The sequence below is a fragment of the Phascolarctos cinereus genome, unplaced genomic scaffold (genome assembly GCF_003287225.1).
Source record: "Phascolarctos cinereus isolate Bilbo 61053 unplaced genomic scaffold, phaCin_HiC Scaffold_2;HRSCAF=192, whole genome shotgun sequence".
Lineage (NCBI taxonomy): Eukaryota > Metazoa > Chordata > Mammalia > Diprotodontia > Phascolarctidae > Phascolarctos > Phascolarctos cinereus.
Genome location: NW_027555625.1, coordinates 177,660,709 through 177,804,887, shown reverse-complemented (window position 1 = coordinate 177,804,887; position 144,179 = coordinate 177,660,709).

Sequence of the window (144,179 nt, the reverse complement as noted above, 5' to 3'; positions counted from 1 at the left end):
TGAAGATCAAGACAGAAATTCTGAAGTGGACAACATTGTCAACAAACCCACATCTGCAACAACAAAAGGGAATATGAACTGGTCTGAAGCCCAAAAGGCCTTCTTGGAAGAGCTCAAGAAGGATTTTAATAGTCAAATGAGAGAGGTAGAAGAGTCCTTCAAAAACACAATTGGCCAATTGGGAAAAAAAATACACTGAAGAAAACAAGTCCCTAAAAAACACAATTGGCCAATTGAAGAAGGAAGGACAAAAACTAACAGAAGAAAACAATCTGTTAAAAACTAGAATTGGACAAATGGAAACTAATGTCTCTATAAGAGAGCAAGAATCAGTCAAACAGAAACAAAAAAATGAAAAAACAGATGAAAACGTAAAATACCTCATCAGTAAAACAACCGACCTGGAAAATCAATTTAGGAAAGACAATTTAAAAATTATTGGACTACCTGAAAATCATGATGAAAAAAATAGCCTGGATAGTATCTTTCAGGAAATCATAAAGGAAAACTGCCCAGAAGTCCTAGAACCAGAAGGGAAAATAACCGTAGAAAGAATCCACTGATTACCACCTGAAAGAGATCCCAAATTGACAAGGCCAAGGAATATAACAGCAAAATTCCAAAATTACCAGGTGAAAGAGAAGGTGCAGCCAGAAAGAAACAACTTAAATATCATGGAACCACAGTCAGGATTACACAGGACCTTGCAGCTTCTACATTAAAAGACCACAGGGTGTGGAGCATGATATTCCCTAAGGCAAAGGAGCTTGGAATGCAGCCAAAGATCAATTACCCAGCTTAATTACATTTTCATCTGGTTCCAGTAACACTCAATAGTGTTGTGAGCTACAGGCACAAAGAGGGCATGTGTTTGACACCTTTGCTATTGAAGACTTGTTCTATGCTGCTACATAAGCCCAGAGCAGAATCAATAAGTAAAAATTATAAAGATTTTGTTATGAATGGAGCCATCCACCAATGGAACGAAGTAGCATGTGATTAACTAATCACCACAATTCCATCGTGATAACTGAACCAAGACTGGATCATAATTTCTCGAGGATACCATAGAATTTCTAACTGACTGGCTACACTAAGAGTCTAAGAAGCTCTCCAGTTCTGAAGTTCTGCGATCATATGACTTTATGTTCTTTATAAATAATTGTTTTTAATTTATGATAATGATGGAATTAAGGAATTAATACATTATAGAACTAAGGCAACAAAAAAAAAACCCATGAAAACCCATAGAAAAGAATCTAGAAGATTTCATTAGGATAAATGATTTGGCCAAGTTTGCATATGATTTTCAAGTAAAGATTTTATGTTAGCAAAAGATTAATCTAAACATTAAAATTCTATCCAGATACAGGGTAGAAGCAATTCAATAAATCAAAATATATAGGATTATTTCTAAATAAATAAGAATGACTATAACCAAAGATTTATCTTAGCTAAAATGTTAGCCTGCTTTATCTTTTGAAATAAAATAGAGTATTAGCTGACCACTCTAGGCTTCCCTGCTCTAGTTATAAAGGTAAATAGGCTTTTCCATTCTAGGTCTTGTTTTCTCATTTCAGAAACTAGTCAACTATTTATTGTTGTTCAGTCATTCAATTGTATCCTACTGTATGTGACCCCATGTCCATGGGATTTTCTTGACAAAGATACAGGAGAGGTTTGCTTTTTCTTTATCTGGTGCATCCCCAATTACAAAGATGAAAAACTGAGGCAAAAAAGAGTTAAGTGACTAGCTAGTAAGTGTCAGAGGCCAGATTTGAACTCAAATTTTCCTGACTCCGGGCCCAGTTCTCTAACCACTGTACCACCCAGCTCCCCTTACACCAACACAACTACTAGGGAAATATAATTTCTTTAGCTCAAGTCCATACTAATAAAATATTAAAATGAGATATTGGAATGAACTTTCCATTTAATGGATGACTTCCAAAATATTCAAGATGTTAATATACAGATACTATCAGTCAACAAACATTTAATAAGTATTCACTGTTGTGCCAGGTACCATACTTGAAGCTGGAGGTTTATGTATTGTTGAGCACAGAATCCAACTTATTAAGCTGGATAAACAATAATAGTAGTTTATATTTTGTATAGGGATTTACACACATTATCTTACTTGATACTCAACAATCTGATAAAGTTTTTAGTATAAATATCACCATTTTCACTTTAGAAATGAGGAAATTCTGGCTCAGAGAAATTAAATAATTTGCTTTCCTGATTAAGAAAAAAATTTCAGCATCTGGAAAGGATATAGCTCATACTTCCTATTCGATAACATTTAACAGCAAATATTCTCTAAACAGAGGGTTATATGCTTTAGCATTACAAAGCAATATTAAAAAGCAAAAGCAGAGTCCAACACATAATTTACACAGCGAAAGGGGGTCGGAAAGTGTCATTGATACATATGACACACTCATATTTCCCCAAAGGTAGCAGCTAGGCTGTATAGTAGATAGAGCACTGGAACTAGAGTCAGGAAGACCTGAGTTTAAATCCAGCTTCGGAAATTTACTGTGTGACTGAGCAAGTCACTTAATTTTTGTCTGTTTCCTCATCTATAAAACAAAGACAAAAGTAACACCCATATCGCAGGGTTGTTACAAGGATAAAATGAGACAATATATTTTGAAAACCTTAAATTATTATATTTAATGCTAGAATACAGATGCATCTAATCCTCCTGTACCTCTAATGATTTTTATGCTCCATTCAAACAGTGTGCTCTCAAATGTGTAGAGGACAGGTAGACAAAGCTTCACTATAAATGTAAGTTCAGTCTGGGTTATTCTTCCTTAACAGGAGGAGAAAAAAAAACTGACTTCTGATGAGAGACAGTGTGATGTAGTCAGACATGGAATCAAGGAGATTTGGATTAAAATCTCAGCTCAAGCATTTAGTATGAGCTTTAAACAAGTCACTTAACCTTTCTTAGCTACAGTTTCCTCATCTATAAAATGGGGTGAGGGAAGAAGGAAAATGAACTTGACAAGCTCTGAGGTCCTTTCCAATTTTTAATCTGTCATCCTATAATTCAGTTATACAGCTTTTTCGTAAAAGTGTCTCCTTTGATCTGGCCTTGAAGGTTTGGGGAACTCTGCCCAGGATAACAGTGAATGAGGTCATAGCCTGTTCTTCCTGATCTGATGATTGGTTTTTGAGTTCTGGGCACATATTCAACATTCACAGCAATCTGAGACTGAGGTGGTTATTATCTAGATGAGAAGTAAGAATTTTTCAGTTTTTCCCAATTATTCAAGGATGACCTTTAAAATCCTACCTTTATCTTGGGGGGGGGGAAGGTGTGAGGAGGTAGAAATGAAGCAGGATAGCAAAGCGTAAACCATAAGGATTCTTACAAGAGTTACCAAGAGGGGGTGAGACAGGAAATCCATAGAAACATTAATCATTTAAACTAATTTACAAGAAGTTATGGTATATTCTGTGGAAAACTATTAATGCAACATGCTAGTGTAACACTGGTGGGTGGTTCTGTGAACAGTTCTTGATACTTTCTGCTCCCTCATCTTTTCTGGAAGGGGCTGAGCTGAATCTATTCTGGTCGTGCTTTTATTCCATCCCACCCCCTTTCCCTTCTCACTTTGGAAGCAGTAAATGTAATTAGGCACACTGACCCTATTGGGACAGCTAGCATACTTTTAGCCTATGTACAATTCAGTGGTGCTTATCTGTCTGCCATCTTTTCTCTACTGTTTGATGGAACTTACATAGAATGACAAATTAATAATCCAATCACAATTGCTCTGAATCCCCAGTTAGGGAAATTTCTAACTCTCAGACAAAGGTTTTGCTCTTTTTCCTAATTTAAAGTTTCACATCTCTCTAGCTAAGCTCTGATCTCTTCATGTTTAAACCAAAACCAGAATACAGGAAAAGTTTAAGTAAAGCAAGCAAGCAGAATATATCATATTATATATTACTAATCAGGAATTAAATAGGAAGTTAGGAAAGGTGCAAATCTTGGGGGTAAGGGAATTCTCAAAGTCCTTAAAAATGTGAGTACAAATTCAGCCTAAGGTATCTTCCAAAGTGCTTGCAGGGCTGGATGGCCAAATTTTATTTCTTTTTTTCCCATCGCTCCTCTCCTTTTCAGTTTCTGCTTTTGGTTTCTCAAATAAGTTATTGCCCCTGTGCAATTAATTCTCTCCAATTTGGCTCAAGTCCCAGGTAGGGTCCATCTCCCAAATGCTATTCTACTACTGCTAACATCTCACCAGAAAGAGACCGAGACAGAGAGAAAGATAGAGACAGAGACAGAAAGACAGAAACAGAGAAAGGAAGAGAAAGAGATAGAGAGACTTTAAAGTCTGTCAATCAAGCATGTATTAAGTATCTAACATTGTGCTAATTGCTTTGTTTCTAATTACTATGATTTAAATCCACCTTCTGCTGAAGACAGTCTTAAATAACTCTCAGGCCTTAGAGGGAGTGTTTGACCCTCTGAATTACAAATCCCAGGATGCCAGTTAATCCTCAAACCCTAATTCACAAGCAAAAAAAAATAGTTACAATACACTCAACTTAATACAACTGTTTCTTTGATTTAGAAAGTGAATCTACCAAATTAGGGGTTGCTTTAAAAGTTTAATATAAAATGAAATAATAAATCACTTAAATTTCATACAGCAACTTGTTCATTCATATATCAATCACACTCCAGTCACAAAAGTGCAAGGCCAAGAAAAATATCAGTCATAATATTTGCCTAAGGTCACATGGCTTATATAACACGTGACCACGCCTCAGTTGCTTCCTCATTCTGCTTCTGCAAATGCCTTCTCCCACTGGCGAGTTCTATCTAAAATCTCTAATGGCAGAACTCAGACCAACCATCTTTTATTCTCCAGACTTAACCATGAGGATTGCTGTCCTCCCCAAGGTGACCCTCCATTTTAAAGATATCTTGGTCTGCAGGGGAAAAAGTTAAGTAAGATATAAAAAAAAGCTAAGTTACAAATAGGCTGTTTTGATTTCACTAAAGATCCAGCTCTATGGATTGAAAATCACAGTATGTATAATAGTCATTCTTCATCCACAAGGTTTTTCTTCTGTGGATAATTATGCTGAACTTTTTGAATGATAAGTGACCTCATTTAAGAGACTACAATTTTCTCAGTCTTGATATAATCAGGACGATGTCACCCTCAAATAGGAATATCTTGAAAACCTCATCATTCATAGGTAATCGTTTTTACATCTAGACCCTTTACTGGACATTCTCCATGATAATGGCAAAAGCTTTGGTGAAAAATCTTCCCTTTTGGGCTTTGTTTCCTATGAATATTGGAGATTCCTCCAAAAAAAAAACCCTTCTATTTGTTGTTATACATTTTAAGAAATCTCTTACGATTTTGACATATGAATGGAAGAAGACAATATGTTGGAGGATGACCTTTAAAGTTATGTTTGTTCTGCCAAATCAAATGCTCTTTTATTGTCAACAAACAATAAGCAAAATGAGTCAACAAGCATGTATTAAACATCTACTACATGCCATACACTGTAAGCACTGAGGGTATAAGAAAATGTGAAAACCAATCAATTCCCTCACAGTCTAATGGGGAGAAATAAAATCTTATATACAGCAAGATAAATTGGAACCAGTCACAGAAGGGAAGGCGCTAGCATTAGGGGCAACTCAGAAAGCTTATTAAAGAATGTAGGATTTCAATTAAAATGTGGATAAAGAAAGGAAAGAGAGGAGTTAGAGATTTCAAGTGTGAAGGACAGTCAGTCAAAAGACATAGTCAGGAGATGGAATGTCCTATCTGAAGAACAGCAAGGAGGCCAGTTTCAGTGGATCACAGAGTATGTGGAGGAAAGTAAGATATTTGTTGTTGTTCAGTCATTTTTCAGTTCTGTCCAATTCTTCATGACTCAATTTGGGGTTTCCTTGGCAAAGACACTGGAGTGGTTTACCATTTCTTTCTCCAGTTAATTTTACAAATTGGCAAACAGGGTTAGGTGACTTGCTCAGGGTCACAAAGCCACTAAGTGTCTGCAGCCAGATTTGAACTCAGGAAGTTTAGTCTTCCTGACTCCAGACCTGATGCGCTATCCATTCTGCCACCTAGCTGCCAAGAGTAAGGTATAAGAAGACTAGAAATGTAGGAAAGGGCCAGGTTATGAAGGATTTTAAATTTAATTTTACATTTGATCCTAGAAGTTGAGTTACTGAACTTTGTAGATTAATGATAATAAATAATAGCTAGCATTTATATAGCATCTATTTGTACCAGGAACTGTGCTGTTGATTACAAATATTATCTCATTTGATCTTCACAATAACCTGGAAGATCCCCATTTTACAATATAGGAAATTGAAGCAAACAGAGAATAAATGACTTGACCAGGTACAGAGCTAGAAAGTGTCTGAGACCATATTTAAACTCAGGCCTTCCTAACTCCAGGCCCAGCACTGTCTCTGAGATGAATGGGATAACATGATCAGGGCTGTGCTATTGGAAGATCATTTTGGTATCTGAGTAGAGTGGGGAGAAGCTTAAGGCAAGGCAAACAATTATTTCAGTAGACCTCCTGTAAGATGAAGATAGCCTGCACAAAGAGTGGCAGTGACAGAGGAAAAAAAATATTTGTTGCATAGGATTGATTGGTCGTGGCAATAAATTGAATAGGGGAGTGAAAGCAAGCAGGCAAGGATGACATCATGTCACTTCCCTGTTTTGAAAACTTTAGTGGTTTCCTATCACCTCTATGACAGAATACTAGATCCTATGCAATTTAAAGTCCTTTATAATCTGCTTCTAGCCTACCTTTCCAGGAATATTTTATAGCATTTTCCTCATGAACTCTATGTTCTAACCAACCTGGTCTATTTGTCATTCCCCATGTATGACACTGCATTTACTGTACCTCCCTACCTTTGTTCAAGGTGTCCTCAATGCTTGGAATGCTTTACCTCCTCAATTCTTTAAAAACTATACCTTCCTTCATATCTCCTTCTCAGCTGCCAGCTTCTAAATGAGACTTAAGTGATCTCCCAAGGTGTGAATACTCTTCTGAATCAATCAAGTACGAATATTTTTTAGATCGTGGAGCAATCAGGTGGTACAGTGGACAGAATGCCAGGCCTGGAGTTAGGAAGACTCTTCCTGAGTTCAAATTTGGCCTCAGACATTTACGAACTATGTGACCCTGGGCAAGTCACTTAACCCTATTTGCCTCATCTATAAATGAACTAGAGAAAGAAATGGCAAACCACTCCAGTAGCTTTGCCAAGAAACCCCAAATGGGATCATGAAGAGCTGGACACAACTGAAAATGACTGAACAGTAATAGCAATATGTTCAACACCTACCAGATGCCAGGCCCTGTGCTAGCTTCTGAGTATATGAATGTAATGAATGAAATAAGCCTTACAGGCCACAAGCTTAGATTCTAATGAGCTCCAACAGAGCCCTCAAATTAGTTTGCATTTACTTTGCATAAGCTTTCTACTTATTTATCTTTATGTTTCCTCCTTCCAAAAAGGTTTTTGAAAGCAGATCCTCCCTTGTTTTTGTCTTCATCTTACCTAGACTCAAAGCCAAACTACACTGGAGACTTTCTCTACCATGCCACAGAAATTGCTTCTCTTTAGTAGTTCCAAATCATCCCTGTATTTTTCACACTGGAAGTACTCTCTACCCCTGGGACCTCTTCCTGTGATTGATTGGTTCCTACTAGTACCACCATTTTAGGGACATGTCCAGGCCAACTATATCTTCATTCCTCTCCAGGCTGAATTCCTGACTCTCTGAACTATCTCAACCATGTCCCTGCTTAGATGCCTCCCTCTCCCTTCCCCAACTATTCAGTTTCCTTTTATTTGGTGTCTTTCTCCATTAGAACGTAAGATCCATGAGGACAGGGGTTTCATTCTACTAGTATGGATATTCCCAACTCTTAGCATAGTATCTGACACTAAATCAGTAAGAACTTAATAAATGCTTGTTGACTTGACTTGAACTTAGTAGGTACTTAATCTTGTTTGTGGCATGTTATTAAAATGAATTTTCCTATCCCTATTCCTGCTTGTCAAATCCTATTTTTCAGCCCCCTCCCCACACCACCTCTGTCCCAACCTACTGTTCTGTTTCTTCCTAACCCCTTTTCGCACAATGTTTTTGTTTTAATTTTTCCTCTAATACTTGGATGCCCTGATTGCAACCTAGTATGTTATCAATGTCTACCTTTAGTTCTGACACCACAGTTCCCTCTCCTGTGAATTCAATTTATGTTCCTAACCACAGATCAGCCTATTGAATGATAAATTGGGAAGGCACACCCAAGTGTACTACTGCCTGGGCAAAGAACAAGTGAGTTAAGCACCTTCCTTGGCTTTAAGGGAGAAGATAAAAGTACACTGAAGTAGTTGGACATTGATGACATTTAGTAGTTATGCAGCTATGTAGTAATTTTTGCCTGACCAACACCTATTGATAAGATCTGGCAATTCAAGCCAGCAAACATTTGTTAAATTCTTTTTTTAAAGGCAACTATGAGATGTACTGGGGACATAAGAATGAAAACTTCCCAGTATCTGTCCTCAAGTCGTTTAATATCTAAGAGAAATGATATAGACTTATATATGGCACAATTCAACATAATGCAAGGTTGAATGTGATAAGAATTAATTAGATAGCCAGACTGTGTCCTAAAGAACTTGTGGAAAGAGAGATCACTACTGGGGAAGCTTTAGAGAAGAGGTGGTATTTGAGTTAGGCTTTGTAAAAACAGCACAATTTCAGTAAATGAAGTTAGGTGATTAGTATATTCAGGCCTAGGAATGGGAAAGGGCAGGACAAGATCAGAGAATACCTTATCATCCAATTTGATGAGAAAGAAGAGTGTGTGAAGAAATGTGAAATGAAAAAGTTAGAAAAGCAAGTTAAAAGGCAGGTTATGGAGTTTGTATTTTATCCAAAAGGTAATGGAAAGGCATTATAATGAAGCACTGATGTCTAATAATAAAACATCTATGCAACATGATTTTAGGGAATTCCAGAAGCAAATTCCTAGGATCGAAAGAGATAAGAGAAATCACTGTCTAGCTGCTTTCATGTAGCAAGGTATTTACACTGTAGCAAGCTCAACATCTTCATTACCAGATCTATATTTGCCAGCCAGGTACACAAAGCTCCCTTCTTTGTTTTGTTTCTTTGTGTGATGAGTCTCTCAGAATTCTGCCATGCTGGAAGTGGCAACACAATTTCAGTCTCTATTTTATTGCTGCCCTCTGTGAAAAAGAAAAGGGAGAGGAGGGGAAGGTAGAGGGGAAGGAACACGGAGAGGGAGAGCATAACATGCACAAACATCAACGTGCACACGCAATACATTGCCAAAAAAAGACAACCTGAAAATGAGAGTAAGAAGAGAGAACAAAGAAAAGTAAGAAGGAAAGAAGAGAAAATAATAAAGGGAAATATAAGGGATGGGGCAGCTAGGTGGCACAGTGGATAGAACTCTAGCCTTGGAGTCAGGAGGACCTGAGTTCAAATCAGACCTCAGACACATAACACTTACTAGCTATGTGACCCTGGCCAGGTCACTTAACCCCAATCGCCTCACCAAAAAAAAAAAATGTAAGGGAGAGGGGGCAAAACAGGAGGGGGTAGAAAGAAAAATACCAGATAGCTTAAACATGTGAGGAACAGTATATAGTATATCAGAAAGAATACTGGATTTGTTAGCAGATTACCTATTTTCTAATCCCAACTCTTTCACCTGTGTGACTTTGGGCAAGTTATTTCATCACTTCTAAAATCCTAAATTCTAAAATTCTAAAATTGTATTTTAGGCATTAAATATCAGTGTGCATTGGAAAGTACTAAAAAAGAGGGGAGAGGAGGAGAGGAAAGGAGGAAACAAACATTTATTAAGCACCTACTATGAGCTAGGCACTATGCTAAATGCTATAGGAATAGTATCTCATTTGACCTTCACAACAACCCTGGAGGCTATTATGTTAGCCATTATGGCTGAGGCAGGTATTATTATCTTACTGTTAGGAGTATTATTATAAACATTTTACAGCTGAATTTGAAGCAAAGATTAGGTAACTTGTCCAGGGTCACACAAGTATCTAAGTATCTAAGGTCAAATATGAACTATGTTCTTCCTGACTCTAAGCCCAGCATTCTCTCCACCTACTACATAGCTGCATAGCTACTAAATGTCATCAATGTCCAACTACTTCAGTGTACTTTTGTCTTCTCCCTTAAAGCCAAGGAAGGTGCTTAACTCACCCATTCTTTGCCCAGGCAGTATACTTGGCTGTGCCTTCCCAATTTATCATTCAATAGGCTGATATTTCTCACCATCCAAAATTGCAGAGCCCCAACTAGTCCCATGGCAATTTCTGTGTTTATAATGGATCTGTGTGCTAATGGATTAATACTAATTCCTCCTAAGTAACATTTTAACATTTTAATCAGGGACTTGTGGAAACAATGTCATAGTCATAAAAAAGAATAGATTACCGTCATTAAGGTCAAGGGTTTGTGCTGTATAATTCTGGCATTACCATCAGCATCTAACAGTATGCTGCAATTAGTAGGTGCTCAAGAAATATTTGTTGAATTGAATTAAACACAGAGAAGTAGCTCAAATGGTGACTTTGAGATACTGTAGCAGGCAAGTTTGGAGATTTGGGAAAGCAAAGAAGCCTTTTGAGTTACAAAATATACATGGGCCCTATATTTTCCCTAAATCAAGAACCAGGTCATGGAATACTCATGACACAATATGTCATCCCTTATGCCCTTAGCCGTAAGAGATTATGCAGTATGGTAAAAAGAGTGTAGGATTTAGAGTGAGAAAACTGTTTCAAGTCATATCTCTGAAACTTTCTGGTTGTTTGACTTGGGCTGGTCACTTAAATTCCCAAATCTTCAATCTCTTCATTCAATCCTCTTACCTCTCAGACTTATTGTAAATATGTGTGTTATAAACCTCAAAGTACTATAGAAATATGAGTCATTAGTAATAGAATATTGCTAATAGAATATTGAGCAACTAGAAGGTGCCCAAGTTTAAAGTAAATTTCACACTGTAATGATTAAAAGCATTTTGGGCTCCAAAATGAAGAAAGAGAGACAGACAGACAAAGAGACAGAGAGAGAAGAAAGGGAAAAGAGGAAAAAAGAAAAAAATTACATTGGAACATTTTTTGTTTGCTTTTTACTTTTCCATTGTTTTGCTGGGCATTTAACCTGCTCAAGAGAATACATGTCTGCAAAAGTTAACATTAGTTCTGCGTGTATCAAGACATAACTACTCAATTCAAAGTCGAATTGTGATCTCATCAGTGAAGTTCTTCTTTCCAGTGACACCTATCCTAAAGCTATACATACTTGGCTGTTCTGTGTAACTTTTGTCTGTGTCCTCCAAAATTCATCCCAGAAGTTTTACCCAAAGGGCTGGGGCTTCAGGACTTCGTCATGATCATGTCAGTGGAGTAATTGTAGAGCCCTTCAGTCACACCTGACTCTAGCCCTATGACCAGCCTATTTTGTGTTTTGCTCCTTTATTTCTTTAATGACATTTTTTACTACAATTTTCCTTCAATAATTCTTTATTTGTCATGGCTTATGGCTTGCTCACCCTTACCACACACTTTGCCATTGCCTTCTAGGTGACCATTATTTTCAGTTCCTGTGACCACTCAATACCAAAGTAATATTTTATTTTTAAAGCCAATTTTTCTATTTTTAAAAAGATAGGCCTTGATTTCAGAGAGAAGTATGATGTCATTAAAATTACTTTGCAATATTCAAAACATGATGTAGCCTCCTACTCTTCTCCTGTTCATTTCTGTCCCTGTCCCTGAGAAGTCAAAAGACGAAAGAAATGAAAAAACGTCAGTCCAAAGATTCCTCTCTCAGGAATCAATGTGAAGGATGGATGGTGGAAGAGGAGAAGAAAAAGAGGAGGCTACTGTTCTGAGCCACTGAGATAGAGTTTTATAATTGGAGAAACACAATGAGAGAAAGAAAGAAAGAATATGTAGCTAGCAGGAGAGGAAAATAGAGTAAACTTTAAAGTGGCTGTTAGAAATTGAGTTCATGATTCCTCAAGAGTTAGCTCAAATTCTACCCCTTCCATGAAGCCATCCCTGGTTCTTCTCCCTGTTCCAGCTAGTAGTTATTTTCCCCTCCTCCTAACTCTTAGCACACCTCTGTACCTATGTACTTGTGATAGCCTCATTGGTAGTAATTGGTATACCTATTATCTCCCTAGGCAGACTACAAGCTTCCTGAAAACAGGAACCATGTCTAACTCACTTTTTTCTGTTTTTAATTCCCCCAGGATCTCTGTTTTCCACACAGCAGGCACTTGAAGGAGATATCATCACTGATTTTAAAAAAATGTTATTTTTCTCTTTTATAATTAAATTGCAATAGAATTGAAGAGTTGGAAGGGACCTTGATGGGCAATCCACACTGCAAAGAAATACTTATCATAACATATGAAGAATGGTCATCCAGCCTCTGCCTGAAGGCCTCCACTTACTCCCAAGTCTTCCCATTCCACTTTTAGATGGCTTCAACGGTTAGAACATTTTGTTGTTGGTGCAAGTTAGGTCCAACCACACTTAATTTTAAGATGAGCAAACTGAGGCCCAGAGTGGAGTAATGACTTGTCTAAGACTGCTTAATAGTAAGTAGCAAAAGCTGTATTGGAACCCAAGTCCTTAGATTCCTAATCCAATGCTTTTTTTCTATTACACAATGATACCTCTTGACATGACCAAAATGTTCCTTTCTTTCTCCCTATCAAACTGCAGTGTTTGGGCTGTTGAATGCTTCTCTCCTGTTTACATAAGATTATGTAGGAGAGGCCCAATAATCCTACAAACATACATCACAGACTTTAAAGGTCACATTGGGTCCACACAGCAAAAAGAGCTAAGATCAAAAGGCCTCTGCAGGCATGTGAAAACTGCTGCCAAAAACCAACTACTAATCTGATGTAATTCTGAAATAACCCTAGAGCAAGAGAGAACCAAATTTAGTGTTCAGGTGGCAAGGGTTGGTTGTAATTTGACACTGAAAAATAGGGGTTAGAGAGGGCAGCCTTTCTGTTTTACTCCTAAGCACTTCCTATTAAAGCTCAGGGTTTAAAATATGTACTCATTCGACCCCTCCCCATTCATGCTGGGCTTGGAGAACATGGTCAAGTTGCTGAGCTTGCAGCAGCCTAAATTAGGTTTTGCATGAGTAGATGCATTTTTCATATGTGCTATACAGAGATTCTGAAATCACTGTTCACCAGGGCTCCAAGCCCAGGATCACTTCTTCTGCTGCTGCTACCACTACTACTACTACTACTACTACTACTACTACTACTACTACTACTACTACTACTACTACTACTACTACTACTACTACTACTACTACTACTACTACTACTACTTCTTCTTCTATTATTTTCTTTCTTTTTTAAAATTAACTTACTTTTAGTTTTCAACATTCACTTCCACAAGATTTTGAATTCCAAATTTTCTTCCCATCTCATCCCTCCCCTCACTGCATGGCATGCATTCTGAGTACTCCTTCTCCTCATCTGCCCTCCTTTCTATCTCTCCCTCCCTTCTTTAATTCCCTTCCCCTTCTGTTTTGCTGTAGGGAAGGATAGATTTCTATACCCCATTTCCTGTATTTCTTATTTCCAAGTTGCATGTGAAAATATTTTTAACATGTGTTTTTAAAACTTTGGGTTCCAAATTTTCTCCCTTCTTCCTTCCCTACCCGCTCTCATTGAAAAGGCAAGCAGCTTGATACAGGTTATACATGGTTAATTATGCAAAACACTTCCATAGTAGTCATGTTGTGAAAAACTATCTTTCCCTTAATCCTATCCTACCCCCCATTTATTCTATTCTCTCTTTTGACCCTATCCCTTCTCAGAAGTGTTTGCTTCTAATTACCCCTTCCCCCAATCTGCCCTCCCCTATATCATCCTCCTGCTCTTGTCTCCTTCCCCCCTATTTTCCTGTAGGCTAAGATAGATTTCCATACCCAATTGAGTGTTTATAGTATTCCCTCCTTAAGCCAAATCCTGTGAGAATAAGATTCACTCATTCCCTCTGTCCTTCCCCCATTTCCCCTCCACTGTGAAAGTCTTTTCTTGTCTGTTTTATGTGAGATAATTTACCCCATTCTACCTCTCCCTTTCTCCTTCTCCCAATATAATCCTCTCTCACCCCTTAATTTTATTCCCCAGATATCACCCCTTCATCTTCAACTCACTCTGTGCCCTCTATCTATTTACATACATATATTTTTTTCTCTCCAACTACCCTAATACTGAAAAAGCTCTCATGAGTTACAAATATTATCTTTCCATGCAGGAATGTAAACCTTAATAAGTCTCTTATGATTTCTCTTTCCTGTTTACCTCTTCATGTTTCACTTGAGTCTTGTATTTGAAAGTCAAATTTTCTATTCAGTTCTGGTCTTTTCATCAAGAATTCTTGAAAGTCCTCTATTTCACCGAATATTTATTTTTTCCCTGAAGGATTATACTCAGTTTTGCTGGGTAGGTGATTCTTGGTTATAATCCCATCTCCTTTGACCTCTGGAATATTCTATTCCATGCCCTACAGTCCCTTAATGTACAAACTGCTAAATCTTATGCTTTCCTTATTGTGTTTCCACAATACTTGAATTGTTTCTTTCTGGCTGTTTGCAATATTTTCTCCTTGACTTGGGAACTCTGGAATTTGGCTACAATTCCTAGGAGTTTTCCTTTGGGGATCTCCTTCAGCAGGTGATCAGTGGATTCTTTCCATCTCTATTTTGCCCTCTGGTTCTAAAATATCAGGGCAGTTTTGCTTGATAATTTCTTGAAAGATGATGTCTAGGCTTTTTTTTTTTTGATCATGGCTTTCAGATACTCCAATAATTTTTAAATTATCTCTCCTGGATCTATATTCCAGGTCAGTTGGTTTTCCAAGGAGATATTTCCACATTGTTTTCTATTTTTTCATTCTTTTGGATTTGTTTTACAATGTCTTGATTTCTCATAAAGTCACTAACTTCCAATTGTTCTATTCTAATTTTTAAGGACATATTTTCTTCAGTAAGCTTTTGGACTTCCTTTTCCATTCAGCCAGTTTTGTTTTTGAAGGCACTCTTCTCATTTGGCTTTTTGGACCTCTTTTGCCATTTGGGTTAGGCTATTTTTAAGGTGTTATTTTCTTCAGTATTTTTTTGGGTCTCCTTTAGCAAGCTGTTGACTTGTTTTTCATGATACTCTTGCATCACTCTCATTTATCCTCCCAGTTTTTCCTCTACTTCTCTTAATTGTTTCTCAAAATCCTTTTTGAGCTTTTCCATGGCCTGAGACTGATTCATATTTTTCTTGGAGGCATTGGATGTAGGAGCTTTGACTTTGTTGTCTTCTTCTGGTTGTATGTTTTCATCTTCTTTCTTACCAAAGAAATATTCTATGGTCTGACTTTTTTTGTGAGGTTTGTTCATGCTCCCAGCCAATTACTTGAGTTTTAAACTCTTTGTTAAGGTAGGGTTCTGCTTCCAGTGTGGAGATTGTGCATCTGTTTTCAGAGGTACTTCTAGGGACCTGTAAATTTTCAGTTCTTCCAAGGTACTATGATAAGGGGTGAGGTGTTTACTCCTTTCCTAGCCCGTACTCTGGTCTATGAGCGACCACCACTCTTTTCTGCCTTGGAACTGTGAGGAGGATTTTCCTTTCACCACCACTACAAGCTTCACCATGCCAGTACTCTTCCTCAACCCAGGACCACCACCTACAACTGTGACCCAGATCCAAACATGGGCAAAGCAAGAGATTCCTGCCTCAGCATTGAAAAAGAGATCTCTGCAACCCCCCTCTGATCAGCCACCCAATTCCCCCTCAGTCTGTGGGCCAGAAGCTCCAGAAATAGCCGCTTCCCCAGGGCTGCTCATGGGGAATGGGGCTGGGACCACGAGCTTCTCTCTCACAGAAGACCTTTCCCACTGACCTTCTATGTTGTCTTTGGCGTTCGTGGGTTGAGAAGTCAGGAAACTGCCACAGCTGCCTGTGATTCAGTCCTGTAAGGCCTTCTCCAGGCTCACTGAGGCCTGTTTTGCCTGCGCACCCAGGCCGAACTGTGTTCCTCTCCTCACCCAGCACGATGTGCCTTTCTGATCAACCATCCAGGCTGTCTTGGGCTGGAAATTTGTTTCATTCTCTTTTTTGTGGGTTCTGCTGCTTTAGAATTTATTTAGAACCATTTTTTGTAGGTATTTGGAGGGGTTTGGGGGAGAGCTCAAGCAAGTCACTGCTTTTACTCTGCCATATTGGTTCTGCTACTTGATCAGTTCTTCTAATAAGAATCTAGTTTCTATTTGAGTTTATTTCTTGACTGGTAGTAACGATTACTAGGTGAGACAACATAGAATAGTGGATAGAGAACTAGATGCCAAATCATGAAGATCTGGGCTCCATTCCTGCCTCTGACACATAGTATCTGTGTGATCTCTGGCAAGTCTCAGTGTCCCAAGTAATTCTCTAAGAAGATTTGCAACTTTGTGTTGATAGAAGAAATTTACTTACTGGGAACTGCCTATACTGATCAAAAACCTTAGTCTCATCCAAAAACATAATAATGAATGACACATATCATGCTTTAAAACTTGAGAAGTATTTCCCAACAATTTTGTTATCTTATCTTTATAAGAACCATATAAAAATAAATACTGTAAATATTGGTATCACCATTTTATAGATGAGAAAGGTGAAGCTGAGAGCGATCATAGGGTGACAGATTTAGAGGTAGCAAAAAACTTAAAGGCCAGCTAGTCCAGTGAAAAAAACTGAGACCCTTAGAAGTTAAATGACTTCCCCAGGGTCACATAAGTAGTACGTAGTAGAAACAATATTTGAATCCTGGTTGTCTGACTGCAAAACCAATGTCCTTTCCACTTATCAGTGAACTAAGCTGTGACTTACCAGTTAGCCAGTGTCTGGCAGAGAGAGACAGGATTCAAACTGAGATCCCTCTGCAGATTACTGACTTTTTTTAATCTGTTCCCACCACCACCACCACCAATTTACAACAGTGAAACACACTGATAATGGGAGCAGTTTATCTCAAACCTAATACTGAGATAGAAGATACCTTCCAGGTCATCTAGTCCAACTCCCTTCCTTATTTTATAGGTGAGGAAATTAAAATTTTGAGAAATTAAGTGACTTCCTCAGATTCGTAACACTAGTAAATGGTAGAGCCAAGATTCAAACCCAAGTTGGCAAGCACAAATCCAATTCTCTTTCCACCATATCAGTTTCAGCCCTAACAGCTCTTACCCTACACAGAATGTACAATCAAAAGACACCAAATGAAAGCTGATAAAGGACAATTCCAATCCATTACTCCATTATACTTACATTGTCTCTTTTCTATTCCATTAAGGAGTTTTAAAGTTCTTATGTTATTCATGTGACATTTTCAAAAATTAATCCATGTCGGTTTTATTCAATGGACATAAAAGCATCTCATCCCTGTCTCTCACAGGGAAAATGTCTTTGCATTCAAATCAGGATTTTATCTTTTTATGTATAATAAGGCTTTAACTTTGGTTTACTTAATTAATTCCCGACAAGATTCTATTTTCACAAACTACACAGCTGGCTCTTCAAAATCCAGTCAGATAATCCTCCTTATTTTCTCATTTACCTACGGTGATTTACAAGAAGTATGGAATTTCTGCCTGTCAACATTTCCACTTGATATGTTGATAATAGTTTTCCAATATATACATTAAAAGTAATAATTCTGTTAGCCACTTTATTACCAAATTGACTAACACTTGAAATTGTAATTCTAGCAGAATAATGCATGGCCAGAGACAATTTTCTCCCTGTCATTTGGTGCATTTGAGAATCAGATTTTTCCATTCCACAAAACAGAAAAGAAAAATGCCCAACTTTTATTCCTTATTTCTAAGTTTTTCAGTCCCTTGATTAAGAAGTGCCTTCTTAATCCACATTACAGATGCCCTTCAAAAATCATGATGGCACAATGGAAAAGACATAGGATTAGGAGTCAGACTTTTATAAAGTCCTAGGTCTACTACTGACTAAGTGTAGGACTTTCAACAAGCTCTTTCCCTTCTCTGGGCCCTAACTTCTTCATCTGTAAGATCAGGGGCTTGATCTGGATAATCCATTTTCTACCTACTGATTCATGTCTTAGATACTTCATCCCAGCTACTTCCTTTCTTTCCATCACAGAATCGTAGGTCTAGAGCTGAAAGGAACATTAGGTATCATATAGTCTAATCCCTTTCTTTTACAAATTAGGCAACTTAGGGCCAGAGAAGATCAATGACTTATTCATAATCACACAGGGAATAACATGTGGCAGAACAAGAATGTTAACTAAGTTTGTGACTCTTAAGTTCACCATTCTCTCCAGTGAACTGTACTGCCTTCTCCTTCAGCAGTAATTTAGCTTTCTTAAAAGTCCCTGGTGACCTCCAGTGGCATTTTCTCAGGCCTCATCCTGCACAAATTCTTTATGGCACAAAACACTATTGACCCTCTGGGTTGGCATGAATCTCTTAAAATTATCACTGGGCAACTTACTGAACCTCTCTCAGCATCAGTTTCCTCATGTGTAAATAATGATAATATTATGATATAATAGCAAGATAGTATAATAGTAATAGCACTTACTATCATGGCATTCTGAGGATCAGATAAGAAACATACATGAAGTGCCTTGAAAATCGTAAAATGCTATATAGATGCTAGCTATTTATTATTCCCTTAATACTGTCATTATTTCCTTGGAGTGTATGGGGTGTTCACTAGGGACTAGCTCCTCTTATGAGAGCAGCCACACCCCATTAAGACTGTCTCAATAAATGGGCTAAACCAAGTTGAGGGTAACTGACAGGCCTCAGACTCATAGTGGAGTTAGGAGGATATCTACCGCAAGCATGTGAAGACATTAACCCCACTAGCCCACCACCCCGGCGGAATGAGCAGACAAGAACAATTTGTTCCAAGGCCCATGAAAGCAGCTGAAGTAGGCTTAGTCATACATCAAAGACACCAAGGTCATCCACTGGAATTCTGGACCAGAGCCAGCTATCTTGACTTTTTTTCTTGTCACTGGACCTCGATGACTCTGGGAAGAGAGAGTGAAGCTGACAATTTTGTGCAGCTCTGCCTCACTTAAATCCAATGCACAAGTTAAGACATCAGCCCATGGTGTCAATGATCCTTTTTAAAAAGAAAGGGTATACAATAACAACAACAACATTATTCCCTTGGAGATTTCATTTACTCTCAGAGCTTCAACTAGTAACTCAATGCTATTGGCATCTATTCTGGCAGCCAAGATCTTCACCTGTCCTTTAGTCTCATATTTCCAACTTTCTATAGGACATCTACATGATCCTAAGTTCAACATTTTCAAGAAATCTTCCTCTTGAAATTGGCTCAGTCTTCTAGATTTGCCTTTTCTAGCAATGTTACTACCATTCTTCCAGATTCTAAGTCTAGAAAACTTTGGATATTTCTTGATCATCTTTTTAATCATTTCTGCCTTCACAATTCATTGTGGACTATCTATATATTTTTTTAATTTACAGTATCATCTTCATCTACCTAGATTTTTATATCATCCTACATTACCAATATCATCCTAGATTTCTAAAATAGGCTCATACTTTGATTCTCTGATCACCTGGTGTCTTCCTCTAAGCCACTCAATGGTAACGCAAGACTTTTTTTGGGGGGGAGAGGGCGGGGGTGAGTTGATCAAGCATTCTGGACCTTTAGTTTCATCAGTGGAGGTAATTCCTGGCTAAAACAAACAAATAAAAACTTCCATCAGTGCAGATCTGCATCTGTTTGGTAATGTATTGTCTTAGAGAATTACCTGGGACAAATGATTTGCCCAATGTCATACAGCCAGTATATATCAGGGGCAGGAATTACATAAACCCAGGTATCTCTGAGCCTAAGGCCAGCTCCCTGTTTATTATGCCACAGTGCCAGATGAATATTCCTCAAGCAGTCTTCATCATGTCATTATATCACTCAACAACTTATATTAATTTATGTCCTAGGCTAACAGTTTTCAAAATAAGGTCTGGGGATCCCTCACATTCCCTAAGACCTTTCAGGAAGTTTGTGAGGTCAAAACTATTTTAATGATAATGTTAAGATGTTTTAATTCCTAAAATGATAAATATTGAGAGACGTAATTCATATAGACAAAAGTTCTTGGGGAAGGAGAGGAGCTTAATAATTTTTAAAACTTATAAAGGGGCACTAAGACTGAAAAGTTTGAGAACCATTGTCCTAAGTAATCAAGTTCAAATTTATCTGCCTGAATTTCAAGCCTCTCTGTAGCCTGGCCCCAGCCTAACTATTAAACCATGTGTACATGGCAACTCCCCTTTCGGGGGCAATGACCAGAAGTAACTGAGGCAAGGCAACCCAACCTAAGAAATGCAGAGTACAGATGAAGACTGGGTTCATGACAAAGACATGTAGGAGAATCAAGTATTCTTGAGACATACACACTCAGCCTTAGAGTTCTGTATAAATGTAAGGTATTATCATTATTCTCCATGTTCCTGGCTGGCAAAGTAAATATTCAAGTAGAGTCTTTGAAATCTAATTTTTTGAGTTTTTTGTTTGTTTTTGATTCACGAGTGTCTAAACGATGTTCACATTTGACAGTGTTTTCTTGACTCTGCAAGTAGTATTGGAAGAGTACTATCAGGGCTTATTAAACTTTTTCTACTAGCAACCCTTTTTTGCCTGAGAATTTTTTTACATGGCACTAGGTATATAAAATAGGTATACAAATCAAACATTTACTGATAATAAACCATAAATAAATTTATTTTAAAACAATTCTTTGCTATACATATACTTTTACCATCTCTAAAGATGAAAGCAAATTTGCATACTAATGATATGGATGTGCATCATTATTTATACATAAAGAATCAAATCTTGGTGGAATATTTGATACTGCAGGATGTAGAGCATCTTCAATGTTTTTCAGAGTTGATAGGTATTTTGATTTCATAATCATTGATGCTGAGAATGCCACCTCACATAAATAAGTAGTACAAAATGGCAGAAATATGTTTGTGGCCATTTCAGAAATTGTTGAAAAGTCTATCCCAATCCCAAGCCAAAATTCACTTAAACATTTTGTATGTACAGTAAAAACAATGCAATTCATAATGTACAATACTCTCAAATCTGAGCCAAGGTGTTTCTGGCAGCATTTGTTGGCATTGTGTGGTGTGAAGGCATATGCAGTGCAAAGTGTGCATGTTGTGTTCAGAACCAATGAAGTTGTGCAATGCAACATGGGCAAGCGCTGCCAGAAACACCTCGGATTCATTACGTGTTTGATTCAGAAACCTTTTACGGTTGCCAAATTTTTTGCAACCCCTACATTCAGTTATGTAACTCCATATGGGGTCATGACTCACAGTTTAAGCAACGCAGCACTAGACTACCTAGTCAGTGAAACTGTATTTAAATCTTGGCTTGAACACTTTACTGTGTGACCATATACAAATCACTTTATCCCTCTGAGCTTCAGTTTCCTCATCTGTAAATCTAATATAATAACATTTGCACTACCTACTTGACAAGGTTGGACTTAAAGCAATATAGAAATTTGAATTATTATTCCCTTCTGCAATTTTAACTTCATTCAACACACTAAAATTCTTCAGGTTCTTATCCCCCTTCATTTCCTTGGCTTTTTATGTAATACCTTAAAATTAAGCAGCATCTACCAGCCTGTGGCCTGTGTGCAGTAAATTGTCAGTGCTGCCTCATTAGTAAAGAAATGGACCAAAAGCTCTGGTGAGCAAGGAGTATATTTCCTTCTTCCATCTATACAGGCTCATTACAGTCAAGCTCAGGGCTGGGAATGGAGAGTGCTGATTGGCTCATTTGTAATCCTCCACCAGAGCTTCGAAACACAGCTTCTTGCAGAGACAGAGCTTTGCTTACAAAAGGATGACACTGAAAAAAAAATCAGGCAAAGATAAAATGAAAGGAAGTTAGTTCTGCCTAAGCATTTCATTTGTTTGCTGCTTCCTTAGATAAGGAAATGTGCAGTGCCTTGCTGATGCTGTTGGCAGATGTCCACAGAACACTAGGAATCCTTGGACTGGATCCCAGAACCCAAGTCAGATGGGAAAATGCTGGGGAAGAAAAAATATTTCTGCCCTTTTGAATGGAAAATCTATTTAAGCTTTTTCAAAGTTTAAATTTTAAGTGGGACAAAAAGTGATTGAAAATTCCTACTAATACCATTTAAAGCCAATGTGAAAGAGGAAAAGAATCAAAATGTCCATTCTTCATATACGTCTAATTTCCCTCTTTGATCATAGATACTTAAAAAAAATAAATACGAAGGCCAAATGGGTTACCAAATACTTTTCTTGCCTTCTTTATATTTAAATAATCTGAGTTTCTGCTATACTAACTCCAAAGGGGAAGATTGATTGAAAGGAAGCCACTGGTAATTAAAAGATTTCTCTTTCCCCATATTTTACTTATATTAGATACAGTCCCTTTCATATATGAATAGTTTGACTGTTGAAGGGAGAAGAGATGTACTTAACATGAAAAAAACTGATTAAATCAACCTGTGAAAAATAAATTACTGTCTCTTTTGTATGTGAATAGTTCAGTTACATAAAAAGAAAGAAAAAGAATGCGCATTCAAAGTGTTTAAATGCATTATAAGTTTTTTTTCTGTTACAATGTTAGACACAGAATTGTAGGAGGAACACAGAGAAAATTTAGAGGACCTATTTGAAGAGAAATGACTAGAGCTTCAGGTCTCTGAGGTTCCCTCAGCTCATTTGCAGCCAACTGCTTTTAGAGCTTGAGAAGTTAGAAGTCATAAAGTGATAAATAACCATTTGTAAACTATAGTATGATGAATTAAAGAATGTTAGCTTCATTACTGACAGAAGGATGAATTTTATGAGTTTCGCCTCATAAGGGAAAGTCACTGAGTACCAGGAGGTTCTGGTCTGAACCATTGAGAGTGTTGAAGTTCCAGCAGAAGCAGGTATAGTTAAGAAGGCAGCAAAAAAACTGAGTTAAAAGATGTGGTCAAGTGACAAAAAGGTGTTAGCTGCTATCTTGGGGAGAGTGTTAATTGGAACATAGAGATTCGTTCAAAAATTGGCTAAAGAAGACCCTAGGAGCCTTCTAATTAAGAGATCTAAATTCTGTAGCAGTTTTAGCTATTGCCTTTTGGTGTCATCAACAATTTGAGAAAAGTGAAACTTTCTCAGTATTACCTGGTTGCTCCCAGCTGCCCCCTTCCTATTTCAGGAGAAGCAAGAGATTGCAGCTACTTTAAGTATAAGTTGAAACTTATTGGACACTGAAGCGTCCTGTTGGGTGAAGGCCTAGATGAACCTTGTGTGCATTGCCCAGAGAGCTAACCTGAGGAGTTTGCTCCGAGTTCTGCTTTGCTGGGAAAAGATGTTGATTAGACAACACAGAATCTGAGTGAGAAACTGCTTTCTGTATTGCTCGGGAGTTGTACAGTTTCTGACTTAAAGGAACTGTTTGTAATTATGATAAATAATGATACCTCATTTTCCTTAAAAAGCTGTCTGTACATAAAAAGAGCTTGTTACTGGTTCATCAGTTTTTGAGATCAGACATGCCAGGAAACACTATGAATCCAAAGAGGAGCAGTTAGAAGAAAAATGGCTTCGGGTGATAGAAATTGTTTCACGAAGGGGCAAATAACATCAAGACCTGGGAGTCCAGAGTTGTAAGTTGCCCTCATTTACATGTGTCCCTGCTTTGTTTCTGTAGGTGTATGCCCACTTTCTCCTATGGATAGTGTGTGAATTAATGGGAGACAACAAGTTGTTTATGTAAAGAGTACGATAGTGATTCTGCATGACTTACATTGAGTAACAATGGTATGTTGATTATTAATATTTTTATTTATTGTATTTACTAAGTAAATTTTTATTTTAAAAGTTAATGGTATCATCATTGCGAATGATTGCTTTTGTGCAGATTGTGAGGATACCAGTGGGAGCTCAGGAACAAGATTATGAGGCAAGAGGATCATGTATCCTCCCTCCCCAACCCCAACAAGGACCTTAGACCCTGGGATAGTTGGAATCGTAGTCATCTCTTGGTAATGGTCCTTTTCTAGGAATCCAAACTCATTTTAATCAGGGAAGATTGGACTGAGTGAACTAACAGGAGTGGGAGGAGAGGATGAGGATGAGGAAGAAGAAGAAGAAGAAGAAGAAGAAGAAGAAGAAGAAGAAGAAGAAGAAGAAGAAGAAGAAGAAGAAGAAGAAGAAGAGAGGGAGGGAGGGGAGGGGAGGAGGAGAAAGAGAGGGTGAGGGGGGAGAGAAAGAGGGAGGGGGAGAGAGGGGGGAGAAGGAGAGGGAGAGAGAGACCCCTAAGAGTATATACCATACAAGCATTAATTTTGGAGCACAGAATTGGAAATAGAAGGTATGACAGAGGTTATTTAATCCAACCTCTTCATTTACAGATTAGGAAACTGAAGGCCAAAAAATGATTTAATGATTTCCACAGGGTCACAGAGGTAATAAATAGCAGATCCCACATTCAAATCCAGATCCTCTGACTCTTGATCTTCCGCTCCTTACATTTCACTACACTTATGTCAAAGCTAAATCAAGCTAAACTAATTCTCTTCCCTTGTTTTTTTTTCCTTTTCCTTTGTAATTTCTAGAATATTTTTGTATCTCTTCTTAGTTGTCACTTTGCCAGCTTTAAAGATTTTGCTACTTTAAATTCATCTTTCCTTGTCTTTAATCACATCTATTGCTTTTTCTTCTGTCTCTGGACTCCTTCCAAGTCATTTTCAACTCCTTAGCAGTTCAAATTGAACATGGTGTTCCAGTGGTGGGCTCAGTGGGGTAGAGAGCCAAGACCTAATCTTTCTATTCAATTAGGCTACTACCTCTGCAAATGTCCCAGAGGATATTAGCCTTACTGTAGCCAAAATTTCAAGTCATTTTCTGCTACCTAACACCCTCTGGCATTGTTTTACTTTTCCTCCCACCTGTCATGAATACCCAGGTTTCTCCCTTTACTATCACTTTCATTTTTTTTCTGTACTTCTCAATCTCATTTTGCATAGTCATAGAATCTCAGATTTAGAATGTGTATCAGTAGAAAATTTAGTATAAGCCATACCTAAATAACCATCTTCTTTACAATGAAAATGACAACTGGTCATTCAACCTGTCTGAAGTATTCTAGTGAATTCCACCTCCAAGGCATTTCATTCCACTTTTAGCCATTGGTAAGATTTTCTTTACATAAAATCCAGATTTCCTATTTTGTAACATCTACCAATTACTCTTAGTTCTACCTTCCAGAGTCACAGGGAACAAGATGAAGCCCTCTTTCACATGAAAGCCTTTAAAATGCTTTAACACAGCTTTCAGATTCTCACAGCCCAATCCCTTGTCTTTTCTAGGACAAGCATTTCCTGTTCCTTTGAGAATCCTTATATGAAACAAAATGGAAATCTTTCACTGTCCTGACTGCCCTCTTCTAAATATATGAACTGTGATGCAAAGGATGGAACCTAATACTCCAAATGTGGTCTGTCCAAGAGAGAGTACAAACAATCATCTCCATCTTTCTAAAAGTCTTAAGTTTCTTAACATAATCTGAGATTGCTCTAGTTTTTTTTTACTATTATATCATCATGTTATACAGTTGATTCATATTGAGCATGTAATTCACTAAAACCGCAGCTATTTTTTCAGACAAATTGTATCTAACCATGCTCCTCCTGTCATAATTATAAAGTCAATTTCCTCAGCCTAAGTATAAGACACTTTGTATTTATCCCCATTAAGTTTCCTCATATTAGATTTGGCCCAATGTTCTAGGCTGTCAAGATCTTTTTTGCAATCTATATCATCCAGTGTGTTAGTTACCACTCCTAGCTTTTCATCATCTATAAATTGGCATCTATGTACTTATGCAAGTCATTGATAAAAATATTTAACAGCATAGAGCCAAGTACAGAATTCTGGAGGCACTCCACTGTGAATACCTGCCACATTGCCATTGAACAATTAATAAATGGCTTTCATTGAATTATAAATCAAGCACTAGAATGGAACCTAGAGGCCATCTACTCCAGTCACCTCAGTTTATAGCCAGGAAACAAAGGCAGTTTATAAATGTATAAGGCAAGATTTTTTTTGAGGCAACTGGGATTAAGTGACTTGCCCAAGGTCACACAGTTAGTAAGTGTTAAGTGCCTGAGGTCAGAACTGAACTCAAGTCCTCCCGATTCCAGGGCCAGTGCTCTATCCATTGTGCCACCTAGCTGCCCCATAAGGCAAGATTTTAAACCATGTCTTTTGGACTCCAAGTCGAAGGCCCTATCAAATATACCATGTCACCTCTCTTTTTAAATCTGGCCATTCAAACAATCCCACATCCAGTTAATATGAATATCATTGGTTTATAAGAATAACATGAGCTATTTCAAATACTTTGTTAAAAATCCAAGTAAATTATATCTTTAACATTTCCATGATCATTTGAATATCCTTGTGAAAAAAAAATTAAAAAGGAAAGTAAATCTAAACCGGCATGAAGTCATCTCAGCTTTTCACAATTCAAACCACATCCTACTCTTCTAGCCTTATTTTACATGACTCTTCTCACTTATCTTGCCAAGAAGTCAGAATGGCTTTCTTTCTATGTTCTACCTACAATACCCTATTTTCCATCTCCACTTGTTAGCAGGAGTATTCCTTATGCCTGGAAAGCATTTCCTTCCTACCTCCACCTTTTCAAATCTCTGATTTCCTTCAAGATCCATCTGCATGAGGCCTTCTTGGTTCTCAGCTTCCCTCCCTGATGTGATAGTGACTCCTAATAAGTTCACTTTATATCTGTTTTATATGTGTGTTCTATATCCTTCTACAGACAGGTTTATGCTTTCTCTCTAATTAAAATCTAAGTTCCTTGTCAACAAGAACTGTTTTGCTTTTTGCTTTTTATCTCCAATACCTAGAAGAGTGTCTGGCACATAACAGTTGCCTAATAAATGCTCAATGACTAATTAATTGATTATTACTTGACCTTGTTTCTATCTTCAATATACATCTTTTAAAAACTGAAGTTAGTTACTTCTCTGAACTTTCACATCATTCTCTTTAGATAACTCCAAACTTTGCCCCCGATATGAATTATCTTTGGTTTTTGGTTTTTGGTTTTTTTATCTTCAAATATCCATTCTTGACAATTGTCTGAGAGAGGCAGCATGGTGTAGTGGAAAGAACCCTAGATTTTAAAGCAAAATATCTGTGTTCGTATCTCAAATCTACCATTTATTATCTATAGGTACTTATTACCTTAGACAAATTACATATTCTTTTTCAGTTTCTTTACCTATAAAATGAAGTATTTGGAATACCTGACCTTACTTTAAAACTACTAGTTCATATTGTTCAGTTTTCTCAGCTGTAAAATGGGATAATAATAGCACTTATCTCCCAGGGTATAAAAATGAGAATACTTGTAAAGGTCTTTGCAAACCTTAAAATGCTATAGAAATGCTAAATATTCTTATTGTTATTGTTGCTTAAACTTTGTACATTTCCTTACAGGAATTTGAGACCACAGATTTTACTACTAATTGCTTTCTTGAATTTTGTTTCATGTGACCTTTTGGGTGACTCAATACCTGGAATGAATTCTTTTTTATGCTAAATGTGCTCTCTCTGGAATCGGATATATAGATAATTTTCTCTATTCCACAACCTTTTCCATTTAAAACTCCTATAAATAGATTTGTAAGATACCAGTCAAATACATTCTTAACAGGCATACTTCACCACTGGCCAGCAACCTGTTATTCCAATGTTTTAAACTGTGGTACCAGAAATAACAAATCCAATTTTCAGATATTATCTTCTTAACCATTTGGTTACCTTCAAAATCATATTTCCTCTTCTATATTCGTTACATTCAATGGGCAACAATGATAAAAATTCTACCTATGCTCACCATCTTGCCCAATAATGCTTCCTAGGGTCCTCCTACAAATCTTCTATCTCCATATGAGGCACCAAAAGTTGGTTATAGTTATCCATTTAACAAGTATTAAGATCTTTGTTATATCTTGAATATATAACTTTGTTAGATAGTAGACAATTCTATAATTACCAGATCAACGAATGGATGATTCCATTTTCTTTCTTTTATTTTTTTTGGCTAGGCAATAGGGGTTAAGTGACTTGCCCAGGGACACACAGCTAGGAAGTGTCAAGTGTCTGAGGCCAGATTTGAACTTAGGTCCTCCCGACTCCAGGGCTTGTGCTCTAACCAATGTGCCACCTAGCAGCCCCCAATGATTCAGTTTTCCTAAGCAGAGATTCAGCAAGCATTAAATACTCTTCTTTACTTGACCGTTGGTGGATGAATTCCTAATTGAAAGCATATGAATCTATAGCATTATTCCTTCAAAACAAGAAGCTGCTTCATTCCATCCAGTTCATACCACTTTATAAAGAGGCTTGAATTTTTTTCTTAGTTCCATAAGTTCAGTGGTCCTTCTCCCCTTCCTGTTCTGTGTGACATTCTGCTAATCTCATATCCCATCACATATGCTAGGTGAGAATTGGTATGATGCAATGAAAAGAGTCCTAAAGTCAGATTCTGTCACTTATTACCTATGTGACTTTGGACAAGTCACTGCACATCTGTGGTCCTGTTTCCTCATCAATATAATTAATAGGGTTGGTTTAGCTGATTCCTAAGATCCTTTTCAATTCCAAAGCTGTGATCATATGTCAGGATTCTCCTCTGAGTCCTCAAATCCTTTATTCTTCTTGGTTTTCATGATGAATATCTCCTTCCACATTTTTAAGGACCACCTCATTAGCCTTATAAAGTGTAGAAAGTTATTTTCTCCTTTAAATTGAGTCTTCCTTCAGAGTAAGCATTAATTGTTTTTTCAATTTTTCCTAATATTCTTCTAAATTTCCCCTCCCCAAATTGTCTCTGGCCTTTTTCAAAAATCAAAAGTCCTTCGGATCATCTTCACAATTTTCTTATTATTTATTTGGGTCCTCCTTCTGCTGCCATTTCTGTTATGCAACTTTCATTTTCAGAAGCCAAAAGTATGATGATATTTTTGTATCACCATTGAATCCCACTGGTCCTCATAACAAAGTAAATATGGTATAGTAATTTTTTTAAAAGGCTTGATTTAGAGTCAAAGAACATGCTTTCAGACTTTGGTTCCACTACTTCCTATATGTGTCACCTTGGAAAAATAACTTTTTTCCTCAGTTGAACAGAAATATAAATTTTGAGGGTTGATAGGTATTTCAGTATCCATATAGGCCAACCCATATCTAAAAGGAATATTCATTCACTATATCATACCATGTAGTGATCATCTGCCTCTAATTAAAGACCTCCAAGAAGTGGCTTGGATTAGACGGCCTCTAAGACCCTTTCCAGTTCAGACAATCTGTGATTCTATGATTATATTCATACATGATATTACTTTAAGGGGACAGTCCAATATATCTACTGTAGTAGCTTGCCACAGTGCCCAAACATTCCTACCATCATTAAAATTTCTGGTTTTATATTTCTCTCTCCACACTGCTCCACACTGTTTGATTTCTCAAATTGTCCCTCAGAAGTATGGTTGAAAGGAATTCCCCTATGTCTCTCAGGAGTCCAGATTGGCTCAGGGATTCAATGGTTTCTCTCTATGTCTCATAGTGCAACTCTATAGTGCAGGAAAGGGGAAGTACTGGTTACTGACTATTCCAAAACTTATGTGAAAAAAGTGGGAAGAGATCTTAAAGAACATAGAGTCCAGCCCTCTGATTGTACAGATGGGGGAAATAGGCTCAGAAAAACGAAGTGATTAGCCCAAAGGCAGTGATGAGAACTCACAATTTGTCAATCCTAGGATGTCTCTGTTTTACTATATCAGTTTTAAAATATACTTTAGATACAATAATCAAGCAAGGACAGTCTCAAAGGGTTTTAGTAGATCTCAAAGAAGTAAAAGAGGAAACGTCCAAGGAAGGATGTTTGTTGTGTCATGAACCACTTTGACTCTCTATGAAGCCTATGGACTCTTCAGAATAATATTTTTAAATACACAAAGTAACATATGTAGCATTACAAAGAACACTAATTATATTGAAATAGTTATCAAAATATTTTTAAAAGCCCATGAACTCAGGTTTGGAATCTATGTTCTAAAGGTTAATTTGGATTTTAATTGGAAAGAAATGGGGGAGAAAATTGGACAACAGAGAGGGAAGGAGGAATTAGGAAACATTATTTGTTATGTAGTTCTATGATCATAAATACTAGATCTCAGATTTAGTAAAACTGATTCTAAGGGAGATCAAAATGAGACTCTTCACAAGCTTGCTTTAGGCTAATTACATTTTTTTTTCCTTTTTACACATTCTGTCCTACAACCAAATTGGCCTACTTGCTGTTTCTCCCACAGAACATTCAACATTCCATCTCCATGCTTTTTTATAGGCTATCTCCCACACGTGGAATGCTTGAGTTCCTTTCCACCTCTTAAACTTTCAGGACCCTTTAAGGTTCAGCTCATGGATAGCGGACACAACTTAGCATCAGAAACATGGCTACAAATCCTGTCTCAGATATTTCCTAGATATGTGACCTTAGATAAATCATTAAATCTCTCTGTGCCTCAGTTTCTTCATCTGTAAAATAATGTGATTGGCCTCGATGGCCTGTAAAGTCCAGTCTAGCTCTTAACTCTATGATCTATAAGTACTGCTTTCTTTAAGAGGCATTTTGATTTTCCCAGTTGTTAAACCCTCAATCACTTTGTATTTATTTTGCATGTCTTATTAATTTACTTATTGTAATCATATAATACACCTCCTTCCAGCAGAATGTTTGCTCCTTGAGGGAATAAAATGTATTACTCTTTCACTTTAATGTCCATAACCAGCATGGTGCCCAACACATGGTTGATTCATAAATAATCCTTATTGATTGATTGATTGATGCCCTTTTATCTGTCCACAAATATAGTCTTTTCCCATATGGCTTCTCTCTTTCAACCTGGCTAGCTATTACTCAAGATTCTATCTCACCAGTTAGGGATGGAACTTACCTTTGGGCATGAGATTTGAGGCTAGAGCATGAGCACGACTCTTCAGATTCAGTTGGTTCACTCCACCAGTACTACTGAACAGACAAGTAAAACCACCTGGGCTTTTAATCCTCCTAGGGCTCAAAAAACACCTACAAAGCCTTCTCACCTGGAAAAGAAAGCCCACCTCACCTACCACTAGGCTTTTTCCTCTCATAGTCTCTGAATAATTAGCTCCTGGGAGACCTGCTCACTATTAGGCAATTCTCTGCCTTAAACAAACACTTTAAAGCATCTCCCAGCCCTTCAGTACAGTTTTGTTCTGCTTTTATTTAAAGTTATTTCCCCCCAGGCAGCTCATTTTCTCCTGGTCTCCTGAGTGGCTGCTTCAGGCAGGCTTCACCATCAATGAATTGTGAACCCATCAACAACCATGCAGCAATGACACCATCTCTATGTATCCATCCATAGCCTTTGCTATGTATGTAGAAGGGGCCAAGTAGCTTGCTAAAGGACAGAATTTCCAGCAGCTGCTACAGAAATAGAACAGCCAATTAAGATTCCTGCTTCAGGGAGAGCCAAAGAGGCAATCTGGAGCCATATTAACCCTACTCTGTGAATTTTTAAGAAAACAGATTTGCCTTTTACTCCCAGGTTGGGTGATAAAGATTTTAAGCTGGGACAGCCAATTGGCAGCCCAATTAAGTCCCTTGTCTCTTATATGTTTCTAACCTGATTTCCCCCGGCACTCCACCGCACCCAATAAAAAACAACAGGATATGGGTGCCAACAGAGTCTTTCCATTTCTTTTCTGCCTCAGGCTGGTCATTTTTGGCTTTAGTTGAAAGAGCTGACCTAAAAGAGCTGTCCAAAGAGGAATTCACTTTCCTTTAGAGGGAAGCTGTAGGGAGAGAGTGCCCTAAGAAGAGGCCAAGCATGAATAAAGCTATCAAATAGTGAGTGAACTGGTAAAGCTTTCCCAGGTGCTCAAAAATACATCAGCAGAAGAAGCCAGAGTTGAGGCTTATCTTTTTCCATGTTCACAGCTATATATCAATACTAGCTAGTCTTCTAATGGCATCTGGGTCCCTTGCAGCAAAAGGAGAGACATGCATAATTCTTATGTAATTTGCCATGTCAAAACTAGTCAAGGACTTTCCATTAGTTATAGAATAGAATCTTCAGTTGGCATGAAAGGTCCTGCATAGTCCAGCTACACCCTACATTGACAGACTCGAAATACAGTCTATGCTGCAATTAAATTGCAATACCTATCCTTCACTTGTGTCCCAAATGCCTCAGAAATTTGCTAGTGATATGACCCTAGGCAAGTCATTTAACTTCTGCCTGCCTCATTTTTCTCAGCTTTAAAATGGGAATAATAATAAGCATCTACCTCCCAGGATTATTGTGAGGATTAAATGAAATATCTGTAAAGCCCTGAGCAGATTGTTTATTACATGGTGAGTGATTAATAAATGCTTGTTTCCTCCCTTTCTTCTACTTCAGCCTCCTGTCCTACCAACATTCATCCCCTTTCTTCCTTCTAATCTTCCTTTCTTCCTTCAAACCTTCCTTTCTTCTTTTCTTTGCTTACCTTCCTTCCAACCATCCTCCTTCTTTTCCTTCCTTCATATCTTTCTTTCTTTTCCTTTCTTCCTTCTTTTCCTTCATTTTCTTTCCTTCCTTTTTTTTTCTTTTTCTTCCTCATTTCCTTCCCTCACATTACCCTTAGACTGAAATGATCCACTTTCCATTCTCCCATGATCTCCTTCTATTGGAATACTAACCATCTCTCACACCATGAAACTTTTCCTGATTTTTCTGGCCCCCACTGTGAGAAAATAAAAGGGTTTCTCTTCCTCTTTCCCCTGAAATCTCATGGTATTCTTTGCACATTTTTATGCACTTATCCAAATCTACAATTACTACATCAGTATTTACATCCTAAATTTTCACCACATTCAAAATGTAACTATTTGAGGGCATGGGGTAGTGTAAAAGTCCCCAGGACTCAGAATTAGAAGACCTGAATTCAAGTGCCAGCTCTGCCATTTACCATCTGTATCACCTTAGACAAATCCCTCCATCTCTATGATTCCTCTTTACACTATCTGATTAAGGATAAATATAAATGGAATTCTTTCCACATAGGGATATTATGTGAAAAGGGCCTTGTTAGTCATAAAACGCTATATGAATGTGAGCTGGGATGATTTTTATTAACAAAATCCTTATTTGTCCATTTATTTCTATTCCACTGTATTTTCCTTCTAGGGCCTTTCTGAGGCCTCAGAGAAAAGGGAGAAAAATAAAACTGAATGCCTGGGGAATTTAATTTGAAAAGAAAAAGAAAATACTTGCCTAAAGTTATATTAACGTCATGTTGTAGCAATACATTTATAAAAATAGTTCTTGGCTTCTCACAAAACACCCTATCTCTGGATAATGATGGTTCCCTTCACCTAGACTAGAGACCCAACCCCTGGTGAGAGGTAATATGGGCACCTGCTATGATGTCAAAGTACACACAAGAACCAGGCCAGAGACCTATAGAAGGAGACATCAGATAACACATGACTTCAATCTATGAGGTAGCCAGTAGGATTTTGTCCAGCTGTCAGAAAGACATTGAAAAGACCATGAAGGAGTTTGAATGTCAGTTCTATAAGCTTCATCCAGTTGCTGGGAGGCATATTTGATTAGTTAAGACAGAAAATGCCCCAAATCCCTGCTTTTAAGATCAAAATGCTAGGGCAATCCCCTATTAATACAGTCTTTGGGCATGCCTCACCAGGCCCATAAAGCTAGAGTGGTGAACTTCAGATTAAAGGACTACTGGAAGTGGTAGGTATGCCACTGCTGGGTAGTTTTTGTGATGTTCTTTTTACTTTCCATTTTATTCAGTAAAGTGTACTGTAATCTACATGTAAGTAAAAAATAATTTGGGGTCACAGAAAGGTGAGGAAGAGATTCAAATCTCAATGGGAGAGGAGCTAAGCCATTCAATCCATTACGAATTACTGTTGAGAATAGATTCATACCCTTAAATAGCCTTAGAGAAGCTTTAAGGAAAGTTGATTCGTGTTTTTTGAAAATCTGATATTTCAGTCAGATTCCAATAGTAAGGAAGTATGATTTAAACTTCGAGGAGCATACAAGGACCTGGTAAAAAATAACAGCCCACTGAACAGATTTTCTCCTTTGTCTACTTTATGATCTCGGATAGTACTACCCTAGGTCGCCACCTACTGTTACATCAGAGATACTATTCTGAACCATAGGGAGACCCAGATCATAGCACCTTTAAATAATAGTCTTGTTTGTCTCAGAGTGAAACATAGTGGTTCCATTAGCCTCTTGGTCAACTGAGACACTAAAAAGAGGTTATGCCCTACTTTTCATCTTCCCACCTTCATAGACTTGGTCAGATGTGACTATAGTCAATCCATATCCTTGTTCCCCTTTCAGCTTCCTATTCTTCAAGTTCCAAAGCCCAGGCCCCAAGATATTGTACTAAGTTGAAAAAAAAACTTTATCATCTCCAGATTTTAGCATTGGCAGGCCAAATGACCATATCGACAGCTCTTGTATACAGGAGCCTTTATATTTTCAGGTAACAATAGTTGACCACCTGGTCCATCCAAAGCTCAGGTTTCCAGACTGCCAGAATTTCTATGTAACTCCACATTAAGACAGCCACAGCCCCTGGGCTAACAAACAATTTTGGCCTCCAGTTGGTATGCAGACCAAACAACTTTTTATATACATAGTTATGGACACTAGCAACCACTAGACAGACCATCCATTTAAATATCCCACCATATCCACAGCTCGGGACTCTGGAAGTAACAATCATCTGCCTTTTCAGCTCTATCTGTGTGGCCTTGGAAAAGTCAATCAACTTCTCTGGGACTTAGATCTATGAGGTCCCTTCCAGCTCTAGATCTCTGTTCCTAAGAGGGTCACTTCTACCTCCAGTGACCAAGTAAAGTCCGAGTTCTTACCCTTGCTCTACTTCTGACTCAAGACTCTTGAAGCAAAACCTGTAGGTCGAGTCTCCAAAAGGATACAATATTGACCCATAGCACTAAAAACTCTGTAACCAAAGGTCAAAGCAGCAAACACCTGTCAAACATACCCTTTCTGCCACTGACACCCCTAACTGAAAATGAGTAAACAGACAAAAAAGAAAATCTGTCAGAAAAAAATTCTATAATATAAAAGATTCAAGGAATAAAATTTCAAAAATTTCAATTGAAACATGGCTGGAAGAGATGCAAGAATAAAGATAAAATAAACTGGATAATAAATCTATGAAAGAAATTATTTAAAAAATCTAATTCAGCCAAAAAATGATAAAAAGGAAATAAAGGAACAATTAATGAAAATAATATTGAAGAACTAACAATATCAGTGGAAATTATAAACAAAATATATGAAGTTAAACAAAGATCAATAGATAATAAAAATGAAATTGAAGAAGCCTTATACCCAGGATATAAAAATTTATAAGGCAATTACTGAATATGAAGAATAAGTAATATACTTGGAAGATATAGAAAGGTCACACATTAGATTAACATGGTTGAAAAAAGCCTAGAAAAAGAAACTCAGCACTATATTTGAGGACCTAATTAGAGAAAATTTTCCATAGTAAAAAAGAAAAGGAAATAACTAATAAGTATAGATAATTGACAAGACTCTTGCTTGAAGAAATCCAAACAACAAATCTCCACAAGCATATAATTTTAAAATTCTGATATTACAAAGGAAAAAGGAAACTTCAAAGATTAAAAGAGAAAGATACTTATGAAAATTGTCAATCAGAATGTGATTAGACATCTGACAAAAGGTCCACGAAAACTGGAAAAAAAATTAAATCTCAAAAGCATAGGTACAGATTCTAAAATTACATACCCTGCAAAATGAAACTAGCATATGTGTGCATAAGGATTTGTTCATGTAATTTCATATGCGGCTATACAAATATTGCTATGTACATATGTAAATGTAAGTGTGCATATATGCATATGAATATATGTGCAAACGTGTATATTTTGGTTGAGAAGCTCACTGTCACAGAGTATTTAATTTTACTATCTAAATATATGCATTTGAGTCCTTTTCAATTATTAAGAGGTCCAACTCTAATTGGCAGCTTTCACATGTGTAAAAATACAGATATGTGTGCAAATTCATACATATAAAACATTATGTATTTGGAGAGAGAAAGGAGAGAGCAAGAGCAAGAGTGAGAGCAAGAGCGAGAGCGAAAGCGAGAGAGAGAGAGAGAGAGAGAGAGAGAGAGAGAGAGAAGAGAGAGAGAGAGAGGAGAGAGAGAGAGAGAGAGAGAGAAATACAATCTAGTCTGTTCTACTTAATTCTAGGCAGGGTCCACTTTTTGCTTGCAATATTTGCCCAAGAATTACTTATCATATTCTGGACAGTAAGTATTCTTTATCCACTTGACTATTGCCACATGAACACTTAAGAAAAACTCTTTTGAGTGATTATGTATCTTATGAGGGCAGCTTTTCAGTGTTCTAAGACTTGATGAAATCAGTACAATGTCTCCTGCACAAAGGAACAGCCTTGGGCCCTCTTCACATATAGGGAATCTCTTATTCATTTTGTCTTTTCTAAACAGCCTTCATGATGACATCATAAACAATTATGATGGGCATATGTCTACCTGTGTTGGGTTTTTTTTGCCAAAATTTATCTTTATTGCTACCTCTCTTTAGGAATACTACATGATTCTAATATATGCATGTGAGGCAGCTTTTTGGAAAAAAAGCTTTTGGTTACTTTCCTAAGTAGCTAAATGGCAAAATCAATTAAGTCATGGACTTGGAGTCAGGAAGACCTAAGTTTGTATCCTTCATCAGACACTAGAAGCGTGATCCTGTGGAAAAAAATTAATCTCTCTGAGTCTTAGTTCTCTCATCTATAAAAGGGGGATAATAATAATAATAATTCCTATCTCTCAGAGTTCTCCAGACAATTGAATGAGACCATGTTTGTAAAGTGCATTGCAAACCTTAAAGTATTGCATAAGTGCTAGCTATTTTATTATGTTAAATTGAGGCTTTTTTATAGTCAATAAACAATACACACGGGGGGGATCTTGTATTAATAATATCTTTAAGTCAACTGTGTCATTGTAAAATGTGATCAATTAATACTCATTGTGAAAATTTTAAAAGAAAGGGGAGAAAAAGAAGAGGAGAGGAAGAAGGACAAAGAAAAGATAGAAAACAAGAAGAGATGAGATGAGGGGGGAAAAGAAGAAATTGTTGTTCAGTCATATATGACTCTTCATGACCCCATTTGGGGTTTTCTTGGCAAAGATACTGGAATGGTTTGCCATTTCCTTCTCCAGCTCATTTTACATATAAGGAAACTGAGGCAAGCAGGGTTAAGTTACTTGCTTAGGGTCACACAGCTAGTAAGCACCTGAGCCCAGATTTGAACTCAGATCTTCCTGACTCTAAGCCCAGCACTCTATCCAATATGCCACCTACCTGTCTCAAAGGAAGGAAGGGTAGAGGGAAACAAGCTAAGGCATTGCAAGGCACATTCACTTTTGTAGCTATGATAGAGGCAATGAAATTAGGGTTTGAACTTAAAAGGTAAATTATAATTAAAAAGAGAAGGAAGACAAAAGAAGAAGAGGAGGAGGAGGAGGAGGGGGAGGAGGACAAGGAGAAGAAGGAGAAGAAGGAGAAAGAAGAAGAAGAAGAAGAAGAAGAAGAAGAAGAAGAAGAAGAAGAAGAAGGAAGAGAAAGAGAGAGATACTTATAACAGAAGATAAATGGGAGGAGAGAGGTGATTCCTCTCAAAACTCCTCTCTAAGAACAAAGGGAATAAAGCTTAGGAAATCATAAGACTTTTAATTTAAAAGAATGAAATTTTGTTTGATTTTTAAAATAATTTTGATAGGAGGCATATAAGATTGATATTTCACTCCCTCAAGATATCAAAAGAAATAAAAAGAAAATTACAGAAGACAAATGAAACTAAATATCGATTAATATGAATATCCTCATTAGAAGAAAAAGTTCACAAACAGATCAAGAAACAACATTCATCAATATATTCCATTTAGGAAACAGATTTAAAACAAAATGACACTGGTAAGTTTAAATTAAAATGTCAGTCCAGAACATACCACAAAATCGTAAGTTCAAAAAGGTCAGGAATGATGATAATTATGTAAAATAAATTAAAATTCAAGCTAGATAACATGAAAAGAGATGAAGGTATTATGCATTAATAAAAGATAGTTAATTTAAAAATATTAAATAATGTTTAACTTGTATCCATTGAATAGGCCATAGCTATATTCCTAAAAGAATGATTAACAGCAATACTAGAATAAACAAAAATTGCTTTCTCCCAGTAGAGAGAACCTCAATGCTCCATTATCAGATGATGATATCATATGTACTTTCTTTTACAGACTAAAATTCAATAAAATAGAAATATGCAAAAAATGAATAGAAGGCATATATTTATATTGAAACTAGTTAATTGATCAATTAAATAGTAACTAGGTTAAAGAAGAAATCAGAACAATGATACAGTACGTAAAAGATAACAACACTAATACTATTTATTAATATATGTGGGCTATAGCCAAAGCAGTTAGGGGAAAATATAAAGTATCACTTATCCACATTAATAAGATAGAAATGGATAGAATAATTTAGTTAAGCCTGAATCCAGGTAAAAATTGGAATAAAAGTTAAAAAATTTAAAAAGAGGAAGTACTAATTTAGAACATAAAATTGATGATAGAAAATTAAAATTAAATTAATATATTAAGAGATATTTCAAAATGACAGCTAAAATTGACTAACCATTAGGAAACTTAATCAAAAGGGAAAAGGGAAAGAAGACACATCAATAAAGTGACAAATGAAATAGAAAGATCACATTGAACATAAAAAAAATCATTAGTAAATATTATAAACACACCTGAAGTCTAATAAATCAGAGAAATTAAATAAAATGAATCATTATTTTTTAAAAAGTTATTAAAACTGAAACTACAAGAAATTGATCAATTAAATAGACCAATATCAGAGGTAGAAATAAGGTAAGTCATTAATTAACTACCTTATAATAACAGCATCTAGCTTAGATTATCTTACAGGTTATTTTAACAGATTATCCATATATTCATGTTATTCATTAAAATAAAAATAAAGGAATGTTTAAGACTATCCGTTCCCTTTTGTGTAGCCGATGTGGTTTTGATCTTAACCGTGGAAAACATTACAAGATTAAAGAAAATTACAGAACATTTTTCCTAATAAACAATACACAAAAGTGTTAACTAAAATACCAGGCAATAGGCAATATGATATGGCAAAACCTTAAATAATTATTCATCACTACCAAGCAGAATTCATAACAGATATGCAAGGCTGGTTCAGCATCAGAAAAATTATCCATATGATGTAATAACACAAAACATCCGTGATTTATGTAAATATATGATAAAAGCTTACATTTACCTAGTGCTTAGTATGCATTATCTCCTTTGTGCTATAGTAGCATTCCTATGAGGTAGATATTGTAGTTATTGTGATACAAGTTTAACAAATAAGAAATCTGAGCGATAAAGAGATTAAGTGACTTGCCCATCACACAGTTAAATATCAGAGTTAGGATATGAATCTGTATCTTTCTGGTTCCAAGTTCACTTCTGTATTTATTACATCACATTGCCTCTCTGGAAGCAGGTGTAAAAAAGGATTTTTGACAAAACCAGCATAATTCATAATTTTAAAAAACCCTTTAAAAATAATAGGTATAGAGAGATAGTGTGAGCACAACAGAAAATTGTCTGTCTAAAACCAAGAGCTATGAATAGGAATATGAATAGGAAAATATTAGAAGCATTCTGGCTAAAAACGGGGTTTTTAAAAGATGCCCACTTTATCTGTTTTTTCCACACAAAATTGGAAATACTAGTAATTTCAAAGAAGGAATACTGGAAACAAAGAAGTAACATTGTAATATTTGAAAATGACATAATAGTGCTATAATATTTCAAGGATTATATATATAGATATGTGTATGTTTATATATACATACATATGTATATATACACATATATGTATATATACATACATATATACACATACATATGTACATATATGCATATGTATGTGTATATATGTATATGTATGTTTATATATACATGCATATGTGTATATATGTATGTGTGTGTGTATATATATATATGTGTGTGTGTGTGTGTGTATATACCTGATGGTGAAAACATCTAAATTTAACCAAATTAATCCTTGAATATTATGCAGGCAATCACATAATCAGGGCCCTCAACAAACCAGGAAAATCCCACCTTCTGAACTAAAACAATGATACAATCAATTAAACCAGTTATGTGGCAAGCTAAAAGCTTACTGTTGTTGTTGCTACATTTTCCCTTTCTATGAAAAGCTTCAAGGTCTCCCACAAGCCTAGATGACTAACTCTTCCCTACTATTTGCCATCATTTGCAACCTAACAAAATTTATCAGAATTTAGAAGAGTGTGGAAAAAGTTAAGATGACATTCCAACCACGAGAAATTTGGGGTATTATAATGGCATAGGGGAAGCTCAATTCAATTCTGCATATACAGGGTATCCCAAAAGTCCTACTGAAGTTTGAAACTTTAATAGATTTAATAGCTTAAAAGTACTTAAGAGCTTCAAACTAAGCCTTTTAGGATACCCTTTACTATAGACACCATGTACAAACATGAAGAGAATATTAATAAATAAATACACACACATATTCGTAATCATCGATGTAATCAGTTGCATTTTTCAGTAGTTACACATTTGAGACTTCTTCCTACAACTTTGGTATCTTCTCCTCCTTCAGCTTCTTCAGAGAATGGATGCTTCAACACCCTCAAAATTGTATCAGCAACAGCATAATCCAGTCATTAGCATGTACAGTGGATCCCCAGCAGCAAAATGATGTGAGGACATGGACAAGAGTCCAAGGACAAATATGCATGTTTATGACCTGCATCACTGGAGAGAGAACCCATAGCAAGGAGAACTCAGTTTCATTTGAATATCTGAGGGTAGACATCAACAAGCTTATTTGTTAACTCGTCTCTGTCAGCAAACAAACTGACTCCACCAAAGTACAGAGAAATAACTAGGAATTTTCCAAACCATTTGGTGAGTGCTAAACAAAACAGTGACTTCAGGTGAACAAGTTTCCTATGGAATTCATTTTGATGGGCAATAGCAATGCCTATAATTTTTTAAATAATTTTACTGTATTATGTAATATGTTGGATCCATCTGTCAAGACATTGCTTGCATAATTGCAAATTATACACTATGAAAATAAGTAGCTAATCAAAAACATGTGCAAGGGTTGACGCTGTTAACTTGTTATTATGGGGTGTTAGCATTTGTTGAATATAGTAAATGTTTTATACATTATTTCTAGGAGCAGATAACATAATGTATGTAAAGGATTTAGTAAACCATAAGTCAATATAAAAATGTCAGCTCTGATTATTTTACAATATTTTAGTTCTCATAAAAATTGAAAAAGTGTTTCTAAGGACCATTAGCTCTAGTAGTTGAAATACAAAAAGTTTAATAGCAAGAGATTAACGTCTAAATCAGACTCAATAAAGTTCCTTGATTTACTTAATCAAGGGACCATTTTGTCCATGTGCTCTCAAACACCTTCTGAGCCAAAAGAAGCTGGGGTGGGGAAAGGATGGTACAATCCAGCACCGAAAGACAAGACTAACTTGAAAATCTGCAAATACCTCTCACTCCAGAACCTCTTCTTTGAGTTTTCCTTTTTTTCCTGTATCTCTGGTTTACTGTCAAAGGAGTACTCCATCTGCAGTCAGAAGACACGTGTTAGAATCTTACTCTGTCACTTAGTATGTGTGTAACCATGGTCAGTTCTTTGACCTCTTTGGGCTTCTCTTTCCTTTTCTGTAAAATGAAAACCAGGAGAACTCAAATGTCTCTTCCAGTTCTAAATCTATGAGTGTACTTCCTCCATTTGCTCACTGAGATCCTATTGCTACCCTACTCCATTTCTAATTGCTGCTTAATAGACATACCCTTTTTCTTCCAGTCTTTTTCTGCTTCTGGCAACCCAGTGTTGGACTTTTTGTTAGGCTGCAGTTGAGCCCCTTGCTTCAACCTCCATTTCCTACTCCAACCAGAATTGTCAAGCCAATGTGCAGAGATGCCTTAGCTTATTTTTTTTTTATCTCCACCGAAACTCCTGTGACCTGTTTGGTTTTCACCAGTACTTTGGAGAAGTCTTCTTTATCCATGACCTCTGAACATCCCTGAACCTTGGAACAGACTCCTGAGCTGATCTAGATCATAGTATATGACATACGCTAATTTCACTATCGTAAAGCATGCAGATGGTTACAATATTTTAAAGAAGTGGAAAAAAACCTTTCAACTAAGGTAATAAAGGAATAGTCTTACCCTCTGCTTGCCCAAAAACTTACTTGGTAGAACAAAACACATCCTCAAAGGGCATTTTCTAAGGAGTCTGCTACGTACATTTTAAGATCATATAAGATTTCTTGATAAATGCAACCAGAGTTAACTCTAGTTTAATAATCCTCAATTAATATTAAAAGAGGTATGAGTCAGCTAGGTGGAATAGAGGATAGAGTAGTGGACTTGGAGTCAAGAATTGAATTAAAATCATAATCCTCAGACAACAAATAAGACATGTGATCCTGAGCAAGTCACTTAACCTCTCTTGGTCTCAGTTTTCTCACCTGTGAAATGGAAATGTAATAATACCTACGTCAGAGGGTTGTAAGGACAAAATGATATAATACATGTAAAGTGGTTTACGAACTTTAAAGTGCTATGTAAATGTTAACTATTATTTATTATTATCAAACAGGGAGACTCATCTCACCAAAAACTATTGCCACTATAACAAAGGATATCCTGAGAACAATCCAAATGTTTAGAGATTTCATTTAAATGGGAAGGTCCTCTAAATGTCCCTGTTTTGGGATGATGTTTTTAATGCATCAATCCTTATAACAGTATGAGTCTTTACTATGAGATGCATTGTCACTTCAAAGATACAAGAATAGAAACCCTGGGGGGTGTAGGGAGAGGGAGAGAGATTCCAGAATACATTAGAATGATTTGCTTTGGTTGCCCTTAGAAAGTCCTTAGAATGACTAAACATTTATGAGACATTATATTAACTTAGTACTACAAAGTTGTATCCAAAATTGAATAAGGTAACAGACTATAAATTATGTAGCACTTTCAGAGACCACAATTTGTTCCTTATTGTCAAAGATTATCATTTGGGTGTCAATATTCTCCCAGTGATCCTCCATGGCTTCAAATCATGGAATACCACAAACTCAGAATTCAATTCAGTTCAGTTCAGTTTAATTAAAGATATAGATATAGATATAGATATATAGATATAGATATATAGATATATATTAAGAACCATTATAAAGAAAGATATATATTGTGTGTACTAGGTACTGTGCTAGATGCTGGAGATAAAAAGACAAAAAACATAACCAGTCTCTTACCTCATATCCTACTGTGTAGATCATATAATCACAGACACAGAGACAGAAGAGATCTTTGAAGTTATCCAGATCTGTGGCGTCAAACTCAGATAGAAACAGGGCCACTAAACCACATGATTTAGAAAACCACACATTAACATTATCTATGCTCTACTGTATTTTTATTTATTTTTGTTAAATATTTCCCAATTATATTTTAATATGGTTGAAATTAAAACCCAATTACAATTGAATCAGGACCCAGTGAGTGTTTTGGACCACATGAAGCTTACAGGCCACTGAAACCTCCAATTTAGTCCAAGCTCTTCATTTTGTGGTTGAGGAAACTGAGGCCCAAAGAAGCTAAGTGGCTTGCCCAAGGTTATACAGGTAGTATGAGGATGAAAACCCAGTTCTACTGACTTACAAATCCAGGTCTATGTCAGCTGAACTAGGGGGCCTCTTGAATAGGCACATATATAAACAAATGTAAAATATTTTCAGACTATATACAATGTAATTATTACACATTACCCCCTTCCTGTACTCTATAATCCAGTCAAACCACCTTCTTTTTTTAATTTATGGAATATAACAAGCATTTCTATAATGTAGTACAATAAAAATAGATAACAGTATACAAAACTTCAACTCTTCTATGCACAACTTGCATTCCTTTCAAATATAAAACAAAATCATGTAAATTTTTTTTCCTGTCTTTTTTATTCCCTCTCTAGCATTCCTGGCTGCCATCAGACACACACACACACACACACACACACACACACACACACACACATATATATATTTGTTTATTATTCTATACATACTTCTATTTATCAGTTCTTTCTCTGGACACAGATACCATCTTTCTTCTTATACCCTTTGTAGTTAATTAGGATATTTATAATAGAATAATTTATTTGCTCAAAGTTGTTCTTAAAATAACATTGCTGCTACCGTATACAATGTTATCTTGGTTCTGCTCATTTCATTCTTCATTATTTCTTTTTTTTTTTTTTTTGGCTAGGCAATGGGGTTAAGTGACTTGCCCGAGGTCACACAGCTAGTGAGTGTTTTGTGTTTGAGGTCACATTTGAATTCAGGTCCTCCTGAATCCAGGGCCAATGTTCTATCCACTGCGCCACCTAGCTGCCCCCCCATTCTTCATTATTTCATGCAAATCTTTCCATGTTTTTCTAAAATCATTGAGCTTTTCATTTATTATAACACAGTAGTATTCCATCACAATCATATACTACAACTTGTACAACCATTCCCCAATTGATTGGCATCCCGGCAATTTCCAGTTCTTTACCACTGCAAAGAGAGCTACTATAAACATTTTAGAACATACAGGTTCTTTTCCTTTTTCCCTAATCATCTTTGGAATTTTCCTCTATATCTCTTGCTTATTCATAAGTTGTTCACCTATCCATAAATTTGATAAGTAATATGTTCAAATTTCCTTGCAAAATTTCTCTTTATATCTAGTCATGTATCCGTTTTGGCCTTAATCCTGGTAAATGATGTGAGTTATTGGTCCACACCAACTGCAATACTGCTTTCCAGTTTTCCCAACAATTTTTATTAAATAATGTATTCTTATCCCAAAATCTTAAGTCTTTACACTTGACAAATACAAAGTTATCATGTTTATTTGCTGCTTTTAATTTTATGTCTACTGTATTCCATTGATATACTTTTCTATTCCTTAGCGTGCACCAGATAATTTTGATAATTACTGCCTCATAATACAGTTTAAGATCTGGTGCTGCTAAACCTCCTTCCTTTACATGTTTTTATTATTTCTTTTGATATTCTTGACTTTTTGTTTTTCCAAATGAATTTTGTTATTTTTAGACAGTTTTGCTGTATTACTTTAAAATGTAGGTTCATTATGAAAGATTCCCCAAAAGATACATAGCCCCAAATCAATATTATATTCTATGATTCTATGTAAATAAGGACAATAAATCTTATATGAACAATGATTTCACTTTTGCTTGCATAATTCTATTCCTCTTCTGCCTATTATATTAATTTCAAAGTTGTGGAGGCTGTGAAACGCGAATTAGTCAAGTTAGAGACCCTAATCATTCATCTTTAATCAGAAGAGGCTTTAATCAAAGAATTACAATGAAAGCTTCAAAAGTTAACATGTCAGTATGTGTATACCATTATGTTTGTGAGAGCAAGGGAGAACTGAAATTAAAAAGCACAAAATTCATTGAAAAGTGATGATTAGATTCCTTTTAATTTTTTTGGTTTGGGAGTTATACAGTCTACTAGAAATGGAAGTAACAAAACCTCTCTATTTTTTTTAAATAGCTTAAGTTCCCCCTAAACTTCTTTGATTTAGAAGGGAGATACCAGGCATTTGCTACAATAACTCACTGTTCTAGTGTCTCTTGGAATGGTAAAAAAAAAAAAATTGTTTCCTACTTGAGCTTACTCAGTAACAGTTACCAAGGTCCAATATCAGCTGACTTCAGTGTCAAAATTTGAAGGACCATGAGAAGGGATTAAATACATATCCATCTGTGTAGAAGGGAGAGGGCTGACTTTCTACCCAACTCATGGTTCAGACTGCATTAAATAGCTTGCTATGCCTTTAATGTAACCCTAGATCCTCCCTGATGAGGATAAAGCTCATTGCATTTTATTCACCAAGTGTTCCTTAAGGAAAGCACTCTGCCCCGAGCTATCAAGCAGATTGATGGTCTCCAATCCCCAGAGGAGCCTCTGCTGGTAGCCCTGGATGCTATTTCAAAGCAGAACAAAAAAATGGAGTGGAAGGAAATTATTCTAGGAATACAAATTTCTTGATTTCCTTTTCATAATTGGGAAGGAATTCATGCGGGGAGGGTGACTCATGTACAAGTAAATACTCTGTAAGAGTTGGAATGTAAAATTCTTGAGAAAAAGTGAATTACTCAAATAGGAAGACCAGGTTTCTGCTAAAAGCAAGCCTCTTCAGATATACTAACCACTTAGGTTAATATTTAAAGAATTTCAGAATGACTATGTTTATCATAGTTTTGTGGTTTGAAGGTCTGCAAACAAATTTTCTTTAAAAATTCTTTCTGGTAAATTCTAGATGATTATATAGCTTCTTTCCCTTATGATAAGTAATTCATTGGCCATCCTGAATATGACCAAGAAATTCCTCTGCCCAACCAACCCCAAGAAGTAGTCATCTAGCCTTTTGCTTGAAGACCTGCAGAGAGAGAAAACCTGCTGAGACTGAATTCAGATGGCATTTGAGATGCCTTCTAATTTTTAGACTCTCTTTTCAAAGTAAGTCTAAATGTTGAAAAGGGTTTTTGTTCCCCTTCTAAATGTGGCTTTCAGCAATTTCAATTAAATTGATTAAACATTTATTGAGTATTTCCTATTTCCAAGACACAGTACTAAACAATGGGGATATCCATACCAAAAAAATAACCTCTGCATTCAAGCTTAAAGTCTTCTGCAGGCGAGAGTCCTGGTGCACCTCCAGCCTTGACTCTTCCAACTGGGTGTACAATGACAAGCAACAGAAAGAACTTTTTACTTCTTTAGATGAAATGCTAAATCACAAAGGAACAACACTAAGCTAGAAATTTACCTGCCACAAGAAAATGAAAAAGTTTTCTAAATTCCATACCCAGAAACTTGTTCCCATCTCATATAATTCCTAACTTCATTTGGAGCTCAGGTCAAATGTTCCCTAATCTCCTGAGCTCTGTGGTAAATGAGCCTACAGTTGATCTGGAAAGCAATGGCATGAGGTTCCAAGCTGGTCACTCCTGAATCAGGGGAGCTGGTGGTAGTGGAGATAGGGTTCTGCCCAAGATTCTCAGACAGGATAATCAGTATTCAAACAATCTAGGCTAAGTTGTACTCATATTTGTTGTCTGCACTTTCCAAGTTGGCAGGGGATGAGTCACATCACAAAGATTAATAAGTATGTAATAAGCATTTGGTTTTCAGTCTCTGAGCTCCAAGCAAAGCATTCCATCAGAAGGCCTACGGATTAGGTTCTTTGATGGATATAGGCACCCTTAAGTTCAGAGCCCTTCCTGGATCATTGCCTTGTCATAACAGAGGGTATTACATAGCTGAATGAAACTATGAGCTATGCCATGAAAGTTACACACTGTGGACAGGTCATAGTGGACAGCTCTGATAAAAGGTAATCCACTGCAGAAGGAAATGCTAAACCACTTCAGTATCTTTGCCAAGAAAATCCCATGGACAGTGTTAAAATAATAAAAGATATGACACCAGAAGATGAGACCTTCACGTTGGAAGGTGTCCAATATGTTACTGGGGAAGAGCAGAAAACAATTACAAGTAGCTCCAGAAAGAATGAAACAGCGGTGCCAAAGCCATAAGGAAGTTCAGCTGTGGATGTGCCTGGTGACAAAAGGAAAGTCTGATGCCATAAAGATAAGTATTGCATAGGAACTTGGAATGTCAGGTCTGTGAACCCAAGTAAGCTAGCTGTGGTCAAGTGGGAGATGGAAAGGTTAAATATCTGTATCTTAGGTGTCAGTGAACTTAGATAGATAGAAATGGGTGGATTTAATTCAGGTGATTATTACATATACCACTGTGGGCAAGAATTCTTCTAGAAAAAAAATAGACTAGCCCTCATAGAAAATAAATGGCTGATAAAAGCAGTATAATCTTGAAAATGAGAGAATAACCTGTTCTAATCCAAGGCAAACCATTCAAAAAGCAAAATGTAAAAGAGAAAGGGAAAGATTTACCAAACTGAATGCAGAACTCCAGAGAATAGCAGGAAATAGTAGGGTTTCTTAAATAGCAATGCAAAGAAATAGAAGAGAATAATAGAATAGGAAAGACTAGAGATCTCTTCAAGAAAAATAGAGATATCAAGGGAATGTTTCATGCAAAAATGGGCATGATAAAAGAAAAAAAAATGGCAGAAACATAACAGAAGAAGATATTAAGAATAGGTGGGAAGAAGACATAGAACTATGCAAGAAGGATTTTACTATCACTGATAACCATGACGGTGTGGTTACTGATCTAGAGACAGACATCTTAGAGAATAAAGTCGTGTGAACCTTAGGAAGTATTGTTAACAATATGGCTAGTAGAGGTAATGGAATTACAGTTGGGCTATTTAAAATCCTAAGATTATGCTGTAAAAGTGCTGCATTCAATATGCCAGCAAATTTGGAAAACTCAGCAGTGGCCACTGGATTGGAAAAGATTGGTTTATGTCTCAGTCCTAAAGAAGAGCATTAACAAAGAATTAAAATTACTCAAAATAGTATTCTTTCCCAAGGCAGTGTGCTTATACTTAAGATTCTTCAAACTAGAATTTAGCAATATAAAAACCCAAAAATTACCAGAAGCACAGGCTGGTTTTCAAAGAGGCAAAGAAGCTAGAGCCCAAATTGCCAATATTTACTGCATTGTGGAGAAAGCAAGGGAATTCCAGAAAAACACCTGCTTCTGTTTCATTGACTATACTAAAGCCTTTGACTGTGTGGATCACAATAAAATGTGGCCAATTCTCAAAGAGATGGGTATACCAGATAATCTTATTTGTCTTCTGAATAACCTGTATGTGGGCCAGGAAGCAATAGTTAGAATGAAACATGAAACACTTATTAGTTTAAAATCAGAAAAGGATTACAACAAGGCTTTATATTGTCACCTTATTTATCTAACTTATATCCAGTATACAGCATGTCAAATGACAGGCTGGATGAATCAAAAGCTAGTATTAAGGTTGCCAGGAGAAATATCAACAATTTCAGATATACAGACAAAACCACTCTGATGGCAGAAAGTAAGGAAGAATTAAGAAGCCTATTTATGAGAGTGAAAGAGAAGAACGTAAAAGCTGGCCTGAAGCTTAATATCAAAAAACTAAGATCTTGACAACTGGTCCCATCACTTCCTGGAAAATAGAGGAAGAAATGGAAATAGTATCAGGGTTTATATTCTTGGACTCAAAGATCATTATAGATGGCAACTGAAGCCATGAAATTGAAAGGCTCTTATTTCTTGGAAGGAAAGCTATGGCAATATGGACAACATACTAAAAAGCAGAAATGTCACCTTACCAACAAAGGTCTATATAGTTAAATCTGTGGTTTATCCAGTAGTAATGTATGGCTATGAGAGTTAGAATATAAGGAAAGCTAAGTGCTGCAGAATCAACTCTTTCAAATTGTAGTGCTGGAGAAGACTTTTGAGAGTCCTTTGGACAGCAAGGTGACCAATCAGTAAAGAAATTAATTCAGACTATTCATTAGAAGGACAAATACTGAAGCTGAAACTTAAATACTTTAGACACAGAATTAGAAAACAGCATTCATTGGAAAAGACCCTGATGCTGGGAAAGACTGAAGGCAAAAGGAGAAGGGGATGGCAGAGAATAAGATGGATAGACAGTGTCATGGAAGCAATGAACATGAGCTTGGATGGACTTCAGGAGATACTGAAGGATATAGAAGGGCCTGGCACACTGTGGTCCATGGGGTCAAAAAGAGTTGTACGCAAATGAACAAATGAACAATAGAAAATGCAAAGCATTTTGTACATATAGGTACCTGAGGCTTTAAATATCTGATAGACAAACCCCAGGCCTTCTGGTATTCCTTGTTCCAAGGTTTGGGGTCACTCATGGTCCTTTGAGTAGGTACTATACTACCTCTAATTTGTACTCAATACTGCTAGCTCTGCCTTTTGCAGCCACTCAAATTATATCTATTGCCTCTTATTCATGACAGCTTTTCAAAGAATTGAAGACTACTATTATACCATCCCTATATCAAATGGGTCATGAAATTTCTTTCAATCAATCTTCATTAGGCATCAAAGATTTTTAGTCCTGTACCCTCATTTTACTGAGACTTAAAGAGCAGTAACTTGTCCATAGCCACATATGTTATGGGTACCAGAGATAGTACTCAAATCCAGATGCATACTTCAAATGTACTTTATTTCTACCAGGCCATCACTCTTTAAATTAGCCCTCAACTGAGCTATCCATCAATAAGAGACATGTAATATATTGCTGGGATGATAGTCAAAGAATTTCTAGCTTCAAAGGAACCATCAGAGCTTGTGATACAGCAGCATAAGCCTTCAATAATGCTAGATCATGAGGCAGTTTGTGGCATATTGGAACTAGGGAGACCCGAGATCAAATCTAGCTTAAAACATTAGCTATGTGACCGCTAAGAAAGTCTCTTAAACATTTTCAACCTTAGTTTCCTCATGTAAAAGGTGTATAATAATAGGCCCTGACTCATAGAGTTGTTGTGAGAATGTGATAATGTAAGTAAATGACAGAACATAAATAAAACACTTTGCAAACCATACGGCAATATATAAATTTGAGGGATTATATCCATGCTGCAATGAAACAATGGAGTAGTAATTCAGTGGAAGATTTTAATTCTACTTAGAACTCAGGTGTTTATCTCTAGGTATTTGTAGTCAACTTGATGCCTTGGAATTCCAATTTCCTTCAAAACATCTCTAGTACCACAGTATCTAGGATCTCTAGTACATGAGGCATTTAGAGTTTCTCCTTCCTTCATAGTATATTACTTTGTCTTGACTTGCACATGAGTTGGATTTAAGTGAGGCAGAGTCTCACAAACTCATCAGCCTCACTATCTCTTCCAGATTCATCAGAGTCCAGTGAAAAAACAAAATTCAGGAAATGGCCAGGGATGTAGTGGATGACCTTGGCATCTTCAGTATCTGACCAAGCTCTAGGCACTCCACCAAACCTGCTTCAGCCACTTTCATGGCCATTGGAACAAATTGTTCACATCTACCAGTTCTACCATGGGAAGTCTCCACATGTTTAGGTAGACATCCCCCTAACTTGCCAATGAGCTCAAGGCCCCTGCTTTATCCTTAACCTGGTTTAGCCCATCTGCCACAGGAATGTGGCAATTGTAAGAAACTACACCTTCTTGGAGCTACAGGTAAGAGTACTTGAGTACCTAGCAGGTGCTTAAGACTGGCTGAATTTGGGGACAGTTAGGTGGTGCAGTGGATAGAGCACCAGCCTCAAAGTCTGGAGGACCTGAGCTCAAATCCAGCCTCAGACCAACCATTTGACACTACTAGCTGTATGACCCTGGGCAAGTCACTTAATCCCAATTGCCTAAAAAATTAAAAAAAAAAGATTGCTGAACTTGATACCTGCAAATAATATTGATCACCTTGAACATTCATATTTCAGTTAAAAATTTGTTGCCTTTATGTACCAGGTTTTATTTTGCAAAATGTTCTTTGTGTCTCCATAGATCATTACTAGCTTGTCTGTTATTGACTGGAAGTTGTCTGCCTTCCATCCTTCTGGGAAAAAGCTTTGGTAAGCAAACAAATCCCAACCAAACTCCCAGATGAGTAAAATTATTGTTTTAGGCTATAAGAATATGAACAATAAATGATAGAAAGACTACATTTGAAATGGATACTTCCTTTCTCCTAAGTCCATAAAGGGAAGAAAAAGTTTCAGGTATAAGAAGGAGCTATTTGGCTAGTTTTTGAAATCATAAGGAGAGCATGAGCATAAAAAAATTCATGAAGACTTGAAAAAGAAATCATCTCTGCTTTGATAGTTAGATGATGATAATAGTTCTATTTTGGTGTCTAGGAAAAATCTATCAAGAAATTATAAGTGAACATGATGTCTTGTCATACTCTTCGATTAGGATCAACACACAGAGAGAAATTGAACTTTCTTAAGGAATGAAGAACTGTCCATCAGTAGTAAAATTCTAAGGCTGCAATTACTCACCATTCTGTCTGTGAAGTCTCAATTATGCTCTTGTATATGTTACAAATGGATGACATGCAATGAACTTGCCTGTTTAGCTATCTTTGGCAGGATCATAATTAATAACAGACACAAGTTACCTGCCTTCTGTGTTTAAAATTCAGTAGTGCATACACAATTCATCATTTCCCCACTCAATTCCAGCCAGAACAATACTTGATCCTTATGAGTCATGCTACTAGAACAAGAAAGTGGCTTTGTCTTGTTAATAGGGAGGTACCTATTTCATTCAAAACTGATTTATAGCATGAAAAAATGTAAAAGAAGACCATCTCCACTGATACTCAGAGCTTATAGTGCAGAAGAGAAGCTCAGCAGCAGTCTAGGCACTTTGGAATGGGACCTGACCAGACAGAGGTAGAATATAAAGTTAAAGGATAATCTGAAGCTTTTTTTCTCTTTCTCTTTTTCTTGGTGGTAAAGGCATAGTCCTTGCCTCTTTTCCTTGCTAGCACCTCTCTAGTGGATAAATGGAAGACACACATGCACATGCACACACATACACACTCATACACACACACACACACACAGAGCTTAGGATATTGATTGATAAATCATTTCCATTCCTTTTTTTCAGAATGATTCTGCATCTTGTATCTTTAAAGTTGATATTTTCAACTCATATGGGTAATTTTGATGTCACCTGTGAATTATTGAGCTAGAAATTATTCCATAGCCCTTGTGATTGTTTGGAGTAATTTAAATATTTCTCATTCTCAGGATGTATCATTTGATGTGGGCATTGAAGTAGCTAGGAAGTCTCTGTTATAGGAACAAGTTTCCAGATATAGAATGCTATCATCAAATAGCAAAAATTGTATGAACTCCCTATCTTTAGTGACTTTTTCCTTGATTTAGACTGTGATATACATTACAGTAACAAAGACCTTTAACAAGCATGTCTCCCTGTTTTGTGCCTCACTTAATATGGATGATGAAAGTATTATTGAATAAAAGTTTATCTGAATCTAAAAAAGAAATTTCAATGATATCATATTCATAGGAATTTTATTGGAGATAAGGCTTTGGAATGCATTTTGCTTTACTGATTCAAATTTTTTAATAACCATCAGTAATAATAAAAAATTACTTTTCCATTTTGTTTCAAAGGCTTTCTGTACATTTTTTCACTTGATCTTCACAAACAATCAATTGAGGTAGGTTCTATTATTATTCCCAGTTTACAAATGAGAATATATGTAGTAAGGTCATTAGACCCTCTTTCATTTGTATCAAGGAGAGTTCTAATTTTATTCTGTCTTTTATACCACCATAGTGTATTATTTTCCCTGACCTGTTACTGAAATTTAGGTTTCTTCAATTACATTTTTTTAAAAAGTAATCAATCTGGGAAGACTATCTAAGGGGCCAATGACAAAGAAATGGGTTAGAATCAAAATGCTAAATAAAAATGTGATTTATCCTAACTACAATGAAAAGAGATGTGTGTGTGTGTGTGTGTGTGTGTGTGTGTGTGTGTGTGTGTGTGTGTGTAATTATTATTAAACCATGTTTGCCAAAAATCCTTATTGGGGATTTTTCCCTAAATGGAAACTAAGATGAGTCTTGGTATATAGACTAAAGCAGATGATCAATAAATCTTGATACCAACTGTGTAATTGAGAATAATATGAGAGAAACTATCTTGATTTATTAATTTTTATTAATGCCTCAAAACATATTTTTAGAAAGGAAATCCATGGCTTTGACCTTAGGTAAAAAGTAATCAGTCACCATTGCTATCAGAATCATTTGGTGATGCTACTTTCTCCATTGCTTCTCTCTACCCCTTTAAAATATGTGCAAAGAAATTTCTGTGTAGAGATAGAGTTAAGAATGGTGACTAAAAGGGCAGCTAGGTGGTGCAGTTAATAGAGCTCTGGCCTTGGAGTCAAGAGGACCTGAGTTCAAATCCAGCCTCAGACACTTAACACTTACTAGCCATGTAACCCTGGGCAAGTCACTTAACCTCAACCGCCTCACCAAAAAAAGCCCAAAAAAAAAGTATGGTGACTAAAAAGAAGAAATTACAATAGTAGAAGGAACATGTGACCATAAAGTAAATAGAAGCAAGTAAGTGTCTAGACCCAGCTGGTCTTACTCATATTCCAAAGGTGAGGGAGTCAGAGGACAGAGTAAGTATTTCTTCCCTGCATTTTGATGTTCAACCAGATAAGCCTTGAAAGCTTCATAAATAGTATTATACCTCCATTTCCCAGCTAATCAAGCTCCAATTTCTACATTCATAATGCCACAGGTTTTGGTGCCTCCCCTTCCCTCTCCAATTATCTTCTATTTATTTTGTATATAATTATATTTATCTGTTTGCATGTCCAGTTCCTAGCACAGTACCTGACTTTATAGAAGATGCTTTATAAATTCTTGTTTGTTGATGGATTTATTCAATCATGTCATCTAAAGATGTAGAAATAATCTATGAAAGCCTGACTTTCCCTTTCATTTTTTCATCAAGAAAATCATTAATGTATGCATAGACTATTTTCATAAAGATTTTTATACAAATAACAAAGTTGGCATATGGATAGATAATTGGCCAAATGATTTATGTTTAATCTTTCCTTTTAGGTAATAATATACTTTGTGATTTCTTTTCCATTCCTTTGATATGACTACTAGCTTCTTTGAGATATCATGTAAATCAGTTCCTCACTACATTCAGAATAACTCTGTGTAATGTTATTCTTTGTGTGTATGTTCAGTCATTTTTCAGTTGTGTTCAACTCTTTGGGACCCCATTTGAGGTTTTTTTGGCAAAGACACTGGAGTGGTTTGCCATTTCCTTCTCCAGTTCCTTTTACACATAAGGAACTGAGGCAAACGGAGTTCAGTGACTTGCCTAGGTTCGCATTAACTAGTTAAGTGTCTAAGATGGAATTTAAGCTCAGGAACATGAGTCTTCCTAACTCCAGGCCCAATACTCTATCCCCTGCACCACCTATTTGCCCAATACTATTCTTTAGTATTCTTCAATATAACATTGTGTCCAGCATAGATTTCTTTGATTTCTTAGTTGGTAACACCAGCCTACTACTTAAAATTCCTCATATAGTATTCTAGGTAATGAGGTGTTAGAGTGGAAATATTGTAGTTCCACTGGCATGGATAATGAGACTAGATAACTATAGAAATACCAGCAAACCTTTTTCATCCTATTTCTCTTTACTTCCCTTATAGTTTCACCTCTACATGCCCTGAAGTACTCACGATTATCATCAGCAAAGAGTCCACTCTGAAGGTAATCATTATGCAAACAGCATGTGTGGCAGAAAATGGAAAAATAGGGAAATGCTGTGAAGAATTAGACAAGAACCTACCAACTAAATTAATATATATATTGACACCAAGTGGCATCAGTGCCATGGTGAACACAGAGGAGAAGGGTGAACAATATGTTGTCTTTTTTTTTAATTAAGGAATAACAAAAAGAAAAGGTTGGCAAAATATGAAAAATCTCATATATATTATTAATACATTTTCAAGAAGAGAATCATAATGCAAAATAGATAGCATCACAAAGAAATGAAAGGGACTATACCTTAATAACTGGTTAACAACATGGATTCACTTCTAAATCAGTAATCTGCATTCAGTCTGATCATTAAATACTCAAAGTAAAGGTCAAAATAAATGCCAGATTGGAAGAAAGGATAAAGATACAAAGGAACTGTATGTAATTACAACAGCTCCAACCTGAATTTATTTAATTGAAATATTGACTCTGAAAAATGGGTAATGAATAAGAGTAAAAACTATAACTCCAATTCTCACAATCAAAAATTAAATTTTAATATCTTTTGTTTTTAATTACTTAATCATTTCCCATCATCTTCAGACTGAGTCCTTCCTTGATACAAAGAAAAAAACACTACGTTGAACCTTCAAAAGCAGAAAACATCTACAACAATGTATATAATATTCTATTGTGACACATAAACACTTCAAGAGACATAATTTCTGGGTAATTAATTATTTATTAATTATTGCCAGTAGATAATTCATAAAAAGATGGTCGTTTGGTTGTCTCATAAACTAAAGACAGATCCTGATGGCTTCTTGACATTTAAATGCCCTTGGAAGAATGGGTGTTCCCAGTAGGCAGCAATCAATTCTGATTGGTTAACAATTAATGAGAATGAATATAGTAATGAGAGGTAGACCTATTCTAATGAGAGGTTTGGAGCCATGAATTTGATTATGTCACTTTTACTCCCAGACCATCCCCAGGCTTGGGCAATCTAGACAAAGGATGTTCACACACACACACACACACACACACACACACACACACACACCATACACACACACATGCACATGCACACACAAGCGTGCACCAGAGTAGAACACAATGGGCTGGAATTCACCTGATTAAAATTTTTGTTAAGTATTTCTAGTTGAAGGGAGCACCCTCAACAACTAAGATGGTCTAGGTGGAGTAAATTTTTGGCCACGGTCAGAGATGTCCTTGAAAGGGCAGATTTTGTGATGAAATAAGAAAAGAAAAAACTCTGGATTTCCCCTCAAAGTTGATTATTTAATAATCATTTCTTTCACCATACCAATAGTTTCCCAAATCTCTGCTGTTAAAGAAGGCACATATTTTAATATCTGTTCTCCAAAACCTTTATTTCCACCCTTATTCAGAATGCAATGACAATTACCATTTCTTGTTGTTCAGTCATTTTTTCAGTCATGTCCAACTCTTTGTGACCCCATTTTTGGGTTTTCTTGACAAAGATATTGAAGTAGTTTTGCCATTTCCTTCTCCAGTTCATTTTACAGTTAAGGAAACTGAGGCATAGGGTTAAGTGTCTTGCCAACCATCAGAGTCTGAGGTCAGATTTGAACTGAAGATGAGTTTTCCTGACCCCAGGCATGGTACTCTATCCACTGTGCCACCTAGCTGCCATCATTTCTTAGAGAAGTTTAACTAAGGCCAAAAGCACTTAGAAACTTTCATTCAACATTCAGAGAAACCAAACAGCCAAAAGAATTGTTTTATTTTCAAACATTACTGAAATGCATAATGAAAGATTATGATGAGTCTCATCTCACAGAACAATGAATAACAGTGAATAATAAAAAAATCCAGAACAAGATCATGAGATCTAACAGTCAAAAAATTTCTTTTTGTATATGCTTATCTATCGTAATATATAACAGTGTTCAGTGTATATGACTTATCCCTCCGGTTAATTACAAGTCATGGACCTTTAAAGCAGAGTAAACTTTTAATTATTTGTTGAATATGACTGAATTAGAGAAATTAATTTCTAGATTTTATTGGCTCAATTGCAATGAGATTCAACATGCACTAAAGTCATTCATAGAAACACCTCAGTTACCTGGAAAGCACTTGTTAAGCCACCTCAACCATTTGTAAAACAGATGAAAAATATGCAGAAAGAACAAAATGTACCTGAGATTTCAAAATTGATGCCACAAAGTAGATGCACTTTACTCAAAATCAGGTAAGTGATAGTGTGGACAGAATACAAGGTTTGGGGTCAGGAAGCTCAGGAAGTTTGGAGTTTGAATTCTGCTTCAGATACAGCACCTGGATATCACTTGGAAAGTCACTTAACCTCATTTCTCATCTGAAAAAACTTGATAGCCTCTAAGATCCCTTTCAGTTCTACATCTATGATGCTATGGCTTCTTAAACTGTCACTGGAAGACTGTTAACACTGCTTTTGCACATAATTCTAACAATCTTAGTCTTATAGTTTTCAAGACACTGCAGTTTAGGAGCATAAAGTTAGTTGGGGGCAGAATAGGCAAGAGGAGGCTTAGAATTAAGGATAATGATTGCTTGAAGTAAATGAAAAGACAAAAACTGTAACAGACCTAACAGCTCAAAAAGCATATGCTGCTGAATTTTAGATGGGGCAAGACTTATACTTGGTCCCAATTCAACTACTTCTTAGCTGAATTATCTTGGGCAAGATGATGAACACTCCCCGATTCCCAGTTCACTTGCCTATGAGACGGGAATAAGTAAGCAGTTGTTTTTAAGACCAAGTGAGATAACTTCTATGAAAGCACTTGTAAACTTCAATGAGCTATACATTTGAAATCAGTAATATTAATATTGACAAACAACCCTCATACTTTAATATCCTCTGGAAAAGTAGCTCTGCTGTAGCTTACAAATTGTTTAAACATTTTGACTTTAAAAGAAAAAGCCTCAGTGGTCTAAAAGGCTCACTTCTTTGGAAACCTGCATTCCCTGACAATATTGTATAAATGTAGCATCATTTTTATGATAGATAGAATAAAAATCGACAATTGAAAGAGCTTCTCTCTCTCTCTCTCTCTCTCTCTCTCTCTCTCTCTCTCTCTCTCTCTCTCTCTCTCTCTCTCTCTCTCTCTCTCTCTCTCTCCCTCACTTCCTGCCTCCTTCCTGCCTTCTTTTTTCCCCTCTCTCTACCTCTTGCTCTGTCTGTGAAATTTGTTATTATAACAATAGCTTCACTAGTTCTCTGGAACTTTAGCCTGTTAGTGTAGTCATACTAACAAATGCATGCAAGATGCCAATAATTTATCTTGATCTGTCATTTTCATATGTTTATATCACTACATTTCCAACCCCCGCTATCACAAACAATTCCACATAAATAACACTTATAGATTTGCACTCCACAAAATGATGAAATTGTTCAACAGCTTTCTCCCTCCATAACCTCCAGCAGTTCAGCCAGCCATTCAAGACCTGAATCTGCTGGAAAATCGAAGATTCTGTGTCTCTAGGCACCTGGGTCACCTCAAAATTTAATCCCAAAAATCCACTCTTGTGTTTGCCCAGCCATCTATTTTTCTTTACAAAAGAGGCTGACCCAGCAGGGCTCCCAAGTGTTTGCAATAGCAACACCACACATGCCAATTAATTCCAATCACTAACCAATCAGCTAGCATTCATGAGGGTTTAAGAAGGTGGAACAAAACAAAACACAAGGAAGTGGGAGGAAATAGTGAGAGAATGAATGGATATGCTTTAGTTGCTTTACATGAAAAACCATGGAGTTCAATTAAAGCTGAAAGTATTTTAATAACCAAAGTAAATGGTAGAATTAAGACTTGAGGCTAAGTCTAGCCTTGGATGTACATGTTTTCTAAGTTCTATTTTCAACCAAAATTCCTTCTCTACCATTTCCTTTTCCATTCCTGAGATGTATTTAGGCTATTGTAAAGATATATCTTTAAGTGTATTTCCTTTTCACCTAGACCCAGGAGTTAAGAGCTCTGGCCACAATCATCTATATAACCATTTCAATAAACTTCAAGAGTTAATATAGGAGGTATAATAATAAAGTGGGGATGCTGATTTCCATAAGCTAAAAAAAAAATCAACTCTATCAACTATCACATAATCAACCACATTTCATTGTGGCTTGAAGTTGGTTCTGAGGTCTTGTAGGTTATGCCAATGGAGCATAAGCTTGACTAGTCCCAGGAACAAACTATGCCTGCTTTCTACTTTTCTGCTGCCTAGAGGCATCTAGGCAGCACAGTGGATAAGGTACTGGGACTGAAAACAGGAAGACCCAACTTCAAATTCTCAGTGTCCTCAAACTAGCTGTGTGACCATAGGCAAGTCATTTAACCTCTGTCTGCCTCAGTTTCTTCATCTGTGAGGCAGTTAACTTGTTATTGTTCATCCTTCATTCTTGAAGAGGACCAATGACATTAGGAGGGTAATGTCTTGACTTACACATGAATAGGACATGAGTGGAGCAGAGCCGTGCACAGTCATCAACCTCACTCTTTCCTCCGGAATCATTAAAGTCCAGTGGCAAGACCATTCAGTTGATTATCTATTGTGTGTCTCCTACTGGTCCAGTAGCTCAGATGACATGGTGAGGGTGGGGTGGTGGTGGAGAGAAGAGAAAAAACTCTACTTTTAGCTCTAGGCTTGGAACTCCTATAAAGCAAGAATAATAATAGCCTCTGCCTCCTTGAGTTGTTTTGAGGATCAAAGGAGATAAGATTTGTAAAACTATTAGTATATAGGTCCTGAAACATAGAAGGCACTTAATAAACACTTGTTCCTTTCCTCTTTCTGAAGCTCAGCCTAGCTAAGTCAGGCAGGTCTTACCCACAGTAGGAGAGCTACTTAACAACGAAGGGTACTAAAGAAAACAAATATGGCAAAGAACAACCAGACTAAACCAAATATATACAAAGGAAACCCATACTAACAAGTGAAACAATTTTCAGGGTGGCAAGGGATTAGTTCTCAAAATATGTGAAAAGTGAAGACACCAAAAACTTGGCAGGTTGGGGAGGACAGGGCATGGGGAAAGGAGCAGGCCTAATTTTTTAAGACGACCAAGAGAATATAAGTACCTAATGACTCATATGACTTTTATCTCTTGCCTACCAACTTTTATGAAAATAAGCTACACATACAATCTTGACTAATCTAAAGAAGAGGTGAAGTAATGATCAAAATTTACCCTGCCAAAAAAAAAATGTTCACAGCAGCCATACTTCCAATAGGATAAAAAAAACTTGAAATTCTCCACTTATCCAATGACTTGGTAATGACTAAATAAATTGTCATATATGAACGTAACAGAATATTGCTGTGCTGTATGGAATAGTAAATGTGAAAAAAATTCAAAGATCCATGGAAGTCTTATATGGAGTGACATAGAGTGAAAAAATAGAGTTAAAAGAACAACATATACAATGACAAAAACAATATAAATGAAGATAACTAAAATGTTACACAACTTATACCACGTTATCAAAGTTTTAAGTTGTTATTATTTTTAAAGTTTAAAATTATTAAAATTCTAGCAATGGATAGTAATATATACTATCATTTACAATCACTAATAAACAGCATTTCCTTACTCTGTTTGTGGAATTTACTTTACAATTTTTTTAGATGTTTGAGGCACATTTGATATGTCAAAGTAAATGTATCAATAAAAATAAAAATGTTTATAAAGAGACTGCAAGCTTCTCAGAATCAGGGACTCTCTCTTTTCCATACTATAGAATTTGAGGACCAAATCAGATAACTTTTATGAAATCACTTTGTAAATATAATACCATATGGCAAATAGGACTAGGCAAGTGTGTTTGTGGAGTATGGCGGCACTTCTCATTTGGGAGAGGGCAATACCTATTCTTTATATTCCCCTGTAATATTCCTATTAACCATTGCTCCTTACTGCCAGCAAGAGACATAGGAAAATAAAGTATCGCTTTAGTTTGAGGTCCCAATTAAAATTGTATTCTCATGCCTCATCATGCTTTGGTAAGGCCTTTCAGTCCAGAAAGCTATTCTGTGTAAGTAATAGCTCTGACAAGTTTTACCAAGCTAGAGAATCTTTGAGTACAGCACTGGCATTGGACTGGCTGCTTACCAAAGACAAGCCTAGAAAGTTAAGAAGCTTATCACCAGTAGGATAGCCAATTAGAGATTAATTATTTGGCCAGGACAATCCATAAATCAGTCTCATTCCTGTGCAATCTCCCTCTGTTTCTGCAATAAGAGTGGCATAGTTGCAAGAAAAGGGGAAGGGGCAAAAGAAGCTAAAAAACATTTAGTTCTATATCACAGGTTCTTAACATTTTAGTACCATGGACCCTTTTGGCAATCCAGTAAAACCTAAGAGGAGCTTTTTCTTTGCTGTTTTTCCTTGGCATACCATTTACTATTTTCAGGCATTGGAGGGGAACTGAGCTTTTCCATAATTTTTCAATCACCTTGTTGAAAGGCTTGCTCGTTTCCCTTCTTTTAATTGTTTCAGTTTCTTTTATTTAGTTGATATGTTGCTTTTCTCATTATCTTGGAGGTTCTAAAAAGGGGTTGGTTTATCTCACTTGTACTTCATGCCTGGAGCTACTTTCTTCCCATTCCAGCTGGTATTACAACAGGACCAAGAGTTCTCCCCCAATCTATTGTCTCTCTCATCCAGACAACCAGGCCTGAAATGAATTCAGAAATATCTACCTTCTAAATTGGATTAGGGTTTCAAACTGGTTTTTGTTTTTCTTTTTTAACTATAGGAATTACCTTTTGGAAAATTATTTTCTTATTCCTCCTCTTTTACCTGGATTTTTAAATTTATTTTGATTTGATATATCTTTTTGCTACTCTGAGGTCTAGAAAACAGGTATTCTAGCTATTTTCCAACACACCATTTTACTAGAAGTCCTCTTCAGCTCCTTTGTATACTACTGCATTCCCCTGTTCAACAGCGGCAGGAGAAACCCTGTGATGTGATAGTTTAGCATAATAAGAGCTAATAATAATGGCTAATATTTATGTGGCATTTACTATGTGTCAGGCATAGTGCTAAGTGATAGACAAATATTGTCCCATTTAATCCTCAAACATCCCTAGTATGTAGGTGCTATTATTCTTCCTATTTTGCAGATGAGGAAACTGAGACAAACATAGGTAAAGTGACTTGCCCAGGGTCACAGAGCTACTAAGTGTCTATGATTGGATTTGAACTCAAGGCTTCTAGACTCCAGGCCTAGTGCTCTATCCACTGTACCACCTAGCAGCATAAAAATAAAGATAGAGCTATAACAGACAGGAGAAATCATAGGAACTAACTAGTAGATATTAAAAGATCAATGGCAATACTTTAGGACAAGTAAGCTCTTTCAAGTTACCAGAAAACCTAGCTAATTGTGTATGACAATTAAAATGTGGTTAAGATTATTATTACCAAATGGGGATTTGATCAGTGTGTCATAGGTAGGCACCTGATTCAAGTAGAAATGCTGAAATATTTCATTCTTCTTTGTGTCCAGAATAGTAGGGGTATTTTGCACTCAGGAGTAGGAAACAGTATGATATATCCATTAGTATCTATATATTAAAGGAAAAATTAATTATAGAAAGCATCCTGAAGGTCAGTTTCATGAGGTATAATTCAATATGGTGCTGAAGACACTGGATTAGAGATCAGGATATCCAGATTTAGCTCATGATTCCATCATTTAATTGGCCTGTGACCTTGGGCAAGTTTCCTCCAGGGCTCAATTTCCCCATCTGTGAATTGAGAAGAGTGGACTTGATGACCTCTAAGATCTAATTCAACCTAAAAAAATTGTATGTCATATTTAGAACATTAGCCAAGTTTTTATTAAGATCCTACCATGTGCAATATACTATACTAGGTCATGAGGTTCAGAAAAAATACTCCCAAGTAAACAAAGTGTGTTGCCTTTCCTCAAGCAGATTATAGGCTCAGACACAAATGAGCTAATGGCAGGGCCATCTATTCACTGCCAGTGGAGTTCCTCCTTTGTGGAAGATTTTTTTTTTAAAGTTTTTCTTCCAAGCAAAACTTTAATCAATAGTCATTCATTATTCACACTAAATTTGTTTTTTCCTTACTAAAGCAATAAAGTTTTATAATTGGTCTTTTTTGGGCCCCTCCCTCCACAGTTTTTCTTTGTCTTAGGTGGAAGAAAGAAAACAGATTCATATATGTGTGATTTCCAAAGCATTACTTTCTAACAAACAATGGTCCCTGACCAGAACATCACCAATTCCAAACATGAAAAAAACAAGGCCTCTTCATACATCACAATCATCTTGTGTGATACATGTATCTTTGTGGTTATTTATTCTGATGCTACTAATGCTAGCAAGTATCAAGGCCCTCAGTAATGCTTTAAAATGAGCTAAGGGAAGAACAGCAAGAGAGGAGGAGGAGGAAAGAGAGGAAAGAAGGAGGGGAGGAAGGGAGAGAGGAAGGGAGGGAGTAATAAAGAAAAGGAGGAAGAAAGGGAGGGAGGGAGGGAGGAAAGGCAGGGAAGGGAGAGAGAAGAAGAAAAGAGGGAAGGGAAGAAGGGAAGAAGGAAGAAAGGAAGAGGTGGAGAGGAGAAAGGGAGGGAGAAAGAAAGGGAGTAAGGGAGGGAGGAAGGAAGGGAGGGAGGGAGAAAGGAAGGAAGGAAGGAAGGAAGGAAGGAAGGAAGGAAGGAAGGAAGGAAGGAAGGAAGGAAGGAAGGAAGGAAGGAAGAGAGAGAAAGAGAAAGGATGGAAGGGAGGGAGGAAGAAAAAAAGGAAGGAAAGAAAAGAAAGTGAAAAAACAAGAAAGAAAGAAAGAAAGAAAGAAAGAAAGAAAGAAAGAAAGAAAGAAGAAAGAAAGAAAGAAAGAAAGAAATTAGAAAAGAAAACCCAGGAACAGCAGCTCTAGCTCAAAAATCAAATAAGGTCAATGCAGATAATTTTATGAGGCCCAGAGGAGATAAAAGAAGGAAAGAGGGAAGAAAGAGAAACTGAGGGAGGAAAGTACCTCCATCAATTTCTTAAAAGTAAGGAAAAATGCCTTTCTTTTTTATCTTTAGAAATAGAAATTTAATCAAGGGATTCTAACTAAACACATCAAGGGGAAGATGCCACATAGGTTTTTAAAACATCACAGATCTAACAAGAATGTCTTTGTAGAAAAAGATAGTTATTCTCTTATCTAGGTGGCTTGTTTGTATATGTACTCCTACCAGTTGTGTATATCTATATCTATATCTATATCTACATCTGAAACTTTATTTTAAAGTTCTCTTGGGAAGTCAGCTTTCCAGGAGAGTTAAAAACAAAATAGCAAGTAACTTTAAGATGATGTATTAAGCAGAAGACCTGCTATCAGTTAGTTGTCAGTTCAGTTACCACAGAAGAGATATCTATTTCCACACTCTTTCTTGGAATATAAAAACTGCCATGAGTAGATTCAAAATGGAACTGACTCCTCAGAAGCACAAATTCAGCAATCCAAAGTCAGCCTTTATGAGCTGTTAGAGGCATATCACAGGAAGCCTGAATACATGGCACTCCTACTGACTCATGGAGCCAATAGCATAATGAAACTAGAAGCTTGATGACAAGAATAAGGGAAAGGAGGATGATGATGATGATATTTATAGGGAGCCTTAAGATTTGCAAAGTGGTTTATAAGTATCTGATTCTACCCTCATAACAACTGTGGGAAATAAATGCTATCATTATTCTTATTTTACATATAAGAAAACTGAGGTAGACAGAGGTTAAGGTACTTGCCAAGAGCCACACAGCTATTAAGGGTTTGAGTCTAGATATGAATTCAGTTCTTCCATATCCAAGTCTGGAACTCAATCCTTTGTACAACCTTAACTGTCTCGTTTTAAGAGGAAAGAGACTAATAAAAAATGTGTAAGGAGGAGACATGTTCATTTAAAAGGGCTTTCTAAATTGCTTAAAATTTTGTGGGTCTTCTCCTAAATATTTAGACTATGAAATTATTCTACTTTTAATATGCCCTCTCCTCACACACTGAAGGCAAAGTTTAAAAAAAAAGTGCATATCCTCTCAGGACTTAAATCTCTTCTTTCTTTGTACATGATCTTTGCACATCTGACAGCAGCTGGTTATCTAACACCCTGGCAAAACATCACACTTTCATATCTAAAAAAATCCTACTTTGTCAGCCTATAGGGACAAGCAAATTTATGAAATTTACCTCTCATGAAAAACTCATTGAAATTGCCACTACAACTCTATTCAAACCTGGGATAGTTGGCCATGAAATGTGATTGTAAACTTAAATGAATGATTCTTTGAATAAACATACCAGAACTTCAACATCCAAAGGAATGTTGTCCTTCAAAGTAGTCATATTGCAATATACATACTAATTCCAGTGATGTTAATAGTGTTTTTAAGCTATTCAGAATTCTCTGTGCAAATTGCCTACTAAGCTTATGGAATGTTCTTTTGAATTTATACTCAAAAATGGCACTTACCACAAGCACCCAAGATGTTAGAATTTCATAAAGTTTGGCCGCGTAAAGATGACACCAAAATTTCAGTCCTATGCTAGAAAACAAGCCCACATCCCTTATTGTGTAGAAAAAGAAAGGAATTTTCAGGTGTTCCTGCAATTTCCTCTGTTTCCATGATTTTGTTTCTGAGGTACAAATTTATATTTCATGCTACTGCTACTAGCCATGTGATCATGAACAAGTCACTTACTTCTCAGGATCTCTATTTCCTCATCTATGTAAATTGGGCCTCCAGCCAAGCCTGTCACATTTTACTGAAGACTATGCTAATTGGTAAGGATATGCTGGTGTGCCCATATGATGGGTGAAGTTGGCATGAGAACTGTGAAAAGGAAGACTTTCTTCATCCCTTCTTTAAGAGAGATATAAATGGTGCTACACTTTCTTTGGATTGAACTCTGGGGAGTAGAAAGAGAAAGACTCTTGAATTCACATTTTATACATGAGGAAACTGAGGGCCAGAGAGATTAAATGACTTTTCCATGGAGTTACATAGATAGTAAATATCTACAGCAGGATTTGAAATCACATCTTCCTAATTCCATGTCTAGTGCCCTATCCATTATGCCATACTTCCTCTCTGTTCAAGTCACACTTCAGGGTTGATTGAAAAATCCTAGTTCTGCTACTTAGGTTACCTTAGCCAGGTAGTTTTGGTTCTCAATTTTCTCATTGGTAAAATGGACTAAATGAGTGCTAATGTCCATTCTGGTTATAAATTTCCTGATCCTATGGTGCCTTCTCACAGAAACTCTATTAACATCATACTTCCTTCCTCACCTTTCTCCCTCTCTTAAGGAAGGAAGGAAGGAAGGAAGGAAGGAAGGAAGGAAGGAAGGAAGGAAGGAAGGAAGGAAGGAAGGAAGGAAGGAAAAAGGGAAGGAGGGAGGAAGGAGGGAAGGAGGAAAGAAGGGAGGGAAGGAGATTTCAGTACCAACTTTATTTTTCTCCAAGTTCCCTATCAACAATGAATTCTATTGTATTAATTCTGTCACTACAATTTCATCTTCAAGGGCTTGCACCTGAGTTTTCATAACTATTCAATCAGTAGAGACCAGTGGGTGGGAAATTTAATGTCATTTCATGATATATTTGAGAAGATTATTTTCTTCCTCATAGATTGAATCAACAGCCTACAAGGCTTTCTAGCTCTGGCTTTCTATTCAAGTAATAAACTTGCTATGTGTTTATATATATATATATATATATATATATATATATATATATATATAAATGTATATAATCTTCTTTCAATACAGTTTAGAGGACTTCTTTTTTTTCCATTTTTTCCATTTCACACTATTCCTCCAAACCATGTAACTGTAATATCCTTCCGTAACAATTGCTTAGCTGGATTCATCATGTAAAATATCTCAAATGTGGAAATTCTACTAAGAAAATGCTACCGTTTCAAACATCCAGATGCAAACTCATCCCTCTGAAAATTCCACTTGCACAGTAGCAACCATCTAGATGAGCAGATAAAAAATGGGGGATTAAAATGTTTACTATTCATTGAAGCACTATAACAATCATTCATATTTCTATTGTACTTTACAATTTATATAGATAATCCCTCATAACAATCCTGTGAATTAAGTGCTATATTGCTAACCCCATTTTACAGATGGGGAAATATCTGTTAAGTGACAGAATTGAGATTTAAACCCATATCTTCTCATTGATTTGTCAGTCAATAAGCATTTATTGAATGCCTACTGTAGATGAGGCACTGGTTATGCAAACATAAAAATTAAATAGTCCCTGCCTTCGAGGAGTTTGCATTCTATCATGGAAACAACAAGTACACATTAAGTAAATATACACAAAACGAGTACAAAAAAATCAAGGAGGAGGGCTAGCGACTGGCAGGGATTGGGAAAAGTCTCATATTGTCACTAATTCATTATCAAGTAACAACAAGTACTTGTGATATCATCCATTTGGAGATCTCTCTGTGTGAAAGTTTTCTTCACTGGTAAAGAATGGAATTTTCTACAACTAAAAGTCAAGTTGGAAAGTTTTTATGTAAGTTTTATAAGAAATTAAATATTTTGCCCAGTGTCATATCACTAGTATTTGTTAGAAGCTAGATTTGAATCCAGATCTTTTCTTACCATAAGACATGCTTTCTCCACTATGATACATTTTAGAACTTGCAAAAGATTCTACATACATCATCATATTTGAGCTTTGCAAAATATCTGTTAGGTCAGGGCTATCTCATTTTACTAACACTATCCTCATTTTACTGATGAAGAAATGGAGGCTCAGAAAACAGGATGACTTGTACATTATTACCCAGCTAATATATGTCAAAAGTGGGATTGGAACCCAAGAGTTCATGACTCCAAAGCCTTACATCTATATACCACTTATGGCTCTAAGAATTGCCTCTCTAGAGTTATTGAAATTTTCTCTCTCCATTACACTATGTTGTTTGATGGCATATAGTGAAATTTAGTTGAAAACTTGCTATCAAACCAGCCGCTCTGAAGTGCCTTCATAAAGATCTATGATACAAGATAACTTTGTACAATGAAGATCTTGCATTCATAACCTTACCTTTCTAGGTGGTATTATGTAGTATCTGCATATCTGACGGGCTCATATTGGCACACTGACATTATAACTGCTACATCTTCCTTTCATTTCTGATCTAAGCTCTGCTTCTTGACTTTGCAAGTCCACAACTGTGTTTTTATCAGTGATAGCAGGAATAACCAAGTGTGAATCAATTGGAATAGAGAGAATGATTTATAAAGGAGAATGTGAATATAGTCACTTAACAACAGGGGATATAACTAGGCCAAAGAAAAAAGTCACAGATGTCTAGCCTGGTCACTCCATTCCTGGTACATACTTAAGAAATAAAAATCTCAGATTGGAAGATAAATACAGAATCAATACAAATGCACTTAGGGCCAAAAGATTTAAAACTGAAAACAACTTTGGAGATAATCTACAAATGTTCATATTTTCCAGATAAGGATACTGAGGTTGAGAAAGGTAAAATTATCTTCATAATTTCATACACATAGAAGCAGACCTGGCTTTTGACCTTCTGGTTCCAATCTAGTCCTTTCTCTACTTTGTTGGGCCTTCTCATCTGCGAGGCTTCAATCAATGCCACTGGGATTTTATCCTATGCCACAGAGACAATGGGAAAGCCACAAAACCATGGTAGGCATCTACTTTGTTTATCAAACCTGAAAAAATGAAAGCTCACTATTCCTCCCATAAGAAGTTAACATTTAAACATCTACTTTTATTCTAGATCTGTAAACTCTAATACAGAATGTTTCTATGTCACTTCCAAGGCAGAACAATGACTTTTCTCTTTGCTTTATGCTTCCATTATATCAGGTGTTTCAGATTACCTTTCTCTTAGAAAGCCTTAAAATGAGAGTCCTGGACATCCTTATACATGAAAAAGTCAAGTGTATACCAGTAACCCAGTTTGCCTCCATCTATCTGGCCATCAGAGAGGAGAAGATAAAGCATTAGTACTGAAATTGGGCTCTCTTCTTTGGACTTTAAATCCCTGGAAACCTACCCACTGGAGACTGTACCTTCCACAACTGAAGGGCTGACGCTAATCTTTGCTCACTGACATGACCAATCCATTGCTCTAATAATCTTTCAACATCTTCTTCTCCTAAAAGAATAGAAAATTATGTTCTAAAAATCTGTACTCATGTGAAACAAAAATAACAGCAAGGTGTGATGGGTACATAGGCTAATTATTCTGATTTTTAAGTATTGAGAGGAAATAGTTTTAATTGCATGATAAAAAATACAAATAAAGATTTTGCATAGATTCTTTAGATTTCTGTGTACATTTATGGACTCAATTAAATTCCACTAATGTTTGCTATGTACCTTCTGTGTGCAGAGTACTCTGCCTGATACTTAGAGAAATAGAAAGTTTAGACAGAGGCAATAGAATTTTGAATAAAAATGGGATGTAGGTGATCTGTGCATAAGGAAACTAAATCTGGTACTAGTATTAAAACTTGGTCAGAGGAAGAAGAGATTGGAGATGGAAGACCTATAAAGAGACTTTTCCGATAGCCTCGATGAGTGGTAATGAGGATCTATAATAGTGTAGTGGCATCAAAGAAAGAGAAGAGGAAAGTTATTGCAGGGGGAAAATGACCTAAAATTCTACAAGGGAAGTCAGCCCAGGAAGGATAGGATGATCTCAGTGATGAAATTCTGAAGATGCAGACAGAAAGAAATATGAGGGGGAGGGAAAATGTAAGTTGTCTAAAGACACCAGAAGCCCAGAAATTACATTGACCAACCTAGAATTTAATGAGATACATATAGAAGATGGAATCAAGAGCAGGTAATAAACGATGAATGCTAAAGCTTTCCATGGGTGTGTCAGAATAATCTCAGGAGCACTACACTGAAGAATGAAAACAGTCTGATGAGAAATGCCAAGGACCACAAAACTGATTCCTGAGCTACATTGAGTTAAAGGGAAGGAATACAAAGGGATAAGACTTACATTTGGCATGATGATAATTTTTTAAAGATAAAAAAGAACTTTTCTTATGCTGCTTTGGTTTCTCCTGATTTCTTCAAGGAGACTGCTCTTTGGATTGGAAAGCATGGACCAAAAATGACTAAAAGAAGTTGAAGCTTATTAATAGGGAGATAATAATAGAATACCTATTCAAATCACCAGACTCAGATTAACTACATCCAAGGGGACTGAAAGATCTGGCAGATAAGTTTGCTTAGTCATTGTGAATAATCTTTGAAAGAATATGGACAATTGGAAAAATTCTAAAGGACTGGAGAAAGATATGTTATACTGATTTCAGAGAATGGAAAGGAATGGATTTTGTGGGCTTCTGAATTTGCCTTTGATTCCTGATAAAATTCTTAGAAGTTACCAAAGGAATGGTCTCTTTGATATTAACTGCAATCTCAATATGAGTCACCAGTGTGGCATACAGCCATGCGGACGATGTTACATGAGAATCAGTTTAAGGAAAGGGAATGTTTAGCCTAGAAGGTTATACCAGATGAACCAGTGAAATAGACAGAGAAGAATAGAGATACAGAAAGGGAATTAAGAAAGCATGATGGCTCAGAACCCAAAAGAGGTAAGGAATATCTGGGAGGGGTTCAGCTGTGTTGAGTGCTACATGTCATTCCCAATCTCTTTAGATCTTAGTACTCATGAGTTTCTTCACTATACACACACTTGTGTGTGTGAATATATGTATATATATATATATATATATATATATATGTGTGTGTGTGTATGTATATATGTGTGTGTGTGTACATATATATATGTATATATATACAGACATGTAACATATATAGTATATCTTATTCCACCCCATTTCCAGTAGAATGTAAACTGCTTAAGGGTGAATAATCTTCCACTTTTGTCATTGTACAATGCCCTAGACATGGTAGGTGCTCAATAAATGTTTAATTGAACTGAGATTGTAATTTTATTGGGGTGTAAAAAGTAATGGGCAAGCTTTGAGATAATAGTTTTCATAGAGTAGGATGTTGTGGTAGAGAAAGAAATGACAGGTTCTGAAGAACTGAGTTTTCGTTGTATATAATTTCATTTTGAAATATATGGAAGGAAGGGGGGAAAGCATTTATTAAGTGCCTACAATGTACTAAGAACTGTGCTGCTTAAGCACTTTACAAATAACATCTCATTTGATCTTCACAAAAATTTTAAGAGCTATTACTATTCTTCTTGTTTTACAGAAGTAAAGTGATTTACCCAGGATCACATTACTATTCAAGTATCAGAGGCTAGATCTAAATTCTGATCTTCCTAATTCCAGGCCCAATGCTCTATCCACTAAACCATTTAACTACCTACACAGGCTGCTTTCCTGTATAGTACAATTTTTAAAAATGATGACTATGAAACCAGAGGTCAGTTCTGGGTTCAATTCCTGTCTTGATGTTTATTACTTGTATGAACTTGGCCAAATTACTTAATATCCCTGAGTGCCTCAATCTTCTAATTTATAAGGGGATTGGGATAAGCATTTATATAGCATCTACCATATGTCAGACAATGTATTAAGTGATTTACAAATATTATCTCATTTGATTTAATTTTTTTTTAAAAAGTGGGGTTAAAGTAAATGGACTCTACAATACCTTCCAGGTGTAAATTTATGATCCTATGATATAAGTATGTCATGACATCATTAACAACACATTCTCAGTCATAATCAGGATTAATTTCACAAAGAGATCAAATTGGGAGGGAAGTACTGGAATGTGAGAGAATGATAGAGTAAGGTTTTCTCAAGTTAATTGGGCAAGAATTAAAAGAGAGTGCTAAGAATAAAAGGGTTAATGAGTATGTTCCTGTCAAAATGACTCTACCTTTGACAATTTTTCAAAGGTATGATTAATGAAAGACAGAAGAAATGGTGCAAGGTAGTACAGTATATGCACAATTCCTTTAATTGGGAAAAAAGAGTGGTTGTTCTTGGTAATCTCTATCCAACCCCACAACTAGTATCTTCTTTTTTTCTTTCTAAGCCAAAGAATCCTAATATTTTAGTCTAATTTCATTTGACAGTCTCTCTATATCATTGGTTGTTTTAGTTGCCTTTGTTTGAAACTTCCACTGCTTAGCTATCATTAGCAGCAGCAGCAGCAGCATCAACACAGACCTACCATTGTTTTCCACAAATTTCCAATACCTTCTCTGATGATGCCTAACATTTTGTGTGCTTTTTTATTATTTTTAACTACAATAAGATGACTCAAATGTATTATTTTTGTCCCTAACCTAAATCTTCACTGTTGGATTATCTCATTGCATTTTTGTTTGCCAGTCGCATTTTTCTAGTCAGTGAGAATTGCCTGTGAGCCAAAGTCCATCTATTGTCTTGGCAGGCCACACATCCAACCCATCTGTGCCTGATGCTACAGACAGCTTGAATAACATCTGTTATACACATCCATTAATGAGATGCTATACCTACTTATCCATCAGAATCAGTAAAGCATTGAAATGATTTTAATATGCTGGTTAACCATCCTCCAATGTTCACCACCATAAAGTTCAGTGATGCACTTTTTTCCCTGGGTTAATTTCATACAGAGTGACCTAGTGATGCACTCTTGGCCCATGCCAAGAGCCCAGTAAGGATCCATATTCAAATTTATTTGAGATAATCATATAGGTTTATTGCTGAATTTTTAATTCTTTGGTGCCTTGCTTTTTCTCTTAGGAGTTTCCCCCCCTAAAAGTAGATCATCTGTCCTTCTCTTTTGAGGGAACTGGACATCTGAAGATATAAACAGGAACTGTGATTACCTTTCCCAGCAACTCCCAGGAGAAAGAATCATTCTTTATTATATTTTATGTTCATTTATTTTATCTCCAGCTACAATTTGCACTGCCTATCTGGTGCATGCTTTCATTAAACTTTCTACTTCATCATTACTCTCAAGCTGCTTTTTTCCCACCCTCAGAGGAGAAAACTGTTGAAGAAAACTTTATCTTAAAATATAGCTTGATTAACTTACAAATAATTCTCCATCTGTGGCAGCATTTTCATTGATGGATAGGATAATATTGCAGCAGGCAGCACCTCACATTTATCCACAAATGAAATGGCAAACTAAACACTGGTCCAGTATCTGAGACCAGGGCAAATTCAAGAAGGAGTTCATGCATATATGTATAACCTCCTGATGAAAGATTTTTAGTAGGTATATGCTTCCCATATCAGAGAATCTCCATTACAGTTTCATGACTAATTGTGAATGGTTATTTTTAAGTAACATAAATGCAGTTTTTTGTTGTCCCTTGTTAAAGAAATATGTTATTTTCTTGTATGTGGACATACAAAAGACAGTAGGATTCAGAGAAGTTACAGTAGAATAATTAAAACTAGGATGGAGATGAGTAAATCAGAGTGTAACATAAGCTGACATTCTAAGCAACCTATTGGCAAGTTGGGATTTCATAGGAATAAAAGATAAGCCTGTGGGGCATGAACAGAGACCAAAAGACATTCAAGGTTGGTAGATATTGAAGTATCAATTAAATAATCAGAGATTGCAAAAGTTGAAAATGTCTCTAGCACCCTTGGAGCTACGTGTAGTATTAGAGAATAAGTTTTACATCTTGGCTTCTCTGGCCATGGACTAACAGGTTATCCAAAGACCTGGAGCTGACAAATTCATTTCAGTACATCCTTTGCTCAAGTTTAGAATTAACTATTTTGAAATGGGCCCCTAGAAAGGAGACTTAAAAGTAGAAAAAGTCGATCATTCCATAGAGTGCAAAAAATTACCTTTAACATCTAATATATCAGCACACTGCCCTGGCCCATAGTAATTCTTTAATAAAGGCTTTATCTATACATCTAATATAAGTTTTCATTCTAAACAAGGGTTCTTAACCTAGAATCCATTACCTTTAAAAGGCATTTACCTAGATTTCAATATGATTGATTTTCTTTATAATCTTATGCATTTTATAGTATGTATTTAAAAGCAATATATTGAGAAAGCAAAATTGTGCTATGACTCAGAAAAGGTTAAAAACCCTTGGTTTAAAATCAGAATTTATTGGAATATAAATACAGGTAGATTAACTTGAAAATAATACATCAAATTTCCCTCGATGTCAAAGATGAACAATGTCCAGGATAATATAATAATAAATCATCTTTCTATAGAAATTTAATTATTGTAAAACATTTATATATATGCATATGTGTGTATGTATGTATACATAATATTTATGTGCATATGTATGCTCATGTATACATAGAACCACAGATAGGGTCCTATGATATTCTCAAAGACCATCCAGTACAACTCTCTCATTTTATAGAACAGTAAACCAAGGCCAAAAAAGGTTAGTCATATAACTGGCAAGTATTAGAGGCATAATTCAAACAGGCTTGCCTGGCTCCAAAGCCCTTTCAACATATACCGCACCATGTTGCCTACATTACTGTACTTGATTGATTTGATTGCCTGGGAGCTGTGTCCTCTCACTCCATTTATTTATCTTAGGACTGGGTAGGCACTCAATAAATATTTACTAATGCATGGATTTGTTGATTAGGAGCATCTAGGTGGTACAGTGGATAGAACACTGTCCCTAGAATCAGGAAGACCTGAGTTCAAACCTGGCCTCAGACACTTACTAGCTGAGTGACCCTGTACAAGTCACTTAATCCTGTTTGCCTCAGTTTCTCATCTGTAAAATAAACTGGAGAAGTTAATGGCAAACCACTCTAGTCCCTTTGACAAGAAAATCCCAAATGGGGTCGCAAAGAGGCAGACACCGCTGAAATGATTCAACAACAAAATGGTTGGTTGGCTGGTTGTTGTTATTTTTGCTCTTCAGATTTACAGACTAGCAATAAGACTCTCTGTAACAGTCTTAAAGAAGTGCCTAGAGGCACTAAAAGGCTGTGATTTGTCTAGACCATGGTCACACAGCTAGATATACCAAAGGCAAGACATGAACTCAGGTCGTCTTTCTTCAAAGGCTCAATCCAAAGCAAATCACATTGCCACTTGGGCCCCATTTGACACATAATGAAATTGAAGTTCAGAAAGGTTAACTCAAAACAAACAAAAAAGCATTTATTTAATGCTCACTATGTGCAAGGTATTCTTCTAAGCAGTAGAGATATAAAGAAAGGCAACTACAGCTCATATGCTGAAGGAGCTTACATTCGGGGAAAGCTTTATGGAGGAAATAAGGAAATAGGGAAAATGCAAGCCACTGTGTATATATATATATGTATATATATATATGAGATACATAATCTCAGAGGGAAGGTAGAAGCAATGGTCATACATCTGCTAAGTATCTGATGTGGGATTTAAATCCAGGTCTTCCTGACTTAAATCTATTAGGCAACACTACCTCTCAACTGATCTGGAGATTTATGTGGGAAAAGAATCAACTGTACCTAAAAGAACATGCCAGTACTCTTTGGTAATCTTAATGTCAAATGATTTTAAAGTGGAAAAAGTCCCAAGCTAATATTTTGCCTCTATTGAAATAAAATAGTGTATCTCCTGAAACCAAAGATTTATCTAAATACAATCTGCATATGTTTTAGGAAGACAGCACTTTTGCATCCTGGGAACTTCCATCCCAACAACAAACAAACAAACAAAAAAACAGCAGTGACATTTCATGTAAACAGGAAAGAAACAACTTTGGATTGGGTTTCATGGGACTGCCCAACAGCACAGACTTTATTACCCCATTGCTAACAAAACAAAGCATATGCCCTGCTTCCATTGCTACATTGAAGTCCTTTGAATCCACCTACTTTTTTCCTTTTTCCCCCACTGGAAAAATGCATCATTATGCTTTTTTTTGTGGCCAACTATTGGGTCATAAAAATATTTTGCAAATGTATTATCAGACTGAAAACTGATTTCATGGCCTTTCTAGGACTACTATGTCAAACTATTCAGATATAATGGTGGAATTTAAAACATTAAGGGGTTTACTATGACAATTCAGTTCTTTCATTGTCTATTAAATCTCATTTTAGGTAAGGATCACCTGTCCTTTGAAACTACTTACCCTTCACATTTCTTGCTTCCCCAGAATTGGCTACTTCTTACAAAGATAAGAAATACAAATGTCCCCATCAGGATTCAAACTTTGTATGTTAATTCTTGTTGTGAGAAATGTTTTGTCTCCCAGTATGCTTTTTGGGATAAAGGCAGGCAAAAGCTTACCCCTCCAACACAGAGGGGAAATGGCTCCCTATATATTTCTGATCATATTTGTTCATCAAAGCAAACACCAGTCAATCAAATGCCAAACATTTATTAAACACCTACAGTGTGCCAGGCATTGTGTTAGGGCTGCTACAATCATGAAAAAATGAAACAATTTCAAGGACATTACAATTCATTCTTCCAAAGTTTTCAGGGTTTTTTTTCACTGCCTTTTTGGCAGCATCCAATATCAGAATAATGTTTTTAAATATATAAATAAAATAAAATCAATAGAATTTAAAAGGAAACCAATGATGTTAAAACATATCTATGAAAATATTTTTAAAAGCAAGGTCACAGACCACAGATTAAGAAACCTTGTATAGTTTTTTTTAATTTATTTTGTTTTTAGTTTATGGAATAAAACAAGCATTTCAATAACATGGTATAATTTTTTTAAAGATGATTGCACATGAAACTGCAAATCTAGTATATACATGTTGCTATTCCTTGTAAATATATAATAAAGTTATCAGGTAAGTTTTTTTTCTCTTTTTTTCTTCCCTCCCTCACTACATGTTAGAGATGGCTATCATTAGACACGTGTGTGTGTGTGTGTGTGTGTGTGTGTGTGTGTGTGTGTAAAATCTTTCTATACATACTTCTATCTTTCTTTGGATCTTTCTTTAGTTCTTTTTCTGGATACAGATAGCATCTTTCTTCATATGTCCTTTATAGTTAACAATCAAAATGACTTATTTGCTCAAGGTCATTTTTAAAACAATGTTGCTGTTACTACATACAATGTTCTCTTGGTTCTGTTCATTTCACTCTTCATTATTTTGTGCAAATCTTTCCATGCTTTTCTACAGTTCATCATTTTTTTATAGCACAGTGATATTCCATGACAATCATATACAACTTGTTCAGTCATTCCCCAATTGATGGGCATCCCTGCAATTTCCACTTCTTTGCCACCACAAAGAGAGCTGCTATAAACATTTTACAACATACAAGCTCCTTTTCTTTTTCCCTAACTATCTTCACAAATAAACCTAGTAGTGGTATGGCTGGGTCAAAAGGCTTAAGCAATTTAATAACTCTTTGGGCATAATTCCAGATCGCTTTTCAAAATGGTTGGATCAGTTCACAATTCTACCAAAAATGAATGTGTCCTAATTTTTCCCATGTCTCCTTCAACATTTGTTGTTTTCCCCTTCAATCATTTTAGCCAATCTGGTAGATAAAATTTTCTTAAAGTTTTCAAATTTTGGACAGTTGCCCATCTCTTTGGGTAGGCCACAGATAAATGGTTGCTCTAAAACTTACCATGAGGCATTTCAAATTCCTCTTCTATCCTGCAATATACATAGTCTAATGCAAAGTCCTTAAGGACTCTGTGCATGTGCATGTATACATGGGCAGCTAGATGGAGCAGTAGATAGAGCACTGAGCCTGAAGTCAGGAAGACTCACTGTCATGAGTTCAGATATGGCCTCCGATACTGCTTAGCTGTGTGACTCTGGGCAAGTCACTTAACCTTGTTTACCTTAGTTTCCTCATCTATAAAATGAACTAGAGAAGGAAATGTCAAACCACTCCAATATCTTTGCCAAGAAAATCTCAAATAGGGTCACAAAGAGCCAGACATGGCTGAACAATATATGTGTGTGCATATGTTTATATACATACATAAATGAACTCATAAAACTCTATGCAGTATCATGCATATGGCTGTGCACAGGCATTTATACATTTTATACATCTAAGCATACATGTATACATATATACGTGTGTATGAAATTTTCCTACAGAATGTAAACTCCATGAGAGCAAAGCTCTCATGGATTTAGACCTTGAATGGACCTAATCTAGTCTAATCTCCTCATTTTACAGAGGAGGAAACTGAGGGCCAAAGAGGCAAAATACTTGCTGAACGTAGTGCAGGTAGTCAGTGACAGAGCCAGGACTGAAACCTAGGTTCTCTGACTCCATATTCAGGGCTCTCTCTGTTGTAACACATACACAAACACACACACACACACACACACACACACACACACACATACACCCCTTGTTTTCACATCTTTGTATTTCCAGTTCCTAGCATCTTTTCTACCTGGCATATAGTAGGTGCTTAATAAAGGCTGATTGAATTGAATTGAATTGTCTGTCAAGACCTCCAGTCTCTTTAGTAAATTCTGCCTCTAAATTAGAAAACTAAAGATAAACTCTTAAATCTGTGGCAACCTTTAAACTTTTGATTAATTGATTTTCCCCCTTTTCACCTGGTTGTTTTGGTGTTGTGTAGAAACATCGAAAAAGATATGAAAAATATAAAGACAGCTTACTCAGTGGGAGAATTTAACTGCTGAATTTGGGGGGAGAGGATTGGATTGTCATGGAAAATCTGATTAAAATAATTCCATAGCAACTAGTACCAAATTATCTTATTCTATTATAATACTGGATGTCAACTTTGGAACTTGAGGGGTCTGTGCTCTCCTCACTTCCCCCTTCCTACCAGAAAAAAGAGGAGAAAAAATCCTCACAGACCAGCCCTAAAGGACCAGCTCAAAGGTAAGACTTTCTCCTCTAGGCAGATGGCACAGTGGATTGAGCACTATGCCTAGAGTCAGGAAAAGCTGAGATCAAATCTGCTTTCAGACACACCTAGGCAAGTCACTTAATCTCTCTTTGACTCCATTTTCTGAACAGTAAAATGAGGATAAGAACAGCACCTACCTCACAGGGCTGTTGGGAGAATCAAATGACATAATTATATTTATAAAGCACTGAGGGGAGAGTGTACAATAGGGCTGGAGAAATAGGTTAGGGGTAAAGTTGTGAAGGGCTTTAAATGTCAAATAGAAGAGTTTGTGTTTAATTCTAGAGGATTAAATAGGGAGCCCCTAGAATTTATTGAGTAGGTAAGTGACATGGTCAGTTCTGAACTTTAGGAAAATTGCTTTGGAAGCTGTGTAGAGAATGGATAAGATATAGGAAATAGGTGGTAAAGAGACAGATTAGGAGACTATGGCAATAATCTAGGCATCTGCTTTTATTGACATTATCAGTGTACATGTTTTCTCCCCTTCTAATCTGCAAGCTATTTGAGAACAGGGATTATAAAATTTTGTTCATAGCTCAGGAAGACTTAGTGTTCTGTTAGAATATATAGCCCATCATAAGACCTATATAAGAAAAATACAATTCTTATTACTTGATGGGAAGATGCACAAGAATGCTTTATTGCATGTTGATGCCTTTGCACAATCAAGACATTTAGATTCAATATCCTACCATTGAATGGAAAGAGCTACACTCTAGCAGCAAAAGCTGAAAGAAGTCTGTGTATAATCAGTGAAGGTATTATTGACTCAATACAGCCTGCTTCTTATCAGCCAATCAATAGATATGTATCGAAGGTCTGGTATTATCAAAAGAGAGTTCCAAATAAACATTTGTGAAATGAAGTATGATTCCTTTTGTCCCTTTCCTTCCAATGCTTGCTACTTGTTAAAAGTAGCATTAACTGTTCCTGAAGGTTTCCAAAAACTCAAGCATTGATAGGCAACCCTCTCCCAATAGCCAGGAATTCTGAACTCAGTAACAAGGTCTCAATATGGTGAGAAGAGCAAATATGGGAAGGAGGTGGGAATGGAATAGGAAATCTGTACTTTTCTCTGATTCCAGAAATCCTTCTTGACTTAAAGAACACTAAATCTATTCTATGGTGCTGTGGGTGAGTGCTGGACCTGGAGGTAAGACCCGAGTTCAAATGCAGCCTCAGATACTTACTGGCTATGTGATCTTGAGCAAGTCACTTAACCTCTGCCTGCCTCATTTTCCTCATCTAAAATTGGAATAATAACCTACCTCTTAGGGTTATTGTGAGGCTACTATGATATATTTATACAGTGCTTTACAAACAATAAAGCATTTTATAAGTTTTAGGTATTATTATTATCTTGTCTACAAAATATGGTTGGACTAAGAGCTAGTGGAGATCTGGGTTTGAATCCTATATCTGACATTGAATGGCTATATGAAGGATGATCATGGGCAAATCATTAAGATGTTTTGATCTTCAATTTATTCATTGTTCAATCAATCAATAACTATCTATTATACACCTAGTAAGTGCTAGACACTGTCCTGGGGATCTAAGTACCAAAATTAAAAAAAAAAGCAATTCCTACATGCAATGATCTTCCATCCTAATGTAGGTATACATATTATTTTATTCAGAATAAATAGAAAATTTGTAAGTACAGATGTTTACAAAGAAGTTAAACACGAGGTAGTCTGGGGTGGAGGAGAACACCAGCAGTTGGGGGATCAGAAAAAGCTTCATGTAGAAGATGTTGTCTAAGTTGCATCTGGAAAATGTGGGTGGTAATAGCTGTAGTGTTGATTTCCCAGGGTTCTTGAGAGGATCAAAGGATAACAGATGTGAAGCACTTCGTAAACTTTAAAGCACTAGATAAAAGTTGGCTATCATCATTTCAGAAGTTCAATGTTAATGGAAGTAAAAATAATTTAATGGCTTCCCAGGTTCCTGCCAGAATCTAAGTGTGGAATGGAAGAATGGGCTTGCCTTTTCTCAAATACCAGAAATAAATGCCAGAAATCTGTTCTGAAAATCATCCTTTAGAGATTTATCTCCCACAATCTGACTGACTCCAGAGGTGGTGGCAGTTCAGAGAAATAGTTTCAATTCTCTGTGAACAACAAAATTTATCTGAAGTAAAAATGTCATTTCACTCCACAAAGGGCACAATGGGGTGTTTAAATTGGATACTAAGGTAGGCAGGTACAGTAACCGATCCCAGCACAAGTAGCCTGGAACTTTAAATATCTGCATAAGGATATCAATACTACGAAAGAAGTGATCTCATCACAACCTTGCTATGTATATTACCTTCAATAACACGGATTGTAACTGGTCCTTGCGGCCCAACCTGTGTGACTAGTGCCTACGTCTTCCCATAAAAGCTCCATAGGGAGTCCATATCATGTTCAAGAAAACTTCTATCCTTTATCTTCACAACAGGAAGATACCAGTGAATTGAGAGCTCTACAAAACTTGGCACTGTAGAAGACAGACAGGTAATCAAAAGTATTTACAATGTGGAGAGAGGCCAAAAAAAAACTAGCCTTAAAGAATACCATATAAGTAGATTTCCTTGCAAAGGCAAAACATTTTTCCCCTATTTGTACTGGGATTGCTTCTGTGAGCAGATCCATTAGAAATAGATTGGCTGTCACAAAAGACTTTATCAGGAAATAGAATGTCAACAAAAGGATGAGTTTTTAGAAAAGATTCCTAAGAAGAAAGAAAGTAGCTTGGCAGAGGCACAGAATGCATTTATTAGGCAATTGTGGAGATATTTTGAAGATCTTTTATTTTCTTACCTGTGTATATGCCTTATAACACAGTAGACTGTAAGACCTTTGAAGACAGGTACTATCTGGTCTTTTTCTATGTCCTTCTGAAGTGCAGGAATATGGCAAAAACTTCGTATGACTAATTAAAAATTCAGTAAAGACATGTGAAGAGAAGCCCTGCACAATCAAAATATGACAGGAAGAAAGGGGAAAGACTCAGATGAAAGAGCAACAGGGTGATGATAATAATAACAATAGCTACCATTTAGATAGCACTTTGAGGTTTACAAAGCATTTTACATACCATCAAAGATTTAGATCTGAAAGGGAAGCTAAAATCCTTCAAATCCAATCCCTTCATTTTACACACAAGGAAACTGAGATACAGAGTGTTTCAGTGATTTTCCCAGGGTTAAGCAGCTACCATTCCAGTATCTTTGCCAAGAAAACTCCAACGGGAATCATGAAGAGTCTGAAACAAGTGAAACTGAACAACAACAACAAAATAGCCTCTGAGGTAAGATCTGATTTCAGATTTTCCTGAGTCCAACAGGCCTATCCACCATGTCATCTATCTCATTTGACCTTCACAACTCTTCTATGATGTAGATGCTATTATTATTTCCATATTGCAGAGGAGGAAATTTCGGGCTAAAAGAATCTAAATGACTTACCCAGGGACATAGCTAATGTTTGAGGCAGGATTTGAATCCAACATTTCCTACTGGAAACTGTAGTCAGGAAGTCCTGGCTACACTCTAAGAAATGGAAAGGAGAATGATATAGTAACTGAGGTTAAAGATGGCCAATATTTTTAAAGCCATCTTTATTCCCATCATCACTAGAAGCAGCTAGGTAGTGTAGTGGAAGAAGTGCTAGACTTGGAGCCAAGAACACCTAAGTTCAAGTCTGACCTCAAACATCTACTATCTGTGTAACCATTCAGCAAGTCTCTTAACATGTGTCTGCTTCAGTTTCCCCATCTGTAAAATGAGGATAAAAATAATGCCTGTCTCCCTGGGTGGACATGATATGTGAGATAATATATGCAAAATGCTTTATAAACCTTAAAATGTGATACAAATTTACTCTTATCAATGTAATGTATACAGTAATTATCTGTGTGCTGTCCTAGGTCCATCTTTCAGGTGTCTGCTGTGAAATTTAAGGGGAAAAAAGGACAAATTCAAGAGTCATATTGGACATGAGCAGGGGAGGAAAAGAATAAGCATTTATAAAGTGATTACCACATTGTAGGCATTGGGTAGGCACTTTATAAATATTATTTCATTTGATCCTCACAACAATCCTGCAAGGTAGATGCTAAGGCTTCAGCATATAACAAACAATAAGTTACTAAGTAAAATCATGTAAAACACATCATTCAAAAAAAAATGAAGGGAAAAAATGGACCAGTTACAAAAGGAGAACTAATGATGACTGATGGACAGTTGGTGCATGCCACTGGAAGAGAGGGAATCTTAGAGATTCTTTAATGCAGAAGTTCTTAGCTTTGGGGGCATGATTTGCTTTGGCAGTCTAATGAAGTCTATGAGTCCTTTTTCAGAATATGAATTATAAATTAATAAAATTAATCATACAGAATAACTAAGTAAATTATCTATGTAGAAATAGTTATCGAATTTTTTTTTAATAACAGAGAGAATCAGGACTTCTGGGAGCCAAGGTAGTGGAGTAAGCAGTAAATTGCTGTAAGTATCCCATATTCACCTCCAAATAACCATAAAACAGTGGCCCAAAACAAATCCTGGAACAGAAGAACCAGCAAAAAGAAGTGGTGAAACAATCTTTGAGCCCAAAAAAACTTGGAAGTTCAGAAAAAAAAGGTCCATCTCACTAAGGTAAAAGGGGAACACAGTCCAGGACAGGAAGCATGCCAGCAATCCAGCAGCAAGGCTCACCTCAGCAAACCAACAGGAGATCCTGAACCCCAGTGGGGTGGGGGATAGAGGGCAAAGAGCAAGCAAACACCAACACCAGGACTCCCAACATGCCTCAGCATAGCCAGGGCAATGGGTAGACTCCATCTCCTACAACTGCGAGGTACTACAGTGTAGCCCTGAGCAAACAGGCAACCTCCAACCACCAAACTTCTATGTACTTCAGCACAGCCCAGGGCAAACAGGTAGATGCCAAGCCTATGGGTGCCTAAGCAAACAGACAGTCACCAGCAGTCACCAGCACTGGGGCCCTACCAGGTGCTTTAGCATAGCCCTGGGCAAAAAGGCAGCCTCCAGCAGCCAGACTGTCACATGCTTCAGTGTAGCCCCAGGGAAACACAAAAATGCCCCAGAAGCCACAGCACACACCTGACACTGGCAGTAGGATCCTGGCTCAGTGCCAAGTAAGCTGCCAGACCCCTATAGCCTCCAGCAGTATCAATCACCCCCACCCCACCGATCAGCTTAGCACCAGACATCAGGGTCCCCCATGGGCCTCAGGGCAACATGAGTGCAGCACCAGATAAACAGCCAGTACCTGCAGACCCTAGCATAAGAAGCCTGAGACAATGTCCCTTCCAGCCCAAGAGCAGTACTCAAATTTAAAAGAAAGGAAAAAGGCCAAAAATGGTGAGAAAAAAAATGTGACCATAGAAGGTAATTATGGTGACAGAAAGATCAAAACACAAACTCAGAAGAGGACAATAATGTCAAAACACCTATGGGCAAAGCCCCAAACAAAAATGGGAAGTGGTCTCAAGTTTTAAAAGGAGCTTAAAATCATAGGAGAGAGGCAGAAAAAAAATTGGGAAAAGGAATGAGAGTGATGCAAGAGAATTATGGGGAAAAAAGAATCAACAGCTTGAAAAAAGAAAACAACTGCCTAAAAAGTAGAATTGACCAAATGGAAAAGGAAATATAAAAGCTAACTGACGAAAACAACTCCTTAAAAGTTAAAATTGGGCAACAGGAAACCAAAGACTCTATTGAGGTATCAAGAATCAATCAAACAAATTCAAAAGAATAAAAAAAGAAAAGAAAATGTAAAAGACCTCATTGTGTTTCCCTGGGGCTAAAAGGTACCATAGACAATGAAGTAATATCAATACTGAATGCATATGCACCAAGTGGTATAGCATCCAAATCCTTAAAGAGTTAAGTGAGTTACAGGAAGAAATAGGCAGCAAAACTATGCTAGTGGGGGAACTTCAACTGTCCCCTCTCAGAAATTGATAAGTCCAACCAAAAAATAAGAAAGAAACTAAGGGAGTGAATAGAATATTAGAAAGGTTAGATATGACAGACATTTGGGGAAAATTGAATGGGAACAGAAAGAAATATACTTTTTTCTCAGCAGCACATTGAAGCTACACAAAAACTGACCATGCATTAGAGCCAGTAAATGTCAGGGCCAAGATACAAGTCCCCTGATTCTTGCCCCACAGCTCTTTCCACCATGTAACAGAGGGGGCAAATGTTGATAAGTAACATTTTCAAGTACAAAAATATTTTCACTAGGGGCAGCTTGGTGGTGCAGTGGATAGAGCACTGGCCCTGGAGTCAGGAGGACCTGAGTTCAAATCCAGCCTCAGACACATAATACTTCCTAGCTGTGTAACTTTGGGCAAGTCACTTAACCCCAATAGCCTCACTTTAAAAAAAATGTTTCCACTCTAAAACTTGAGTGTCCTCTTCTTGACGTTTATAATGAATTTTTTTTTTCATTTATTTTTCCCTAACAACAAAGTGTAACAAAGTAGTATACAAAGAGAACAAGTGTGGTAAATGTCACACTGGATTCAGAATCCATGAACTTAGTGCAAATTTTGACTCTGCTGCTTCCTTACTTACACAAGCCACTTCCCCTTTGTGCGCCTCCATTTTCCTCAATTATAAAATTCAGAGGCTAGGCTAAATAATCTTTAATGTCTCTTTGAGTTCTAAATTCTAGTCTTAAGTGTTGGGAAAGAAGACCAAACCTGCATGATAGACCAGCAAATTAAAACTAAGAACCTGCCAATTTACTCAACCATCATTGTTTATTCCATACAGCAATTGTTAGAAAGTTAGAAGGTGATGAAGACAAGTAGTAATCATAGAAACACAGATTTCAAGTTGAAAGAGATCTATTTCAATAATCTCATTTTTTTCCAGAAGAAGAAACAGATGCATAGAAAAGTTGAGTGGATTATACAAGATGACACAGATAAAAAGTAGCAGTCTTGGGAAATATCTAATTTTGTTTAGTTTTCCCATTAGTGTTCTGCCAATCATAGATGGCAGAATCCGAATGAATTTCATTTGAAACCTAAACAGAGAATTGCAGAATCTCATATCTGGAACAGACCTCAGAGAGCACCACTTCCAAACTGCAGCAGATCAAGATCCCTTCTTCTAATCAACATAAGCTGTAATTCAGCCTTTGCTTGAAGACCTCCTGGTGAGTTTCCCAATACCTTCTGTGCATGACCTTTGGCAGCCCACTCAGCTTTTGGTTGGCTCTAATTGCTGGGAAGGTTTTTTTTTCTTATATAAATCCTAAACCTAACTTCAAACTTCATTTCATTGCTCCTTGTTCTGACTTCCAGAGTTAAGTATACCTAAGTCCTAAAATCTCTTCCACATGACAAACCTATAAAAACATTAAAGATAGATGCCCCCTTTAAAATCTTTTCTTCTCTAACTTAGACACCTCCAGGTCCTTCAACTATTCTTGAGATCATGAGATCATGGAATAGAGCCAGAAGGGTCCACATTTGATCTCAAAACTCTTCACTATCTACTTGCCCTTTTGTGGATGCTCTCCAATTAATCAATATCCTTCATAGAAGGGACAGCTGATAGTGCAGTGTGTAGAGCACTGGCCCTGGAGTCAGGAAAACCTGAGTTCAAATCTGGCCTCAGATTCTTATTAGCTGTGTGACCCTGGGCAAGTCACTTAACCCCAATTTCCATCCAAAAACAATAGCAACAATAACAAATTTTTCATAGAATGTGACGCTCAGAACTAAACTTGATATAAACACAGTGCTTGGAGAGCAGGGTAGAGTACTGATCTGTTAATTTAGCTTGAAATCACCCTAGTTTTTTGAAGTTCCCCATGCCACAGTTAACTAACGTTGAGCTTATAGTCCACTAAAACCCTCAGATCTTATTCACAGCACCTTGCTTCTAGCCTTGTCTTCAACTTTTTCTCTGAGGTTGCAAACAGTCACTACTACAGAAACAAAATGGAGAGGATTCCTAGGGGAATGAAATTTTTAGAAACCCAAGTTTCATACTGCAAAGAATCACACAGTTATGCTCTCTAACTCTCACAAGACAGGTAAATGTTAATAACGTGAAGAAATTAGGTGTGAGCCTGACCTTTTAGCATCATGTTGCTCAGCGTGAAATACTTTCTAAAAGTGACACCATCCACCAACCCAATTCCTTCAAACCCTGCTGCTGATGGGCACTGGCATTTATGAGAGTTTAGATGAACCCAGCTTTAAAGGAAAATTTCCATCACAAAAGTCCAGGTTTCACAGGCATTCAGATCCTGGTTTTTGAAGATGTGCCTCTCATTAAGCATTTCAATCGTATTCAATCGTTCTTTGAATTGTCTTCTTAATGCATCAAATTTTCCTCTAATTATATTGATTTTCCCAAATTACAGTGTCCATCTATGCTGATTTTCAAATATGTACAGCAAAAAAAAAAAACCTTGGAACGAAAGAGATAAACAAAGCCATTGTGCTATACACCAGGATACATTATTCCTTCCAACTTTCTACCAGAGAAAAAGACAATTTAGAGACAGTAAAAACTGCCTGATGAAATGATAGCTATCTGAAAAATAAACAGCCGCTTCAATTCACAGTAATCATAGTTATACCCTTTAAGTGTTTCATTATTCTTCTTGCCTGAAACCATATGAAAATCAAGGGTTGAATCTATATTGACGATCTCAAGTTTACTGCTTTTGAGGGTGGTCAAGAGATAAATCAGAAACCAAGTGGTGTTTTGCAATTCAGCTGCTGAATAGTCTCATCAGTCTTACAAAGAAAAAGCAGGCATACTGCACTGACTGGATCAGTTTTCAGTGTTAAAGAAAGGATAGTCATGCACTTGCAAAGAACCTCTAATCTCAGTAGACCAGACTTATACATTCATAAGGAAGGTGACCACAACCTGCCCAGTTTTCTGGAAATTAAGAACAGCCCTTGAATTGCAATTATTGAGTACCTACAACAAAAAATAGTACCTGAAACTTATACAGTGCTTTTAGGTTTGCACTTTTCATGCTCTTATCTCTTTTGATTCTTACACTGTGGATTTACATTAAGGCTACTGGTTTTACCACCACCCTCAATACAGAGACACACACACACACACACACACACACACACACACACACACATTTCTTTAGCATTGCCATTGTCTTTTATTTGTATAAATGTCCAAATATATATATGCTGTATTTAAGCATATATGGAAAAAATGACACGAACGTAGAAAAATTACTATAATAGCTTGAACCCATTATTTAAGGCAAGATATGAAGCACAAAACATTTTTCAAGGAAGAGTTGAGAACATGTTCCAATTCATTTCCAAAGAATAAATATTAAGAACAATAACAAAAAATCATTGTGGGCAAAATGTTTTCGTTGAGAAGTAAGATTTTTTTAAAATTTCATATATATGAGGAGAAATAGTATTGTGTAGCAGACAGAGAGATAACCTAGGAAACAGGAATACTTGGGCTTAAGGCCCAACTCTGGCATGTACTGTCCATGAGATCCTAGGCAGGCCATTTAACCTCTTAATGCTCCAGGCAAATTCTGAAAATATAAAATGAAAGGCAGATAGAGGCTTGGTAGAGGAAATTTTCTCACTGGGAATTCCGTGTGAGAATGAAATATCAGGTTTAATATTGATTGGTATCTGGTGAGAGAGAGAGAGAGAGAGAGAGAGAGAGAGAGAGAGAGAGCGAGAGAGAGAGAGAGAGAGAGAGAGAGAGAGAGAGAGAGAGAGAGAGAGAGAGAGAATTGCACAGTGGATACAACCTGAGCTCAAATTACCAGAGCAGAGCAAAACGTCAAAGTATTGTATCTATGTATGTTTCAGAGATGAATCAAAAATATATATGAGAAAGCTTTCTAGCAAAGCCTTACAAATTCAAACATTAGTTTAAACATTCAACAAAATTACAAAGCTTGTCAAGCATTTCTGAATACTAACAAGCCTTTCACTGATCTCCAACATTTTGTACAATACTGTGACTCAGAATACATGGGTGATTTAAGTTGGATGATATAGCCCTCAAAATGCAAGGATTACATGATGACTTAAGGCCAGTTTATGCCATCCCAGGTGGCACAAATCTACACCTTTCTCAGATTCAGAAACAAGAAGGAAATACTACTACTTTGTCACACACACACACACGCTGGGGAGATAACTCAACTAACTCCTTTAAAAAGGAGAGGAATTCCACAAAACCCTCAGGAACAAGGCAGAGACAGAGAAACTTGAATTGCCTGGACCATGTCATTACTTCTTGAAGCTCTTTTGCCCATTTGCTTCTAGGATTCTAACTCCCCTAGAGTGTTCCTTCCTCTCCAATCCCTTCATTGCTTTATTAGTTTTCCTCCTATGCATCCTCTTCTAATCCTTACTGGTAGCTGCCATCATTCTCAAACCTTTCCTGACACATTTTGCCTCAATAAACTCATTCACTGTCATCTTTTCAACAATCACATTTTTATAGATATCTCTCAAGTCTACACCTCTACCAGTCATGAATCTGCTTAGTTTTAATTTTGTATGTCCAATTACCAATAAAATATTACCTCTTGTATAGCAGGTCAACTCCATAATATATAGAAAAACAAACAAATCTGTGTTTTCTCTGTTGATTCATTCCTTTACATGGGATCATACATTGAGAGTTTGAAAGGATTCTGGAGTCCCTCTGGTCATATTTTGCCATCTTATGCATGAGGAATTGAGCCATATGGAGCTTAAGTGACTTGCCCAAAGTCACACAAGTAGTATCAAAGCCAGGGTTTGAATTCAGGCTCTCTAATTCAAAGTCCATCCCTCATTTGATTTGATTGTGCCATATGACCTACTTCCAAGCACACCTTTATTCCCAACTTTTAAGTCAGAACTCAAAAGGATATATGGTCCTACTGAACTACAGCCTTTTAATTTCCATAAATAATTTATGTTATCTTGTATTTCAAATTACACCCAGTTTTATATTTTCATAGTAACACTAAACATAATCATCACTACTATTTCCCTACAATCTAAATGTAAGTGTAAGACCCACCTGAGTAGTGCCGTGAAATAGTCTAATATTGCATATTGAGTACTCAGGAGGTAGTGTAACTTAAGATTATCTGAGATACTAATAAGTATGAATCTGGTGTAAGGAAATTTCTTTAGTTTTGAAGGAGCCTCATAATGAGGAAAGCATCTCCAGGAAGGCAGGAGAGAGAGAGAGAGAGAGAGAGAGAGAGAGAGAGAGAGAGAGAGAGAGAGAGAGAGAGAGAGAGAGAGAGAGAGAATAGCAGAGGTTGGCCCTTGAAAAAGCAGGGATTGACACAGGCTCCTATAAAAGGTAGGAAGGGAGCAGGGAATTAAAATGTACAGGTTTAGGGGCAGAGCCAAGATGGCAAAGGCAGGGATTCAACTCAACTCTCCCAAATTCATCTCCAAATAACATTAAAATAATGCCTCAAAACAAATTCTTAAGAGGCAAAACCATCAAAGAGAAGGAGTGAAACAATTTTCCAGGCCAAGACAATTTGGCAGAAAAGGTCTATCTCACTTGGGTGAGAGTGGACAGTCTAGCATCCAGTAGAGACCCCACCAGCAAAGGTCACACCTGGCAAGCCAGCTGCATACCTTGGAGGTGACTGAATCTGTGGTAGTGGAGGTTTCCGAGATCTCAATCCATACATGGAAAAGGAGACAGAAAACTGGTCATAGGTAGATTACAGGGAACCCTTTGCTAGCCCTCAGATCGGGACTCTGTTGCATTCCCAAAAAGCAATACTGGGTTTCAGTCCTAGGGCAAGAAGGAGCACCAGCAGGAACAGGGACCCTGGTTGTAGTTCCAAGGCAGAAAAGAGTGCTTGTAGTCACTCATAGACCAGAAAAGCAGTAACCACACCTCTCCTTATATCATAGCACACTGAAAGAATTGAGAGCTTGCAAACCCCTAGAATTAGCTCTGAAAACAGCAGCATGAAAAACCTAAAACTTTGAACAGTTCCCTTTCCACCCTGGGAGCAGAATCCAACTGTAACATAAAAGTTAAGGAATAAACTGGAAAAATGAGCAAGCAACAAAAATAAAGAACCTGACCATAGAAAGTTACTATGATGATAGGAAAGATCAAAACACAAACTCAGAAGAAGACAATGAAATCAAAGTAGTGACAACCAAAGCCTCAAAGAAAATTGTGACTTGATCTCAGGACCTGGAAAAGCCCAAAAGGGATTTTAAAAATCAAACAAGAAAAACAGAGAAAAAATTGGCAAAAGAAATGAAAATGACAAAAGGAGATCATGAAAAAAAAGTCAACAGTTTGATAAATGAGGCACAAAAATAATACTGAAGAAAATAACACTTTAAAAAATAAAGTAGGCCAAATGGCAAAACAAGCACAAAAATCTATTGAGAAGAAAAACTCCTTAAAAAGGAGAATTGGTCAATGGAAAAAGACATACAAAAATTCACTGAAGAAAGGAACTTCTTAAAAAGTAGAATTGGTCAAATGAAAAAGGAAGTACAAAAGCTCGCTAAGAAAATAATTCCTTAAAACTTAGAATTGCAGGGGGCAGCTAGGTGGCACAGTAGATAGAGAACCAGCCCTGAAGTCAGGAGGACTTGAGTTCAAATTTGGCCTCTGACCAAACACTTGACACTTACTAGCTGTGTGACCCTGGGCAAGTCACTTAATCCCAATTGCCTAAAAAGAAAAAAAAATAGAATTGCACTTAGTGAAAGCTAATGATTCCATAAGACATCAAGAAATAATAAAACAAAATCAAAAGAATGAAAAAAAATAAAAGAAAATGTAAAATATCTGATTGTAAAAACAACTGACCTGGAAAATAGGTTGAGAAGAGATAATTTAAGAATTATTAGATTACCTGAAATACATGACAAAAAAAAAGAACCTAGACATCATATTTCAAGAAATTATCAAAGAAAACTGCTCTGATATCCCAGAACCAGACAGTAACAGAATTGGAAAAAAATTAACTAATCATCTCCTGAAAGAAATCCCAAAATGAAAATTCCCAGGAATATTATAGCCAAATTCCAGAGCTCCTAGGTTAAAGAGAAAAGATTGTAAGCAGCCAGAAAGAAACAATTCAAATATCAAATGGAGCCACAGTTAGGAAAACACAAAATTCAGCAGCTTCCACATTAAAGGATCAGAGGACTTGGAATACGATATCTGAAGGGCAAAGGAGCTAGGATTACAACCAAAATAACCAACCCAGCAAAACTGAGTATAATCCTTCAGGGGGGGAAAAATGGATATTTAATGAAACAGAGGACTTGCAAGCATTCTTAATGAAAAGACTAGAGCTGAATGGAAAATTTGACATTCAAACAAAAGACTCAAGGGAAGCACAAAAAGGTAAACATGAAAGAGTGATCATAAGGGACTAAACAAATTTAAACTGTTTACAATCCTATATGGAAAGGTGGTAATTGTAACTCCTAAGAATTTTATCATTATTAGGGCAGTTAGAAGAAATATATATAGAGAGGGCACAGGTATGAGTTGACTATGATGAGATGATATCTGAAACAATAAAATTAAGGTATAAGAAAGAGGGATGCACTGGGAGAAAGGAGAGGTAGAATGAGGTAAATCATCTCACATGAAAGAGGCCTGAAAGATCTTTTATAACACAGGGGAAGACTCGGGGCAGAAGAGGTAGGTTACACTTGAACCTCACTCTCATCTGAATTGGCTCAAAGAGGGAATAACATCCATACTCATTTAAGTATAGAAATCTATTTTAGAAGGAGAGGGGGAAAAGAGAAGGAAGTAGAAGGGAGGGTGGATTGGAGGAGGCAGTAGTCAACAGCAAAACACTTTTGAGACAGACAGGGTGAAAGGAGAGAGAGAAAAATGAACAGGAGGGGAAAGCAGAATGAAGGAAAATACACAGTAATTATAACTGAATGTGAATGCATTTGTATAGCAGAGTGGATGAAAAACTATAATTCTACAATATGCTGTTTACAAGAAACATACTTGAAACAGAGAGAAACAGTAAAGGTTAGGAGCTGGGACAGAATCTATTATGCTTCAGCTGAAGTAAAAAAAAAAAAGGAAAGAAAAAAAAGGTGCTAGCAACCATGATCTCAGACAAAGCAAAAGCAAAAACAGATCCAACGTAAAAAAAGATAAGCAGGCAACTACATTTTGCTAAATGTACAAACAGACAATGAAGTAATATCAATACTAAACATTTATATACCAAATGTTATAGCAACCACATTCTTAAAGGAAAAATTAAATGAGCTATATTTCTATAGAAATAGCAAAATTCTGCTACTGGGGGACCTCAACTTTCCTCTCTCAGAACTAGATTAAATCTAACCAAACAGAAAACAAAAAAGAAGTTAGGGAGATTAATTGAATTTTTGAAAATTTAGATATGATAGACCAACCTCTAGAGAAAAGTGAATGGGAATAAAAAGGAATATACCTTTTTCCCAGCTGTATATGACACCTATGCAAAAATGGCCATTGTTCTTTCCATTTGTGGCACATAATTTTCCTTCTCTTTTCACTTTGCATCAGTGATTCTTTTTTGTGTTTCCCTATATTTATCATGGAAGTTATTTACAGCACAGTAATGTTTTATTACATTTCTTTTTTAAATTATTCACTGTGATATACCTAGCTTTGAAAACTCTAGATCAAAGGTATGGACATTTTAATCACTTTACTTGCATAAATCTAAATAATTTTCCAGAATCACTAATTGACAGTTTCACCAACATTGTTGTGCCTATTTTTCCACAAACATTTCAACTTTCACTATTCCCATTTTTTGTCCTCTTACTAATGTGTGGGGTATGAAATAAAGGATCAGACTTATTTTAATTTATATTTATTTTGTTATCTGTGATTTGCAATGATTTTTTTCACATAAATGATAATAGTTTATAATATTTTTTCAGAACTGTTTCTCCCACCCCCATATATTTTGACCACTTATATATGGGAGAATACCTTTTGGTTTTACATGTTTGTTTGTCTATATATCTTATGAGAGATAATTGATTAAAGATTTCTTCCCCAGGAAGTCACTTCTCTTCTTATTCTAGATGAATTAATTTTGTATGTGCAAAACCTTTTCAATTTTGAATAATCAAAATTATCTGTTTTATCATTTGTAATTGCCCCTACCCCTCACTTAGTTAAGAATTCTCCTTATAGTTATAAAAGGTACATGATCTGCTTCTTTTCCAATTTTAATGGCATTTTCTCTAAGGTTCAGGTCACATCTACTATGAACTTATTATTGAATATGATACAAGATGTTGGTATAAGCCTAATTTCTTCCTAACTGTTTTCTAAATTTTGCAGCAGTTTTTATGGAATAAGAAGTTCATTTGTAAGTAATTTATGTTTTGAGGTTGATCAAATACTTGGTTATTGAGTAAGAAGTTTAAATTCTGAAGCTAGGAACAGCATGTAAATAAATAGATATCTACAAGATACACATGGATTAATTGGAAGGTAACCTTAGAGGGAAAAGCACAAACAACACCAATAGAAAGACTTCATTCAGAAGATAGCACTGAAGCTACATATTAAAGGAAATCACAGATTCCCAGAGGCAGAGGTGGGGAGGTCATTCTAGGCATGATGGATGGCCAGTAAGGAAATAGGAGACAACGAGATATTGTAGGGATTAGCAAAAAAGGCCAGTTTGGCTGGGCAGTAGGGAGCAGCAAGAGAAGTACTGTGTGATACTCAAAAGGTAGGATGGGGTGGGTTGTGAAGAGCTTTAAATAACTAAAAATGGAACTTATATTTGACCTTAGAAGTAATAGGGAGCCAATATAGTTTGATTGGAGAGGGGGCTGTATATGTGTGACCCAGTTATATTTGCACTTTAGGAAAATCACATTGGCAGGTATGTGGAAGATGGATTTGGATGGGGAGAACTTAAGGCTGAAAGAATAATTAGAAGATACTTCAATAATCCAGGCAAAAACTGAAGGCCTGAACTAGGGTGATGCCTGTGTAGGTGTACAGAAATTGATGGATGCAAGAGATATTGTAGAAATAGAAAAGACAACAAAGATGAACTGTTGGCTAGTGAACATTTAGAGAAGTAACTATCACAAAAAGCCAGTGTGTCTTCTTCGAGAATAGGTTATGCTAGGCCAACCTCATTTCCTTTTTTGACAAAATTACGTTATTGGAAGAGCAAGGGAAAGGTGTATAATTTTCCTGGATTTTAGCAAGACATTTGACAGTGTCTAATCCTAATTCATGAGCAAGATGATAAGTATGAGGTAGGTGGTGAATTCAGAAATGATTGAATGATTGAACCAAAAGAATAGTCCTTAATGGTTCAATGTTAACTGGGAAGGAGGTCTCCACTGCAGTAATCTGTGCTTAACCCTATGCTATTTAATATTTTATGAATGACTTTCATAGAGGTATAGATGACACAATTTATGAATAATACAAAGTTGGGAGGGATCATTAATATGCTATATCTCACTTTATTCTTTTGGAAAGGTTGGAGAGATGCAGACCAAATCATAATACAATTAGATAGATTTAAGAATTGATTGAATTGTTGGATTCAAATGGCATTTAAAAATTGTTCAATGTCAATTTAAAGAGAAGCATTAAGTGCAATGCCCTAGAGAGCTATGCTTGGCCTTGAGCTGCTCGATAATTTTATCAACACTTTGAATACAGGCATTGATGAACTACTTCTCAAACTTGCAAATGAAACAAAACTTGGAGGGAATATCTGACACACCAATTGACAGTCAAAAATGCACATCAAAATGATGTTAACTGAATGAAGTATTGAGCTAAGTCCAATTAAATGAAATTTAATAGGGATAAAGCAAAGTCTTATGCTTGGGTTCAAGAAATTGACTTCATAGAAAAAAGATGGCTAGAAGCTGCAAAAAAGGAAAATTCAGGCTTGATATAAGGAAAAAATTTGCTGATGATTCCAGATATCCAAAAGTCAAATGTACTGCCTCAAGATGAAGTAATTGTCTTCACCTCTTCAGAGATCTTCAAGTGAGAGCTTAAATAACCACTTCTTTCACTATGTTATACAGTAATGATACTTTAGGGAAAGCGGTTTAGACTAGATGCCTGCTAAGAAATTCCTTAGTAGAATCCCTTCTAAGAAATTCTATGAGTTGTGTCTGACACAAAGTATTGATTTGTTTACTAAAACAAAGTTGAGGCATCTCCTCCTCCCCATATCACTTTCATCCCTCTCCCCTAATGAATTGAATAGATCAAAATTTCCATTCTACTTTTTGTTCATCATTATTGTGTAGAGCCATGGATTTATACATTTATAGTTAGAAGGGACATCAAAGACTACCTAATCTTTTTACAGATGAGGAAAGTCCTAAAGAAGTTAAACAACTTACTAAGAGTGATGCAAGTAGTAAATGGCAGGGTCAAGATTCAAATTCCAGGTTTTCTCACTCCAAATCTAGTGCTACACCATAAATGTGGACTAAATCTTAAATTTTCAGGAAGTATCTTGATAATAATTACATTCTTCAATTTCTCTATCAGGTACAAGGTGAGGGAAATACAATTTTGCATCTCCCTGTAATCTCCTTCCTCTGTTATGCAGAACAATTTGTTCCAAGAGATAGTCTGGATATCCTAGGAGGAGAATGGATAATAAGTAACCTCTTTCAAAGTACCTCAGGAAGCCCACTCCCAAGTGCATAGCTAAGAGGATAGAGGCATCACTAAAGGAAAGAGGTACAGATTGCTATATCTGGGTGTTTCAAATGTGACTTGGCAAATGTTTCTAATGTGCTTTGAAGATGAAAATTGCCTTAGGAGCACTAAATTGTTTTAGTTTATTGTGTTTCCTATGATTAAAAGGCCACTGAGGTAAAACCATTAATCAAACAGGAATAAAAGAAGTCAAAATGAGGATAAAGCTGAGTGAAAAGAAACATGTTTCAAAATAAAGCACAGATAGTCCCTCTGTTCTGACATACTTAATTAACTATGTTCTTTAAACAAAACAATACACAAAGAAAAATGCCACAGGAAGACTGAGAAATCATTCTTCTTGTAATTGATATAATGGATTGAATGACTGTCTTATAATATGTTATTCTGAAATGGAAAGAGGTTTAATTATCATGGCAACTAACTTATTTGATATCACTTGTCAGGCCTCTCAAGTCTGGAGGAGCAACACTTGGCCAAATTATTCCTTAATACTTTTAATGATGGCTTAGCAATACAAAAATGATGTGAAATTGTATCTACTCCCCTGGCATGCATACTATACTGGGTTTTCCAAATTGTCCTTAAAAAAAAAACTCGGGTTTTCTTTTGAAACTTTAAATATAATTCAAAATAAGCTCTATATCTAGAGATTTAGAAGTTAACTCTTTAACAGAAAAGGTTCATGGTTTTTTGTATCTCTCTCTCTCTCTCTCTCTCTCTCTCTCTCTCTCTCTCTCTCTCTCTCTCTCCATATATATGACATATAAACACACATATATGACATATTTGAAGTACAGAATCTCACAGTTGAAAGGGACCACAGACCTTCTAATCCAGATCATATTTGAAAAAGAATTCCCTCTCCAATATCCCCAAGCAATAGTTTTTTATATTTTGCTTAAATACCTCTAGTGAAGAAAAACCAAATACCTGTGAGGGACTGAAACATTTCTGAATTGCTCTAATTGTGAGGAAGTTGTTCCCTACAAATTTAACTCATCGCCTTCAGTGATGTTGGTACAGTTTCAATTAAATTATCTGTAAGGTCCAAAGGTCCTTTCAAGTTTTGGGCTTTCTTTTTGTTATTTCATAAACTAACTCTTAAAAGCAAGTGAATGGAGATTATGTGATTTGTAGAAGTTTTCCACAAAACTCTCCAAGCAAAAAGTCTCAGAATTTTAGAACAGATTTAGAAAGCTAAAGTTGAAAATCAACAAATGAATATAAAATAAGTACATAAGAAAATTTTGAAAACAAGGTTACATATGGGTGAAATGGAAAACAAAAAGTCTGAGATGTTAAACAAAACTAAAAGCTGGGTCTGTGAAAAGGCTAACAAAATTCATAATCCTTTAGCTAAACCAATCGAAGACAAAGTTAGAGAAATCAAATTACCAAATTTTTTTAAATGAATATGGGTAAGTCATAAAAGATAAGAATAAAAAAGAATTATCATAACTTATTAACACACATATATGCAGTAAAACAGAGAAATTAAATTATTTCCTATAAAATTATAAAGTACTCAAATTAACAGAAGATGAAATCAAAATCTTTAAAAAGCCAATCTCAGAAAATGTAACTTAAAATCCATAAATGAATCAACAATAAAAATACCATAGTGCAGAAAGATTTACACATAAACTCTATCAAAAATTTTAAAATAATTAATTACTACTATGCTACATAAATCATTCTTTAACATTAAGGAAAGAAAAACTCTACATAACTTTTTATGGATCAAATGTAATCCCAATACCTAAACCAGAGGGTAAAAGCAAGTATCGTTAATGAATATAAATACAAGAATTTTAAATCAAATTTCAGCACAAAAGATTACATAATATAACCAAATTGTTATTCATTGAGATCAAATTGAAGTTATATTGGGAATACAAGATGGGTTCAACATTGGGAAACTAACAACTCATCATATTAAAAACAAAAATGACTCCAAACACATAATTATTATCAATAAATACATGAAAAGTATTTGATAAAGCATAATATTCATTTATGCTAAAAACCCTAAAGTGTACAGACATTGTAGGAACAGTTTTCTAATATAATAATGTCTAAAACAGAATTCCATAATTATTTCAATATTAAACAAGAGTAAATAACCATGCCCTTTCTCTCTACTACAGATTGAAATAATTCCAGAAAACCTAATGAGTGTACTTAAGACAAGAGAAAGAAATTATACTATTACAAATTGGCAAAGAAGAGGCAAAATTTACCATTACTTTTGGACAGTGTGATAGTTTATTTTAAAACTCCAGAAGGTGAGAAGAAACTAGCTATGACAGTCACTTCAGTAAAATAGCAGAATAAAAAATAAATCCACAAGAACCAATAGCCATTCCATATAACAATAACAAAATGGGGGGGGGAGGAGATTATGCCAAATTATTCTAAATCATCAATAATAAGAGAACTGCACATCAAAACAAGCCTGACATTTCATCTCACACAGCAGCAGATTGTCCAAAAAGGAAAAAAAAAAGAAGATGGAGACAGTCAATACCAAAACAGTGGCAAAAAGGCAGCTAATTCTTAAAACCTGTTGAGAATTATACTATAAAGGTGACTAAATTGTCCTTTTAACCTTCTAACCAGAGATTCCATTGTTAGGCACAGTATTAAAGATAAATAGATAAATTATAAAGACAAATTTAAAAATAGAAAGATTACACATATACTAAAAATATTCATTGCACCACTTTTTCTGGTATCAAAGAATGAGGAACAAAGTAGGTGTCCACTGATAGATTAATGACTAAACAAATCATGCTATATAAATGTAATAGAATATTACTATACCATGACAAATTATAGATACAGATTTGCCAGATATATAGATAGGTATAGAATTGCCAGAAACATGGGAGTACTTACATGAAATGATACAGAGTACTCTAACCAGAACCATGAAAACAAAATGAACAGTGGCTTTAATAGAAAGAAAAATAAAATGAAACTAAATTCTGTGTCATTACGTAGACCAACACTTGCCCTGAAGAGCTGAGAAAATGTATTTCCCTCTATTGAAGAGTTCAGGGATTCTGAGTGAGGAAAGTTGCATATATTTTCTGGCATCATTAATTTGTTGGTTAGTTTTCTTGAAGTGCTTTGTTTGTGGGCATGTTTACTTTAATATTTGTTGAAGGGAAGTTTCACTAGGTGGGTAGAGGTGGAAGTAAAAAGGAGAGATAAAGTCATCAATGTATATGTTTTAAAAACAAAAAGGCACCAATTTACAAACAATTAAAAAAAAGAAAACAGATGAATATCAATGGCAGGGAAGTCAACAAATTCATGAATTATTTCTGGTTATACTTTTTTTCCAAAGAAAATAAGAGACTTTCTGTTTTATTACAGATCATTGAAAATGCAAAAGTATAGATAATTATTGCTTCATTTTAATTAGAAATAAACATTTCTATTTAAAATTTCACTAATCTTAATAAATTTTCCACTATATGCTATACTTAGCTGACCTAATATACTACATCCATCTTGCAAATGTAAGAATAGAAGCATAGAAACATGATATATGTATACTCCAAAGTTATAATCTCTGCTCCCCAAAATAAAGGGTAACAGAAAACAGCAACACCAAGCCTTCAATAACAAGCATTTAGGGAATGTTTACTATGTACCAGGCAGGCACTGTGCAAAACACTGAGAATACAAATACAAGCAGAAAGAAAGATAATCCCTGCCCTTATGTAGCTTACATTTTAATAGTGAAAGACAACATATAAAAGAAGCTGAAAAGCGAAGAAAGAGATCAAGGTACCAGGTTGGTAGAGGCATGGTTGACACTTCAGAGAGTCAGCAGTAGAGCCTGGTAAGAAATGAAGACACAGTTGACCTGGGTATCCTACTTAAAATGGAAATTCTGAGAAGAACCAACCAACCAGAGGAAGAGGGTGTAGAGCTATTTCCAATCCATGAAGTCCATGGGTAAAGTGAACTTCCAGAGTGATTATGCAAAGTACTGTATCTGGGCCAGGAAAGCCCAGAAGAAATCTGTTCAGTTTCAGACTCATCATCATCTCCTCCCAAAACACAGGATATTTACCCTTTAAATTCTGGAAATTTTGTCCACTGCAGACCAACATCCAAACTCTTAGCACTGCTATATGGCCCCCAGGTCTCTATCTATGGTCTTGAATACAGGGTCCTGGCCTAACCTGGTCCTGTGAAACCTCACTTTCCTGATCACTGATTTCCCCCTAAATTTGGTTTTCATAGACTGTAGTTCCACCAAGATGTGGATACTGACTTCTAAGTGCTGAATCCACAAATTTAAACTGTAGGTATACTTACACAATTGCAAGTTCTTAGTATCAGTCAGGTAAGGAGAATTATAGGTGAATAAGACCCCAATTCAATTCAATTCATCAGGCTTTGACTCTTCTGTGTCCAGTTTTCAGGAGATAGAAAGACAAAACTAAAAGCAGTTCCTGGCTTCAAGGAGTTTACATTCTTCTGGGGGTCTTCTACCAAGTAATGAATATTTTAGAAGGTAAAAGAAGGAAAGTTCTTCTATAATGTACCTCAACTGCTTTCACAGTGGAATAAAGAAGCATTTCTCAACTTTTTTCAGACCATAAACTGTGATCATTATGAGGACACATAGAGATGGGGGAAATCGGGGAAATGGGATCTCTAATCAGCTATACTCTTTCCAATAGGTCACCATGGTGCTATGGTGCCCTCATATACCCCATTTTCTCCCACTTGCTCTGGGACCTGTAATCAAAGCAATAAACACCATTACTTCTGGGAGGAAATGTATCAATTGATTTTCCTATAGCTCCATTCACCTTCACTATGACTTCCCAAAACAAGTCTCTTCAAAGACTGTTTTGTGGTTACCACTTTCCTATTATGTGTCCACTAAAATATAAGCTCCTCAAAAACGAGTTGTTGCCTTTTTGTAGCTGTTACCTCAATAGTTAGTGTACTCCCTAGAAAAAGTAATAAATACTTAATATGTTTTCATTCATGCATTTTCATTCACTCTCTACTCTTTCTATCCTTCTACCTAGTCACCACTGAACCAGAAAGAAATCAGTCATTAATTACCCAGCATGAACTCTGTGTAATGCAATATAATGAGACATACAAGGCATGTCCACACCCTCAAAAAGTTTACTATTTTATTGGGAAGAGAAAATGCATAGCTCAAAGTTAAATTATTGTTTCCTCATAAGTAAAATAAGGGTTTTGGAATAGATGGCTTCCAACATCCCCTCCCAATATAAATGGTGATTATATGAAGGCCAAAGGATTTGGAATTGGAAAGAACTTCAGACATCATATAACTTCATCCATCATTATAAAGATGAGAAAACTGAAGAGAGAAATTGACACAAATATGATTAAATGTTACATTAGTAGTAGAACCTGTAAAAGCTAAAAAGTGAAAAGAAGGGAAAAATCATTATGGGAAGACTTTAAGGAGGAGAAAGGACTTGAGCTAAAACCTGAATAGCAGAAAGAATTAGAATGGTCAGATAGAAGAGGACATCTTTTGTGCAAGCCCTTTTCTCCACTCAGCTACCACATTATTTCAGGCTCTTATCACCTAACTCTTTGACTATTGCAATAGACTCCTAATTAGCCTCTTTATTTCAAATCTTGCCCTACTCCAATCTATGCTCCATACAGATGCCACAGTGACCTTCCCAAAGTACAGAGCTGACCATCCTCCCCTCCCCAGCCTACCCTCCTCACACACATAAAATAAAATCTGGTGGCTCCCTATTATCTTCACATTAGAATATAAACTGGCATTTAAAGCTCTTCACAACCTACCTTTCCAGATTTATTCAACATTATTTCCCTATGTACACTCTGGAGTCTAGACAAATAGGCTTTCTTGCTGTTATTCACACAGGACAGACACTGTCTCCCATGCCTGGAATCCATCCCTTCCCTAATCACTTCTTGGAATCCCTCATTGCCTTCAGTACTTACCTTAAGTGCTACCTTCTACGTGAGGCTTTTCCTGGTCACCCCAGTTACTAGTACCACTCAAGGTTATTTTATATGTGTTTTGTTTATACCTATATATGCATATATTTATATACATATTGGTATGTATATATGTATACATACACATATACACACATATACCCACATATGCAAATATGTGTGTGTATAAGTATGCATATATGTTTTCCCTCATTAAGCTCCTCCAGGGCACACTTTCTTTTGCTTTTGGTTTGCATCATCAGCACCTAGCATAGTGTCTGACACTTACAAAGTGATTAATAAACACACGTTTATGACTGATCACTTGTTCAAGTCCATGGAAACACCGTGTGAAAAAATCTTATTTGGTAGGCAATTTGATTAACTCATCTGGACCCAGCATTTACACTGAAAAGCCACAAGAGATAAGGGTAGAAAACCAGGTGGGAGACAGATGTGGAAAGCTATGAAAGTCCTCCATCTATACAAATTCTCTGCTTCCATTTATTTACTCTCCTAGTTAGGAGCATCCAGTTTATAAACATTTGTATATGAAAACAGGCAGTTTGTTCCATGGCAAGGCTGGGTTAAGTCCTCAGAATTTCCCTTCTACCAAATAACATTTTCCCATAGAAATAATGCTATAAATGATAGGTTCCAATGCTGGTTCAGCAAAGCTAATATAACCCATAAGAGGGGAAATTTCACCAATGTTATGGATTAAATAGGCTTTTGTGAGCCGGTCTGAGAACCCAAACACTATTTATAAGATTGTTTCTGTGGGAAAATATGTTATAAATTCCACATAACTGATCTATTACTAAACTTCTGAAAATATGTTCTCTTTTTTGTATAGGGACTTCCTGAATATTTATGTGTGATAAATATACATACTAGCCATTTTCCCTCCCTGACCTACCAGGATTGTTACAACTACCCTGCACATGGTCAAAAGCCTCAAGTCAAAAAATGGGCCAAAGGGAAGGCAAATACATTCCAATATACTATTATTTCTTCACTACAAACCAATGTGTGCCAATCTACTTATTGGTTAATAATGATGTAATAATAGCTAACATTTACATAGCACTTTAAGTTTTTCAAAAAGTGCTTTGCAGATATTTTTGATCCTTAAAACAACCTTGTAAAGTAGGCATTATTATTATCCCCCTTTTGCATCTGAGGAAACCAAGGTTGGAAAAAGCTAAATGACTTACCCCAGATCTCACAGTTAGTCAGTGTTTGAGGTAGGATTTGAACTCATCTTCCCAACTCCAAGTCCAATATGCTATCTATTACCCAAATCTGCCTCTCTAAATTAAAAGATTTTAAATACCCCAGAAAGCAAAAAGTCCTTAAAGACTTACTTTCAGTCCATGGGACCAACATATGCCTCATTTTATTATCAGGAAAAACTGAATAGCAGTTTTCAGATAGGTTTCTGTTTCTAGGTGCCTGAAACAATGGAAAACTGAATGGTCAAAAATTCCATTCTCCATTTCAAGTCCTCAAGATTTAATCATAATTGGTTTTGAATTCAATTACAATTTTTTACTCATTTATTTACATCATATCAGTGTTTGAAATAAGAGACAACTAATTCCATGGCCTTATTACATAATATATGATTCAAATGAATGTTTTGAAAAGAGCCTGGCTGCTATATTTTATCATTGCTTAATATGTAAGTGGGTTGAACAACTACAGCGTATTAGCTTTATTTTGGGACCTAATGATTTTTTATTGTGACTGCATATAAAAGCTAGATGTACCTTTTGACACCTTGTTTGACACTTCTCAGTGACTTTGGCTGTCCCTAAGAAGAATTGGTTGATTCGGAACATCGCTTTTCTACTTCCTGAATGTGAGTTTTCCTTATAGGAGCTGCCTTCAACATGATTGACTGAGACTGTTGGGTGGGCAGATTCTTGTCAGAAGAACCACCTCATTCAACTTAAATTTAAAAGGAATCTTCATAGCATAGTTGTGGTTTTTTTTCCTTTTTCTTTTTTCTCACTTTTAACCTTTATTCGAAAGAGATTTAAGGATTCCGTTAGATGGGCAGGGGGTCTTCTACTCTAGGAACAATGGTGACTTTGGAGAGACATATCAAAGGTAGCAGACATGCCCATATAAGTGTCCCAGAAGGGAATTCCTGGGAAAAGTCATTCCTTAGCTTTCCATTTAAGTTTCTTACCAGAAATTGGAGATTTCTTGGGCACCCTAGCCTCAGGGAAGAGTTGCTTGCAAAGCAGCCTCAAGCTTAAGAGTTCAAGGAACTGGATTTTATCCAGAGAAGACAAATTTCCTAAGCGGTATACCTCTTAAAGAGTGAAAAGAATCACTCCTGTCATCCTCATGCTCAATGGAGCAGCTGCCAAAAGGCAAAAGCCACAATACAGAGGAAAAAAAGGAACATTACCTTTCACAAGTACAGTGAGCAATTCAGTCAGTCCAGATCAAATGGTAAGGAGGTTTCTTGTCTAGAGGCATCAAGTGTGTTTGCCTTTTAGGTAACTTAAAACTTTATTTTAGAACTGCAAATATGGAGAGTTCTCTGCATGGGACACTGTAGAAAAGTGGGAGCCATCAGAGAAAGGGAGGATAATTGTGTTATTTATGGGCAGTGTGGTATTCACCTCCCTCACTGGCCCAGAATGCCAGTTGGTGGTGCTGACACTGGATTCTTCCTGAAACCCATTAATTCAACTTTTGAGCATTTCTGAGTAGCCCCAAGAACTTCAAAAACAGCCACAATTAAGCTAAATGGAATATAAACCCTATTCTTTACATTTCATACACTTTTTAATATTACTCTAAACTGCACTAATTTACATTCCGTTTTGCTTTCTATGTAGATTAAAACAAGCAAGAGCAAATCAAATTATGGAGTTAGGTGGTGAAGCAGATAGGGTATTAGCCCTGGAGTCAGGAAGACTTGAAATTAAATCCAGCCTCAAGCATTTACTAGCTGTGTAACCCTGGGAAAGTCACTGAACCTCTGTTTGCTCTAGTTTTCTCATCTGTAAAATGGAAATAATAAAAGCACCTACATCCCAAGATTGCCAATGAGGATCAAATGAGATAATAATCGTAAAGCACTTAGCACAGTGCCTGGTGCAGAGTTAGCGCTATATAAATGGTAGCTATTTATTTTTATTATTGTTATTATTATTATAGTAAAACTTGTAACTACACAAACTGATACAGCTTGTAGATGCGTTAACAGATTGCATGGTTCACTTCACTATTATATCCTGGATGTGATACAATAGATAAAAGCTTTAAGTATGCAAAAAAATAAAAATTCAGCATGATCTATGGTCTGCTGCGAGTCTTCTGTAACTTGGGCATTTTTCTGAGAGGTAAAATAAAGACTGTGTTTTATTTTGTAGCATATCCTTAACTACTTCACCAACTTTCATTCTCAGTCGTGAACTGGGTCTCTCTAAAGGCAGAAACCTTCAAGTTTAATGTACTCTAGATTCATATTCCACAAACAAAAGAATGAAACAATACCTATTAACAAGAAGCTTACACTCTAATGGGGAAGAAGATAAAGGCATGTATAACTATATACAGAATAAATACAATAAGAATAATATAGCATTTATAAATTGCTTTAGGGTTTGCAAAAGACTTGAAAAATATTACCTTCACAACAACCCTGGGAAATAGGTGCTATTATTACTATTTTACTGATGAGGAAACTGAGGCAAACAGAGGTTGAGTGACTTGATCAAGGAACACAGTTGGTGTTTCAGGCCAGATTTGAGCTCAATATTTTTTTGTCACCAGGACTGATGCTCTATACACTGCACCACCTAGCTGTCTATGATTTGAGTCAATTTTGCTTGCCTTGATTCACATAAAAAGTAAAATGGAATGTACATTAATATAGCCTCTATCAATATTTTTAAAAGACTTCCTGATTCAAGGTCTAGCACTGTTTTATGCAACGTAGTCTGAGGGAGAAAATAGGAGTTGTTGATGTTGTTTGTCCTTCATGCTCTAAGAGTTGAAGGAGATTGTGCAGGGATCAGGAAAACCTGAATATTGAAGGTGGTACAGACCTGCTTCTTGCAAGAAAAGAAGGTGTCTTTGAGGTGTGGGTGAACAAGTGCTTTGCAAACACTAGGGACAACCAGTATAAAGATATGGAGGGCAATAGTGCATCACTTGTGAGGAATAAAGGGAACACCAGTTTAGCTTGATTGCAGAGAGTGAGTAGAAGAAATAATGTCCAATGAAGCTAGGAAGATGGGATGGGCTCTGGTACTGATGGGATTTAAAAGTTAAATGGATATGTTTCAATTTTTTTTTCCTGGAGATACACTGGGGTAGACTGACTAGCGAAATGAGATGATTAGTTCTGCACTTAAGGAAAATCACTTTGGCAGCAGCATGTAGCATGAACTGGAATGGGAAAAGACTTGAGAAAAGGAAGCTATTTAGGATGATGTAATAATATTCTAGGCATGAGACGAAGAGGGTTTGAAATAGTGTTGGCTGGGTGAGAAGAAAGAAGGCAATGAATCCAAAAGAAGTCCTTTCTTGGATAAGATTTGGTGATTGACTAGATATGTGAAAAGAATGAGAATGAGGAATCAAGGATAACAGCATTATTGCAGTCCTGAGTAATTGGAAAGATGGTGGCAAGGAGAGAGATAGAGGCAGAGACATAGCAACCGACCTAATCTCAGAGATCCAACCAGAGAATTTACAGAAATAAGAGTACAAAATTGCTTTATGAAAAATAGAAACAGCATCATTGGAACCAAGAGTTCAGCTATATTTCAGCCACCATACAATGATGATGTGCTGGTAAATTTATAAGAATTTGAAGACTGAAGGTTTGGATTACAACTCAATATTTTTCCTGCCAAATGATTCACTAACTTATTGTTTAGCAGTGATTACTTCAGTAAAGATAATAAAACATGAGAATATATTGTATAGGAAATTGACTATTTGCATTATGAGCTTTTATCAGAATCCTTAAGCTACAGTAGGCCTGTACAGGAGGGCTTTAAGAGAGTGAGAGACATTTTGGAATTGCGATATGGGGTTTTTCTGAGGATCTTGAAGACATCAACACTGAATGAAAATCCCCATATTTAAACTAATTCTATTAATGGTGTATATTTATGTTTTGGTATAGGAGTAGAGTGCTAAATATTCATGTTTATTAAAGATCACTTCTTTTAGGAAAGTAAAAAGTGATTTTTTTTTACCATGACAATTTATTTTTCAGTACAGTAGTGAAGCTAGATGGAACAGTGGATAGGGAGCTGGACCTTGAGTAAGGAAGACATGAATTCAGATCTTGCTTCAGAATCCGAGTGAGTCACTTAATCTCTGCTTCAGATTTTTCATCTGTAAAATGGGGAAAATAATAGCACCTTCTAGACTTATATACATATCAAATGAGATAACATTTGTAAAGCACTTTACAAATTTTAAACCAGTATGTGTTATATAAATAAATATATATAAATATGTAAGTATATGAATAAACCAGTATATAAACTGGTTATAAAACCAGTTATAGATAGTTATTAGTTTTTTTATATGCCAGACTGCATTAAGATATAGTGTATAGTATGTTGGATTTAAGTCAAGAAGATTGGCGTTCAAATCTCTTCTGTGACACTGTGCGACCTTGAGTAAATTACTTAACCTCTCCATGCTTCCAGTAACTTTGTAGGACAAATTTGTTGTTTGTCCTTTATTTTTGAAAAGGACCAATAGATTTTCCTGTGCTCAAGGGGAAAAAAAAACAAGAACAAGGTTTCAGTTCCCTTGAAAAAACTCAACAGAAGAAAGGAAATACAAGATTACTGCCTTGGGGGCAGGGGGTGCAGTATGGAATAGGGAAGTAGCAATACAACTTTGGCCCTGACATAAATCATGGCTCACTGGCCATGTCTTGACTTATATACAAATTGAATTTAAGTGGAGCAGAGTTGCACAAACTCTTCAGCCTCACTCTCTCTTCCAGTCGTCAAAATCCAGTAGCAAGACAAAAGCTGAGATGACCTGCAATGATCTGGGATGCAGTGAATGACCAAGGCATCTTCAAAGTGTGACCAAGCTCTAAGAGCTCCAGTGTCTACCTGAGCTGCCTTCGTGGTCAATGGAACAAACTGTTCTCATCCACCCATTCCACCGAGGGAAATTTTCACATGGTTGAGGCAGACATCCCCTAATTCACCGATGGGTTTGAGGCCTGTGGGTTATTCTCGGCCTGATTTAGTCCGTCTGACAAGATGGTTTTACTGGGGTGTTGCCACTGCATGTGTTACAGCTTCTTAAAGCCACAGATGAGAGTTAGGTGAAAGGTAAGCACCAAAGATAAACAAGCAGCTGAAAGGGGCTTAGCAAACCCTCATACCAGAGATGCCAGGCCTTCCTGAACCTTCCATACACCCTAGGACTAATTTAACTGAAGTAAGTCACCAATACATTGTAATCTGTCTTGGTAGAAGAAGTTCCCACAGCAACAATTCTACATACCGACAAAAAATCACTCACCAATCCTTTTTGTACATTAAGTGTTAAAGGAATAGCACAGTGATCAGGGTTCTTCAGCCACTCCTATTTTCCCCTTCAATTTACTTCAGACTTATTGTCCTGACAGGGAAAGTAGCATTAAAGAATCGATAATTCTTTCTCTTTTTGTTAGCTCAAAGCTCCCAACCAGAGAAATCATCTCTAGCAAAACCATTGCATGTTAGGTCTATCTGTATCTCTTTGTGGATATTTCCTCCTCAGTTGCCTCTTCCCAACTCTATTCCCAATAATGCTGTTAGTTAAAATTGAAACTGTAGTGGGAACTTAGGGAGGCAGAATATAATTACCTTGCTTGGTATATAGAAAAATATATATACATATTAAACAAAGATAAATAGATTTTCCTGTGCTCAAGGGGAAAAAAAAAACAAGAACAAGGTTTCAGTTCACTTGAAAAAACTCAACAGAAGAAAGGAAATACAAGATTACTGCCTTGGGGGCAGGGGGCGGAGTATGGAATAGGGAAGTAGCAATACAACTTTGGCCCTGACATAAATCATGGCTCACTGGCCAAGTCTCTTGTCTTGGTCATTGCTTCTTCCTGCACTTCTGCTCTCCCAGCTACATGTAGCTTCTTATAGCCTCACATTTCTCACTTCCATGACCTTTCTACTCATCTCATCAGGAGTTTGGTTCTTCTTCCTGTCTGACCCTAGAATTCAGAGAACTAAATTTTGAAAGTCACCCTAAGGCATAGCCAATCATTCTTTATACTTTCAATTGTGTCCTTTCTAATTCATTCAAGGGATTAATTTAAACCTTATAAAGAGGTTATCTATGGCTGCATCTATTTAACATTCAACATTTCATTGTTGACTCTTTTTCTCTGATTAGTTCCTAGGATTAATACACTAGTTTCAAGGATCACTCCTTTAGATAGAAATAGGTTAAAAAAAAAGATTTGAAACTTCACAATACAGAACTAGGAACAAAATAGTTCATATGGAACAAACCCATCAGTAAAGTAGAATGGAAAAGAAAAGAGAGATTGCAGAAATCTCATTTTTGCCACTTGTGTGACCTTGCACAAGTAACTTCAACTCTTTGGGCTTCTGTAAAATAAGGGAGTTGAACTACTTGATGTCTGAGGTCACATCTGGCTCTAAATCTGTCATTGTCCTGAGAAACTTAACCAAAGGGCAGGAACACAAGAAAAATTCTGAAGTTGACACTGAAAGAACAAAGACAGCATGACTTAGATGGAAGAAAGAAAATTAGAGCAGAAATATGAAGGTATCAGTGGACATAGAGAAGCAGAAACATCAGATCTAAGAGATTTCCATGCATCATGGTACAGTCAGAACAATTATGGATTTGGAGTCATAGGGTCATAGGTTCAGAGCAGGAAAAGTCTTTAGTGATCATTAAATCCAATACAGATGATTTAAAGATGAGGAAACTGAGTCCTGGGCAGCATAAGTGACTTGCCTAGAGTCTCACAGCTAGTGACTAAGGTGAGATTTGAACATTGGTCTTCCTGAGGACAAGTGCAGCACTCTGTTCACTAAACTGCAATCAATGGACCTGGGTTCACTCCTAGCTCTGCCTCTCCGGACCAATATGACTTGAGGCCTCACTGAAACTATACTGGGTTCAATTTTCTACCCTGTGCTTCAGAGGAAAAGAGTAAGGAATTTGACGTCAGAGGTGCTGAGTTCAAACTCTGGTTCTGCTATCCTGTGTTTGTCGGACCTTAGAAAAGTCATTTAACATATTTGGGTGCCAATTCCTCATCTGTAGAATTACAATACTGAACTAGATGGCCTCTAAGGTCCCTTCTACCTCTAAATCTATGATTCCATTGCATCAAGGGTGAAATGAGAAAAAAAAAGCATTCCTTTCATAACTACCTTGATTCTATGTTGCTTCTCTACATCTCAGAAAAAGAAATCGTAAGTAATTTTCCCCAAGGTCATGCAGAGAGCTAGTGTCAAGACCCAAAGAAGAACTTAATGTTCCTAACTTCCATTTGGACATTTCATTCTGTGATCCATGTTCCCTTTATGCCAACTGAGCTAATTACCAAGCAAGGTAATTATATTCTGCTTCCCTAAGTTCCCACTACAGTTTCAATTACATAAGGTGTTATTCTTCAAGTCAAGTTCTTGCTGATCATAAATAAAGCCTTTCCTAATGATAAATAAAGCTCTTAATAATAGAGACTTGAAGTGAACTACAATCTCTTTTCCTACTGACTTCAAGAGCCCTGGAGAGCCAATCTATTTCACATTTTTGCTCATGTGAGAGTATATTTGTAGTTATAGACTAGCATGGCCTTGCAGCTTCTGAGGCTGTCTCTAGGGCCTTCCTTGAGTAAATACACCATACTACCCCTTGGGTCTACTAGCTTTTTTATTATCATTAGAAAAATGCCCCTATTATCTTCAGACCCCTGAGCACATATAGAAACATGAACCCAATTATGTTGAGTGGTAAAAGGATAAAATTTCCCATCAAGATTAGGAAAATAGAGGGAAAAAAAGAGTCCCAGAGAGGGAAAGAACATTAAATAAAGCTAGGAACATTTACCTTGAATTGTGCTTTACAGGCCAGATCATTCTTCTGGGCAAAAACTTCCATAGGACGCTCTATATCTCCAGCAACAATATGCTTCCAGTATGGGACCTGTTTGTGAAATGCCTCTTTCAATCTTAATTGTCATCACAGGAAAGAGGTGAGTGAACTGGTTGCTATAGCAACCCCTGCCCTTTTTACTTTGCCCCTCTACTTTTCAGTGGTTCATCTTTTGTGAATTGCTTATCTATTTTCTCATTGTCTAGTGACCAGTCACACTTCAATTAGTTTCTTAAATTTTAGTATAAATCTCAGTTGCATCAATATTGATCCCATACTAATTAATAAAAATAAGTTGGCCGATTGTCATACACTGTTGATTCATGTTGATTCACACTATTAAGAAAGTTGTCACCAAGAAATGGTTTTTGAGGCAAGTTAAATAGTACCAAGACACTGATGGAGCTCCAGGAACTTAAGTGCATCTTCTTTTAAAGTGATATGTGTTAAAATGTTCAATTTAATTCAGAAAATATTTAATGAAGACAAAGTACATTTGAGCTAAGCTAAACTTTGTGCTACATGCTGCAGGAGAAACAATAAGTCAGGTGCAGTAAGCTTCCCCCAGGAACTTACAGTCTAATAGGAGGAATATATCATGTAACATATGAATGGAAAATTACAATACTAAGATACTTCCCACTTCTTGCCAGGCAGTTGATAACCCAAAGGTACAGAAAACAACATGAAGTCTCAGACACTGACCTATGTATTTATAGTGCTTATGAGAGAGGGTTGGGCAAGGAGGTTAGTGGATAGCAATAAATTTGAGAGAGGAGAGGGAGAGAGGAAGAGAGAGAGAGAGAGAGAGAGAGAGAGGAGAGAGAGAGAGAGAGAGAGAGAGAGAGAGAGAAGAAATGAAGGAAAGAAGGAAGGAAGGGAGGAAGAAAGAAAGAAAGAAAGAAAAAAAAGAAGAAAGAAAGAAAGGAAGGAAGGAAGGAAGGAAGAAGGAAGGAAGGAAGGAAGGAAGGAAGGAAGGAAGGAAGGAAGGAAGGAAGGAAGGAAGGAAGAGAGAAAGAAAGAAAGAGAGAAAGAAAGAGAGAGAGAAAGAAAGAGAGAGAGAAGGAAGGAAGAAGGAAGAAACCATTAGTAAAACTTTTTTAAAAAATTATACAAAAGAACATAAAATTGCAGAAGGAATCATAAGCAAATGGAGTAATTGAGTAACAATTTTATTAAATTATATATATATGTATATACATATATATATACACACACACATACACATACACATATGCATATGTGTGTATGTATATGTACACACACAGCAAGACATGGGGACAGGCATAAACTTCTTTTTTTAATGTGTGGAACAAAATGTCATAATTTCTTATACAATCTTCTTTCTTATTTGCATATTGAAATATTTGTGTCTCTTGACAAAGTTCACAATAAAATAGAAAATTAAATATGTATTTATATATGTATATAAGTTTTAGTAGCTTAAGGAGTTTTGGGACATGCTGGGCATGTATATATGTGTATATAGATGGAGAGATAGACAGACAGACAGATAGATCAATAGATATTACTAGGCATTTCGCATTAAAAAATGCCAAAGACAAACTTTGAACCAAGTGTTGAAGGAGGGGTAGGGAAAGGATTAAAGGAAGGAAAGATTATATACAACTGGAGAGACAGGTGATCAAGAAAGGCTTCCTGAAAAAGATGGCATTTGGCATGGGCCAGAAGGATTGGAAGGATTTTGAGAAGGAACATGACATGCTGGGAAGAATCCTAAAATCAAAGTTAAGAGACTTGGATTCTAGTCCTGGTTCTTCATGTGGTAACTATGTGAACTTAGGCAATTCATTAAATAATAGTAACTGATATTGATTTAGCAATTTAAGATTTATGGCACATTACATGAATTATCTCATTTGATTGGCATAACAACTCTTAGATATAGATACCATAGGTTTTATTGTTCCCATTTTCCCAGTTAGGACCTGAGTACTGGGGTGGTTATATGACTTGTCCATAAATATTGAACTAATAAGCATAGAAAATAGGATTTGAATCAGCACTGTTTCCACCATACTACATTGCCCCTTGAAAGTACACCCTCCTTTAAAGCCCAGGTCAAATATTACTTCTATGAAGCTACTCTGGGCCTCAGTTTTCTCATCCATTAGATGAGAAATAATAGATAAAATAAATGGGGTTGAATATAATAGATAATCATAACGTGTGATGCATACAGTACTTCAAAGTTTGCAAAGCTTTTTTATATACAGTCTCTTTTGAGACACACAACAGCCCTGTGATATTTCATTATTAGATTGTATTTTCCCCTATTTGGCAAATGAGAAAACTGAGGATAAAAGAGATTAAATAACTTATCCAAGTTCACAGAGGTACTAGGTGTGAGAGGCAGGATCTGAGTCCCTACTTTCTTGACTCCAAGTTAAACAGTCTCCCACCCTCCCCACCCCCGTTTTCTCCCAACCATGATAGTCTATGATTCTAGATTCTATGTTGGCAAAGGCATTCCAGATGCAAATAACAGTAGGAGCAAAGGCAGGGAGGGGAACATATTGGGGAAATAAATAGGAATTACAGATTTAGAGCAAGAAGGGGCCTTGAAAGTCACCTAATCTAATGCTCTCATTATATTAATGAGGAAACTGAACCTCAGAGAAATGAAGTGACTATGCCAAGGTCATGTAGTAATTCAGTCTAGGTCCTCCCTAAGTAGGCTGGAGAATAGATAAAACCCAAGAGATAGATTATTGTGACATGGTCCAACTTAGGGTGAAAGTTATCATAAAGACTTCAGAAGAAGGCCTGAGATTACTCAAATTTCCTGAGTCGCCCTATCAAAGTAAGAGTAGCATCATATAAGTGGCATTTGACCTGGGTTTTAGATGAAGGTATGCTTTCAAGTGGCAAAGTAGTCTGCAGTAATAGCAGAAAGTGCCTTTTCCCACTAGAGGAGTTTGAATATAAACTAGCTGCCAATTTCCCATGCTTTCTTCCTAGAATGGATTATCACCAGTCCTCTGGCCCAGACTCTTCACTCCTCTCCAATGCCTGGTCTTGTTTGATCTAGATAAGAGCCCTGTAAAATCCCAGACTGTCCTGATTTGGGTTACCCCTTTCATCAGGCTCTAGTGGACCTGACCTGTTTCTATCTTTCCTGTCTTTATTATTATTACTTATTGTTGTTGTTGTCATTGTGACTATCTCCCCTCAATAAAGCTGTCTCGCTTTACTTTCTTTCTGTTCAGTCTGTCTTAGTGTAGCTTTGTGCTTCCTTGCACTCTACCTTGGGATCCAAAACCTTACTCAATATTAATTGAATTATCATCATCCTTCGTTCAGAGAAAGAATCTTGGAGTAGCAGATTTCCAATTGTAATCTCAGAAGAGCAGAAGGGAACAGAAAGGGAACTGAACTAGAAGCTGGAGAACTCTGGTATAATCATGAAAATGATAACAAATCTCTTTGTGACTGTGGGCAAGTCACTACCTCCCTGAACCAAAGGTTTCTCATCTATAAAATTGGGAAGATACGTTTTTGTCCTTTCTCACAAGGTTGTCCAGAAGTTCAGATGAGCATTTTGAATTTGAAAGTGCTATGCAAATACACAGTACTGTATTATTATGCAGTGGAGATATTTTCTACCCCTATCCTGCTTCATTGTTGAGAACTGTTGGCTGCTGTTCAGGGAAAGCCATTTGTACCCTTGCTAAGTGTAATTGGGCAGTGAGCCATGCTGTTTCCTGGATTAGTGAGTTTTTCTGTTTATATGGAAGTTCCCGGTGTTTAGAGTTTTTATCCTTACTCTTTAATTGGCTTTAAATGCTAGTAAAGAAGCTGTTACTGGCAGTAAATTAAAGATTGCCTTAATTTTCATTCCTTTCTAAAGCTTGTTTGCCCAAAGACATGGTTCACTTTTTTTTTATTCAGCATTTTTTTTTTTGTTTTTATTTTTATACCCAACAGGCTTTTATGGCTCTGGGGATAGTGATTTTTGGGCACTGCCTTTTTAGCTTTTTAGCTCTCCGGAGAAAAAAGGTTGGGGACTATTCACAAGTGTTTCTTTTGCTTGCCTGATCTGGGGTTTAGTCATGCAAGTGCTAGACTTCAGGGGCAAGTCAAAACAAGTAGGAACCCTAAATACCTGCTCTGATCCTCAGTATGCATGCCTTTGCCTCTTCTGTGAAAATCTGAAAGGTCTAACCTTGGCCCAGGTCAGCCTCAGGTCTATACTATATTTGCTCCAGAAGTCTGGGCAGGGGCACTTAAAAGGAGCAAATGAGATAACGGATGTAAAGTATTTTGCAAACCTTAAAGCACTATGTAAATGTCAGTTGTTGTTGTTGTTATTGTTGGTGGTGGTGGTGGTGATGGTGGTCACCAGACCTTCAGTCTGGTGGGTGACTAACTTATTCCCTGAGATTTCTACTACACTCCTGGTGAGCTCAAGCAATGTAGAAAAACCAAAATAGGAAGTATGCCGGTAAATGTTTAACAACTCGACTGAGGGGTGGGGGTGGGGATGTACTTTTAAAGACTTTTAAATTTAATCTTCATCAATAACACTTTCTTAAGTCTAGGCAATCAACAAAATAATAAATCAAGCCCAGCTTCTCAATGATTGCTGATTTTTGAGGTGTAAATGCTAGGACTGAAAATTTAATAAGTGGCTCTACCAAGCCCACTAGAGCTAACCAGCAGAGCCCTCAGTCTGGGTCTGTTTTACCCTTCTCAATAGCCCAGAATAAATAAATAAATTATTGTTCAGTTGGTTTTAGTCATGTCCAACTCTTCATGACTTCATTTGGGGTCTACTTGGAAAAGATCCTGGAGTGATTTGCCATTTCCTTCTCCAGCTCATTTTACAGAAGAGGAAACTGAGGCAAGCATGGTTGAGCAACTTGCCCAGGGTCAAATAAGCATCTGAGGCTGGATTTGGACTCAGGAAGATGGGTCTTCCTGACTCCAGGCCTGACACTGTCCACTGTGCCACCTAGCTGCACAAAAGGAACAAATAGAACCTATCTTGATTCACTGAATCTTATGATTATAGATTTAGATCTGGAATTCACCTTATACATCATTAAATCTAATTCCCTCAATTAATGAAAGCAGAAATTAAGTCTAAGAAACGTGAAACAACTTGGCCAAGGTGACACAAGTAGTAAGCTGTCAAACTGGCTAACTTGTTCCAAATCTAGTAATACTTTACACTGTGACATGTTGCCTTCTGACTTAAGTCCCTTCCCAACAAGAAAGGGGTGGAGCCAAGACATCTCTCTTTCTCCACCTATTGAGCCATCTAGGTGACAAGGCCTGCTCTTCTAGCCCTTCTTAATCTTCCTCACTCCTTTTGGATAAAAGGAGTATAGTCTTCCCTCTCCCCCTCAAGAGAGCTCAGCAGCACCGTGACTCCCACAATCATATTTTTTCTGAGGGAAAACCAAATGAATGCCTTATTTTAGGCCTTTACCATAAGTCTTGATTTAGGATTCTGTTTGGGAGAATTATGGCATCATTCATAAAAACTGAACTATAGATTGAGAGTTCTGTGGGAGTTCTTTAACCCTCTCCTCTCTCCAAATCAGAACAGGATGGTTCTATCTTATATATCCTGTGAAATATAAATAATTTATCAAGACTGCCCCCATTACACATTCTACACACAAATGAACACAAGAAAACACACATATCTGGGTGGACCACAGATGTTTTTACGAAATAACAATATTGTATCCTTACTAAATATCTCATCTCTAAATGTCTTTTGGATGTCTAAATAAACCTCTTCTTGTTTTTCAAATGATCCACAAATGCTTCATTTGATTCCAATCTCTAAATTAAGCTATGAAACAAAACTATATTTTTGAGTATGCCTTGAGCTATTAGAATTTAAGCATAATAACAATGATTGTAATAAATCATGCTTTATTATAATTGTAATAATTGATGTTATTATAGCTCACATTCATATAGCATTTTAAGGTTCACAAAACACTTTACAAATATTTGTCTCATTGTATCCTCACAGCAGCCCTGGGATGGAGGTGCTATTATTATTTCCAGCACACAAAAGGTAATTGATTTGCCCAAGGTTACTTAGTCTACCCTGCTAATGTGAGGCTGGATTTTAACTCAGGTCTTCCTGACTCCAGGTCCAGTGCTCTATCTACTATGCCATTTAACCACATAAGGATAACAATTATGTTTTGTCAAAATTTTGCATTTCCCCTACCACAGTACACTGCTGACAGGAGATATTTAAATATTTGTTTAATTAGATTTTGCTACATCATCCTATAACACTAAAGACTTTCAGAAAAGAAAACCTGCCAAATGTTTTGGTCTTAAAGGAAAGTTTCGCATCATATTTTTAAAAAACTGAATTTGAAGGGGCAGCTAGGTGGTGCAGTGGATAGAGCACCAGCCCTGAAGTTAGGAGGACCTGAGTTCAAATCTAGCCTCAGACCAAACACTTGACACTTACTAGCTGTGTGACCCTGGGCAAGTCACTTAACCCCAATTGCCTAAAAATTAAAAATAAACTGAATTTGTGAATGAATAATATCCCTTTGAGTTCTCTAGTTAAAATCAATGGACAGTACTATACATCATCACTTCAAAGGCTGAGGAGGTCCCCACATTTGAACAGAACACAACTCATCCATACTTTCTCATTCTATATGATTCTTTTTCCATATTTTCCACAAATCCCCCATTGAATTTTTTTAATGTGCCCAAAGTCTTCTTCTAGCTCTTCTAATATTTTCTGTTAATCAACACAATTCTTATTTGTCATCCATCACTTTTAATGCATGCTAGGCATACGTCATTCTTCAGCTGTACATGTCCTTGGGAATGTTTCAGCATCCTCATCTTTAAAAGGGGTTGGAATAAATGATTGCTAAGGTTCCTACATCTGTAAATCCTATAATGCCTCTTCTCATGTGTTAAATCACTAGTAATATACTGCAGCCTACATATGCCACCATATGTCCTTCCATTGTCCTTTGGGTCACCTGTGATTTTGATCCTTTCATGATGTTCATTATTTTACAGTCAGCACCAGCAAAGATAATATTGGACTTACATTGCTTTTGCATTAGGTGACAACATAGGGTAGCTAGAAGTACTACTCAATTTCCCAAATTCAATCTAGTATGATCTCTGGCTTCTATTCAACTTTTGTCCTTCTTCACTGTCTATCTTTAGGGCCTATCCAGACACATGTACTAGTAGACTAACTCAATGAGCTGCCCATCCAATTGTATGTCCAGGTCTGGGCATATAGGTAAGAAATATCACATTATGTACATAAGTGGTTCAAAAATAACTACCTAAATGAGATGGCTTTCAGCAAAGCCAAATTCAAGAGACCAAAAAGGGTATAAAGAATTTTTTAAAAGTCTCACCCACAAAAATTACAATGCTGCCTAAAATCAAGTTACAGATTAAGTAGTATACTAATCAAACTATCAAGAGAATACTTTATGAGCTAGACAAAATAATTACAAAATTCATTTGGAAGAACAAAGGGTCTAGAAGCTCAAGGGAAATAATGACAAAAGTAGGAATGAAGGGTGGAAAGCACTCCTGAAAATCAAGTTATATTATAATATAGTAATCATAAAAACTATTTGGTACTGGTTAAAAAAGAGAAAAATAGGCCAATGTAATACGAATAGACATCAATGAATCAGAAATAATTGAACCCAACATGGATATTTTAATAAACCAAAGATCATAAAGTACTTGAGAAAAAAATTCTGTATTTGACAAGAATTGATGGTTCAACTGGAAAACAGCTTGGCAGAAATTGAGACCAACGGTTTAACACTATACATTCATACAAACACACACCATAATAAACTCAAAGTGGATATATGACTTGAATTTTAAAAGTCATGCCATAAAACAAATTAGAAAACAAACGTAACAGGTACTTTTCATAGCTAAGGATAGGTGGAGAATTTTTAACCAGAGAATAGAGACAATCATAAAAGATAATATTTATGATTTCAATTACATGAAATTGTAAAGCTTTAGGACTAATAAAACCAATGTTAGTATTTGAATAATAAGGACAGTGGTTGATTTGGGTGGGGAGAGGAATTTGTATCAATTTTCTGTAAGGAATATGTTATCCATATCTAGGGAAATAATATAAAAAAGATGAGAAACTTTTCTACTATAGATAAATTGTCAAACTATATGAACAAAGAGTTCTCAAAAATAATTTTAAGTATTAACAGTTGTGAAAAATTATTTCAAATCATAATAATAAGAGAAAAGAAAATAAAAAAACCTTGAGATTTCATATCATATTGAATAAATTGAGAAAAAATTATAAAGGATGAGAGTTGACTTTAGGGAGGCTATGAGAAGACAGACAGACCAATATAATATTGATGGAACTGTAGATTATTCCTACTATTATGGGGGGGGGAAATTGGGATTATTCTAAGAAAGTGACTAAAATATCCATACCTTTTTACCAAATGCTCTCATTCTTACACATATAGCCCAAGAAGGTTAAAGAGGGAAGGGCTTAAAACACACCAAAATATTTATAGCAGCACTTTTTATAATAGCAAAGAATTGGAAACAAAATAAGCATCTGTCAGCTAAGGAATTACAAGGAAATACAATTGTGCTTCATGAATGTGATTGAATATCACTGCATGATAAAAAACAAAGAATATGAGGAATAGAGGGAGTATATACAGTAAAGCACTGAAAGAGTGTCATGAATTAGTGCAAAGTGAAGTAAGCAGAAACAGGAGAACATAATATACAATAATTACCACAGTGTAAATGAACAGAACAAGAGCAACAGTAAGAATGAAAACTGAACACTGTGTAATTATAATGGGCAGTCTTGGCCCTGGAAAATATATATATCAGAAAGTACCTCTCTTTTTTCTTTTCAGAGGTGAAGAATTACAGGTTTGGAACATTTTAGATACTGTTAGAATTGGTAGGTGCTAAGTTAGTTTGAAGAACTGCTTTTGTTTCTCTTCCTTTTATGTTCTTTGTCATAAGGGATAGTTTTCTGGGTGAAGAAAGAAAAGGATATATTCGGAGACAAAGATGCTATGAAAATAAAAGTTAGTAATGAAACATTTTGTAGCATTTATTCTCATGCTTCATTCACAGCTAGTACAGGAATCTGTATACAGCAATTGCAAAATAATTTTGTTGAGAACATAGTAGCCCAGTGTTAAGTAACTCAGAGGATACAAAGTACTGGGGGAAGGATTCACTATTTAAAAAGAACTGCAAGGAAAACTGGAAATCAGTTTGAGAGAAATCAGGATCACACCATATAGCATAAGAACTTTTAAACAGATAAGCAACTAATTTTTTAAATCACATGATTAAAAAAATTAGAAAATAGAACAAGGTCCCATTTAGAGCCATGATTAGGGAGATAACATTGATAAACAAATAAAAGATGAAGAATACAAATAAAAAATATTCAATTCTGATTTTTTAAAGTCTGGGCCTGTGTAGAAAACTGCTGGTGTTAAAATTCCATCTACCACCAAAGATTGGCAATTCATCAATAATTCATAATTTTAGAAAAGGACTTCTAAGATCCACAGAATACATTTCTTTTTCTTTCTTTTTTTCTCTCTCTCTCTTTGTTTGTCTCTGTGTCTGTCTGTCTGCTTCTCTCTCTCTCTCTCTCTCTCTCTCTCTCTCTCTTCTCTTCTCTCTCCTCTTTCACTGAGTCTTTCTATCTCTCTCAAGATGGAAGCACAGAGGCCACTCATGTGTGCAATTCTACTGCTAGTCAACACAGAAGGTTCAACCTGTAGGAGGGCAAGTGTTGGGGTGGAGAAAAACAGTGTAATCTAGACACTGAATTATCATAGGAAACAATAGAAAATGACCATAAGGTTATGAGTTGGATGACAAATTTTGGTAGTGTGAATCTCCAAGGAGAAGAGATTACTAAATGATGGTGATAGAGGGAGAGTCTGAGAATGGCAATGGGAAGCAAGGAATATTCAATTTTTTCTACCACAACCAGTGAGTTAGGAGTATGAGGGAAAATAATCAATACCATAAAGGGTGGTAAGAAAAGCAGTGACATCAGTAGGGAAGCAGGTCTCAGTGAGTGACAAGGTGATAAAAGAAGATAGTTAACATAAAAGGAAGTTTGCTAATTGTGGAGCAGTTGTTTCAGAAAGCACAATGGAAAACAGATCTGGAGTAGGACAGTATGGGGATAGAAAATAAGGGAGAAGACTTATGGGAATTGGGAACAGAGTATATACAAATGTAGCCAGGAATTCAGAATCACTGGGATATGGAGAGAATAAAAGGTTTATTAACTATTGAGGAATAAGTCTAGTCCCAGTTGTTGTGTGTTTGTCTTTCCTTCTCAAAGAGAACCAAGACATCAGGGAGATGATGACATGACTTGCAATTGACTTTGATTTGAGTGAGGGAGGGCTGTGCAAGGTCACCAGCCTCTCTTTCTCCTCCAGAGCCATCTGGGTCCAGTGCCCACACAGGGCTACTAGAGATGGCCCAGAGACCTATAGGTGGTTAGAGAAAGGTCCCCTAATGGTAAAGTTTCATCCTGTGAGTCCCTAGAGGCCTGTTTCTCTCATAAAAGTCTGACATCTGGAAGATGACAAATAATACATGTATAAATTAAAAATTATTCCACAATAGATAAGTGATTGAAGGATTAGAATAATGTTCCTGTTATTATTGTTGTGGTTGATATTGTTGATTTATTTTTAGCCTTTCAAGAACCATATGAAAAAAAAAAATTCTTGTGATACAGTGAAAGTGAGAGATAATAGATGGATAGCCCAAGTGCTAAACTGGTAGCCATTGCACATTTAGCAACAACAATAATAATAATCATAACTAACATTTCCACAGCACTTTAAAGTTTCTCACAGTACCTTCCTCATAATGCCTCCCTTTATCCTCAAAAAACCCTGTGAGGTGGATGATAGAGATATAATCTGTGTTTTATAGAGAAGGAAAGCAGGGTTCAGAGAAGTCAAGTGATTTTCCTGAGCTCACACATCTATTGTGGGGTCAGTGATGGAATTCAGTCTCGGGTCTCACTAATTCCAAGTCCAGCCCCATACATCACCTCCACTATATTAAGTAGATCTTCTCTGGAGTATGTATGGAAAGATGAAAACAAGTACGGTAAAAGATGGGAAGGTCTAGATAAGTTATAATTTTTCCCTGATAGAGGAGTGTCCACATTAAAGCAATTATAGATCCATTGAAGAATTGAAATAGATATAGAGTTTGTATGCCTTGGCATTGACAAGGTTTTCATGGATTGGCTGGTAAAAGGGGGGTGAAGAATAATTACATTATGAAATATTTGAGAAATTTTAAAATGTTTTAATAGTAAAGAACATTGAGTCAAAGATGGCGCCTTAGATTAGAGGCTAGACTGCTTCTTAGTATATTAGCTTTGGAATCAATATTTTATTCTTGTCTTAGTCTCTGACCTGTTATTACTGTTCTTTTGACCTGTGAGCCTCAGGTTTACCATAGCAAGTTACTCTAACCAGGGTTGGGAACATATGGCATTTCAGGAGACAGCTTTAAACTCCTTATAAATAGTGCTGCTGATATATGTGTGTGCGTGCGTGTGTGTGTGTGTGTGTGTGTGTGTGTGTGTGTGTGTGTGTGTATCTTTTGGGTCGGGTTGGGAGGAAGTAAAAGAGTTTTTTAGGGGTAGGGGTGCTGTTGTTGTCATGGCTACTGTTTTTGAGTTTGCTTTCTACCCACTATATCATACTGCTGAGATTATAATCTTAAACCTATAGGCAAGTTGAAACGTACTCCACAATACAAATTGCTATTGTTGCTGCCAGCAATTGGAGGAACTGAGTAATATTTGACCACAAGCATTCTGAAAGGTTTTTTGGGTGAAGCAAAAGAGGACATACATCCTTTGCCCTCTGGGTCTCTGCTACTAGTAAGATAAAGGAAACATTTGTAGCAACTTTTGTCAGGCTGAAGGTAAAGACCTATTCAATTCAAATTAGAAGCAAAAAGAAAATGTGTTACTAAAGAAAGCAGACTCCCAGAAACCCCAATTTTCCTCTGGCTACTAATTTCAAAAGAGAAAAATTGGACTTCTAGTGAGAGCCAAAGCCTCAAACACTTTATCCACTGAAATGGGTTGCTGTGTATTCAGGACCATTCAAGAATCTCTCCTAACCATCAGTTTCTGAAAAAAAAGAATATGGTGTTGACCCTAAACTCAATTTTGCCTTATGTCTAATATGTATTTTTTTTCATGAATGCAACAGAATATTAACCATTTGAGGTTTCTTGCTTGCAAAACATCACTGACAAAGGTTTAAAATATGATTTTAAAAAATCATAGGTCACATATTTAAAACTTTAAGAGATCTTCACAGATGGTCCCACATGCCTGGAATGTACTCCCTCTTCAGTCCCTCCTTTGAAAATCCTTAGTTTCCTTCCAAGCTCAACTCAAAAGCAAGCTCCCACATGAGGGCTTTCCTGATCCCTCAAGTTAATAGTGCTTTCTCAAAGTACCACATTTATTTTGCATATAATTTTGTGTTCGATTTGTTTTGCCCTATAGAATGTAAGTTCTTTAAGGGCAAATACTATTTCTTTTTTCTGTGTGTGTCTGTGTGTCTGTGTCTGTGTGTCTGTGTGTATCCCTGGAGATTAGCACAATACTTAACAGACAATTAATGCTTTAAAAATACAAATTAACCCTCATCCAATTCCTTAATTTTATAAGTAAGGGAACTGAGACCCACAGGAGTTAAGTGAATTACTGACAGGTCACACAGGTAGGAAGCTGGCAGAAGCTGATTCTAATGTTTGACATAGTCCTCTTACTCCAAATCCAAAGCTCTTTCTACATTGCTTATATAGCTTTGAAAGTTTCATTTATCATAGAATGCCTTATAATTCCTATTTGAAAGCACTGTGAGCTTTGCCTAAATGGTTCTCCCTGCCCCAGCCTTTTCACATCCACTTTAGAAACATCCACTTTCTTCATCTTTCCTGCGTATATTTGCCCATTTCATCCCTTAGTTCTGCATTATGTCCCATTTTCATGTAATTAACCAAATTCTGGCTTTTGCATTCTTCTGCTCTTGTTTCCTGGGTTGGTAAATTGGATGAAGAATGAGTGCTAACAGGTGCATCTTTAAAGCCATGGGAATAGAGCATGTGTTGGAGAAAATTATCCTTTACATTTAGGGGAGTGGTTGATGATAGCAGATGTATTCTATAGTTACAAACATGATTTTGAGCTTTCCTTCATGCTGTCATGAAAAATCATGTAAAAATGAAAAGAAGCTCATCAATTTGGAGATTTTGAGAGAACAGCCCAACTGCTTAATGAAAGGAATCAAATGACCATAAAAATAGAGACTGAAGTAGCACATTTTACAATGTTCTAGTGACTGGAGGTAGAGAAACTTAAATAATCATTAGGTGAACCTGGAAGTCTTTGTATATGCCAGCAGAGGAGATGAATATGTATGTAAATGTACATTACATTATTATACATTATGTATACATTGTCTAGGGAAAAAATACTGAGACATAACTCACGTTCCATGTTTTTCCACCAAGGTGATATTTTGATGTTCTTTTTATTTTCTCTGTAATATTGTTCAAAAATTGATGGCTCTTTCAAAACAGTTGTAGTGTTTATGGAGCTAGCTCAGCATTTGGGAGGCTCCAAAAGAAAGTGTGGGAAGAAGAGGTGTTATGCTGCATACTAAACTGAAGATCTACAGAGTCACTGTTGTGCTGACTTCATTGTTGTGTGCATGTGAAACCTGGATGGTAAGCCAGCACCTGCTTGAAAACTGAACCACTTCCATTTGAATTGTCTTGGAAGATTCTGAAGATTACCTGACAAGGTAAGGTATCAGACACTGAGGTCCTCTATAGAGCTGAACTGCCAAATATTCAAATTCTCTTGCAGAGAGAGTAACTCCAATGAGCTGGCCATAGGCAGGGAATGCCAAACCCATACTTATCTTAAAGACTATTTTATGGTGAATTTGCACAAGGCAAGTGTTCACAAGGTGATCAGAAGTGATACAAGGACACTCTCAAGGTGTCTCTGAAGAAGTTTAATTTCAAATGTGAAACTTGGGACATGCTGGCATAGGACTGCCCAGTGAACCATGACCACATCAAAGAAGGCATTGTACTCTATGAGCAAAATAGAATCATGGTAGCACAGAGGAAATGAGAACTGTACAAATGCAAGAGACATCTCCTTTCCAAATGTTCTAATGGATTACTTGTGTCCAGTCTCTGGTAGAGCCTTCCAAACTTAGGTTGGACTGATCAGCCACAGCCAAACACACTGTATTCTGACCCCAATATCATGATGTCATTGCTCCTCTTGGAGAATGAAGGATGAACAACAATTATTTGTAGCTAAAAGTATTCCCATGAAATTCTGTACTGCATATGGCAAAGGACAATATTTCCTCTGCACTAAATCTAGAAAGAAGGCCACTTAGAATCCAACCTTATCATTTCACAAGAGCGGAAAATTAGTAGGGAGAGCTAGATGTGAAATGAAACTCTCGCTCTGGCCACCTAGGTCTGTACACTCGACTCTGAGCTAATCCTGCTCAGTTCTGTCTTCAGACCTTTATTCATAATATTTACCTCAGAGTGAACACCAGCCTTCTTCCAAAATCTTCCTACTGTCATATCTTGCTCCTACCACTTGATTCAGGTCCCAGTTCAAGTTACCTTCTCCAAGAAAAGGTGCAATGATATATGTGCTCAGCTAAGTGGTATAATGGGTAGAGTATCAGGCCTAGGGTCAGGAAGACCTGAGTTCAAATTGAGGCTCAGGTACTTCCGACCTGTGTGGCTCTGGGCAAGCCATTTAACCTCTGTTTGCCTCAATCTTCTCATCTATACAATGGGGAGAATAATAGCACCTACCTCCCAGGGTTGTTGTGAGAATTAAATGACATAATTTTTAAATGATAAGCACAGTTCCGGCACCCAATAAATGTCATATAAATGTCAAAATTATTTTTATAGTAGGTATTTAATAAATGCTTACTCTCCAACAAAGGTAAGACTATAGGGGCCCTGCCTATGACTAATAGGAAGGGAAGACTGTGTCCTATTGTAAGAACAGAGCAGGGGCTCTGGATTCCCTTCCCAGAGGTGTTTTTGGGGAGGGGGAGTCAGGGAAGCACCTAACCAAGAAAGGATACTTGGCCTTACAGAAACTGGGTTGGAAGAAGGGAAGGACCACAAGTGGTCCTGTTTGACCTTCCAGTGCCCACTGAGATCTGAGCAGCAAGCAGGTTGAAACAGGTAGTATTTCATGCTTTTACACTTTCACCCCCTCTCTAAATCTGCCTGCTAGCCATTCCCCTTTGTGGACTTTCCATCTCTATCCTTCATCCCCCAAAACCTGGAACGCACTCTCTCCTTATATCTGCCTCATAGAATCTTTAACTTTCTTCAAAACAGAGGTTAGGAGCCACTTCTTACAGGGAAACTTTTTCTGATCCCTTTCCCAACTTACTATTTCCCTTGTGATATTACTTTGTATATACTTTGTAATTATTTATTTGTATCTATGTTGTGTCTCTTTCCCTCATCCACACTAGAATGTAAGCTCTTTGAAGGCAAGTATTGTTTTCTTTCATCTCTAGTGCCTAGCACAGCGCTTTGCAGATACTAGTTGATTAATAAATGCTTCTTGAATTTGACTGAATCATTAACACTCTATTCCCCACAGCCTAATTTTGACCCTGAGTGCCATTTCTGTTTAGTTTAGTTCACTTGGGCTCATATATCTGCTACACTTCAGCATCTGTTCACATACTTGTAATCTGCCCAGTGTGGTCCATACATTGATTTGGCAAAATTGTGCAAGTTGTACTTCACATCTAACTAAAACATAATCTTCCCACTTACAACATTTGATTGCATTTGAGATATTGATGGCCAGAGGGAAGTTATTAAGAAGTAAGAGTTATTATCTGGGTTTAGGCAGAGAAATGAGTCATTATCTACTGTGTTTTTCCAGCAGTGTCACAGAGAGATGAGAAAAGCTGGTGGCAAGCTTCAGTTATTTCACATTACACTCTTTGAAAATGTGAGGGTCGAAAGACTTGGAAAACACATTTATATCTAGATAGCATCCCACTGGCTCCACATATATGCAGCCTCACAAAGATCTGGTGGCGATTCTGATTTGTCCTCACCCTTGGAGCTATTCTGTTGATAAATGTGCCGTTGAATGTTACACACACACAGGTCAGCAAGGGAGCAGATGCCTACACTAGTCCTCTTTTATGTATACCAATGGATACCATACAAAGGGAATGTGATTCTTGGGAAAAAAAGTCAAATTATGATTAAGCTGCTCTTTATTTCAAATTTTAAGCAAATCAGCAGATAATTTAATCATGAAATGATAAATTGCACATCTTTCTATCTTCCTTACTTCAGATCATCATACTGAACACATTGCAGGTTCTATATATTACTTATAGCAAAATTTGGGAATGGATTCGCAACTAGTGTCCATTATATTCCCCTTCTTGTTTTTCACTTCTTGCCTTCATTCCACTTCACTGTCCCTTGTTAAAACCTTGAATTGTCTTCCAAATTCTCATCTCAATCTCCCTACTCCTGTGTGAAAATAATGTGTCACCCCAGACACAAATGATAAGTACCTACTCCTTCAGTGAAGATCATATACACCCACATGCATATACTCACACAGAGAGAGTAACATATGCATGAACGTGAGTCAAATGGACAAAACATAAACCTTTAAATGTATGTATATATGTATACATGTATATGTATATATACATACATACATATATATGTACATACATGTAGTATTATATATATGCTGAGACAGAGAGAGAGAGAGAGAGAGAGAGAGAGAGAGAAGAGAGAGAGAGAGAGAGAGATTTTGACTGTCCCACATATCTTTAGACAGTTTGGGATAGTAGAAACCATTACCAATTTTTCTTTATTTCATGGACTATAAACATCCATTAAAAAATCCATTTTGATAATGAATACCAAAGAACTGATCATTTAGAAGCCATCAATAGTGAGGAGTCTTGTTATATGTAGAGAAATGAAGACAAAATGTATCATAGGATATAAGTATAATGTAAAAGCATTAGACAGTAAATCAGGAAGATGTGGGTTCGAATCCTGATTTTCATACATCATTACTATGGGCAAGTCATTCAGCCTCTCTGATCCTAAAATACCTCATCTGCAAAATGGGCTAACAATATCTGTTGTACCCCCCTCATAGAGATTCTGTGAAACAATGAAAGAAAAGCACTTTGCAAATGTGAAAATGCTATACCAGTCATACTCTCCTTTGTTATGCAGTGGGCCATAATGGTTAGAGAGTGAGGCTGAGATGTAAGAAGGCCTGAGTTAACTCCCTATCTCTGACACACAACTGATTGTGTGACTGCTTGCTGGTTACCCTCTCAAAAAAGCTATTGATCTGCATTGGAGGATAGAGTTTCCTCTTCAAAAAGAGATAACTATGCAAAAAGTTTTGCAAAACTTAAAGCCCTATATGCTAGCCTATCCATTGGCATGTGAACTCCTCAAGGATAAAGTTTGTGTTTTTGACTGGAAAATAGTTAAGTGCTTAAGAAATCCTTGTTGAGTGATTGATTGACTTGAGGAATTTCTTTATGCCAATGAAATCACAGATCTGGATCCCCCCCAAGAAATGTTTATGACATAGTCTTATAGTCTATATTGTGTGTGTGTGTGTGTATGTATGTATGTATGTATGTATCTCCTACTGTACCAGGTACTATACTAAGTGCTGGTGATACAAAAGGAGGCAAAAGACAATCCTTTTCCTCAAAGAGCTTATAATCTAATTGTTTCTAGATGGTGGACAACATCCTTAGTTTATATTTTATTCAAACCATGGACATTTAGATCTTTAATACATAATATTTTGATAATGAAAGAAGCCATGTAGCTTAGTCCATAGAGAGCTTGACTGCAAGTCAGAGAGACATGGAATGAAGTCCCACCCCCAGCACGTGCTCCTGGCAGATCTCTCATTGTCTTGGTGACTTCACAGTTATAAATTGCAGAGGTCCTAATCTAAATTGGTAAGGGACATCCATCACTTGGAGCCTTTTACACTAATGAAATCACACGTCCTATTCCTCTACCCCCCCCAAAAATCTGATTTTGAAAGTCACTGTGCATAGTGGATAGAGAGCCAGAGTGGAAGCCTCCTGCTTTTAAGACCTACCTTTGTAACATATTGGCTGTGTGACTCCAGGCAAGTCATATAATCTTTCCATGCACTAGGCAACTCTCTAGGACAAATAAATTATAGAGAAGATGCTGACCTGAATAGGCAGGGAGAATTTCATCACCTGGGAATTCCCTATCCCAATGAAATCGCAGGTTTAGTTACTGTCCCTAATCTTATTGAGAACTGAACCTAAAACTTCAAGTGGAACTTTACTGGCTAAGAAAAAATTATATTCAATGGAATGAGCATTATTAATAATAAGTGATATGTATATAGTGATTTGGGCAGCTAGGTGGCACAATGAATAGAGTGTTGGGCCTGGAGTTAGGAAGGCTCATTTTTCCTGAGTACAAATAATGGCCTTAAACCTTATTAACTTTGAGACCCTGGGCAAGTCACTTAACCAATTTGGCTCAGTTCCTCATCTGTAAAATGAACTGGTAAAGGAAATGGCAAACCACTCCAGTATCTTTGACAAGAAAACCCCAAATGGGGTAACCAAGAGTTAGACACAACTGAAACGACTTAACAACATATAGTAATTTAGAGTTTGCAAAGCACTTTACATGTATGATGTCATTGGAGCTTCTCAATAACCCTGTGAAATAGGTTCCATGGGTATTAGTACCCTACTTTTTTGCAGATGAGGAAACTGAGGTACAAAGAGTTCAGGTGCCTTGACCATGGTCCAAGCTCAGCATTCTTTCCACTATACCATGTTGCTGCTTCTCTTACTAAGTATTGACTGTACATTGCCTAGTAGTAGGCAGTCACAATCTCTGCCCACAAGAACCTAATAGGAAATTTATAAAGTCAGGGTATAAACACATAAAGATGCCAAATAATGGCATAATGACAGGGAATAGAAAAGTAAAATGAGCAGCACAGAAAATTTACGCTTTGAAAATCAATGTATAGCAGAGAGATACAGGAGAAAGAATGGACCCATGTGGAGTTCCAAGCTCCATTCCTTCCTACCTGTGTTACCTTAAGGAAGATGCCCAACCTATCCAGGTGCCTCTCTTCTGCTCAAAGAATAAGATTAGGAATAGATGTTCTCTAAGTTCTCTTGAGGCTCCAGTTCCTCTGATGATACAAACATGGGCTAGAATAGCAATTGCATCATGAAGGAAGTGAGATTCCAGATGAGTCCTAAAGGATAAACAAATATATTGGGAAAGAATATTCCTGGCAAGGCCACTGCAGAAGGATAAGCTTAGATAAAAGGATGGTAAGACAACTTGATGTGAGTACAGTGTAGGGCTTAGAGTCAGGATGATCTGGTTTCAAATTCCACCTAAGAAATTTACTAGCTATATAACCTTGGATAAGTCCCTTAACTTCCTTGGCCTCAGTTTCCCCTTCTGAGTAAAAAAGCGAATTGGACTCTAAATCTGTAATCCTATAGGTAGGAGATATAGAGATTGTTCTACTACCCCATGATCCTATGGGATTGTTCCCCAGATTTTGCAGCAAGGCTAGAGGAACAAACTCTGGCATAACATTTTCTGCATCCTGCATCCATAAACTCCCCCTTTGCAAGAATAGAGTTGATAATAATATAAAAAAGTTTTATTTAAAGGAGACAAATATAAAGCATGGAATGAGCAGGTCAATAGTGCTGAAGATGTATATTAATACCCAGGATCACTTATAGTCATCAGTATGAGGAACTCTCTAGTACAGAGTCTCCACAAGTTCTGCCTAGACCTACGGCCCTTAACTACAATAAAAAGGAATGGCAGGGGGGCAGCTAGGTGGTGCAGTGGATAGAGCTCTGGCCTTGGAGTCAGAAGGACCTGAGTTCAAATCCAGGCTAAGACACTTGCCACTTACTAGCTATATGATCCTGGTCAAGTCACTTAACCTGGATTGCCTGATCAAAAAGCAAAAAACAAACAAAAAAAGAATGGCAGACAGAATCCTTTGGTCTGTATGTTCATCTCTGTCTTTCTTACCTCCTGTGTGTCAATTTGTATATGTGTACATGTGTCTCTCTGTCTTTAGCTCTCTTAGTCTCTATTTGTGTCTGTATAACTGGCATCTGCCCCCCAAAACCTACCAATCACTTTACCTCATAATTCACTAGTCTCTCAGGTGAGGCTGGTGAGTCTTTATCATGTAATATAATAACCTTGGTGCAATCTCTCTAATGAAAGATTTGGGTCAGTGTTCATTTCTCTGCTAATGCTGACTCAATAGTACAAGAGCAAAATTAGTTAGTAGCAGTTAGCTGCGTTAGCTGCTGAGTTTGTCAGCATCAGAATTAGTCAGTTGTAGTTAGCAGCAGAGTGAATTAGCTAGAGAGATAATTAACAGCAGAGGTAGCAGCATAGCTAGAGCAGTTAGGTAACAGCAATTAGTAGCAGTACTCATGAACAGCAATGGTAGAGACCAAGTTAGCAGCAGAGTTGGTTGATACCAGAGCGAATCAGTCTCCACAGAGCTGCTGTCAGCAAAGTAAGTGGCGTCATACGTAGTAGGCTACAGCCATAGAGTGAATGACAGTGGACTTCAGCATTGTCTCCAGAAACTCATCTTCCAGCAGCTTTGAATCGCCTCTGAAACTCAGGCCTCCTCAGTACCCTTTATCCCTTGGACCCTTCCCTCCCTCTGTTTAGAAAGGATGGCAGGTAGATATCAGAGAGCTCCTCCCAAATCTTTTCTTTAAGAAGAAGGCTTAGGGCAAATACCTCACAATTACCCACATAGCTGCAGGACATCATCATGCCCCTACACCATGGACCCTCTATTTCTTCCACCCTCTCCCACCCCTTTGCAGCTTCTTTTTAGGTGTTATCTTCCCAGGTACACAGAGCTCCTTGAGGGCAGAGACTATTTGTTGCCTTTCTAAGTGTCCCCAGGGCTTTAGCACAGTAGCTGGCACATAGTAGGTGCTTTTAAAAAAAGTTTATGGTACTTAATAATGCACTTAATTTAGGCACTTAATAATGTTTGGTGTTAGTAGCCACAGAGCTGTGGCTACAAAGTTAACTAGGAGTAGAGAACAGAGTTCCTCATCTGCAAAGCTAATAGCAGCAGAGTTCATTGGTGACAACAAAGGAAATTAAAGGCCTCAAAGGCAATGGCAGGAGCAATCAGTAACTGCAGTGTGACTATGCCCTTAAGAATGGAGACTGAGAGAACTAATGTAGCTTCCACTCCTTTGCCAAAAATCTACACACTGGCTAGTCTCAAATGGACTCATTTTCTTCTGTAATCTCCCCACCAAAGATAACAAATGTATGTACTGATTATTAACAAACCTAGAGCATGCTACTTCTGGGAGGTATGTCAAACAAGGAACATGAAGCTTCCTATGAAGTAGCCCATCTGGCAGGGACTAATGTTGTGCCAGATCTTTGGAATAAGAGGATCAAAATATTCAACAGATAAGTCATACACAAAATCTTCAGCCCACTAAAGTCACTCCTTTAAAAAGAAAATTAAAAGCCTGCTTGGAAAAGATTTAGCTTTGCCTTTGTAATGCATCCACAGTCTAGACAACAGTGATTTCCACAGGCATGCACCACGTTATGCTACAGGTCATTTAGCCAAATTGCTTTTGATTTTTGAAATGTGCAGATTGCCTTTGTTGAAGGCATGAGAATTTTGTTGGCATGAGAATGCATATTTAAGGCTTATTAAATATGCTAGTTACACAGGAGGGGATGATGTAATTGTTCTAGTGGCCCATGGAGGCCCAGAGGTGAATTAGAATTTAATACTCCAGAGGAAGCCATCAGATTTCCTGCACACAACCTACAAACTGGAATATTAGGATCCATCTCCTTCCCATTTCTAAAAGAAAAGCTTTATTAACCTGCAGTTAAGTAAGCCCCTGAAATACTCATGGACTGTGAGCCTTGAAACCAGTTTCAATTATGCTTTCCAAGAGATTCATAGGAGCTCAGTGAGGGGAGGGGGCAAGTTTTTGATTCTTTTCTTTGGCTGCTTTACTGTGACCATCTTAGAAAAGAGAAACTAATCAGCGTCACCCCATCTTATAGTGTGTCTTATGATGGATTTTCTGTTACTAATAAAATTTGCTGTCAAGCTACTTTGGCAAATACTGTTTCCATTAAAGGTCATCCAGAAAGGAGCTTGTTGACAGCTGTTGGCATTGCTATAGAGTGTAATTCCAGCCCAGTGCAGTTAGCACAGTGTCATCTAGTGGCCATTTTGCAACCCTGCAAAACAGAGGAATTTAAAAGATCTCAGAAATCTTTCATGTCAATCTACCTGAGAGTCGTGCGAGGCTGGGGTTCTGGACAGCCATTGAAGTCCAACCAAGATATAAAAAGAATGTCACAAATAATACATCTGACAAGTGGCCACCTAGGTTCTGCTTGAAGACCTTTAAAAGAGAGGAACCCACCTTCCAAAGCAGCCCATTCTACTTTTGGATAGCTATAATGTTTAGAAAATTTTTCTTGATCTCAAGCTTAAATTGGCCACTTTTCAACTTCCACCTATTGATCCTGATTCTGTTATCTAGGGCCAAACAGAACAAGTCTAATCCTTCATCTTCATGACGGCCATTCAAATATTTGAAGACACTTAGCATGCCCCCCTTGCATCTTCTAATCTCCATTCTAAACATTTCCAATTCCTTCAATCAATCAGATGAGGAAAAAAATCACTTCCAGCTAGAGGGCTTCATTATAAGAATAATATTAAAACTAGGTTTGGAAGGACTGGTGGATATCAGTAGGCAAGAAATGACAAGAAGGAGGTAAATCAAGGCCTAGGAAACACTGTCTACCCACATGCAAGGCGTTATGCTAGCCACTGAGAGGAAGACTTGCCTTCAATGAATTTATGTCTAGTATTTACCCTATCCAGCACTAGCCATCAAACAACATCTGCTTTTTGTTTTTGGTTTGATTTGGCTTTTTGGAGGGTAGCATTTAAGATTTTTTTTAATAATTTATTTTCTTTTACTCCTAGAATAATAATGAACTATACTTATCGTGCTAGAGATTTTATCGGTACAATTCTTCACACTCACTCGAAAGGCAACCAATACTGACGACTACTTGCTTGGTCATGGTTCATGTATACAATGAAACTGCCTTAATTCTCATGTTTAAAACCTCATTAAGTTCTCTATTTGAAAAAAAAAATTCAAAATGTAATCATCTTCAAAGAATATAACTCCTTTAAGAAGGTTTAACTTTTGGAGATCAACTGTGAAAGTCAGGTAGGCCCAAAGTAAAATAAGTCACTGTGCACAGAAAATAAAACTAAAACATCTTGATGAAAAGGAAAAGGGAAAGTTTGAAGCAAGATTCAATAAAAAGAAATAGAAATAAAGTAGTGACTGCAGCCTATTACCAAATGCTGAATTTCACTCAAAACATTGGGTTGATAGTGTGGCAAAAACAAGGAAGAATTGAGGGACAATCTGAATGTTGCACTGCAATGCACAAAACATTAAGACATAGAGGAAGGTTTGCATCATTTAGGGTAGCTCCTCTATGGAATATTTATGGAAAGATATAGACAAGAATCACTTAGAATGAGGAGTGGGTGGGTTCTGATCTGTGCTATACAGCACCTCTATGCTGATGAGAACAGGAATCTCTTGACGTATAAATAAAAGTAAAGATACGCATCCTACAAGATAAATATCTAATGTTGAAGCTTGAAGGGACTGTATAGACACCATATAGTTTAACTCCATCACCACTAACCATGCTTGTTACAGTGGAGGCAACAAAGCTACAGGTCCTTGAATATAATTTCAAATAAAATTGTGTACAATTTCAGGGTTAGAAAACAACGCAAAAATAAAATACTTAGGACATTTATAAAAACTTTAAAAAATGTTTAAAATACTATCAAAATTTCTTTCCGTTAAGATATTTCTTCTTTTTTTAAACTTAACTCCTTCCTTTCTTGAAGCCATCGAGCCTGAGTAGCTGGGTCCATATCCTATTTCATTCTTGCTTGGCCTGAATCTGTGAATTCTTAAAATATCCAGGAATATTTAGGCCCAAGAAAAAGAATTTTGTTGTTATTGTTCAGCCATTTCAGTCATGTACAACTTTATGACCCCATTTGAAGTTTTCTTGGCAAAGATATTGGGAGTGGTCTGCCATTTCTTTCTCCAGCTCATTTTACAGATGAGGAAACTGAGGCAAACAGTGTTAAGTAACTTGCCCAGGGTCGTACAACTAGTAAGTGTCTGAAGCCAGATTTGAACTCAGGAAGATAACTCTTTCCCACTCCAGGACTGGCTCTCTATCCACTACACCACTTAGCTGCCCCAAACCAAGAGTAGCAGAGTTAAATACATGGAAACATTATAATTAAGATCTATGAATAAGATTAGGGATTAGACTAAGGTAGAAACAAGGATTGGTGACAAAGGTATCATATTATATCCAGTTTTCTCTATCCTTAAATATTATCTTTAGGACAAACTACTTAAGTGTTCAATGCTTATATTTAGCTGTTTTAATATAGAGTTCTATTTTTAGCTTTTAAAATAAAATGAGTAGAAAAAACATGTTATCTCTTTCTCCATTAGTCACACTACTAGTTGAAGGCTGGTTACTCCAGGCAGAAGGTGATAACCAAGACATCACTACAAATGTAACAGTGATTATAAAAGAATAGATTTCAGTCTGGAAGGGATATTAGAGGTGATTCAGTCCAATACACTCACTTTATAGGCAAGGAAATTGAGGCCCATAGAGGTAAAGTGATTTACTCAAAATAAGCCAGAAGGTATTACGTGCCAGACAAGGGATTTGAACTGAGGTCCTCAGAGTCCATCAGTGCTTTTTCTTTTTTCTTTTTTTTTAAAGAAGAAAAAAATAGTTATGATGGTTTGGTAATAAAAAACCATACTTACATATGTTTACTGTCTCCTCTACTAAAGTCCTGCTTCAATGCCTCATAATGGACCCTGTGTTCTCAAAGATTATGCCAGCCACAAACAAATTCTTGTAGCTTCTAACAGGCTAAAAAGGCTTCTAACATAGGCCAAGAGATGGACTGTATGCCTTTTGTGTGAGGAGTAGCCTAGCTAAGTTCAAAGGTTCACCACCAGATTGGTTGCACAGCAATTAATTCTTCAGCCATGCTAACTCTTGAAGACTCATCCACTAGGTTATATCAGTGCTAGCATGTATTTGTATTCCCAGATCTTAGCACAACAGCTGACCCATAGTAGACTCTTGATATATGCCTATTGATAGAGCGCTTGATTGTTGGTAAAGGAATCCATAGAACCTAATTGAAGTACTATCATCCTTGCTTCAGAACTTACATTTTGATAAAAATGTGGGCTGATGTAACCTATCAAATGTTTCATAAAATGTAGTGAATCAATTATGGTTTTAAGTCATATGTGACTTCTAAAGGTAATATGGGTGGTTAGTCTATGGCTAATTCAACAGAGTGCTTCTTAAAAAGCTAAAACTTAGTAAGTGTTAAATGGAAATTATCTAGAACTCCAAACCCTCCCTTATTCCTAGCTTTTCTATTACTGTCCATGGAACCATCAACCTCCCAGTGACCCAGGCTGCTAAACTACGTGTCATTCCTTATTCTCTCACCCCTTCTATCCAAAATGTCACCAAATTCTGTTAATATTATGTTCCTAACTCCGCATGCATATGCTCTTTCTCTCCCCTGACACTGCCACCACCCTGGTACAGGCACTCATCAACTATCACATGGACTACTGCGATAGCCTACTAATTGGTCTCCTTGCCTCAAGTCTCTCTCAACTACCCCATTCTCCACTCAGCTAGAAAATGTATCATTCTAAAGTGAAAGACTGATTGTGTCACTCTCCCTCTCCCACCATTTGAGCAGCTCCAATGACTTCATTGCCTCCATTATCAAGTATAAAATCCTTTCTTGATTTATAAAGCCCATCATTACCTGGCTGTTCTTTACTTTTTCATTCTTCTTACTACATCTTATACCCTCTCTCCACCCTAAGTTCTCTGTTAGCTAGTGACACTTGTCTCTTTGCTGTTCTTCACACACAACATTCCATCTCATTCTGAAGGTTTTACTGGCTATCCTCCATGCCTGGAATTTTCTCGCTCCTTGGACTTTCCCTTGATTTGTTCAAGACTCAGGTAAAGTTTCACCTTCTACAAGAAGCTTTTTTCTGATCTCCTTCAATGCTGGTGACTTTCCTCTGTTGATTATCTCCTTAGCTTGTTTGTGCACAGTTGTTTGCATGTGGTCTACAGAATTAAACTGAGATCACTGAAAGTAGGGATTGTTTTTGCCTTTTATTTGTATCTCCAGTATTTAGAGCACTGCCTTGAATGCAATGGGTGCTTAATAACTGCTAGGCATGTGACTCAGTGACCTCCATATAGATGACTCCCAGATCTACATATTCAGCCCTATTTTGAAATGGATGTACTGTAAGCATCTCAAATTTGACATATCTACCACTGAACTCAGATTTCTCCCCAAACCTACTTATATTACAAATTCCCCTGTTTCTATCAAGGGTACCTCCATCCTTCCAGTCACTCGGTTTCATAATATCAGTGCCATGTTTTATTCCTCATTCTCTCACCTCACATATCCAATTAGTTATCATATCTTGTCATGTCTACTGTCACAACATTCTTGTCCTCCCTGACCTAAATGTCTCCCCTCTCCAATTCATCCTTCATTGAGCTATCAAATTAATATTCTTAGAGATTCAGGTCTAACCACGTCACCCCTAGCCAGTCAACACTAATGGCTCCAAGATCAAATATAAAATGCTCTGTTTAGCTTTAAAAGCCCTCCAAAACCTTTCCATTTCCTTTCTTTCCAGTCTTTTTAGGCCTTACTCCATCTACTCCTTAACTATTATATATTCTGTGATACAGTGACAATGGCCTCTGTACAATTTCTTACACAAACTGCTCCATCTTTGACCTCCAGGTATTTTCACTGGCTGTCCACAATTCTTGGAACTCTTTTCCTCCTCATCTTCACCTCCTGGTTTCCCAGGCTTCCTTCAGGTCTCAGTTAGAGTCATACATTCTACAAGAAGCCCTTCTCAGTCCTCCTTAATATTAATGCCTGTCCTCTGCAACACTAATAATAATAATACTTATGTGTGTGTATATTTCTGAGTTAAACTCACAAAGAAGAGCCTTCCTGTTTCCAGGCTTGGCACTCTATCCACTGTAACACCTAGCTGCCCTATATAGTATCTACTACATGCCAGGCACAACGCTAAACGCTTTATAAATACTACGTCATTTGATCCTCACAACAATCCTAGGAGGTAGATACTATTATTATCCTCATTTTATTTTTGAAGAAATTGAGGGAAACAGAGGTTAAATAACTTGCCCAAGGTCACACAACTAACAAGTGTCTGAAACTGGATTTGAACCAGTGTCTTCCTAAGGCCCAGCACACTATCCACTTTTCTACCTATCACCAATTTTTCATATATATATGTATGTGTGTTTATGTGTGTGTGTGTGTGTGTGTGTGTGTGTGTGTGTGTGTGTGTAATAGCTGTTTGCATGTTGTCTTCCCTATTAGACAATGAGATCTTTTAGAGCAAAAACTGTTTTCTGGTTTTGTTTTTATTTTTTATTTTTTGCCTTCCTTCATTTCTCCATGGCTTAGCACAACCTCTGTCATGTAGTAAGCACTTCTATGCTTATTAACTTGTTAACTTGTGGACAAAGTGAGAGCAAAGACTTTCGGCATCAGCTAATCCCACTTTTCATTTTCTTCAGAGGATGCCAGTGAAATCTCAAATGAGTCATGGAAATAAAGTGTGCAGCAAGAAGAGCATTTCATACCTGGAAGTAATATTTTTCTTTATATATATGTACATGTTAGAAGTGGAACTTGAACCCAGCTCCTCCCAATACAGTTCTTCATGGATTACACCAGACAGAATCATTTTCTTTATTTTGCACAATTATATAATCCCCCTCCCATACTGAAATGCTGCTGAGATCCCTCATCCTGGTTATGTGACCCTAGACTCTTAAAGTAGAGAGCAAATTCTCTCAGGTCCTACCAACCTAGAAAGGTTTCAAGTATGAGCTCAGCAAATAAACTCACTAAGGACCAACTTAGCAAAGTCTGGAGAGGTCAAGTTACTAAACTGGCTATCAGATGATAGATTATTTTGGTGATGATGATTACTAATAATAATATAAGATACTTCTATAACATACTATTTGTTATTATTTATTAAGTCATGAAACACATCTAATAAGAGGTGGAAGTTACCAACAATGCCAGTGGAAGGGGAGGCCACATTGATGAAATCATACACCTTTTGTTCATGGAAAATAAATATTATCAAAATCCTAATATATCTAATGATCACCAAGTACCTAACAGCATACAAATAGCCTCAAACAGTTGAGCTTACAGATGGAAATCTACAATTAAAATTACAAAAATATCACAATTAAATTACCTCACAATTATCAGAAGGAAAATTATCCAATAATATCATTTAATTTGACAATCATTTATTAAACACCTACTGTGTTCAAGACACTGTGCTAAGGACTGAGGAATAAAAGACAAAATGAAACCTTACATTCTGCCAGGGAGATTCATGATGAACACAAATTAAGTAAAGACAAAGCAATTTGAGAATAGAGAGCAGAGAAACTGGGATTTTAAGGTAAGATTCATGGAGGTGACAAACAAAGCTTTGAGGAAAGATACAGATTCTTATAATGGAAATAAGAAGGCAGTACAGTGGTTAGAGGATCAGGACTGGCATCAGAAAGACCACAGTTTAAATCCTGTTTCAGATGCTTACTGTATGACTCCGGGCAAGTCACTTAACTTCAATTTTGTTTTGTTGTTGCTGTTGTTTTTGTTTTGCTTCAGTTCCTGATCTGAAAAATGGGGACATATTGGAGATGGAAATGGTAAACCACTCCAGTATCTTTGCCAAGAAAATCCCCTGTTTTTGTGGGCACAGGTTCACAGGGTAACGAAGAGTTGGACACAACCGAACAGCTGAACAAAATTCCACGTAAGGGGGTTAACTTTTGGAGCTGTGACCTAGCAACTGTCTCTGCAAGTGGTAAAGTGCCACTTCCTCAGCAGCTGTAAGAAAACTATCAAAACAAAATTTCTTGGCACCATAAAATGGTTCACTGGATGGGGGAAAAAACCACTAAAGAAGATGCATTATGTTTTGCTTTGCTATTATGCCTGAAAGACTATTCAATCAATAATCAATCAATCCACTGATAAATATTTTTTAGAAGCAATCAGGGCTAAGTCACTTGCCCAGAGTCACACAGATAGTAAACATTTAAGGTCAAATTTGAATTTGGGTCCTCCTGATTCCAGGGACAAGTGATTGATAAACATTTATTAATTACTTTCTTCATGCCAGACTGGACTATTGGGAACATACCATTTGACTTACATCTGAAACTTGTCATGTGAGTTGTTTATCCCACTAAATGTGATCTTTTTGAAAACAGACTGTCTCAGTATTTTTATTTGTATCCTCAATGCTCAGTGCGGTGCTTTGCACATAGTAAATACTTAACAAATGCTTCTTCCTTGATGGAAGTAGAAGATGAAATGCTGTGTTTTAAGAATAGATAGTATTGCCATTTGACTTGAATATAGAGTTTATAAAGATGAATGATGCTAGATATGCAGCAAGGCAGCACAGTGGATAGCATGCTGGGCCTGAGGTAAAGAAGATTCTTCTTCCTGAGTTCAAATCTGGACTCAGACATTGTGACCTTGGGCAAATCACCTAACCCAATTTGGCTCGGTTCCTCATTTGCAAAATGAGCTAGAGAAGGAAATGGCAAACCACTCCAGTATCTTTGCCAAGAAAATCCCAAATGGGATCTTGAAGAGCTGGATACAACTGAAATAACTGACCAACAATAGTGTTAGATGAGGCTGAGAAGGAAGAATAGAAACAGATTTTGGAGGGGCTTATTAAACTCCTACCAAAGGAGTTTATATCTTATCATAGAGAAAAATCAGGGTCTATTCCAGGCATTTGGGCACGAGAGTGGTATATTCAGACCTGGACCTCAGGAAGATATAGCATAATTATGGACTGGGGAGGGGAGAGACTGGAAGCAAAGAGACCAATTAGAAGGCTATAACAGCAGTATAGGCAAGAGGTGATGAGAGCATGAATTAAGGTAGAGGCTTTGTAAGTAGAGATAAGATAAGTGATTGAAAGATGTGGAGGTAGAATTGGCAAACATGATAACCATTTGGGGGGGGCTCAGGAAGAGAAAAGAGTCAAAGATGATTTCACTATATAATTTAATAGTCTACTTATAGAAACCTTGCTTTCAAGTTCTTATGGAAATAAGCAAAGTAGGGAATAGTCTTTTTGTTGCTACTCTACCATTTTTATGGAATTTTTTTTCTCACATCTGTAGCCAGCTCTCCAACAAGTGACCTCTTAAGTAAAAACATATAATTAGTTCCCAAATGCAGGGAATGTTAATTGGAAATCTAGCTAAAAGGAAGCTTTCTTTGGGGTGGTGCATGACATTAGTCTTCAAGCTGATGTGATTTATCTTGAGCATCATTTGAAAAGCTGGAGAAATTTTTCAGTAAAGGGACAAGGTACACAAAAAGAAAAATTTACTTTTCCTTTTGAGTTCAGGTTTTTACAGGTAAATTTGTGATTTCCTTCGAAGTGATGTGATTTTCCAGAATGTTGGCCACACCCATATTTAAATGTGAGACTTTTTCAGGAGAAACAGGAAAGCCAAATATTAATGATTTGAGGACTATGTGTCATTTTGGATTATCCACACCACTGCTCCCAACAATTACCATGCATAATAAAGAGTTGGCTTTAATTGGTCCTTTAATGTCCTTTTAAATGCCAGTCCCTAATGCAAAATTTCTTATTCAAGCAGTGAGCTGCCAACTAAATGACATTCAATATTAGTACTGTAGATACTTCATCATTCTAAATAAATTGTGTTTGTTCTTAGAGAACTGAAAAAAGGAAATGTAGCATAGAGTTTGTGAAGGGATGAAGTGATTCATAGCTCCCTCTCAAAAAAAAAAAGATATTTCATGTCACATTTCTTTTCCCTTATGATATGGGATCAGTCATCAACTAGACAAAAATAGCAAGGGTATCTACCTATTAATGTTCTTTATTTTATATACCCACTGAGCCCTCAACCATATACTCCAGTGCTATAAATATATGGCACTAGAGCTGTGCTTGAAGGGAGGTATGTTTTCTATGAGGAAGAGGTGAGGAAG